General features: G+C 45.9%; 2 protein-coding genes across 4 annotated transcripts; one reads left to right on the top strand and one right to left on the bottom strand.

Moving 5' to 3' along the window:
• Window positions 1–58,530: 58,530 nt before the first annotated feature.
• LOC109876769 (mitochondrial inner membrane protease subunit 1) lies at window positions 58,531–80,231 on the bottom strand. The gene is made up of 6 exons (XM_020469156.2): window positions 79,688–80,231; window positions 66,375–66,487; window positions 66,204–66,292; window positions 65,922–66,048; window positions 60,370–60,480; window positions 58,531–58,668 (listed from the first exon to the last, which is right to left on the bottom strand). The coding sequence occupies exons 2-6, from the start codon at window positions 66,477–66,479 to the stop codon at window positions 58,597–58,599; spliced, it is 504 nt and encodes a 167-aa protein (XP_020324745.2). The 5' UTR covers window positions 66,480–66,487; window positions 79,688–80,231; the 3' UTR covers window positions 58,531–58,596.
• Window positions 79,821–125,333, top strand: LOC116373006 (elongator complex protein 4-like). Of its 3 annotated transcripts, none has more exons than XM_031821626.1 (9): window positions 79,821–80,009; window positions 80,734–80,769; window positions 90,936–91,057; window positions 97,316–97,450; window positions 98,683–98,837; window positions 101,003–101,087; window positions 104,981–105,169; window positions 121,436–121,544; window positions 125,072–125,333. In XM_031821626.1, the coding sequence occupies exons 1-9, from the start codon at window positions 79,832–79,834 to the stop codon at window positions 125,224–125,226; spliced, it is 1,164 nt and encodes a 387-aa protein (XP_031677486.1). In that variant the 5' UTR covers window positions 79,821–79,831; the 3' UTR covers window positions 125,227–125,333. The 3 variants fall into 3 exon arrangements, with proteins under 3 accessions (XP_031677486.1, XP_031677487.1, XP_031677488.1); XM_031821627.1 differs by having other exon boundaries at window positions 97,316–97,444; window positions 125,072–125,329; XM_031821628.1 differs by lacking the exon at window positions 79,821–80,009 and adding an exon at window positions 80,069–80,168.
• Window positions 125,334–144,179: the final 18,846 nt, after the last annotated feature.

The raw sequence follows: 144,179 nt of genomic DNA, 5'->3' as shown, positions 1-144,179 counted from the left end.
CATGATTCCCCCAGGTGCATGTTGGGTAAGTCTTGGATAACTAGGAGTGACAGGGAACAGAAGGAAGTGATCTCCTCTCATGTCATATCCTCTATCTCTTCTCACTTCCTGCCCACTGTCAACAGGACTTTAAACGGGTGTTTGCTGAATTGGGACGTCAGGAGCAACCAACAGAAGGATTTGTTACACCCAATGACGCTAGTGGAGAGACTCTAAACTGGTGTGTGTGCTGTTGCGTTTTACATGGTGTGGTGTGTGTGTGAGCACGCGTATCTGTGTGTCTTCCAGCATGCTGTGGACACACTAACATGTTATCGTCCAGGGTTAGGGGGGACTGAGCTGGTGAGTGAGAGACAGCCTCTAAAGTCCTTAGCTCCAGACATCAAGCAACCATACTAAAGGTATAAGATATACACAACCACCTAAAACACCCAGCAGCCATACTAAAGGTATAAGATATACACAACCACCTAAAACACCCAGCAGCCATACTGAAGAAATAAGATATACACAACCACCTAAAACACCCAGCAGCCATACTGAAGAAATAAGATATACACAACCACAGATACACAAAGTTACTATTTCTAACCACTGTCCTCTTAACCCCACTGGAGTCTCCTGAACCATGTTGAATATAGATCTGACCACACTGTGGTCTCCTGAACCATGTTGAATATAGATCTGACCACACTGGAGTCTCCTGAACCATGCTGAATATAGATCTGACCACACTGGAGTCTCCTGAACCATGTTGAATATAGATCTGACCACACTGGAGTCTCCTGAACCATGCTGAATATAGATCTGACCACACTGGAGTCTCCTGAACCATGCTGAATATAGATCTGACCACACTGGAGTCTCCTGAACCATGCTGAATATAGATCTGATGACACTGGAGTCTCCTGAACCATGCTGAATATAGATCTGACCACACTGTGGTCTCCTGAACCATGTTGAATATAGATCTGACCACACTGTAGTCTCCTGAACCATGTTGAATATAGATCTGACCACACTGGAGTCTCCTGAACCATGTTGAATATAGATCTGACCACACTGTGGTCTCCTGAACCATGTTGAATATAGATCTGACCACACTGGAGTCTCCTGAACCATGTTGAATATAGATCTGACCACACTGTGGTCTCCTGAACCATGTTGAATATAGATCTGACCACACTGGAGTCTCCTGAACCATGCTGAATATAGATCTGACCACACTGTGGTCTCCTGAACCATGTTGAATATAGATCTGACCACACTGTGGTCTCCTGAACCATGTTGAATATAGATCTGACCACACTGTGGTCTCCTGAACCATGTTGAATATAGATCCCCTGGAGCATCCAGTGTACACCCCTGTCTGTGGAGCAGGTCCACCCTGCCTGTCTCTCCAGGAACCTACCGATGAGTACTGCCCCTGGACATCCCTGTTAATCACTCAACCCTAAACAAGCACTTCTAAACGACCTCAGTGAGGAGACTAGAGACAGACAGAGCACACAGCCAAACAAGGCCCTCAGGCCCACTACCAATCTACTGGATGTCCCAATTAACCTTCCATTTTCTCATTTTTTGTTTTTGTTTTTCTTGTGTGTGTGTGTGTGTGTGTGTGTGTGTGTGTGTGTGTGTGTGTGTGTGTGTGTGTGTGTGTGTGTGTGTGTGTGTGTGTGTGTGTGTGTGTGTGTGTCAGACAACCAGTTCCATATACTAACAACAGAAGTCATGCCCTGTGTGAGTCTGTGTATGTTGTCCCTAATAGTGTGTGTGATATTGTTTTGACCTCTATTGTTAGTCCTCAGAGAAAATGACCTATAACTGTACAGAAGAATACAGGGCCAAATAACCCTCTGTGTCAACGTGTCTCTACATCACAAGGGGATTCCTTTAAAAAGAAGCATTAAAGCCACACTCCAGAGGTTGGGACAGTGGCAGTGTCACGTCCTGACCTTACTTCCTTTTTATTGTCTCTATTTTAGTTTGGTCAGGGCGTGAGTTGGGGTGGGAATTCTATGTTTTTGTTCTATGTGTTATAGTTCTATGTGTTTGGCCTGGTATGGTTCCCAATCACAGGCAGCTGTCAATCGTTGTCTCTGATTGAGAACCATACTTAGGCAGCCTGTTTTCCCACTATGGTTTGTGGGTAGTTATTTTCTGTCTTAGTATTAGTTACCAGACGGAACTGGTCCGGTTGTTCTTTTTTTGTTTACGTTGTATTTTAGTGTTCAGTGCATTTTAATAAAATGATGAACACTTACCACTCTGCATATTGGTTCGATCCTTCCTACTCCTCCTCAGAAGAGGAGGAAATCTGTTACAGGCAGCCTGAAAAGATCAGCGTGACTCAACCCTGCAAGTTCCCATCAGAAGCCCACTACCTACCAGATATTGCAGATGAAGTAGTTCTATATGATATGTTTGGCAGTTACCTGTCTGTACATCATGTTCTTTCTACGTGTTACATGACATGTGCCATGCTCTAACAATGCAGTCAATCTGTACAACCTGTCCATAGCTTTATGTAGCAATGTCTGTATGTACCCCCCATTAGGAGGGCAGATGGATCCTCCTCCCCCTCACCTCTAACTCCAGGGTTCCCATGGCGACAGGTCAAACAGACCCCACCTGAACTGACCATTTCTGGTTCACAGGTTTCTATCTCTGTTTCTATCTCCTGCCTTCCTTCTAGGCATCCCCCCATCCCTCTACCTCTCTGATGGTAGATGAGTGCAGGTCAGGATGAGTTCTTCTGTCGGCCAGGTGGGATCAAAGGGAAGGGCATTTGGTAGATGACCCACCTGATGCAACATATTGCAGCTAATCCCTAACGTACACAAACACACACGTGCATCCACTTCAAATGTTTTCACAGTACGCAACAATGCACATCCAGCAATATCTAGAATACAAATCCAGTGCTGTTATTGTGAAGGGCTGACATACTGCAGAATAGAGGTGTTCAGTAATCACTACCGCTCTGTTTACATTTGGAGCAATGCACGCGCAAGATCAAATCCCACAAAGACTCATTTTCCCAGAGTCCACTAGGGGGCAGTGTTGCCATGTCAACTGCCAACACGGAGAGACCAAGCTTCCAAGCCACATAAATCCCTATAACATAGAATCTGTGTATGATTTGAGCTGCAGAGTCACATAGCTACATTGGTTCTCCCGAGTGGTGTAGCGTTCTAAGGGGTTCGATCCCGGGCTGTAGAACAACTGGCCGTGATCGGGAGTCCCATAAAGCGGTGCACAATTGGGGGGGGGCTTTACAAGTAGGCCGTCATTGTAGATAATAATTTGTTCTTAACTGACTTGCGTAGTTAAATAAAGGTTAAATAATATAAACATAAATAGCCCCATAACATAGAATCTATCTATGATTTGAACTGCCAAGCCACACAGCCACATAACATAGAATCTATCTATGACTTGAACTGCCAAGCCACACAGCCACATAACATAGAATCTATCTATGATTTGAACTGCCAAGCCACACAGCCACATAACATAGAATCTATCTATGACTTGAACTGCCAAGCCACACAGCCACATAACATAGAATCTATCTATGACTTGAACTGCCAAGCCACACAGCCATATAACATAGAATCTATCTATGACTTGAACTGCCAAGCCACACAGCCATATAACATAGAATTGTTCTATGATTTTGACCCCAGTCATTCACACACCTTTTTATTATGACAGGAATACTGTGAACACAGCTAAAGACTGATTCTCTCTAACTCTACATCCCCTTCTCTGTTAACCAGTCTTTGACACACACACACCAACACACACACACAGTCTTGTACATCTAACCTTGTGGGGATACACAATTCAGTCCCATCCCCCTAAGCCTGGCTCCGAACCCTAACTCCTAACCCTAACACTAAAATTAACCCTAGCTCCTAAACCTAGCTTCTAACCCTAACACTAAAACGAACCCTAGCTCCTAACCCTAACACTAAAATTAACCCTAGCTCCTAAGCCTAGCTCCTAACCCTAACACTAAAACTAACCCTAGCTCCTAACCCTAACACTAAAACTAACCCTAGCTCCTAAGCCTAGCTTCTAACCCTAACACTAAAACTAACCCTAGCTCCTAACCCTAACACTAAAACTAACCCTAGTTCCTAAACCTTGCTCCTAACCCTAACACTAAAACGAACCCTAGCTCCTAAGCCTAGCTCTAAAACTAACCCTAGCTCCTAAACCTTGCTCCTAACCCTAACACTAAAACTAACCCTAGCTCCTAACCCTAAAACTAAAATTAACCCTAGCTCCTAAGCCTAGCACCTAACCCTAACACTAAAACTAATCCTAGCTCCTAACCCTAACACTAAAACTAACCCTAGCTCCTAACCCTAGCTCTTAACCCTAACACTAAAACTAACCCTAGCTCCTAACCCTAACACTAAAACTAACCCTAGCTCCTAACCCTGGCTCCTAACCCTAACACTAAAACTAACCCTAGCTCCTAACCCTAACACTAAAATTAACCCTGGCTCCTAACCCTAGCTCCTAACCCTAACACTAAAATTATCCCTGGCTCCTAACCCTAGCTCCTAACCCTAACACTAAAACTAACCCTAGCTCCTAAGCCTAGCTCTAAAACTAACCCTAGCTCCTAACCCTAGCTCCTAACCCTAACACTAAAATTAACCCTAGCTCCTAACCCTAGCTCCTGACCCTAACACTAAAACTAACCCTAGCTCCTAACCCTAACACTAAAACTAACCCTAGCTCCTAAGCCTAGCTTCTAACCCTAACACTAAAACTAACCCTAGCTCCTAACCCTAACACTAAAACTAACCCTAGTTCCTAAACCTTGCTCCTAACCCTAACACTAAAACGAACCCTAGCTCCTAAGCCTAGCTCTAAAACTAACCCTAGCTCCTAAACCTTGCTCCTAACCCTAACACTAAAACTAACCCTAGCTCCTAACCCTAAAACTAAAATTAACCCTAGCTCCTAAGCCTAGCACCTAACCCTAACACTAAAACTAATCCTAGCTCCTAACCCTAACACTAAAACTAACCCTAGCTCCTAACCCTAGCTCTTAACCCTAACACTAAAACTAACCCTAGCTCCTAACCCTAACACTAAAACTAACCCTAGCTCCTAACCCTAGCTCCTAACCCTAACACTAAAACTAACCCTAGCTCCTAACCCTAACACTAAAATTAACCCTGGCTCCTAACCCTAGCTCCTAACCCTAACACTAAAATTATCCCTGGCTCCTAACCCTAGCTCCTAACCCTAACACTAAAACTAACCCTAGCTCCTAAGCCTAGCTATAAAACTAACCCTAGCTCCTAACCCTAGCTCCTAACCCTAACACTAAAATTAACCCTAGCTCCTAACCCTAGCTCCTGACTCTAACACTAAAACGAACCCTAGCTCCTAACCCTAACACTAAAATTAACCCTGGCTCCTAACCCTAGCTCCTAACCCTAACACTAAAATTATCCCTGGCTCCTAACCCTAGCTCCTAACCCTAACACTAAAACTAACCCTAGCTCCTAAGCCTAGCTCTAAAACTAACCCTAGCTCCTAACCCTAGCTCCTAACCCTAACACTAAAATTAACCCTAGCCCCTAACCCTAACACTAAAACTAACCCTAGCTCCTAACCCTAACACTAAAACTAACCCTAGCTCCTAACCCTAACACTAAAACTAACCCTAGCTCCTAACCCTAGCTCTTAACCCTAACACTAAAACTAACCCTAGCTCCTAACCCTAGCTCCTAACCCTAACACTAAAACTAACCCTAGCTCCTAACCCTAGCTCCTAACCCTAACACTAAAACTAACCCTAGCTCCTAACCCTAAGACTAAAATTAACCCTAGCTCCTAATACTAGCTCCTAACCCTAGCTCCTAAGCCTAGCTCCTAACCCTAACACTAAAACTAACCCTAGCTCCTAACCCTAACACAAAAATTAACCCTAGCTCCTAACCCTAGCTCCTAACCCTAACACTAAAACTAACCCTAGTTCCTAACCCTAGTTCCTAACCCTAAAACTAACCCTAGATCCTAACCCTAGCCCTTAACCCTAACACTAAAACGAACCCTAGCTCCTAACCCTAACACTAATTCTAACCTTAACCCCTTAGAAATTGCATTTGACCTTGTGGGGACTAACAAAATGTCCCCAGTTGGTCAAATTTTTGTGAGTTTACTATTTACTCTTCCCATCACAAGACTAATTAAACATGCACACACACACACGCACGCACACACACACACACACACACACACACACACACACACACACACACACACACACACACACACACACACACACACACACACACACACACACACACACACACACACACACACACACACACACAGGGCCAGGGTGGCATCAGAGTTAGGAATGAGTCATTTAATAGGATCTCTATGGTTGTTATTCATCTCTCATTTAGATTGTTAAGATGCCGTTGGGGTTGTCCATTTAACTGTATGGATGTGTTGTTCAGTTCACACACACTCAATATTGTTTATGTATTTCAGCACAGAGTCGGACATATTGTGTGAAGTTTAGCATGTTCTATTTGCAGTATACAGTACCAGCCACAAGTTTATCTCAACCAGCTTCATGAGGTAGTCACCTGGAATGCATTTCAATTAACAGGTGTCCATTGTTTAAAGTTAATTTGTGGAATTTCTTTCCTTCTTAATGCGTTTGAGTCAATCAGTTGTGTTGTGACCAGGTAGAGGTGGTATACAGGAGATAGCCCTATTTGGTAAAAGAACAAGTCCATATTATGGCATATTAACAGTTCAAATAAGCAAAGAGAAATGACAGTCCATCTTTACTTTTCATTACTTTAAGACGTGAAGGTCAGTCAATGCGGAAAATGTGCAAAGCTGTTATCAAGGCAAAGGGTGGCTACTTTGAAGAATATAACATTTTATTTTTATTGGTTTAACACTTTTTTTGGTTACTACATGATTCCATATGTGTTATTTCATAGTTTTGATGTAAAAATAAAGAAAAACCCTTGAATGAGTAGGTATGTCCAAACTTTTGACTAGTATTGTACATTATCTACAGCAGGGTATGTTCATACTGTAGGCTGGGGTGTGAACTGAACAACACATCCATACAGTTAAATGGCCTCTTCAACGGCATCTTAACAATCTAAATGAGAGAATACCAACCATAGAGATCCTATTAAATGACTAATTCCTAACTCTGATGCCACCCTGGTCCTATGCATGAGAGTATCCTCCTCCTCTTTCCCAATCCTCAGGAAGTACTTTCTATAGAAGCCCCCACAAACATGTGTCATTATGTAACAACATGTAACTTCTCTTGTGTGACACTGAGGCAGGACTGTTTTCACATGCCAATTCATTCTGTTTGGACAGGAATGTGTTTCACTGGCCTAGGGCGACCCTTCATTGCCGTAACGATAGATGCCCACTGGATTTGAACTCCTCTACTGTACATTCTATGGTTGATGACACAAGCACAAAATACCACTCATGAAGCCATGGTTATTGCTGAAAATAACAGCTAATTTAAACAAGTGAGTGACTAGGTTGTGAGGCCTACAAAGTGAAGGAGTCAACAGGATTGAATAATGTTAATGTGTCTTATCATCCTGACATAGCCATCAGACTGTGGTGAGTTTTTTGGTTAGAGGTTTCTATCTTAAAGGCCCAGTGCAGTCAAAAACGTGAGTTTCCTGTGTTTCATATATATTTCCACAATATGAGGTTGGAATAACGCCCTTTTAGTTTAAGAGCTGTTTGAGTGGTATGGAGTTTTGGCCTGCCTGGTGACATCACCAATACGAAAGAGAGTTCCAAACCTCTCTGCTAGTTTTCAGTTTTCCCCACCCCACTCAGACCACTCCCAGACAGTTCTAGCAACATTTTTGCTTGACAAATTGCTCTTTGCTAAGAAGCTTGTTACCCAGAAATGATTTGATATTCAAATGAAATGTCTGCATTGGACTCAGAGGCCCAACCCCTATTTGTGGGCTGAGAGAGAGAGAGACCAACCCCTATTTGTGGGCTGAGAGAGAGAGAGAGAGAGAGAGAGAGAGAGAGACCAACCCCTATTTGTGGGCTGAGAGAGAGAGAGAGAGAGAGAGAGAGAGAGAGAGAGAGAGAGAGAGAGAGAGAGAGGTGTGGTGGAATAACGATTGCGTGCAAAGCAGTGCTCTGATGGGAAAAGCGAGAGGGAGACGAGTCGAAATCAGGCATGTGACAATGTGGACAACAGAGAGACACACAATTAAACTAATTATTGTTGCCGTGAGATCAGAAAGCTGCATTGTGGGTGCCCCCTGCTGTGTCCTGGCATCCCAACTGGCAGGAAGTCACGTACCCATGTAGCTTCATCTAGAGGTTACCTGGGAAACACACTCCTCATTCACACGCCATCACACTCACTCACTACTCATCTATAAAACACCATGAAATCACACTCACTCACTACTCATCTATAAAACACCATCAAATCACACTCACTCACTAATCATCTAGAAAACACCACCACACTCCTGCCTTCCGCACTCCAGCTGGTGCTCTCCATCAGCCAGACTCTCTCCAACACAAGACCCTGGTGCTCTCTGTCAGCCAGACTCTCTCCAACACAAGACCTTGGTGCTCTCTGTCAGCCAGACTCTCTCCAACACAAGACCCTGGTGCTCTCTGTCAGCCAGACTCTCTGCAACACAAGGCCCTGGTGCTCTCTGTCAGCCAGACTCTCTCCAACACAATACCTTGGTGCTCTCTGTCAGCCAGACTCTCTCCAGCACAAGACCATGGTGCTCTCTGTCAGCCAGACTCTCTCCAACACAATACCCTAGTGCTCTCTGTCAGCCAGACTCTCTCCAACACAAGACCTTGGTGCTCTCTGTCAGCCAGACTCTCTCCAACACAAGACCCTGGTGCTCTCTGTCAGCCAGACTCTCTGCAACACAAGGCCCTGGTGCTCTCTGTCAGCCAGACTCTCTCCAACACAATACCTTGGTGCTCTCTGTCAGCCAGACTCTCTCCAGCACAAGACCATGGTGCTCTCTGTCAGCCAGACTCTCTCCAACACAATACCCTGGTGCTCTCTGTCAGCCAGACTCTCTCCAACACAAGACCGTGGTGCTCTCTGTCAGCCAGACTCTCTGCAACACAAGGCCCTGGTGCTCTCTGTCAGCCAGACTCTCTCCAGGCATGTAACAATGTGGACAACAGAGAGACACACAATTAAACTAATTATTGTTGCCGTGAGATCAGAAAGCTGCATTGTGGGTGCCCCCTGCTGTGTCCTGGCATCCCAACTGGCAGGAAGTCACGTACCCATGTAGCTTCATCTAGAGGTTACCTGGGAAACACACTCCTCATTCACACGCCATCACACTCACTCACTACTCATCTATAAAACACCATGAAATCACACTCACTCACTACTCATCTATAAAACACCATCAAATCACACTCACTCACTAATCATCTAGAAAACACCACCACACTCCTGCCTTCCGCACTCCAGCTGGTGCTCTCCATCAGCCAGACTCTCTCCAACACAAGACCCTGGTGCTCTCTGTCAGCCAGACTCTCTCCAACACAAGACCTTGGTGCTCTCTGTCAGCCAGACTCTCTCCAACACAAGACCCTGGTGCTCTCTGTCAGCCAGACTCTCTGCAACACAAGGCCCTGGTGCTCTCTGTCAGCCAGACTCTCTCCAACACAATACCTTGGTGCTCTCTGTCAGCCAGACTCTCTCCAGCACAAGACCATGGTGCTCTCTGTCAGCCAGACTCTCTCCAACACAATACCCTGGTGCTCTCTGTCAGCCAGACTCTCTCCAACACAAGACCCTGGTGCTCTCTGTCAGCCAGACTCTCTGCAACACAAGGCCCTGGTGCTCTCTGTCAGCCAGACTCTCTCCAGCACAAGACCATGGTGCTCTCTGTCAGCCAGACTCTCTCCAACACAAGACCCTGGTGCTCTCTGTCAGCCAGACTCTCTCCAACACAAGACCCTGGTGCTCTCTGTCAGCCAGCCTCTCTGTCAGCCAGACTCTCTCCAACACAAGACCTTGGTGCTCTCTGTCAGCCAGACTCTCTCCAACACAAGACCCTGGTGCTCTCTGTCAGCCAGACTCTCTGTAACACAAGGCCCTGGTGCTCTCTGTTAGCCAGACTCTCTCCAACACAAGACCTTGGTGCTCTCTGTCAGCCAGACTCTCTCCAGCACAAGACCCTGGTGCTCTCTGTCAGCCAGACTCTCTCCAGCACAAGACCATGGTGCTCTCTGTCAGCCAGACTCTCTCCAACACAAGACCCTGGTGCTCTCTGTCAGCCAGACTCTCTCCAACACAAGACCCTGGTGCTCTCTGATCAGAAAGCTGCATTGTGGGTGCCCCCTGCTGTGTCCTGGCACCCCAACTGGCAGGAAGTCACGTACCCATGTAGCTTCATCTAGAGGTTACCTGGGAAACACACTCCTCATTCACACGCCATCACACTCACTCACTACTCATCTATAAAACACCATGAAATCACACTCACTCACTACTCATCTATAAAACACCATCAAATCACACTCACTCACTAATCATCTATAAAACACCATCAAAACACACTCACTCACTACTCATCTATAAAACACCATCAAATCACACTCACTCACTAATCATCTATAAAACACCATGAAATATCACTCACTCACTAAACATCTATAAAACACCATCAAATCACACTCACTCACTAATCATCTAGAAAACACCACCACACTCCTGCCTTCCGCACTCCAGCTGGTGCTCTCCATCAGCCAGACTCTCTCCAACACAAGACCCTGGTGCTCTCTGTCAGCCAGACTCTCTCCAACACAAGACCTTGGTGCTCTCTGTCAGCCAGACTCTCTCCAACACAAGACCCTGGTGCTCTCTGTCAGCCAGACTCTCTGCAACACAAGGCCCTGGTGCTCTCTGTCAGCCAGACTCTCTCCAACACAAGACCTTGGTGCTCTCTGTCAGCCAGACTCTCTCCAGCACAAGACCATGGTGCTCTCTGTCAGCCAGACTCTCTCCAACACAAGACCCTGGTGCTCTCTGTCAGCCAGACTCTCTCCAACACAAGACCCTGGTGCTCTCTGTCAGCCAGACTCTCTCCAGCACAAGACCATGGTGCTCTCTGTCAGCCAGACTCTCTCCAACACAAGACCCTTGTGCTCTCTGTCAGCCAGACTCTCTGCAACACAAGGCCCTGGTGCTCTCTGTCAGCCAGACTCTCTCCAACACAAGACCTTGGTGCTCTCTGTCAGCCAGACTCTCTCCAGCACAAGACCATGGTGCTCTCTGTCAGCCAGACTCTCTCCAACACAAGACCCTGGTGCTCTCTGTCAGCCAGACTCTCTGCAACACAAGACCCTGGTGCTCTCTGTCAGCCAGACTCTCTCCAACACAAGACCCTGGTGCTCTCTGTCAGCCAGACTCTCTGCAACACAAGACCTTGGTGCTCTCTGTCAGCCAGACTCTCTCCAGCACAAGACCATGGTGCTCTCTGTCAGCCAGACTCTCTGCAACACAAGGCCCTGGTGCTCTCTGTCAGCCAGACTCTCTCCAACACAAGACCTTGGTGCTCTCTGTCAGCCAGACTCTCTCCAGCACAAGACCATGGTGCTCTCTGTCAGCCAGACTCTCTCCAACACAAGACCCTGGTGCTCTCTGTCAGCCAGACTCTCTCCAGCACAAGACCATGGTGCTCTCTGTCAGCCAGACTCTCTCCAACACAAGACCCTGGTGCTCTCTGTCAGCCAGACTCTCTCCAACACAAGACCCTGGTGCTCTCTGTCAGCCAGACTCTCTGCAACACAAGACCCTGGTGCTCTCTGTCAGCCAGACTCTCTCCAACACAAGACCCTGGTGCTCTCTGTCAGCCAGACTCTCTGCAACACAAGACCTTGGTGCTCTCTGTCAGCCAGACTCTCTCCAACACAAGACCATGGTGCTCTCTGTCAGCCAGACTCTCTCCAACACAAGACCTTGGTGCTCTCTGTCAGCCAGACTCTCTCCAGCACAAGACCATGGTGCTCTCTGTCAGCCAGACTCTCTCCAACACAAGACCCTGGTGCTCTCTGTCAGCCAGACTCTCTCCAACACAAGACCCTGGTGCTCTCTGTCAGCCAGACTCTCTCCAGCACAAGACCATGGTGCTCTCTGTCAGCCAGACTCTCTCCAACACAAGACCCTGGTGCTCTCTGTCAGCCAGACTCTCTCCAACACAAGACCCTGGTGCCCTCTGTCAGCCAGACAATCCATGCTTCATCTAGATATGTTAGTGCCACTGAATGAATTAAAATATTGATGAGAGACTCTGTTACGGAGGAGTGGAAATGCTTTTTTAGGCTGGATCATGTTGTTGTATTGTATTGTTGTATGTTTTAATTCTGTAATGTATTGATTGTTGCTGTCTTCTTGGCCAGGTCTCCCTTGAAAAAGAGACTCTGGGTCTCAATGGGCTTTTCCTGGTTAAATAAAGGTTAAATAAAATAAAAACTTGTAGCATCCTGGAACCTGTAGTGATCCTGGTCTGTCTCATTACAGTGTCCTGGTCTGTCTCATTATAGTGTCCTGGTCTGTCTCATTACAGTGTCCTGGTCTGTCTCATTACAGTGTCCTGGTCTGTCTCATTACAGTGTCCTGGTCTGTCTCATTACAGTGTCATGGTCTGTCTCATTACAGTGTCCTGGTCTGTCTCATTACAGTGTCCTGGTCTGTCTCATTACAGTGTCCTGGTCTGTCTCATTACAGTGTCCTGGTCTGTCTCATTACAGTGTCCTGGTCTGTCTCATTACAGTGTCCTGGTCTGTCTCATTATAGTGTCCTGGTCTGTCTCATTACAGTGTCCTGGTCTGTCTCATTACAGTGTCCTGGTCTTTCTCATTATAGTGATCCTGGTCTGTCTCATTACAGTGTCCTGGTCTGTCTCATTACAGTGTCCTGGTCTGTCTCATTACAGGGTCCTGGTCTGCCTCATTATGGTGACCTGGTCTATGTCATTATAGTGTCCTGGTCTGTCTCATTATAGTGTCCTGTTTGTCCCATTGTAGTGACCTGGTCTGTCTCATTATAGTGTCCTGGTCTGTCTCAATATAGTGTCCTGGTCTGTCTCATTATAGTGTCCTGGTCTGTCTCATTACAGTGTCCTGGTCTGTCTCATTACAGTGTCCTGGTCTGTTTCATTACAGTGTCCTGGTCTGTCTCATTACAGTGTCCTGGTCTGTCTCATTACAGTGTCCTGGTCTGTCTCATTACAGTGTCCTGGTCTGTCTCATTACAGTGTCCTGGTCTATGTCATTATAGTGTCCTGGTCTGTCTCATTATAGTGTCCTGTTTGTCCCATTGTAGTGACCTGGTCTGTCTCATTATAGTGTCCTGGTCTGTCTCAATATAGTGTCCTGGTCTGTCTCATTATAGTGTCCTGGTCTGTCTCATTACAGTGTCCTGGTCTGTCTCATTACAGTGTCCTGGTCTGTTTCATTACAGTGTCCTGGTCTGTCTCATTACAGTGTCCTGGTCTGTCTCATTACAGTGTCCTGGTCTGTCTCATTACAGTGTCCTGGTCTGTCTCATTACAGTGTCCTGGTCTATGTCATTATAGTGTCCTGGTCTGTCTCATTATAGTGTCCTGTTTGTCCCATTGTAGTGACCTGGTACTGTACATTATATAATTATATAATGTATATAATATAACTCTCTCTCCTCCCAGCCTCCTCCTGTCTCCCTCTCCTCCCAGCCTCCTCCTGTCTCCCTCTCCTCCCAGCCTCCTCCTGTCTCCCTCTCCTCCCAGCCTCCTTCTGTCTCCCTCTCCTCCCAGCCTCCTTCTGTCTCCCTCTCCTCTCAGCCTCTGCCTGTATCTCTCTCCTCCCAGCCTCCTCCTGTCTCCCTCTCCTCCCAGCTTCCTTCTGTCTCCCTCTCCTCCCAGCCTCCTCCTGTCTCATTACAGTGTCCTGGTCTGTCTCATTACAGTGTCCTGGTCTGTCTCATTATAGTGATCCTGGTCTGTCTCATTACAGTGTCCTGGTCTTTCTCATTATAGTGATCCTGGTCTGTCTCATTACAGTGTCCTGGTCTGTCTCATTACAGTGTCCTGGTCTGTCTCATTACAGTGTCCTGGTCTGTCTCATTACAGTGTCCTGGTCTGTCTCATTACAGTGTCCTGGTCTGTCTCATTATAGTGTCCTGGTCTGTCTCATTACAGTGTCCTGGTCTGTCTCATTACAGTGTCCTGGTCTGTCTCATTACAGGGTCCTGGTCTGTCTCATTACAGTGTCCTGGTCTGTCTCATTACAGTGTCCTGGTCTGTCTCATTACAGTGTCCTGGTCTGTCTCATTACAGTGTCCTGGTCTGTCTCATTATAGTGTCCTGGTCTGTCTCATTACAGTGTCCTGGTCTGTCTCATTACAGTGTCCTGGTCTGTCTCATTACAGGGTCCTGGTCTGTCTCATTACAGTGTCCTGGTCTGTCTCATTACAGTGTCCTGGTCTGTCTCATTACAGTGTCCTGGTCTGTCTCATTACAGTGTCCTGGTCTGTCTCATTACAGGGTCCTGGTCTGTCTCATTACAGTGTCCTGGTCTGTCTCATTACAGTGTCCTGGTCTGTCTCATTATAGTGTCCTGGTCTGTCTCATTACAGTGTCCTGGTCTGTCTCATTACAGTGTCCTGGTCTGTCTCATTACAGTGTCCTGGTCTGTCTCATTACAGTGTCCTGGTCTGTCTCATTACAGGGTCCTGGTCTGTCTCATTACAGGGTCCTGGTCTGTCTCATTACAGTGTCCTGGTCTGTCTCATTATAGTGATCCTGGTCTGTCTCATTACAGTGTCCTGGTCTGTCTCATTACAGTGTCCTGGTCTGTCTCATTACAGTGTCCTGGTCTGTCTCATTACAGTGTCCTGGTCTGTCTCATTACAGTGTCCTGGTCTGTCTCATTACAGTGTCCTGGTCTGTCTCATTACAGTGTCCTGGTCTGTCTCATTACAGGGTCCTGGTCTGCCTCATTATGGTGACCTGGTCTATGTCATTATAGTGTCCTGGTCTGTCTCATTATAGTGTCCTGTTTGTCCCATTGTAGTGACCTGGTCTGTCTCATTATAGTGTCCTGGTCTGTCTCATTATAGTGTCCTGTTTGTCCCATTGTAGTGACCTGGTACTGTACATTATATAATTATATAATGTATATAATATAACTCTCTCTCCTCCCAGCCTCCTCCTGTCTCCCTCTCCTCCCAGCCTCCTCCTGTCTCCCTCTCCTCCCAGCCTCCTCCTGTCTCCCTCTCCTCCCAGCCTCCTTCTGTCTCCCTCTCCTCCCAGCCTCCTTCTGTCTCCCTCTCCTCTCAGCCTCTGCCTGTATCTCTCTCCTCCCAGCCTCCTCCTGTCTCCCTCTCCTCCCAGCTTCCTTCTGTCTCCCTCTCCTCCCAGCCTCCTCCTGTCTCCCTCTCCTCCCAGCCTCCTCCTGTCTCCCTCTCCTCCCAGCTTCCTTCTGTCTCCCTCTCCTCCCAGCCTCCTCCTGTCTCTCTCTCCTCCCAGCCTCCTCCTGTCTCCCTCTCCTCCCAGCTTCCTTCTGTCTCTCTCTCCTCCCAGCCTCCTCCTGTCTCCCTCTCCTCCCAGCCTCCGCCTGTCTCTCTCTCCTCCCAGCCTCCTCCTGTCTCCCTCTTCTCCCAGCCTCCTCTTGTCTCCCTCTCCTCCCAGCCTCCGCCTGTCTCCCTCTCCTCCCAGCCTCCTCCTGTCTCCCTCTCCTTCCAGCCTCCTCCTTTCTCCCTCCCCTCCCAGCCTCCTCCGGTCTCCCTCTCCTCCCAGCCTCCCTGTGTGAAGGACTAGTGGGAGTGCCTGTATTACACTCCCCATAGAGCTCTACACTGGTAGCTAACAGTTCACTGTATCATCATGGTGTGTACTGATCGGCTTATCCTCTCATTTATCCCAGTTGAATTGGAACCAGCCTTGCTGGATTCAGCCAAGCGCGTAGACAGACACATCATTCTGCTGTTATTGAGCCTTCAGGAACAAGTGTGTGAAAACAGACAAGTACAAAGATTGTTGAAATCAAAGCTCAGTGTGAAATTGCCCATATCAGTTCACTAAAGCCCCACTGTAAGTTCAGTAACAGGATTGCATTTTACCTATGGTCGTCTGGTGTAACAGTGCAAGAGTCAAGAAGCAATTACAGGATTCAGGTTTGTTTTGGCTGCACATAAAATTACACTATTTAGCTGACCTCAGACAATGCCAGCACATAAAACGACAGTATTTACACTGTAACTACATTCAGACAATGCCAACACAGGTGGTGGTTTGGTGACCATCACATTTCTACAATAGATGCCCAAAGCCTAATGCCCATATCCAGGCTGGTATCACCTGATTGGCTAAGAATTGTGCATGCCTTCACCAGATTGGCTAAGCATTGCACGTTCCCTCAGATCATCAAGACTATTAAGTATGGCTGTTTCCATGCCATTAGATTTGTTTCTGAATTGCCTCTAATGCCTTTGGTGCTGTAAATGCTTTAAATTGCACTGACCACCAGTATGAATGGAGTGATTTATAGTATAAAGCTGTCTGTCCAGGCTGGTTTGTAGTGTAAAGCCATCTGTCCAGGCTGGTTTGTAGTGTAAAGCCGTCTGTCCAGGCTGGTTTGCAGTGCAAAGCTGTCTGTCCAGGCTGGTTTGCAGTGTAAAGCTGTCTGTCCAGGCTGGTTTGTAGTGTAAAGCTGTCTGTCCAGGTTGGTCTGTAGTGTAAAGCTGTCTGTCCAGGTTGGTTTTGTAGTGTAAAGCTGTCTGTCCAGGCTGGTTTGTAGTGTAAAGCTGTCTGTCCAGGTTGGTTTTGTAGTGTAAAGCTGTCTGTGCAGGCTGGTTTGTAGTGTAAAGCTGTCTGTCCAGGTTGGTTTTGTAGTATAAACCTGTCTGTCCAGGCTGGTTTGTAGTGTAAAGCTGTCTGTCCAGGTTGGTTTTGTAGTGTAAAGCTGTCTGTCCAGGCTGGTTTGTAGTGTAAAGCTGTCTGTCCAGGCTGGTTTGTAGTGTAAAGCTGTCTGTCCAGGCTGGTTTGTAGTGTAAAGCTGTCTGTCCAGGCTGGTTTGTAGTGTAAAGCTGTCTGTCCAGGCTGGTTTGTAGTGTAAAGCTGTCTGTCCAGGTTGGTTTGTAGTGTAAAGCTGTCTGTCCAGGTTGGTTTGTAGTGTAAAGCTGTCTGTCCAGGTTGGTTTGTAGTGTAAAGCTGTCTGTCCAGGTTGGTTTGTAGTGTAAAGCTGTCTGTCCAGGTTGGTTTGTAGTGTAAAGCTGTCTGTCCAGGCTGGTTTGTAGTGTAAAGCTGTCTGTCCAGGCTGGTTTATAGTGTAAAGCTGTCTGTCCCGGTTGGTTTGTAGTGTAAAGCTGTCTGTCCAGGCTGGTTTATAGTGTAAATCTGTCTGTCCAGGTTGGTTTGTAGTGTAAAGCTGTCTGTCCAGGTTGGTCTGTAGTGTAAAGCTGTCTGTCCAGGTTGGTTTGTAGTGTAAAGCTGTCTGTCCAGGCTGATTTGTACACAACCCAGTACTGCTGTCCCCTGTCAAAGCTCATTTAGGTAAACAATGACGTCTGTCTGGCAGAGCAGAGTGACAGGCACCTGACTGAGGTACTTAGAAGCAGCCCTTCTCAGCCACTCTCCCTTTCCATCTCCCAATGATATTGTTGCTCCATACTGATATTCTCTCTATCTCTCTCTGTCTATCTCTCTCATAACGTACTCCAGCGGACAGAGCAACCCTTTGGTCATCAAAGAGTATGGGAGCCTCTTTTTAAAAGCTGTGTCTCTCTCTCTTCTCCTCTTGAAGACTGCAGGACAGTACCAAAGCCCTTTAAAGTGAGCGGTAAAAGACATGAAATATGCGTCCTCATCATCTGCTCGGGCGAGTGGACTGAATCCGTATGAATGGCTAATGTGTTGCAGTGACAGCAAGCGGAGCCAGATTGATCACTCATGATGATATCTGCTCCATTGGCCATTAACACCCGGGAGGAGCATATCCCCGGCCCCATCACACACCAGGATTAAATTGAGAGTGAAGAAGAAGTGTGGCTGAGAGAACGAGAGTGTGTGTTTCCAGGATCCACTTACAGTACAGCAACGATACATGGTCAGAAGAAGGGTATAGGGAGAGAAGAGAGAGAGAGAGATGCAGAGAGAGAGAGAGATTCAGAGAGAGAGAGAAAAATGTCCTCCTGTGTGCTACCTATATCCCCCCACTAGAATACCCATACTTTAATGAAGACAGCTTCTCCATCCTAGAGGGGGAAATCAATCATTTCCAGGCCCAGGGACATGTACTAGTCTGTGGCGACCTAAATGCCAGAACTGGACAAGAACCCGACACCCTCAGCACACAGGGGGACAAACACCTGCCTGCAGGTGACAGTATTCCCTCCCCCATATGGCCCCCTAGGCACAGCTATGACAACATAACCAACAAAAACGGGTCACAACTCCTGCAGCTCTGTCGCACGTTGGGTATGTACATAGTCAATGGTAGGCTTCGAGGGGACTGCTATGGTAAGTACACCTATAGCTCATCTCTTGGCAGTAGTACTGTAGACTACTTTATCACTGGCCTCAACCCAGTGTCTCTCAGAGCGTTCACAGTCAGCCCACTGACACCCCTATCAGATCACAGCAAAATCAGTCTACTTGAACAGAGCAATACTCAATCATGAGACATCAAAGCCAAAGGAACTGAGTAATATTAAGAAATGCTATAGATGGAAGGACTGTAGTGTGGAAACCTACCAAAAAACAATTAGCCAACAACAAATTCAATCCCTTTTAAACAACTTCCTGGACAAAACATTCCACTGTAATAGTGAAGGTAAAAACTTGGCAGTAGAAAATCTAAACAGCATATTTCACCTCAGCTTCCCAATCAAATCTAAGAATTTAAAACAGAAAACTAAAGAAAATGAACAACAATGACAAGTGGTTTGATGAAGAATGCAAAAACCTAAGAAAGAAATTGAGAAAACTGTCCAACCAAAAACATAGAGACACGGAAAATCTGAGTCTACGCCTTCACTATGGTGAATCACTAAAACAATACAGAAATACACTACGGAAAAAGAAGGAACAGCACGTCAGAAATCAGCTCAATGTAATTGAAGAATCCATAGACTCCAACCACTTCTGGGAAAATTGGAAAACACTAAACAAACAACAACACGAAGAATTATCTATCCAAAATGGAGATGTATGGTTAACCACTTCTCCAATCTTGTTGGCTCTATAACAAAGAACAAAAACATATACATAATCAAATACAAATCTTAGAATCAACGATTAAAGACTACCAGAACCACCTGGATTCTCTAATTACCTTGAATGTACTACAGGACAAAATCTAAACCATCCAACCCAAAAAGGCCTGTGGTGTTGATGGAATTCTCAATGAAATGATCAAATATACAGACAACCAATTCCAATTGGCTATACTAAAACTCTTTAACATCATCCTTAGCTCTGGCATCTTCCCCAATATTTGGAACCAAGGACTGATCACCGCAATCCACAAAAGTGGACACAAATTTGACCCCAATAAGTAACGTGTGATAACTAACGTGGGATATGAATCAACAGCAACCTTGGGAAAATCCTCTGCATTATCATTAACAGCAGACTTGTACATTTCCTCAGTGAAAACAATGTACTGAGCAAATGTCAAATTGGCTTTTTAACAAATTACCGTACAACAGACCATGTGTTCACCCTGCACACCCTAATTGACAAACAAACAAACCAAAACAAAGGCAAAGTCTTGCTGTAACGATCGTTGTTGGAAGGTTGGTCGGACCAAGATGCTGCGTGGGGTAGGTTAATCATTTTTATTTATGATAACCGACACAAAACAAGAAAGAGTAACAAACGAAACGTACAGCTTTGTAGGGCTAAAAGCAACAATACAAAATCAAGATCCAACAAACAACAGGTGGGAAAAAGCTGCCTAAATATGATCCCCAATCAGAGACAACGATAAACTGTAGATGCCTCTGATTGGGAACCATACCAGGCCAACATAGAAAATAAAAAACTAGACTACCCCCCCCAGTCACACCCTGACCTAACCAAAATAGAGAAATAAAAGGTTCTCTAAGGTCATGGCGTGACACTTGCTTTGTTGATTTAAAAAAAGCCTTCGACTCAATTTGGCAAATTGATGGAAAGTGGTCTTGGGGGTAAAACATACGACGTTATAAAATCCATGTACACAAACAACAAGTGTGAGGTTAAAATAGGCAAAAGACACAAATTTCTTCCCACAGGGCCGTGGGGTGAGACAGCGATGCAGCTTAAGCCCCACCCTCTTCAACATATACAGTGGGGAGTATTTGATACACTGCCGATTTTGCAGGTTTTCCTACTTACAAAGCATGTAGAGGTCTGTAATTTTTTATCATAGGTACACTTCAACTGTGAGAGAAGGAATCTAAAACAAAAATCCAGAAAATCACATTGTATGATTTTTAAGTAATTCATTTGCATTTTATTGCATGACATAAGTTTTTGATCAGAAAAGCAGAACTTAATATTTGGTACAGAAACCTTTGTTTGCAATTACAGAGATCATACGTTTCCTGTAGTTCTTGAAAAGGTTTGCACACACTAGGAAAACCTGCAAAATCGGCAGTGTTTCAAATACTTGTTCTCCCCACTGTATATCAACAAATTGGCGAGGGCACTAGAAGAGTCTGTAGCACCCGGCCTCACCCTACTAGAATCCAAAGTCAAAGAAGGGCATTCTATGCCATCAAAAGGAACATACATTTCAACATACCAATTAGGATCTGGCAAAAAATATTTGAATCAGTCATAGAGCCCATTGCTCTTTATGGTTGTGAGGTCTGGGTTCTGCTCACCAACTAAGAATTCACAAAATGGGACAAACACCAAATTGAGACTCTGCATGCAGAATTCTGCAAATATATCCTCTAAAAGGAAGCGATTCCCAAACCTTCCATAACAAAGCCATCACCTACAGAGAGATGAACCTGGAGAAGAGTCCCCTAAGCAAGCTGGTCCTGGGGCTCTGTTCGCAAACACAAAAACACCCCACAGAGCCCCAGGACAGCAGCAGCACAATTAGACCCAACCAAATCATGAGAAAACAAAAAGATAATTACTTGACACAAGTAGCAAGCTAGAATGCTATTTGGCCCTAAACAGAGAGTACACAGTGGCAGAATACCTGTCCACTGTGACTGACCCAAACTTAAGGAAAGCTTTGACTATATACAGACTTAGTGAGCATAGCGTTGCTATTGAGAAAGGCCACCGTAGACAGACCTGGCTCTCAAGAGAAGACAGGCTATGTGCACACTGCCCACAAAATGAGGTGGAAACTGAGCTGCACTTCCTAACCTCCTGTCCAATGTATGACCATATTAGAGATACATATTTCCCTCAGATTACACAGATCCACAAAGAATTCGAAAACAAATCCAATTTTGATAAACTCCCATATCTACTGGGTGAAATTCCACAGTGTGCATCACAGCAGCAAGATTTGTGACCTGTTGCCACAACAAAAGGGCAACCAGTGAAGAACAAACACCATTGTAAATACAACCCATATTTATGCTTATTTATTTTCCCTTGTGTACTTTAACTATTTGTACATTGTTACAACACTGTATATATATATATATATATATATATATATATATATATATATGTATAATATGACATTTGTAATGTCTTTATTGTTTTGAAACTTCTGTATGTGTAATGTTTACTGTTCATTTTTATTGTTTATTTCACTTTTGTATATTATCTACCTCACTTGCTTTGGCAATGTTAACACATGTTTCCCATGCCAATAAGGCTCCTTGAATTGAATTGAATTGAATTGAGAGAGAGAGTGAGAGAGATGCAGAGAGAGAGATGCAGAGAGAGAGAGAGAGAGAGAGAGAGAGATGCAGAGAGAGAGAGAGAGAGAGAGAGATGCAGAGAGAGAGAGAGAGAGAGATGCAGAGAGAGATGCAGAGATAGATGCATGGATAGAGAGAGAGAGAGATGTCGAGAGAGAGAGAGAGAGAGATGCAGAGAGAGAGATGGAGAGAGATGCAGAGAGAGAGAGATGGAGAGAGATGCAGAGAGAGAGAGAGAGAGAGAGAGAGAACGTTAAAGGTCCAGGTGTCTTGTATGTATGTAACCAGGTGAGAGCATCAGGGATACAGAGTCCTGCATTTATCACAGTGACTAAACACACAAAGACACAGTATGTCAGAACAGATCAAAGCCTCATTAACACAGATGGTTGTTGAATAGATGAAAGTGATATTATTAGATTTAGCCTGGCTTCTGGATGTTTTGACCAAACCAATGTTTAATGGATGGTCATAGTTCTGAGTTGGATCATCTCCCGCCCTGGATGCCCCGACTCACAGCTGATCCACGGAGTGAATGAGACAAATGTAAACCCAAGAGCAAGTTAGGAGGTGTTTCTCTTCAAACGACAAACGCCTCAGGGCTTTTGAGGAGAGAGCAGAATTTAATAACCTGGCTTTGACACCTGACACATGCACGCACACACACACACACACACACACACACACACATTCTCACCCTTATTTACGCACACAGACACACACAAGTGCACGCGAACACATACACACCTGCCTCATGTGAGGGATTGATTGCTATTACCTACAGTCCATTAGACCTGTCAATCATCCGACAGTGCAGCTGTCTGTTTTTGTGTGACCTGTCTGCATTCCTACAGAGATTAACTGTGGACCTCTCAGACAAAATGTTTTAAAACAAAGACAAAAGTCCGCAAATATGTTGTATTGTCACATACACCAGATAGGTGCAGTGAAATGTGTTGTTCTACAGGGTCAGCCATAGTAGTACAGCACCCCTGGAGCAAATTAGGGTTAAGTGCCTTGCTCAAGGGCACATCAACAGGTTTTTGACCTTGTCGACTCAGGTATTCGAACCAGCGACCTTTCTGTTACTGGCCCAACTCTCTAACTGCTAGGCTACCTGCCGCCCACTCATGCCTAGGGCCATGGGCCTAAAGTTTTCCTGATGCTATGACCTGACGAGGAAAACCTCTGGGCCCTAGTCATTCCACATACAGTAGTTGTAAGCGATCAAACTATTTTTAGGGATGTACTAAACCAAAAGGTCAAAGGTCATAGCTAGCACCATGTTATAACCTCTGAGAGAGAGGGGAGCTCTTGAATTAATGAATTAATGGGCTCCATGCTCATAACGAAGCTCAAACCACTGCTGTCATACATGATGGGACTGCAATGAATGATGAGAATGTCTGTGCTTCCATTGCCAGTGTCTGTCTGGCTAATAGAGAAACACAACAGGATACAGGAGTTTCTCAACTGTCAGGGATAGAAAGAGCGATTAGAGACATGAACAGACATGTACACACATTCACAAATACATACAGCACACACACGTATGGGACACATTCACATTCAAGAAATCCAGGAAACCACTAGAGTACTATTGTCCCACACCCACTAGTCAGTGCTTCGATCACACACTGTCAGAACATGTTAGCTCAGAGGGCATACACTGGAAAACTCAGAGTGACAGGTGACTCTCTCCTCCACACACACCTCTTTCCACACTCATACAGGACATACACAAATGCACGTGTGTGCGAACACACCACACCACACAACACACCACACACCACACCACACAACACACCACACACCACCACACCACACCACACACCACCCCACACACCACACCACCCCACACACCACACCACCCCACACACCACACCACACCACATCACACCACACCACCACACACACCACACACCACACCACACACACCACACCTGGAGGATTTTTCAGCACCAGATTTCTCCAGGTTAAGCATGCTGATCTGGCAAAGTGTACTAGAGGGGACCGATGGAGGTGCAGCCAACTTCCCCAGAGGACTGTAGCGTGGCATTGCCCAAAGACCGGCCATGCGTGTCATCATGGAAACCAGGCCTCGTCGGTAGTAGTTCAAGTGGTCTGAGGAGAGAGTTGGAGCTCGGTGTAAAAGCTCCTTAAATAACCATGAGCGCATGATGGTACTACTGTAGGCCAAGGACCAAGACAAAACACACACACACACACACATCACTCACATGCACTAACTAGATTAGACACTGAACTTTAAAAGACTTCTATGTTCGCGCTAGAATGAACTGTGTCTGAAAAAGAAGAAGAGGTGATCCTGCTTTTCCAGATTAGTAGGCTGTGAAGTGTTGTCTTTGTGGTGATGTCAGAGTTGACATGAGTCCTGTTTACTCTTCTCTGCTCTCTCCATGGTCTCTGTTTACACACACAGGCCTCATACAGGGTGAGGGGACCCCTATTCAACCCATCCCAAAGACCACTCTGATGGGATAGCCTCTTCCAGGGGAGAGAGGGGGCATAGTGTCTGCCAAGGTTGTGTGGAAGTCCTTGTGTAGATAATAGCAGTCAGCAGGGGAACAAAGTAACATTGGCACCATGCCAGACTGCTGTCACTCAGTCAGATCCTCTACTCTCCCCTGCATCCGTCTTCTCTCTTTTCTCTTACAACAGTTTCCTCTCCTCTTTGCTCTACTCCCTCTCTCTCTCTCTTCTTTCCAGTGCTGACCCTCTGCTCTCTCTCTCCCTCTATCCACAAATCTTATTTCCTCATTTCATGTCTTCTATCCACTCTTCCACTTTTAACCTCTGAACCCAGAATGGACCAGAATGGACCAGAATTAACTTGAATGGACCAGAATGGACCAGAATGGACTTGAATGGACCAGAATTAACTTGAATGGACCAGAATTAACTTGAAAGGACCAGAATGGACTTGAATGGACCAGAATGGACTTGAATGGACCAGAATGGACTTGAATGGACTTGAATGGACCAGAATGGACTTGAATGGACCAGAATGGACATGAATGGACCAGAATGGACCAGAATGGACTTGAGTGGACCATAATGGACTTGAATGGACCAGAATGGACTTGAATGGACCAGAATGGACCAGAATGGACTTGAATGGACTTGAATGGACCAGAATGGACTTGAATGGACCAGAATGGACTTGAATGGACCAGAATGGACCAGAATGGACCAGAATGGATTTGAGTGGACCAGAATGGATTTGAGTGGACCAGAATGGACTTGCGGTGACATTGTGTCTCCTCACAGTGGATTATGGCTCCAGTCATTATCTATGAGGGCGTCTCTGTCTCTCTATAAACTTCAGCTGCATTCTGGAGTGAAAGACGACTAATGTGCAGTAAACGTGCTGGGGCACGAAACTCCAACAGGCATCGATTAAACCACAGTTGAAGATAAACATTAATTACAGCTCATTAGCGAAAAAATCTGTTTAAACGGGTCAACAGTCTCCTACTTGTAGGGTCATCTGGGATGAAATAATCAAATAAAACTAGGGGCAGAATGTTCCACCACATTCTACTCTCTCGTCTGTCCTCTCCACCTCTCCCCTTCCCACAATCCCACAACAAACAACTATTAACGATTGTTCAGCTCTAATATCTAGTTAGTAATCACCAGAATGATAATTAAACCATTGTGCAGTGGCATGAAACAAATGCCAGGAGGATAAACAACCACTTCCTCATCAGTTAAATTTGTTCCCTTCAATCCGAATCATCCCTTTAAAAAAACAAAAACAGATCACTTGGAAACAAGAACAGGAAGGAGATTAAAGGGGTGACGTTTGATGGAAGGGTTGCATCTTGTGCCAGCGTTGTGTCATCAGCATGCTCAACGTTCCACAAACATTCAGAGGATTCCACGAGACTTTGAGGTTGAAACCTTTCGTTAGTATTGAAGGAACTTGAGTTCTGAGGTTAAGAAGGTGACAAGTATTGAGTAGGAAGATGACAGGTATGGCATATTAATGTGACAGGTATGGCATACGGATGACTGGAATGGATGGCACCAAGGAGAGTGTGTGCCAGTATGTTTCAGTCTATATCGGATTACAACAAGGTCAACTGTTTTAAGAGAGAAGACTATGTACTGAATGTATCTGGTTTGTAACACACATACAGTACCAGGTGTTACCATGAGGAAAGAGAGCCATTAGCAAGCAAAGAGCCTTACATTATAATAATAATATAATTTATTCAATTTGTATAGCACTTTTCATTACAGAAAATAATCTCAACGCGAACAAAAATCAAAACAAACCAACAACAAATAGATGGTTGAGATGGTTGAGATGGAGATTTAATGTCTATTTTTATATTTATTGATGTTTATATTTCATGGACCCTATAGTGACCATTATCGAACACCAACACATTTCACTATAATCTCATTCATTACTGTTCTACTTATCATAAAGTGAAAAGGGACTTAGCTGAACTTTAGACTGGATACCCAGAACTCACTTTGGGAGACAGATAAACAGAGCTCACTTTGGGAGACAGACAACAGAACTCACTTTGGGAGACAAACAGAATTCACTTTGGGAGACAGACAAACAGAACTCACTTTGGGAGACAGACAAACAGAACTCACTTTGGGAGACAAACAAACTGAGCTCACTTTGGGAGACAGACAAACTGAGCTCACTTTGGGAGACAAACAAACTGAGCTCACTTTGGGAGACAGACAAACAGAGCTCACTTTGGGAGACAACAGAACTCACTTTGGGAGACAGACAAACTGAGCTCACTTTGGGAGACAGACAAACTGAGCTCACTTGGGAGACAGACAAACAGAGCTCACTTTGGGAGACAGACAAACAGAACTCACTTTGGGAGACAAACAGAACTCACTTTGGGAGACAAACAGAACTCACTTTGGGAGACAGACAAACAGAGCTCACTTTAGGAGACAGACAAACAGAACTCACTTTGGGAGACAGACAAACAGAGCTCACTTTGGGAGACAGACAAACAGAAACTCACTTTGGGAGACTGATAACAGAGCTCACTTTGGGAGACAGACAAACAGAACTCACTCTGGGAGACAGACAAACAGAGCTCACTTTGGGAGACAGACAAACTGAGCTCACTTTGGGAGACAGACAAACAGAGCTCACTTTGGGAGACAGATAACAGAGCTCACTTTGGGAGACAGACAAACAGAACTCACTCTGGGAGACAGACAAACAGAGCTCACTTGGGAGACAGACAAACAGAACTCACTCTGGGAGACAGACAAACTGAGCTCACTTTGGGAGACAGACAAACAGAGCTCACTTTGGGAGACAGACAAACTGAGCTCACTTTGGGAGACAGACAAACAGAACTCCCTTTGGGAGACAAACAGAAACTCACTTTGGGAGACAGACAAACAGAGCTCACTTTGGGAGACAGATAACAGAGCTCACTTTGGGAGACAGACAAACAGAAACTCACTCTGGGAGACAGACAAACAGAACTCACTTTGGGAGACAGATAAACTCTCAGCCCTAAAACATCTGAGCGAAGCACCTCATTTCCTGTTCCACATTCCCTTCCAGCATCCTGGCTGTTGAAACCCAGAGCTCACATTGGGAGACAGACAAACAGTCATCTCTGTAAATGCCAGCCAAGTTTAGATGGCGAGGCGCATTTGCTTGGGAGATGTCACCGTATCCCTGAGAGACTGGAGAGTAACACCACACATGTCCTTTAGACTAGCACTCTCCCATCACCACCGCCTGGTATGACAGCTACCAGGAGGCACCATCTGTGTGTGTGTGATGTGTGTATGTGTGTGTGTATGTGTGTTGTGTGTATATATATATGTGTGCGTATAGAACCACTCATAGCGTTCAGCAAACTGTGAATAATGGACATTTCCAAGAACACTCTTTAAATCATTCTAAATGTGTGATGGCTACTAAGCATCCAATTCCAGGAAAGAGACATGAAACACATTGACAGTCTTTTGTGACATACAGTATGATGGCTGAGAACAGCTAATGGGGCGGCAGGGTAGCCTAGTGGTTAGAGAGTTGGACTAGTAACCGGAAGGTTGCAAGTTTAAACCCTCGAGCTGACAAGGTACAAATCTTTTGTTCTGCCCCTGAACAGGCAGTTAACCCACTGTTCCTAGGTCATCTTTGAAAATAGAATTAACTGATCTGCCTAGTTAAATACTGTAAAGGTAAAAAATAAATGGATTTCATAAGAGAATGTAGCCTAGGTTCAAATCAAATCAAATTTATTTATATAGCCCTTCGTACATCAGCTGATATCTCAAAGTGCTGTACAGAAACCCAGCCTAAAACCCCAAACAGCAAGCAATGCAGGTGTAGAAGCACGGTGGCTAGGAAAAACTCCCTAGAAAGGCCAAAACCTAGGAAGAAAACCTAGAGAGGAACCAGGCTATGTGGGGTGGCCAGTCCTCTTCTGGCTGTGCCGGGTGGATTAAAACAGAACATGGCCAAGATGTTCAAATGTTCATAAATGACCAGCATGGTCGTATAATAATAAGGCAGAACAGTTGAAACTGGAGCAGCAGCACGGTCAGATGGACTGGGGACAGCAAGGAGTCATCATGTCAGGTAGTCCTGGGGCATGGTCCTAGGGCTCAGGTCCTCCGAGAGAGAGAAACAAAGAGAGAATTAGAGAGAGCATATGTGGGGTGGCCAGTCCTCTTCTGGCTGTGCCGGGTGGAGATTATAACAGAACATGGCCAAGATGTTCAAATGTTCATAAATGATCAGCATGTTCGAATAATAAGAAGGCAGAGCAGTTGAAACTGGAGCAGCAGCACGCCAGGTGGACTGGGGACAGCAAGGAGTCATCATGTCAGGTAATCCTGGGGCATGGTCCTAGGGCTCAGGTCCTCCGAGAGAGAGAATTAGAGAACGCACACTTAGATTCACACAGGACACCGAATAGGACAGGAGAAGTACTCCAGATATAACAACTGACCCTAGCCCCCCGACACAAACTACTGGCTGAGGCTGAGACAGGAGGGGTCAGGAGACACTGTGTGGACCCATCCGAGGACACCCCCGGACATGGCCAAACAGGAAGGATATAACCCCACCCACTTTGCCAAAGCACAGCCCCCACACCACTAGAGGTTAAGTAACAAAAGATGGTGGATAAATGAAGATAATTCATTCAGGCAGTTACCATATTTAAAAAAATTAAAAAAATAATGTTCTGTTCTGCTTAACAGGGTGGCTCCCATAGACACCAGTGCAATAGCAGCTGGGTCTGGTCTACTTATTTCATTTACATGTATATGAACCAGAAAACACAGAGTGGGATGTCTAGCTTCCTCTTCCGTCTCTGAAGTAACTACACAAATACAAATATAAAGTTGCATGAGTCACCACGACAACCAATCAAAGGAGAACGTCACTGCTTTACATTACTTTGAAGTTTGTGTACACTGAGTGTACCTTGGGCCCAGAACAGCCTGAATTCATTGGGGCATGCTCTACAAGGTGTCAAAAGCGTTCCACAGGGATGTTGGCCCATTGTTACGAACCCCCTTTTCCCAGCAGTCTAGGGGGGAGGGAAACGAGACCCGTAACATATCTCATGCAAAACACAACAGTGAAAAGGAACAGTGAGAACTAAACAAAATCCACAGACAACCTAAACCTACCGCCAAACACACGGTAATGGGGTGTGGGGAAAAGGGCTGGACTCAAGGAAAGAAATAATAAATATCCAAAAAACCCTAAGCCAGTCTTAATGGGTAAAGAAGAACAGCTAGCTAACTAACCAATAAAATACAGTGGGTGGTCCGCCCAGTTCTAACCAGGGTATTGACAAAGTTTTCCTACGGGTAATGTATGCCCAAGGGTGACTTGGCTGGTTATCCCCTTCTCCCACCAACAAACAAAATACCACAGCAGTACATACTCACATGAAAAAGACAAAGTTTCCTACGGGTAATGTATGCCCAAGGGTGACTTGGCTGGTTATCCCCTTCTCCCACCAACCACATAATAACCACAGCAGTACTTACATACTCACATGATAACAGACAAGTGAGAGGTATCCGCACAAACCCTAACTGTGGGGTATGAAAGATTATGTGGTTTTCNTGCAGAATTCTGCAAATCTATCCTCTAAAAGGAAGCGTTCCCAACCCTTCCATAACCAAGCCATCACTACAGAAGATGAACCTGGAGAAGAGTCCCCTAAGCAAGCTGGTCCTGGGGCTCTGTTCGCAAACACAAAAACCCCCACAGGAGCCCAGGACAGCAGCAGCACAATTAGACCCACCAAATCATGAGAAAACAAAAAGATAATTACTTGACACAAGTAGCACTAGAATGCTATTTGGCCCTAAACAGAGAGTACACAGTGGCAGAATACCTGTCCACTGTGACTGACCCAAACTTAAGGAAAGCTTTGACTATATACAGACTTAGTGAGCATAGCGTTGCTATTGAGAAAGGCCACCGTAGACAGACCTGGCTCTCAAGAGAAGACAGGCTATGTGCACACTGCCCACAAATGAGGTGGAAACTGAGCTGCACTTCCTAACCTCCTGTCCAATGTATGACCATATTAGAGATACATATTTCCCTCAGATTACACAGATCCACAAAGAATTCGAAACAAATCCAATTTTGATAAACTCCCATATCTACTGGGTGAAATTCCACAGTGTGCACATCACAGCAGCAAGATTTGTGACCTGTTGCCACAACAAAAGGGCAACCAGTGAAGAACAAACACCATTGTAAATACAACCCATATTTATGCTTATTATTTTCCCTTGTGTACTTTAACTATTTGTACATTGTTACAACACTGTATATATATATATATATATATATTATATATATATATATATATATATATAATATGACATTTGTAATGTCTTTATTGTTTTGAAACTTCTGTATGTGTAATGTTTACTGTTCATTTTTATTGTTTATTTCACTTTGTATAATATCTACCTCACTTGCTTTGGCAATGTTAACACATGTTTCCCATGCCAATAAATCCTTGAATTGAATTGAATTGAATTGAGAGAGAGAGTGAGAGAGATGCAGAGAGAGAGATGCAGAGAGAGAGAGAGAGAGAGAGAGAGAGATGCAGAGAGAGAGAGAGAGAGAGAGAGATGCAGAGAGAGAGAGAGAGAGAGATGCAGAGAGAGATGCAGAGATAGATGCATGGATAGAGAGAGAGAGAGATGTCGAGAGAGAGAGAGAGAGAGATGCAGAGAGAGAGATGGAGAGAGATGCAGAGAGAGAGAGATGGAGAGAGATGCAGAGAGAGAGAGAGAGAGAGAGAGAACGTTAAAGGTCCAGGTGTCTTGTATGTATGTAACCAGGTGAGAGCATCAGGGATACAGAGTCCTGCATTTATCACAGTGACTAAACACACAAAGACACAGTATGTCATAACTAGATCAAAGCCTCATTAACACAGAGGTTGTTGAATAGATGAAAGTGATATTATTAGATTTAAGCCTGGCTTCTGGATGCTTTGTGACCAAACCAATGTTTAATGGATGGTCATAGTTCTGAGTTGGATCATCTCCCGCCCTGGATGCCCCGACTCACAGCTGATCCACGGAGTGAATGAGACAAATGTAACCCAAGAGCAAGTTAGGAGGTGTTTCTCTTCAAACGACAAACGCCTCAGGGCTTTTGAGGAGAGAGCAGAATTTAATAACCTGGCTTTGACACCTGACACATGCACGCACACACACACACACACACACACACACACATTCTCACCCTTATTTACGCACACAGACACACACAAGTGCACGCGAACACATACACACCTGCCTCATGTGAGGGATTGATTGCTATTACCTACAGTCCATTAGACCTGTCAATCATCCGACAGTGCAGCTGTCTGTTTTTGTGTGACCTGTCTGCATTCCTACAGAGATTAACTGTGGACCTCTCAGACAAAATGTTTTAAAACAAAGACAAAAGTCCGCAAATATGTTGTATTGTCACATACACCAGATAGGTGCAGTGAAATGTGTTGTTCTACAGGGTCAGCCATAGTAGTACAGCACCCCTGGAGCAAATTAGGGTTAAGTGCCTTGCTCAAGGGCACATCAACAGGTTTTTGACCTTGTCGACTCAGGTATTCGAACCAGCGACCTTTCTGTTACTGGCCCAACTCTCTAACTGCTAGGCTACCTGCCGCCCACTCATGCCTAGGGCCATGGGCCTAAAGTTTTCCTGATGCTATGACCTGACGAGGAAAACCTCTGGGCCCTAGTCATTCCACATACAGTAGTTGTAAGCGATCAAACTATTTTTAGGGATGTACTAAACCAAAAGGTCAAAGGTCATAGCTAGCACCATGTTATAACCTCTGAGAGAGAGGGGAGCTCTTGAATTAATGAATTAATGGGCTCCATGCTCATAACGAAGCTCAAACCACTGCTGTCATACATGATGGGACTGCAATGAATGATGAGAATGTCTGTGCTTCCATTGCCAGTGTCTGTCTGGCTAATAGAGAAACACAACAGGATACAGGAGTTTCTCAACTGTCAGGGATAGAAAGAGCGATTAGAGACATGAACAGACATGTACACACATTCACAAATACATACAGCACACACACGTATGGGACACATTCACATTCAAGAAATCCAGGAAACCACTAGAGTACTATTGTCCCACACCCACTAGTCAGTGCTTCGATCACACACTGTCAGAACATGTTAGCTCAGAGGGCATACACTGGAAAACTCAGAGTGACAGGTGACTCTCTCCTCCACACACACCTCTTTCCACACTCATACAGGACATACACAAATGCACGTGTGTGCGAACACACCACACCACACAACACACCACACACCACACCACACAACACACCACACACCACCACACCACACCACACACCACCCCACACACCACACCACCCCACACACCACACCACCCCACACACCACACCACACCACATCACACCACACCACCACACACACCACACACCACACCACACACACCACACCTGGAGGATTTTTCAGCACCAGATTTCTCCAGGTTAAGCATGCTGATCTGGCAAAGTGTACTAGAGGGGACCGATGGAGGTGCAGCCAACTTCCCCAGAGGACTGTAGCGTGGCATTGCCCAAAGACCGGCCATGCGTGTCATCATGGAAACCAGGCCTCGTCGGTAGTAGTTCAAGTGGTCTGAGGAGAGAGTTGGAGCTCGGTGTAAAAGCTCCTTAAATAACCATGAGCGCATGATGGTACTACTGTAGGCCAAGGACCAAGACAAAACACACACACACACACACATCACTCACATGCACTAACTAGATTAGACACTGAACTTTAAAAGACTTCTATGTTCGCGCTAGAATGAACTGTGTCTGAAAAAGAAGAAGAGGTGATCCTGCTTTTCCAGATTAGTAGGCTGTGAAGTGTTGTCTTTGTGGTGATGTCAGAGTTGACATGAGTCCTGTTTACTCTTCTCTGCTCTCTCCATGGTCTCTGTTTACACACACAGGCCTCATACAGGGTGAGGGGACCCCTATTCAACCCATCCCAAAGACCACTCTGATGGGATAGCCTCTTCCAGGGGAGAGAGGGGCATAGTGTCTGCCAAGGTTGTGTGGAAGTCCTTGTGTAGATAATAGCAGTCAGCAGGGGAACAAAGTAACATTGGCACCATGCCAGACTGCTGTCACTCAGTCAGATCCTCTACTCTCCCCTGCATCCGTCTTCTCTCTTTTCTCTTACAACAGTTTCCTCTCCTCTTTGCTCTACTCCCTCTCTCTCTCTCTCTTCTTTCCAGTGCTGACCCTCTGCTCTCTCTCTCCCTCTATCCACAAATCTTATTTCCTCATTTCATGTCTTCTATCCACTCTTCCACTTTTAACCTCTGAACCCAGAATGGACCAGAATGGACCAGAATTAACTTGAATGGACCAGAATGGACCAGAATGGACTTGAATGGACCAGAATTAACTTGAATGGACCAGAATTAACTTGAAAGGACCAGAATGGACTTGAATGGACCAGAATGGACTTGAATGGACCAGAATGGACTTGAATGGACTTGAATGGACCAGAATGGACTTGAATGGACCAGAATGGACATGAATGGACCAGAATGGACCAGAATGGACTTGAGTGGACCATAATGGACTTGAATGGACCAGAATGGACTTGAATGGACCAGAATGGACCAGAATGGACTTGAATGGACTTGAATGGACCAGAATGGACTTGAATGGACCAGAATGGACTTGAATGGACCAGAATGGACCAGAATGGACCAGAATGGATTTGAGTGGACCAGAATGGATTTGAGTGGACCAGAATGGACTTGCGGTGACATTGTGTCTCCTCACAGTGGATTATGGCTCCAGTCATTATCTATGAGGGCGTCTCTGTCTCTCTATAAACTTCAGCTGCATTCTGGAGTGAAAGACGACTAATGTGCAGTAAACGTGCTGGGGCACGAAACTCCAACAGGCATCGATTAAACCACAGTTGAAGATAAACATTAATTACAGCTCATTAGCGAAAAAATCTGTTTAAACGGGTCAACAGTCTCCTACTTGTAGGGTCATCTGGGATGAAATAATCAAATAAAACTAGGGGCAGAATGTTCCACCACATTCTACTCTCTCGTCTGTCCTCTCCACCTCTCCCCTTCCCACAATCCCACAACAAACAACTATTAACGATTGTTCAGCTCTAATATCTAGTTAGTAATCACCAGAATGATAATTAAACCATTGTGCAGTGGCATGAAACAAATGCCAGGAGGATAAACAACCACTTCCTCATCAGTTAAATTTGTTCCCTTCAATCCGAATCATCCCTTTAAAAAAACAAAAACAGATCACTTGGAAACAAGAACAGGAAGGAGATTAAAGGGGTGACGTTTGATGGAAGGGTTGCATCTTGTGCCAGCGTTGTGTCATCAGCATGCTCAACGTTCCACAAACATTCAGAGGATTCCACGAGACTTTGAGGTTGAAACCTTTCGTTAGTATTGAAGGAACTTGAGTTCTGAGGTTAAGAAGGTGACAAGTATTGAGTAGGAAGATGACAGGTATGGCATATTAATGTGACAGGTATGGCATACGGATGACTGGAATGGATGGCACCAAGGAGAGTGTGTGCCAGTATGTTTCAGTCTATAATCGGATTACAACAAGGTCAACTGTTTTAAGAGAGAAGACTATGTACTGAATGTATCTGGTTTGTAACACACATACAGTACCAGGTGTTACCATGAGGAAAGAGAGCCATTAGCAAGCAAAGAGCCTTACATTATAATAATAATAATAATTTATTCAATTTGTATAGCACTTTTCATTACAGAAAATAATCTCAACGCGAACAAAAATCAAAACAAACCAACAACAAATAGATGGTTGAGATGGTTGAGATGGAGATTTAATGTCTATTTTTATATTTATTGATGTTTATATTTCATGGACCCTATAGTGACCATTATCGAACACCAACACATTTCACTATAATCTCATTCATTACTGTTCTACTTATCATAAAGTGAAAAGGGACTTAGCTGAACTTTAGACTGGATACCCAGAACTCACTTTGGGAGACAGATAAACAGAGCTCACTTTGGGAGACAGACAAACAGAACTCACTTTGGGAGACAAACAGAATTCACTTTGGGAGACAGACAAACAGAACTCACTTTGGGAGACAGACAAACAGAACTCACTTTGGGAGACAAACAAACTGAGCTCACTTTGGGAGACAGACAAACTGAGCTCACTTTGGGAGACAAACAAACTGAGCTCACTTTGGGAGACAGACAAACAGAGCTCACTTTGGGAGACAAACAGAACTCACTTTGGGAGACAGACAAACTGAGCTCACTTTGGGAGACAGACAAACTGAGCTCACTTTGGGAGACAGACAAACAGAGCTCACTTTGGGAGACAGACAAACAGAACTCACTTTGGGAGACAAACAGAACTCACTTTGGGAGACAAACAGAACTCACTTTGGGAGACAGACAAACAGAGCTCACTTTAGGAGACAGACAAACAGAACTCACTTTGGGAGACAGACAAACAGAGCTCACTTTGGGAGACAGACAAACAGAACTCACTTTGGGAGACTGATAACAGAGCTCACTTTGGGAGACAGACAAACAGAACTCACTCTGGGAGACAGACAAACAGAGCTCACTTTGGGAGACAGACAAACTGAGCTCACTTTGGGAGACAGACAAACAGAGCTCACTTTGGGAGACAGATAACAGAGCTCACTTTGGGAGACAGACAAACAGAACTCACTCTGGGAGACAGACAAACAGAGCTCACTTTGGGAGACAGACAAACAGAACTCACTCTGGGAGACAGACAAACTGAGCTCACTTTGGGAGACAGACAAACAGAGCTCACTTTGGGAGACAGACAAACTGAGCTCACTTTGGGAGACAGACAAACAGAACTCCCTTTGGGAGACAAACAGAACTCACTTTGGGAGACAGACAAACAGAGCTCACTTTGGGAGACAGATAACAGAGCTCACTTTGGGAGACAGACAAACAGAACTCACTCTGGGAGACAGACAAACAGAACTCACTTTGGGAGACAGATAAACTCTCAGCCCTAAAACATCTGAGCGAAGCACCTCATTTCCTGTTCCACATTCCCTTCCAGCATCCTGGGCTGTTGAAACCCAGAGCTCACATTGGGAGACAGACAAACAGTCATCTCTGTAAATGCCAGCCAAGTTTAGATGGCGAGGCGCATTTGCTTGGGAGATGTCACCGTATCCCTGAGAGACTGGAGAGTAACACCACACATGTCCTTTAGACTAGCACTCTCCCATCACCACCGCCTGGTATGACAGCTACCAGGAGGCACCGTCTGTGTGTGTGTGCATGTGTGTGTGTGTATATGTGTGTGTGTATATATATATGTGTGCGTATAGAACCACTCATAGCGTTCAGCAAACTGTGAATAATGGACATTTCCAAGAAACACTCTTTAAATCATTCTAAATGTGTGATGGCTACTAAGCATCCAATTCCAGGAAAGAGACATGAAACACATTGACAGTCTTTTGTGACATACAGTATGATGGCTGAGAACAGCTAATGGGGCGGCAGGGTAGCCTAGTGGTTAGAGAGTTGGACTAGTAACCGGAAGGTTGCAAGTTTAAACCCTCGAGCTGACAAGGTACAAATCTTTTGTTCTGCCCCTGAACAGGCAGTTAACCCACTGTTCCTAGGTCATCTTTGAAAATAAGAATTAACTGATCTGCCTAGTTAAATACTGTAAAGGTAAAAAATAAATGGATTTCATAAGAGAATGTAGCCTAGGTTCAAATCAAATCAAATTTATTTATATAGCCCTTCGTACATCAGCTGATATCTCAAAGTGCTGTACAGAAACCCAGCCTAAAACCCCAAACAGCAAGCAATGCAGGTGTAGAAGCACGGTGGCTAGGAAAAACTCCCTAGAAAGGCCAAAACCTAGGAAGAAACCTAGAGAGGAACCAGGCTATGTGGGGTGGCCAGTCCTCTTCTGGCTGTGCCGGGTGGAGATTAAAACAGAACATGGCCAAGATGTTCAAATGTTCATAAATGACCAGCATGGTCGTATAATAATAAGGCAGAACAGTTGAAACTGGAGCAGCAGCACGGTCAGATGGACTGGGGACAGCAAGGAGTCATCATGTCAGGTAGTCCTGGGGCATGGTCCTAGGGCTCAGGTCCTCCGAGAGAGAGAAACAAAGAGAGAATTAGAGAGAGCATATGTGGGGTGGCCAGTCCTCTTCTGGCTGTGCCGGGTGGAGATTATAACAGAACATGGCCAAGATGTTCAAATGTTCATAAATGATCAGCATGTTCGAATAATAAGAAGGCAGAGCAGTTGAAACTGGAGCAGCAGCACGGCCAGGTGGACTGGGGACAGCAAGGAGTCATCATGTCAGGTAATCCTGGGGCATGGTCCTAGGGCTCAGGTCCTCCGAGAGAGAGAATTAGAGAACGCACACTTAGATTCACACAGGACACCGAATAGGACAGGAGAAGTACTCCAGATATAACAAACTGACCCTAGCCCCCCGACACAAACTACTGGCTGAGGCTGAGACAGGAGGGGTCAGGAGACACTGTGGACCCATCCGAGGACACCCCCGGACATGGCCAAACAGGAAGGATATAACCCCACCCACTTTGCCAAAGCACAGCCCCCACACCACTAGAGGTTAAGTAACAAAAGATGGTGGATAAATGAAGATAATTCATTCAGGCAGTTACCATATTTAAAAAAATTTAAAAATAATGTTCTGTTCTGCTTAACAGGGTGGCTCTCCCATAGACACCAGTGCAATAGCAGCTGGGTCTGGTCTACTTATTTCATTTACATGTATATGAACCAGAAAACACAGAGTGGGATGTCTAGCTTCCTCTTCCGTCTCTGAAGTAACTACACAAATACAAATATAAAGTTGCATGAGTCACCACGACAACCAATCAAAGGAGAACGTCACTGCTTTACATTACTTTGAAGTTTGTGTACACTGAGTGTACCTTTGGGCCCAGAACAGCCTGAATTCATTGGGGCATGCTCTACAAGGTGTCAAAAGCGTTCCACAGGGATGTTGGCCCATTGTTACGAACCCCCTTTTCCCAGCAGTCTAGGGGGGAGGGAAACGAGACCCGTAACATATCTCATGCAAAACACAACAGTGAAAAGGAACAGTGAGAACTAAACAAAATCCACAGACAACCTAAACCTACCGCCAAACACACGGTAATGGGGTGTGGGGAAAAGGGGCTGGACTCAAGGAAAGAAATAATAAATATCCAAAAAACCCTAAGCCAGTCTTAATGGGTAAAGAACAGCTAGCTAACTAACCAATAAAATACAGTGGGTGGTCCGCCCAGTTCTAACCAGGGTATTTAGACAAAGTTTTCCTACGGGTAATGTATGCCCAAGGGTGACTTGGCTGGTTATCCCCTTCTCCCACCAACAAACAATAATATACCACAGCAGTACATACTCACATGATAACAGACAAAGTTTTCCTACGGGTAATGTATGCCCAAGGGTGACTTGGCTGGTTATCCCCTTCTCCCACCAACAAACAATAATACACCACAGCAGTACATACTCACATGATAACAGACAATGTGAGAGGTATCCGCACAAACACACTAAACTGTGGGATATGAAAGATTATGTGGTTTTCAGCAAATCCAAAGAAAGAAAGAAAGAAAGAAAGAAAGAAAGAAAGAAAGAAAGAAAGAAAGAAAGAAAGAAAGAGAGAGAGAGAGTGTCTGGGAAATCAACTGACAGGGTTCTTAAACCAAAGGAAAGGGGATGTGATTGGGTAAAGGAAACAGGAGGAGGTGTGTCTTCATATTGATGCGACTGATGACTGCCACCTGTTACTAGGACAGAGGAGAAATACAAATACCCCCAGGATACCTGTATCCGTAACACTCCCACCCTTAAAAAAAGAGCTAACCAATAAGGATTGCGACCAAAGTATTTACAACGAATACTAACAAGTTCAACAAGCAAAGGCAACCTAACGAGACATACAAAAATCATACATTTTTAAACACGAGACAAAGCATCTGCCAATACATTTTCAGAACCCTTTTTGTGGCACATCTCCAAATTATAATTCTGCACAATAAGCGGCCAACGCATAAGGCGCTGGTTCTGGTTGTCCACTTCCGGCGCCGACAGAGATGGCCGCCTCGCTTCGCGTTCCTAGGAAACTATGCATTTTTTTTTTTTTTACGTGTTATTTCTTACACTAGTACCCCAGGTCATCTTAGGTTTCATCACATACAGCCGAGAAGAACTACTGAATAGAAGATCAGCGTCAACTCACCACCAGTACGACCAAGAATATGTTTTTCGCGATGCGGATCCTGTGTTCTGCCTTACAACCAGTGCCACGGGATGGTTCCCATGCAGCGACCCAAAAAAACGACTCAGAAAAAGAGGGAAACGAAGCGGTCTTCTGGTCAGACTCCGGAGACGGGCACATCGTGCACCACTCCCTAGCATTCTTCTTGCAAATGTCCAGTCTCTTGACAACAAGGTTGATGAAATCCGAGCAAGGGTAGCATTCCAGAGGGACATCAGAGACTGTAACGTTCTCTGCTTCACGGAAACGTGGCTCACTGGAGAGACGCAATCCGAAGCGGTGCAGCCAGCGGGTTTCTCCACGCATCGCACGGACAGAAACGAACATCTTTCTGGTAAGAAGAGGGGCGGGGGCATATGCCTTATGGCCAACGTGACATGGTGTGATGAAAGAAACATACAGGAACTCAAATCCTTCTGTTCACCTGATTTAGAATTCCTCACAATCAAATGTAGACCGCATTATCTACCAAAAGAATTCTCTTCGATTATAATCACAGCCGTATATATCCCCCCCCCAAGCAGACACATCGATGGCTCTGAACGAACTTTATTTAACTCTCTGCAAACTGGAAACGATTTATCCGGAGGCTGCATTCATTGTAGCTGGGGATTTTAACAAGGCTAATCTGAAAACAAGACTCCCTAAATTTTATCAGCATATCGATTGCGCAACCAGGGGTGGAAAGACCCTGGATCATTGTTACTCTAACTTCCGCGACGCATATAAGGCCCTGCCCCCTTCCCCTTTCGGAAAAGCTGACCACGACTCCATTTTGTTGATCCCTGCCTACAGACAGAAACTAAAACAAGAAGCTCCCACGCTGAGGTCTGTCCAACGCTGGTCCGACCAAGCTGACTCCACACTCCAAGACTGCTTCCATCACGTGGACTGGGAGATGTTTCGTATTGCGTCAGCCAACAACATTGACGAATACGCTGATTCGGTGTGCGAGTTCATTAGAACGTGCGTTGAAGATGTCGTTCCCATAGCAACGATTAAAACATTCCCCAACCAGAAACCGTGGATTGATGGCAGCATTCGTGTGGAACTGAAGGCGCGAACCACTGCTTTTAATCAGGGCAAGGTGTCTGGTAACATGACTGAATACAAACAGTGCAGCTATTCCCTCCGCAAGGCTATCAAACAAGCTAAGCGCCAGTACAGAGACAAAGTAGAATCTCAATTCAACGGCTCAGACACAAGAGGCATGTGGCAGGGTCTACAGTCAATCACGGACTACAGGAAGAAACCCAGCCCAGTCACGGACCAGGATGTCTTGCTCCCAGGCAGACTAAACAACTTTTTTGCCCGCTTTGAGGACAATACAGTGCCACTGACACGGCCTGCAACGAAAACATGCGGTCTCTCCTTCACTGCAGCCGAAGTGAGTAAGACATTTAAACGTGTTAACCCTCGCAAGGCTGCAGGCCCAGACGGCATCCCCAGCCGCGCCCTCAGAGCATGCGCAGACCAGCTGGCCGGTGTGTTTACGGACATATTCAACCAATCCCTATACCAGTCTGCTGTTCCCACATGCTTCAAGAGGGCCACCATTGTTCCTGTTCCCAAGAAAGCTAAGGTAACTGAGCTAAACGACTACCGCCCCGTAGCACTCACATCCGTCATCATGAAGTGCTTTGAGAGACTAGTCAAGGACCATATCACCTCCACCCTACCTGACACCCTTGACCCACTCCAATTTGCTTACCGCCCAAATAGGTCCACAGACGATGCAATCTCAACCACACTGCACACTGCCCTAACCCATCTGGACAAGAGGAATACCTATGTGAGAATGCTGTTCATCGACTACAGCTCGGCATTCAACACCATAGTACCCTCCAAGCTCGTCATCAAGCTCGAGACCCTGGGTCTCGACCCCGCCCTGTGCAACTGGGTACTGGACTTCCTGACGGGCCGCCCCCAGGTGGTGAGGGTAGGCAACAACATCTCCTCCCCGCTGATCCTCAACACTGGGGCCCCACAAGGGTGCGTTCTGAGCCCTCTCCTGTACTCCCTGTTCACCCACGACTGCGTGGCCACGCACGCCTCCAACTCAATCATCAAGTTTGCGGACGACACAACAGTGGTAGGCTTGATTACCAACAACGACGAGACGGCCTACAGGGAGGAGGTGAGGGCCCTCGGAGTGTGGTGTCAGGAAAATAACCTCACACTCAACGTCAACAAAACTAAGGAGATGATTGTGGACTTCAGGAAACAGCAGAGGGAACACCCCCCCATCCACATCGATGGAACAGTAGTGGAGAGGGTAGCAAGTTTTAAGTTCCTCGGCATACACATCACAGACAAACTGAATTGGTCCACTCACACAGACAGCATCGTGAGGAAGGCGCAGCAGCGCCTCTTCAACCTCAGGAGGCTGAAGAAATTCGGCTTGTCACCAAAAGCACTCACAAACTTCTACAGATGCACAATCGAGAGCATCCTGGCGGGCTGTATCACCGCCTGGTATGGCAACTGCACCGCCCTCAACCGTAAGGCTCTCCAGAGGGTAGTGAGGTCTGCACAACGCATCACCGGGGGCAAACTACCTGCCCTCCAGGACACCTACACCACCCGATGCTACAGGAAGGCCATAAAGATCATCAAGGACATCAACCACCCGAGCCACTGCCTGTTCACCCCGCTGTCATCCAGAAGGCGAGGTCAGTACAGGTGCATCAAAGCTGGGACCGAGAGACTGAAAAACAGCTTCTATCTCAAGGCCATCAGACTGTTAAACAGCCACCACTAACATTGAGTGGCTACTGCCAACACACTGTCAATGCCACTGACTCTACTCCAGCCACTTTAATCATGGGAATTGATGGGAAATGATGTAAATATATCACTAGCCACTTTAAACAATGCTACCTTATATAATGTTACTTACCCTACATTATTCATCTCATATGCATACGTAGATACTGTACTCTATATCATCGACTGCATCCTTATGTAATACATGTATCACTAGCCACTTTAACTATGCCACTTGGTTTACATACTCATCTCATATGTATATACTGTACTCGATATCATCTACTGTATCTTGCCTATGCTGCTCTGTACCATCACTCATTCATATATCCTTATGTACATATTCTTTATCCCCTTACATTGTGTATAAGACAGTAATTTTTGGGGGAATTGTTAGTTAGATTACTTGTTCGTTATTACTGCATTGTCGGAACTAGAAGCACAAGCATTTCGCTACACTCGCATTAACATCTGCTAACCATGTGTATGTGACAAATAAATTGGATTTGATTTGGTTGTACATCCGGTGGCGAAACACTAAGGGGTTATGGTCAGTATATACTGGAACCAATATATACTTCAAAGTATTGCAGAGCCAACAACAAAGCTAGAGCTTCTTGTTCGATGGTTGCATAGTTAGCCTGACATTTGTTAAACTTTCGAGAGAAATAACAAATAGGATGATCCACTCCACTCTTGTCCTGCTGCAGTAGAACAGCACCAGCACCTCTAGTCCGGAACAGCAAGTACAGGGGTATTACATAAGAGTGCTTTAGCAGTATCAAAAGCTACCTGACAATCAGGGGACCACTCAAACGATCTAGCCAGACCGAGCAAATCGATCAATGGAGCAACTACCGCAGAGAAGTTTACAGAAACTAGGGTAGTAGCCAACCATCCCTAAAAAGCGGCGTAGCTCTCGTCTGGCAGTAGGTCGGGGAATGCAGTTATAGCCAAGACCTTGGCATCAACAGGGCGCACCTGTCCATGGCCGACCTCTTTACCGAGATAGGAAACAGTGGCCTTCACAAACTCGCACAATGCCAAGTTCAGGGTTGACTCCAATGCTTCCCAAAGTTGTATCAAGTTGGCTGGATTTCCTTTTGGTGGTGGACCATTCTTGATACACACGGGAAACTGTTGCGCGTGAAAAACCCAGAAGAGTTGCAGTTCTTGACACACTCAAACCAGTGTGTCTGGCACCTACTACCATACGCTGTTCAAAGGCACTTAAAACTTTTGTCTTGCCCAGTTTCAGATTGGATGGGGTTTTTGTGCCTGAAATATGATGTGTGAAGAAACCTCTCAGGCCTTCCTTCGTTAATGAATTTCCCCATATTAGAGTGCACTGCAGGGAAGTTAGTATTTCTTTCTCTCTCTCTGTTTCATCCCTTCTCCTCTGTTGTCTTCCACTGTTTTTATTTCGTATCATGTGGTGTGTACTATACTGGACAAGACAATACTGGACCAGACTATACTGGACCAGACTATACTGGACAAGACAATACTGGACCAGACTATACTGGACAAGACAATACTGGACCAGACTATACTGGACAAGACAATACTGGACCAGACTATACTGGACCAGACTATACTGGACAAGACAATACTGGACCAGACTATACTGGACAAGACAATACTGGACCAGACTATACTGGACAAGACAATACTGGACCAGACTATACTGGACAAGACTATACTGGACCAGACTATACTGGACCAGACTATACTGGACCAGACTATACTGGACAAGACTATACTGGACCAGACTATACTGGACAAGACTATACTGGACCAGACTATACTGGACAAGACTATACTGGACCAGACTATACTGGACCAGACTATACTGGACCAGACTATACTGGACAAGACTATACTGGACCAGACTATACTGGACCAGACTATACTGGACCAGACTATACTGGACAAGACTATACTGGACCAGACTATACTGGACCAGACTATACTGGACCAGACTATACTGGACAAGACTATACTGGACCAGACTATACTGGACCAGACAATACTGGACCAGACTATACTGGACCAGACTATACTGGACAAGACTATACTGGACCAGACTATACTGGACAAGACAATACTGGACAAGACTATACTGGACCAGACTATACTGGACCAGACTATACTGGACAAGACAATACTGGACCAGACTATACTGGACAAGACAATACTGGACAAGACTATACTGGACCAGACTATACTGGACCAGACTATACTGGACAAGACAATACTGGACCAGACTATACTGGACAAGACAATACTGGACCAGACTATACTGGACAAGACAATACTGGACCAGACTATACTGGACCAGACTATACTGGACCAGACTATACTGGACCAGACTATACTGGACAAGACAATACTGGACCAGACTATACTGGACCAGACTATACTGGACCAGACTATACTGGACAAGACTATACTGGACAAGACAATACTGGACCAGACTATACTGGACAAGACAATACTGGACAAGACAATACTGGACCAGACTATACTGGACCAGACTATACTGGACAAGACAATACTGGACCAGACTATACTGGACAAGACAATACTGGACCAGACTATACTGGTGTGGGGTGTGGGGGCTGTGCTTTGGCAAAGTGGGTGGGGTTATATCCTTCCTGTTTGGCCCTGTCCGGGGGTGTCCTCGGATGGGGCCACAGTGTCTCCTGACCCCTCCTGTCTCAGCCTCCAGTATTTATGCTGCAGTAGTTTGTGTCGGGGGGCTGGGGTCAGTTTGTTATATCTGGAGTACTTCTCCTGTCCTATTCGGTGTCCTGTGTGAATCTAAGTGTGCGTTCTCTAATTCTCTCCTTCTCTCTTTCTTTCTCTCTCTCGGAGGACCTGAGCCCTAGGACCATGCCCCAGGACTACCTGACATGATGACTCCTTGCTGTCCCCAGTCCACCTGGCCATGCTGCTGTTCCAGTTTCAACTGACCTGAGCCCTAGGACCATGCCCCAGGACTACCTGACATGATGACTCCTTGCTGTCCCCAGTCCACCTGGCCATGCTGCTGCTCCAGTTTCAACTTCCACCTGACTGTGCTGCTGCTCCAGTTTCAACTGTTCTGCCTTATTATTATTCGACCATGCTGGTCATTTATGAACATTTGAACATCTTGGCCATGTTCTGTTATAATCTCCACCCGGCACAGCCAGAAGAGGACTGGCCACCCCACATAGCCTGGTTCCTCTCTAGGTTTCTTCCTAGGTATTGGCCTTTCTAGGGAGTTTTTCCTAGCCACCGTGCTTCTACACCTGCATTGCTTGCTGTTTGGGGTTTTAGGCTGGGTTTCTGTACAGCACTTTGAGATATCAGCTGATGTACGAAGGGCTATATAAATACATTTGATTTGATTTGATTTGATTTGACCAGACTATACTGGACAAGACAATACTGGACCAGACTATACTGGACAAGACAATACTGGACCAGACTATACTGGACAAGACTATACTGGACAAGACCATACTGGACCAGACTATACTGGACCAGACTATACTGGACCAGACTATACTGGACCAGACAATACTGGACCAGACTATACTGGACCAGACAATAGTGGACCAGACTATACTGGACAAGACAATACTGGACCAGACTATACTGGACCAGACTATACTGGACAAGACAATACTGGACCAGACTATACTGGACAAGACTATACTGGACCAGACTATACTGGACAAGACAATACTGGACAAGACTATACTGGACCAGACTATACTGGACCAGACTATACTGGACAAGACAATACTGGACCAGACTATACTGGACCAGACTATACTGGACAAGACTATACTGGACAAGACAATACTGGACAAGACAATACTGGACCAGACTATACTGGACAAGACAATACTGGACAAGACAATACTGGACCAGACTATACTGGACCAGACTATACTGGACAAGACAATACTGGACCAGACTATACTGGACAAGACAATACTGGACCAGACTATACTGGTGTGGGGTGTGGGGGCTGTGCTTTGGCAAAGTGGGTGGGGTTATATCCTTCCTGTTTGGCCCTGTCCGGGGGTGTCCTCGGATGGGGCCACAGTGTCTCCTGACCCCTCCTGTCTCAGCCTCCAGTATTTATGCTGCAGTAGTTTGTGTCGGGGGGCTGGGGTCAGTTTGTTATATCTGGAGTACTTCTCCTGTCCTATTCGGTGTCCTGTGTGAATCTAAGTGTGCGTTCTCTAATTCTCTCCTTCTCTCTTTCTTTCTCTCTCTCGGAGGACCTGAGCCCTAGGACCATGCCCCAGGACTACCTGACATGATGACTCCTTGCTGTCCCCAGTCCACCTGGCCATGCTGCTGTTCCAGTTTCAACTGACCTGAGCCCTAGGACCATGCCCCAGGACTACCTGACATGATGACTCCTTGCTGTCCCCAGTCCACCTGGCCATGCTGCTGCTCCAGTTTCAACTTCCACCTGACTGTGCTGCTGCTCCAGTTTCAACTGTTCTGCCTTATTATTATTCGACCATGCTGGTCATTTATGAACATTTGAACATCTTGGCCATGTTCTGTTATAATCTCCACCCGGCACAGCCAGAAGAGGACTGGCCACCCCACATAGCCTGGTTCCTCTCTAGGTTTCTTCCTAGGTATTGGCCTTTCTAGGGAGTTTTTCCTAGCCACCGTGCTTCTACACCTGCATTGCTTGCTGTTTGGGGTTTTAGGCTGGGTTTCTGTACAGCACTTTGAGATATCAGCTGATGTACGAAGGGCTATATAAATAAATTTGATTTGATTTGATTTGATTTGACCAGACTATACTGGACAAGACAATACTGGACCAGACTATACTGGACAAGACAATACTGGACCAGACTATACTGGACAAGACTATACTGGACAAGACCATACTGGACCAGACTATACTGGACCAGACTATACTGGACCAGACTATACTGGACCAGACAATACTGGACCAGACTATACTGGACCAGACAATAGTGGACCAGACTATACTGGACAAGACAATACTGGACCAGACTATACTGGACCAGACTATACTGGACAAGACAATACTGGACCAGACTATACTGGACCAGACAATACTGGACCAGACTATACTGGACAAGACAATACTGGACCAGACTATACTGGACAAGACAATACTGGACCAGACTATACTGGACAAGACAATACTGGACCAGACTATACTGGACCAGACAATACTGGACCAGACTATACTGGACCAGACTATACTGGACAAGACTATACTGGACCAGACAATACTGGACAAGACAATACTGGACCAGACTATACTGGACCAGACTATACTGGACAAGACAATACTGGACCAGACTATACTGGACCAGACTATACTGGACAAGACTATACTGGACCAGACAATACTGGACCAGACTATACTGGACCAGACTATACTGGACCAGACTATACTGGACCAGACTATACTGGACAAGACTATACTGGACAAGACAATACTGGACCAGACTATACTGGACCAGACTATACTGGACAAGACTATACTGGACAAGACTATACTGGACCAGACAATACTGGACCAGACTATACTGGACAAGACTATACTGGACAAGACTATACTGGACCAGACAATACTGGACCAGACTATACTGGACAAGACTATACTGGACAAGACAAAAGCTTTTAACATGGTCCAGGACTTCCAGCCAAAGGCATTAACTATATTCATCCCACAATGCACCTGTCTCAATCCATATAGTTGGGAGTGGATGTAAATGTCTTTGAGGATGGTGTCCACTCTGACCCTTTTAGGTAAATTAAATCAATGGCCACCGGTTCGTGTTGTGTTAAATGTGGCAGAAGATGCTTCTAGTAAGTTAGCTTGTTGTTAATTAAAGGGAGCCCTTGAGGGGGAAAGAGAGAGTCTGAGGATGGTATTTTCTGTCCTCCTTGAGGTGCCCCTGTAAGCACCTTTCTAAACTCCTCTTTAACTTCACCGTCCTCTTCCATGGTCATTCAGTTGTTTGGACTCTCTGCCTTCGGAAGCAATTTTAGCTGACACCCATTTCTAATAGAGCAGCAAAGCACTTTGGCATCTACAGGAGGATAGAGCACCTTTTTACAACAGCAGAAATGCCACCTGGGTCGGGTCCCAAGCCCAACAAGCCCCTGTATTGATTAAGTCTCTCAACCCAGGCATGGGGTTGATTTTTGGCTTGTACCGTGGCTGATATCTCCTCCACCCTCCCCCTCCATCCTTTCAAGTCTACCTGTTTGACAAACTGAAAACAGCAACAAAAACCTCCCCTCCAAAAGAGCAGGCACGCACAGCCAACCAAGACATTGTAATTCATTTTAAAAGTAATTGCTTGAAATGATTAGTTGAGTTGGGCCACTCTCCCCTGTTACCTCTGAATTGGAAATATAATTGCGGTGGACAGTAATTGGCCTGGCCGAGACGGTTGGTTATTGTAGTCTGCTGAGGCAGACTGCATCATTACCCTGCCTTGGACATGGTTCAGCTTTTGAACAGCAGTGACCAAAGAGGAACACAAACACACACACGCAATGCTCTGCTTCCCTGTGCCAGCACTCCATCACCACTCAGCCCCATGCCCCGCTCTAAGGATCTAACTTGTTTTCCATCTCCTCCTCACTCCTTCCCCTCTCCCTGCCCTCTTCTAACCCAGGGGCAAATACAAGGCCCGTTGTGGGCCACAGCAGAGCACCTTTCTCTAATAGACGGAGGCACAACTCAAAGATTATGGAGGACAAATTAGAGAGAAAGAGAGAAGGAGAGAGAGATAGAAAGAGGAGGAAAGAGAGAAGGATAGAAAGAGAATGAGGGAGAGAGAGGGTGAGAAGGAGAAAGAGATAGAGAGCGAGAGAGAGAAAAGAGAGAGAGAGAGAAAGAGAGAGGGTGAGAAGGTGAGAGAGAGAGAGAGACAGAGAGGGTGAGAAGGAGAAAGAGATAGAGAGCGAGAGAGAGAAAAGAGAGAGAGAGAGAGAAAGAGAGAGGGTGAGAAGGTGAGAGAGAGAGAGAGAGAGAGAGAGAGAGACAGAGAGAGAGAGACAGAGAGATGAGACTCAGTCCTCCTCGGGCCATTCCAGTATTGTCAATCAAACACTATCCATCCCCTCTTCTACACTGTTAACATCCTTACCATTGTCATGACGTTGGCCTGGGGGAAGGTTTATGACAGTCATAAATACCTCTTCCCCCCTTTTTCCTCTCTCTACCCTACTGATGTTACATTTGCAAAACCTTTGGATAACATAGAGATTCTGGTAACATCAGAAGGTAGGGGGAAATTAACTATATTCTGGTAATGCGACCAATTGAACATATGCAGTGGTACTTAATGAATATGATGTCAGTTCGGTTGTCATCTGATGACATAAACTCTACAGTGGAAAGTCTACACATCAGAGTTATCGGATTCACATGGAATTGTTGTTCAATTTAAATGTTTGAATATGAAATTATTCGTGATGGGATGAAATGTGATTTTAGCTTCTAAAATGTGGGATTTGGGTTTTTATAATATAGGGCTCTGCTCAATTAGTGGCCCGCCCCTGTGAAGAGACATGGGCTATAAAACTTTTCAAACACGCCCTCCTCTCCCTTCCAAAACAGAGCAGAGAATACATGGCCAATCCTCCAAAACAGAGCAGAGAAAGAGAGAGAGAGATATAAAAGGTCCAGTCGCCAGGACCACAAATACAAATTCCATCTAGACACTGTTGCCCTAGAGCACACAAAAAACGATACATACCTTGGCCTAAACATCAGCGCCACAGGTAACTTCCACAAAGCTGTGAACGATCTGAGAGACAAGGCAAGAAAGGCATTCTATTCCATCAAAAGGAACATAAATTTCAACATACCAATTAGGATCTGGCTAAAAATACTTGAATCAGTCATAGAGCCCATTGCCCTTTACGGTTGTGAGGTCTGGGGTCCGCTCAACAACCAAGACTTCACAAAATGGGACAAACACCAAATTGAGACTCTGCATACAGAATTAGGCCGATACCCACTAATTATCAAAATCCAGAAAATAGCTGTTAAATTCTACAACCACCTAAAAGGAAGTGATTCCCAAACCTTCCATAACAAAGCCATCACCTACAGAGAGATGAACCTGGAGAAGAGTCCCCTAAGCAAGCTGGTCCTGGGGCTCTGTTCACAAACACAAACACACCCCACAGAGCCCCAGGACAGCAGCACAATTAGACCCAACCAAATCATGAGAAAACAAAAAGATAATTACTTGACACATTGGAAAGAATTACCAAAAAAACAGAGCAAACTAGAATGCTATTTGGCCCTAAACAGAGAGTACACAGTGGCAGAATACCTGTCCACTGTGACTGACCCAAACTCAAGGAAAGCTTTGACTATGTACAGACTTAGTGAGCATAGCCTTGCTATTGAGAAAGGCCGCCGTAGACAGACCTGGCTCTCAAGATAAGACAGGCTATGTGTACACTGCCCACAAAATGAGGTGGAAACTGAGCTGCACTTCCTAACCTCCTGTCCAATGTATGACCATATTAGAGATACATATTTCCCTCAGATTACACAGATCCACAAAGAATTCGAAAACAAATCCAATTTTGATAAACTCCCATATCTACTGGGAGAAATTCCACAGTGTGCCATCACAGCAGCAAGATTTGTGGCCTGTTGCCACAAGAAAAGGGCAACCAGTGAAGAACAAACACCATTGTAAATACAACCCATATTTATGCTTATTTATTTTCCCTTGTGTTCTTTAACTATTTGTACATTGTTACAACACTGTATATATATATATATATATATATATATATATGTATAATATGACATTTGTAATGTCTTTATTGTTTTGAAACTTCTGTATGTGTAATGTTTACTGTTAATTTTGATTGTTTATTTCACTTTTGTATATTATCTACCTCACTTGCTTTGGCAATGTTAACACATGTTTCCCATGCCAATAAAGCCCCTTGAATTGAATTGAATTGAATTGATATATACAAGGCCAATCCTCCGAAACAGAGCAGAGAGAAGAAGAAACCCTTAAAACAGGAGTGGTGTCCCAGATGAGAGGGTTGTATTCTTTCCCTCTACTACAGAAAACACTTTCTTAGCAAAGTGTGTGTATGTATGCGCATGAGATAGTGCATGTGTGTGTTCTAGTCAGTGTATGTGTGTGTGTGTGTGTGTGTTTTGTGTGAGTGGGGGTATATAGGTCAGGCATGTCAGACCATGGCTGCCATCGCCCACCCCCCTTCACCCCACCCCCCCACCCCCCCCTCCCCCTTCATCCCTCCCCCCTTCATCCCTCCCCCCTTTGCCCCTCCCCCCCATGCCCTGCAGATACAGGTCCCATAGCTTTCCATTAGGACTCTCTGTGAGAGTACAAGCCCCCCCCCCCCCCCCCCCCACACACACACACACACACAGTACATCCCAACATTAGGAGAAGTACAAATAGTGTTGACTGCCTTTAGGGGGGAAACACCAGCTGTGACAGGAACATGTACCATGCTGGATGGAAGACTATTACAGAGGAAAAGCTTCTGCATTAGATATTGCGTTAGGGAAATGATTAGCACCTATTGTCTCTCCATGTTATATGTCCAACTACTATAGACCAGGGATGGGCAACTCCAGTCCTCGAGTGCCAGAGTGATGTCACACAGCTGATTAAACTAATTACATTCTAAACTGAAGATCTTGATTAGTTGATTATTGGAGTCAGGTGTGTTAGAAGGGGCTGGGGCAAAAGTGTGACACCAGTCAGGCCCCTGAGGACCAGAGTTTCCCATAGCTGCTATATAGACGCTGTCATCAGGCTCACTTTGTGGCTCACTTTGCCGACGTCCTATTGAAACAACAACAGACAGAAGAAATTTGCATCATGTAGTTATTAAAATGCATATAAATAGAATGAAACTATTCTATGTTAAAACTATACTACATGACCCAACAGTAAGAGGACACCTGCTCCTCGAACATCTCATTCCAAAATCATAGACATTAATATTGGAGTTAGTTCCGGCCCTTTGCTGCTATAACAGCCTCCATTCTTCTGGGAAGGCTTTCCACTAGATGTTGGAACATTGCTGCGGGGACTTGCTTCCATTCAGCCACAAGAGCATTAGTGAGGTCTGGCACTGATGTTGGGCGGTTAGGCCTGGCTCGCAGTCGCCGTTCCAATTCATCACAAAAGTGTTTGATGGGGTTGAGGTCGGGGATCTGTGCAGGCCAGTCAAGTTATTCCACACCTATATCTGTATGGACCTCGCTTTGTGCACAAGGGCATTGTCATGCTGAAACAGGAAAGGGCCTTCCCCAAGCTGTTGCCACAAAGTTGGTAGTACAGAATCGTCTAGAATGTCACTGTATACTGTAGTGTTAAGATTTCCCTTCACTGTAACTAAGTGGCCTAGCCCTAACCATAAAAACAGCCCCAGTGTTTTTGCACGCTATGCTGTTAAGCACTCAGCGGTTCTGTGAGCTTATGTGAACTACCACTTCACGGCTGAGCCGTTGTTGCTCCTAGATGTTTCCACTTCACAATAACAGCACTTACAGTTGACCAGGGCAGACATTTTACAAACTGACTTGTTGGAAAGGTGGTATCCTGTGACGGTGCCACAATGAAAGTCACTGAGCTCTTCGTACACCTGTCAGCGACATGAAATAGCCGAATCCACTAATTTGAAGGGGTGTCCACATACTTTTGTAAATATGGTGTATTTGGAATGGTTTTCCTTGTGTTTCAGCATTTCAGCTTTTCATTACATTTCCCAACTTTATCTGTGCTTGATTAAGATAGTGTTTGTGTTGTGCTGCTGCTTTGATCAGTGGGCTGTGAGAAGACAACCTTGTGTGTGTCTGATCACAACAAACAGACATCCCACCCATCCCTGAGCACACCAATACCATCTGTCTGGTATGGATCTCTGGGGCTGCCTGAGTGTGTGTGTGTTTGGGAAGTCTGTGTATGTGTGTGTGAGTGTGTGTGTGAGCAACTTCAAACTGACAACAGAAGTGTAACTCCTCTGTTCTGATGTTCGCCCCTCGACACAGGCGGGAACACGTACGCACACACACAGGCATGCGCACACACACACAGAGCTGAAATCTGCTGTGTTCAAACAGGACTGTGAAGTCTTAATTAAGAAGCTCTAACAGAAGAGTGATTAAAAGAAGAACCTGAAAGGATTCTCTAATGAAAGGAGTGATTCCCTCATCAGCTAGAGGAGAGGAGGGGAAGGAGAAGATAGGGATGAGAAAGAGGAGGGGTAACAGAGATGAGGGGTGGGATAGAGAGAAGGAAAGAGATAAAGAGGGAGAAAGGATGTGTAGACTGACTGGAGCAGTTGTCCCCTGTGTTGCTATAGGATCTGATATGGCCAATAAGACTATTTACACAAAGAGCAATGTCTGATAACTATTTGAAACAGATTGTACTATTGACCTCCCTCCTGGTTCTATTTGTTTGAGAGAGAGCGATATATTACGTCTCAGGGCTCTCCAACCCTGTTCCTGGAGAGATTTCTCTGGACCTCTCTCTCTGGACCTCTCTCTCTGGACCTCTCTCTCTGGACCTCTCTCTCTCTGGACCTCTCTCTCTCTGGACCTCTCTCTCTGGACCTCTCTCTCTGGACCTCTCTCTCTCTGGACCTCTCTCTCCCTGAATCTCTCTCTCCCTGGACCTCTCTCTCTGGACCTCTCTCTCTCTGGACCTCTCTCTCTCTCTGGACCTCTCTCTCTCTGGACCTCTCTCTCTGGACCCCTCTCTCTCTGGAACTCTCTCTCTCTGGACCTCTCTCTCTGGACCGCTCTCTCTCTGGACCTCTCTCTCTCTGGACCTCTCTCTATCTGGACCTCTCTCTCTCTGGACCTCTCTCTCTCTGGACCTCTCTCTCTCTGGACCGCTCTCTGTCTGGACCTCTCTCTCTCTGGAACTCTCTCTCTCTGGACCTCTCTCTCTGGACCGCTCTCTCTCTGGACCTCTCTCTCTCTGGACCTCTCTCTATCTGGACCTCTCTCTCTCTGGACCGCTCTCTGTCTGGACCTCTCTCTCTCTGGAACTCTCTCTCTCTGGACCTCTCTTTCTCTGGACCTCTCTCTCTCTCTCTCTCTCTGGACCTCTCTCCGGACCTCTCTCTCTCTCTGGACCTCTCTCTCTCTGGACCTCTCTCTCTCTGGATATCTCTCTCTCTCTCTGGACTCTCTCTCTGGACCTCTCTCTCTCTGGGCCTCTCTCTCTCTGGACCTCTCTCTCTCTGGACCTCTCTCTCTCTGGACCTCTCTCTCTCTGGACCTCTCTCTCTGGACCTCTCTCTTTCATCTCTTCAGTGATTATGTGAGGTACATCTCTGCCCCGTCATCTCTTCAGTGATTATGTGAGGTTGTACAGCTGTGTGGGTGGGTGTCATTGCTGGAATTCAACTTCATTAAATAAAGTGTGCATCTCCAAGGGTGACTTTGGGGTCAGTAGAACTGCCATTAAATATAGATCAATTGTGGTTATCACTTTACAGTTCATATGGAATTGCATGTCTGTATTTCAAACGTGGTGGAATTCAATTTAAACTGTTGAAGGTAGACAGGAATGATCTCCTAGTAGTAAATTAAGTGTTATATGCCTAGTTATATGCTCATCATGTATCTGTGGGAGCTAATCCCCAAATTAACAGTATCCACCATCTGTGGGAGCTAATCCCCAAGTTAACAGTTTCCACCCTCTGTGGGAGCTAATCCCCAAGTTAACAGTACCCACCCTCTGTGGGAGCTAATCCCCAAATTAACAGTACCCACCATCTGTGGGAGTTAATCCCCAAATTAACAGTATCCACCATCTGTGGGAGCTAATCCCCAAATTAACAGTATCCACCATCTGTGGGAGCTAATCCCCAAGGTAACAGTATTAACCATCTGTGGGAGCTAATCCCCAAATTAACAGTATTTACCATCTGTGGGAGCTAATCCCCAAGTTAACAGTATCCACCATCTGTGGGAGCTAATCCCCAAGGTTACAGTATCCACCATCTGTGGGAGCTAATCCCCAAATTAACAGTATCCACCATCTGTGGGAGCTAATCCCCAAGGTTACAGTATCCACCATCTGTGGAAGCTAATCCCCAAGGTTACAGTATCCACCATCTGTGGAAGCTAATCCCCAAGGTTACAGTATCCACCATCTGTGGAAGCTAATCCCCAAGGTTACAGTATCCACCATTGCTTGTGCAGCAGAACACAGTGCTATTCTCCCTCTAGTCCTCAAGCAGCAGAAGGACAGTGAGCTCCCTCTATGGGGCACTGGGTTATAAAATATAAACAGATTCCCTGTGTCAGCATTTCACTTGGACACTGGCACTGTGTTGACACACAGCAGATGAAGTTAAAATAGGAAAAATAGATGTGCTTCAAGCCAAACCCTCTCCGCTTCTGTAAATAAAACATGTATACACACACATATGCAAATGATGTCACGCACACAAACACACGAGCGGCCCTCCCAGGAGGCACGATCACACTCAAGCAGAGAATTCAGTGTCACAGAAAGCCAGTTTCTGACCCTACATCCCCGCCAGACAGATGAGGCAGCTGGACAGGGACGGGCAGCCGTCTGGCCCTCACAGCCCCTGGGGAACTGTGAGGAGGAGAGGCCCTCTCTCTTCTGGAGAGTGACCAGCTGAGCTGCTTTACTAGGTGTATGAGAACGCCGTCATGTCCTTAGGTCAGGGCTGTCTAAGCAGGATACACAGTGGGCTCTGAACTACTGCTGAAGAAGGCCTTGTGGAGGAGCCCAGTAAGACAGTCTTTACACTGGTGTCATAAAGATCCTGCTTGACTGACAGTTGAGTTACATACAGTCCTAGTTCACCTCTTGACAAACCAAATCATTGTTGTTGAGGAAAATGTGTTTAATAAAATATTTGGCTGCATTATGTTAAAAAGGTGCATTTGTACTGCAGAACATATAGTGCATTGGGAAAGTATTCAGACCCCTTGACGTTTTCCACATTTTGTTACGTTACAGCTTTATTCTTAAAACGGATTAAAAAAATAAAAAAATAACTCATCAATCTACACACAATACCCCATTATGACAAAGCAAACACAGGTTTAAAACATTTTTTTGCTAAATAATTTCAAATAAAAAAACAAATATCTCCATATACATATACCTTATTTCCATAGGTATTCAGACCTTTTGCTATGACACTCAAAATTGAGCTCAGGGGCATCCTGTTTCCATTGATCATCCTTGAGATGTCTCTACAACTTGATTGGAGTCCACCTGTGGTAAATTCAATTGATTAGATGGGATTTGGAAAGGCACACATCTGTCTATATAAGGTCCCACACTTGACAGTGCTGTAGCATGTAGCATCATGCTGTGGGGATGTTTTTCAGTGGCAGGGACTGGGAGACTAGTCAGGATCGAGGGAAAGATGAATGGAGCAAAGTACAGAGAGATCCTTGATGAAAACCTGCTCCAGAGCGCTCAGGACTTCAGACTGGGTTGAAGGTTCACCTTCCAACAGGACAAAAGCCCTAAATATACAGCAGGAGTGGCTTTGGGACAAATCTCTGAATGTCCTTGAGTGGCCCAGCCAGAGCCCGGACTTGAACCCCATCAGACATCTCTGGAGAGACCTGAAAATAGCTGTGCAGGGAAGTTCCCATCCAACCTGACAGCTTGAGGGGATCTACAGAGAAGAATGGGAGAAACTCCCCAAATACAGATGTGCCAAGCTTGTAGCGTCATACCCAAAGAAGACCTGAGTCTGTAATCGCTGGCAAAGGTGCTTCAACAAAGTACTGAGTAAATGGTCTGAAAACGTACGTAAATGTGATGTTTTTTTAAAATGTTTAATACATTTGCAAACATTTCTAAAAACCTGTTTTTGAGGAAATACAACAATTTAATATTTTTTTTAAAATAAGGCTGTAACGTAACAGAATGTGGTAAAAGTTAAGGGATCCGAGTACTTTCTGAACGCCCTGTATGCAGTCATATTGTCAGCGGCGGATGGAGAGCACGTTGTGCTGGCGGACTGCACATGTTACAGGTTTGATATTGAAAGATATTTTGTGTATTTGCAGTTGACCCTGAAAACTTGTCACACAGATTGCAAAGCATTCCCCAAAATGCCAAACATCTCTCTTCCTCCCCACATCAATAGAATAGTAGTGTAGAGTGTATACACTAACTATTCAGTTGTGAGCTTTGCCTTACTAAGTGCTTATAAATATTGAATGGCTAAATGGGAAATGTTAACATTTGTCCAATTGCCTTGTTGGCCCAATGAAATATTAATCGCCAAGAAAAGCTTTTGTTTTACCACAACAGTGAGAAAAGGTAAAGATGGAATGAATAACACTTTTTGTATTCCTTTGTAGATGTTGAGCTTCTTTGATCCTTCTTGACCCCCATTTTCCATGTCTGTCAGGGATGATAGATACAGCACGCCCTGCATTGTGGGCCAGACAATTATACACGTAGAGATTCTAAAAGTAGGCATCTCAGATCTACAGTGGCAGAAGACGTCAATTCCAGGACAATTCAACTGATTTAAATGAATGGCCTCTACTTCTTGGATGCTGGAATTCAGCTATTCACTGTAATCTGTTGAGTTAGCTGGGTCAGAGATGAGTTCTTCTGTTAGTCCAAAATCACACTAAAGTGGAACGTGAGAGCAACAAGTCTCTCCTTCTCCTCTACCACTAGCAGCTCCAGAGAGGCACAGTTTAACTCCCTCCTCACAGAGCAGGGTGCTGCTCCTGCCAACACACTGGAACCCCCAGATTACTATGCCTGGTACGTTATCGACCTGCAGATCCAACTATCTATGGATTTTCACCTTTGACTCAAACACACCCTACAATTCAACCCAAATGAACTCAAATTGTCAGTCAAATTGAGAGGGAAAAATTCTTCAAGATAAATATGCCTTTAATTAGAAAATATTACAAAATGATGCATGTACACAGATCAGTAGACTCAGTCACTCCTTTTTACGACTCGTCCTGTGGGACTTTGGTTGAGGGCACCAACATGATGTAGAGGCCAGAGCTGGAAAGAGAGAAAAACACCAAAACAAACAAAGGAGAAGACAGAAGACGTTGGGTTAAAAGGGTACTAGGGCTCTCATAAAAGAAGAACAAACAACATTTATCAATTACATAATGTGTTTATCAAGACTATTCCAACATCCTCACTTCCTGGATACGCTTGGTAACGTGGATTTAAATGATGTATGCGACTTCATAAAACTGTCGTCAGGTCTCGTCATTGGGCCCCCAGTGGACGGCTGCTGTCCAGTCAAACAGACAGAAGGTTGTCTGACCTGTTTCCAGGGTCATGGTTGCTATGACATCCAGTGACATGACAACACAGCAGAATGGACAGCTAGACAATAGGTTGCCCAGGCCTTGGTCTACGAGACAGATCTGTCTTGAACTTCCAACTTGTTTGAGTGTTTGCATTAACTCAACTTGCCACAGAATGGGGAATAAGGAATATTTTGAATACAGGCAAAGCAACAGTAAACCTACAATCAATTTCAGTGCAAGGCATTTCATATTTCACCATGGCCCTGGGCAAAGTCAAAAGGACGCTGTGATATCGTAAACGTGGCACAGATTTCTCTCTATACAGACCAGAGCATTCTACTAACTCTTTACACAGACCAGAGCATTCTACTAACTATTTACACAGACCAGAGCATTCTACTAACTATTTACACAGACCAGAGCATTCTACTAACTATTTACACAGACCAGAGCATTCTACTAACTCTTTATACAGACCAGAACATTATACAAACTCCTTATACAGACCAGAACATTATACAAACTCTTTATACAGACCAGAACTTTATACAAACTCTTTACACAGACCAGAGCATTCTACTAACTCTTTATACAGACCAGAGCATTCTACTAACTGTTTATGCAGACCAGAACATTATACAAACTCTTTACACAGACCAGAACATTATACAAACTCCTTATACAGACCAGAACATTATACAAACTCTTTATACAGACCAGAACATTATACAAACTCTTTATACAGACCAGAACATTATACAAACTCTTTATACAGACCAGAACATTATACAAACTCTTTACACAGACCAGAGCATTCTACTAACTCTTTATACAGACCAGACCATTAAACTAACTGTTTATGCAGACCAGAGCATTCTACAAACTCTTTATACAGACCAGACCATTAAACTAACTGTTTATGCAGACCAGAGCATTCTACTAACTCTTTACGCAGACCAGAGCATTCTACTAACTCTTTACACAGACCAGAGCATTCTACTAACTCTTTACACAGACCAGAGCATTCTACTAACTCTTTACACAGACCAGAGCATTCTACAAACTCTTTACGCAGACCAGAGCATTCTACTAACTCTTTACACAGACCAGAGCATTCTACTAACTCTTTACACAGACCAGAGCATTCTACTAACTCTTTATGCAGACCAGACCATTATACAAACTCTTTACGCAGACCAGACCATTAAACTAACTCTTTATACAGACCAAACCATTCTACTAACTCTTTACAGAGACCAGACCATTATAATAGCTCTTTATACAGACCAGACCATTCTACTAACTCTTTTCAGAGACCAGAGCATTATACTAACTCTTTATACAGACCAGACCATTCTACTAACTCTTTATACAGACCCTTATACTAACTCTAAAGGTTCAAATGAATGTGAGATGGGTCCGGCGATGTTCCCCTCGTTACCTTTAAGCAGACACGGCCTCGAATCAGGGCATAGGGAACTGGGCCGTAGCTCCTGGAGTCTGTGGAATTCCTAAGATTATCCCCTTCCAGCCACACGTGCCCTTTTGGAACCTAGACACACCCCCACGGCAAGACACACACCCACAGCAAAACACACACCCACAGCAAGACACACACCCACAGCAAGACACACAGCCACAGCAAGTCACACACCCACGGGATGACACAGGAAAAAACACATCGATAGAAAATATTGAATTTGTTCCACGACAACTGCAACAGCCAGTTATACTGTAAACACCACCATTCCCTGACCTGGCTTTTAAACTTTGTTTACATGAAGGAGTGAGACAATACAGCGCCAGCACCCTCCACTATGTAAAGAGAGCCCACCTCAGCCGCGTCGCCCAACTGAACATCCCCCCCCTACCTTCCCTCACCCCAACTTAACGTCAACCCCTGGTCTGTCCTCCTTTAGCCCCGGACGGTCATAGGAGCAAGGGGTCATGTGTAACGGGGGCAGGGTCAGGGGGATTTAGTGGGACTTCAAAAGGGGCCATTAGGCTGTTGGCTGAGATCTAACCCCCTCTTACCAAGGGAGATCTAGAGGGGGGGGGGGAGAGAGGGGCCAGGGCTGAACATTTTCAGTCAGAATCGTCCACTGGTCTCCACTAGTGAGGCCTGAGCTGACAGTGGGGTGGCCAATCGGAGCGAGCGCTAATCCACAGTGACACCAATTATGATTCATCTCATCACTTTACTAGAGTAATCTTGTCAAGGCCCTAATTAAGTTCCTCGTCCCTCCTATATGTGAAGACAGGATGAACAACACATTATATTGTCATAATGGGCATCACAATCTGCAACTGTGTTTGTGTTGCCTAACTTTTTAATGAACAAAGTCTTGGGGAGAAAAGGAGAGGGAGATGAAATCCGATGAGAACATTATCAGAGGGTGAGGGGGGAGACGCAAACACTGATGTCTTGATTCCAATTGTGCGCGTCCATCGTATCGCAATCGTCCCAACATCCAGAATCATTATGCAGTATTAACCTATGCATTGTGTTGTGTTTCATATTCCATAGATGAGCCAGATGACCTGACACTAATTGTGATGCAGTGACATATTGACCTAACACGAGGTAAACAACTCGGCCCCCGAGAACAACGACGACACAAACCAATGTCATTAAAGGAGTCATCTGAGAAGCATATGTCAGCCTGCTGCATTCCCACCATTACCCCTCAGTAGCATGGCAACATATGGCTGCTCCCAAGCACACGGGGACCAGAGAGGAACTCCGGCACCGTTTGTCATCTGCTGGACCATAAGCCCCTGCTATGCTCCAGCCTCAGCCTCCATCTTAGACTGACTCACTGCCTTTGTCCTGCTCAGAAAGGTCAGGGGTGTGATATCATCAACACGACCCTGTCGGTAGGCACGCTCATCTATGTTTTAGGAGACACAAAAGGGGCGGCTGCTTGAACACAGGTTCAGACTACTTCTGGTTTCAAAGCGGGTTCAAGTCTCCATAGAAACACATGACAATGTCGTTACTGAAAGTGCTTTTTAGGCTAGCAGAAGGTCTAATCTGAGTCCATTACACTGCCTCAGAGTTTAGCAAACACTAGGTAGGATACATTAGTGGTGGTTAAAGCTTAGGGCCCACGGAGTGAAGGTTTGGAGGAACTACCTAACTAATCCAACATCAAGGTATAGGTCAACTCTATTCAGGATCTAGACTCCATTCTGTCCACTACTAACAAGGTCAATCAATTTAGATCGATCTGCTGCGAGTCAATCAAGAGTGATCAACAAATACACAGACAAACACCAAAGCTCTGATTGATTCGGAGCATCAAACTAATGACCCTGTAGAGAACATTCCACACGGAGTCTCTAGCCACAGACATCGCAAAGTTACTCCTCTGAAATCTATAGTCAGATTTATTTACCACTAATGAACTGGTAATTCATTGGTTATTGTTAAAAGGTTGGTAGAGCATGGTGCTGGCACAGCCAGGGTTGTGGGTTCGATTCCCTGGGACATCCATACGTTAAAATGTATGAATGCATGACTGTAAACCGCTTTGGATAAAAGCGTCTGCTAAATGACATATATTATTATTGCAGTATATTATGGTGGTGAAAGACCGAGGGTTCACACATCACCTTGCAGGTTAACACATGTCAGAATCGTACACTTTATTATGACTAAGATGGTGTAAAGAGAGGCCAGACTCTATCATTTGTAGAAACGGATGTCCCTGACGTTCTCCTCTTGAACCCTAACTTAACCAGAGGGTAGAACTAACCTCTCCTTTCATTTTACCTGCACTGGATGTTCAAATGGATCTGGTTATTACCTAGGGGTATGATACTGGAGGTATTGGAACGAGGTAGACATGTTCAAATGGATCTGGTTAATACCTAGGGGTATGATACTGGAGGTATTGGAACGAGGTAGACATGTTCAAATGGATCTGGTTAATACCTAGGGGTATGATACTGGAGGTATTGGAACGAGGTAGACATGTTCAAATGGATCTGGTTATTACCTAGGGGTATGATACTGGAGGTATTGGAACGAGGTAGACATGTTCAAATGGATCTGGTTATTACCTAGGGGTATGATACTGGAGGTATTGGAACGAGGTAGACGTGTTCAAATTCTGTCCCCAGTCATAGTTGGTGGAACTCTTCTTCTCTGATTAAACACCTGCAAGCTCACCGCAGGCCATCATAACCACAGCAGTCTCTGAAAACTAATTTATGGATCACACACCAGTGTTGAGTGAAGGTAGAGAGGATGTCAAGGATAAGCACCTGCATGATTGACAGGCAGAGAAGCAAACACTCCTCATGAACTGTTTACCTACTTCTCCATGACACTAAGCCCCGAGTCTGACATGCCCTCTCCCAACTCCCTACACTGAGTCACCAGAACAGAATGAGAGCGCTCAGCCAAACCATAATCAACAGACATTGTTACTTTCCACAACACACTTCCAGCCAGCCAAGTCATCCAGTCAGACTGTGTGCCCAGCTAGGGTTTAGGGTTGAGTGGCGTATCTCAGCTCAACCTGGCGGCTGTGTTGTGATGGGACTCAGAGGGAGTGATGGAACCTGTTCTGTGGTTGGGTGGTTGAAGGGGTGGGGGCGAGGCTATGTGTACCTGTCAGAGACGTGTCAAGGTGGGAAAGCTGACCTCACCTGGATAGTGAAGTCTGCCGTTCAACAGCCTGGTCTGGCCTCACCCTGAGTGGCTCATTAAGATAACATGATTGAGGTAGAGTGCTGTTTAAGGCCTCACCCTGCTTCGCTCATTAAGATAACATGATTGAGGTAGAGTGCTGTTTAAGGCCTCACCCTGAGTCGCTCATTAAGATAACATGATTGAGGTACAGTGCTGTTTAAGGCCTCACCCTGAGTCGCTCATTAAGATAACATGATTGAGGTAGAGTGTTGTTTAAGGCCTCACCCTGCTTCGCTCATTAAGCTAACATGATTGAGGTAGAGTGTTGTTTAAGGCCTCACCCCGAGTCGCTCATTAAGATAACATGATTGAGGTAGTGCTGTTTAAGGCCTCACCCTGCTTCGCTCATTAAGCTAACATGATTGAGGTAGTGCTGTTTAAGGCCTCACCCTGAGTCGCTCATTAAGCTAACATGATTGAGGTAGTGCTGTTTAAGGCCTCACCCTGCTTCGCTCATTAAGATAACATGATTGAGGTAGTGCTGTTTAAGGCCTCACCCTGCTTCGCTCATTAAGATAACATGATTGAGGTAGTGCTGTTTAAGGCCTCACCCTGCTCTGATCATTAGATTAATATCATTGAGGTACAGTGTTTTGTCTAACATGGAGGGGATAGCTTTAGACTCTGAAGGCTCGCTCTCCCCCTCTGTCTCTCTCAAAGACACCCACCATCATATCATGGATCAAATGTCTTTGTTGTGACAATGCAGCAGACATACTGTAGGAAAGACTCCTAAGAGGTGACAATCTCCTCATCATCAATGTGGGAGGAAAGAACCTGCCAGCCCGTCAGAAGAAAGAGGAGGTGAGGACAGGCTCTCGTATAGCACACAAACAAAAACATGCATGGTGGGATGCCTTATGTCACACAAGGCTTCTATTTCATTAACACCACAACCAACTGTGTTGACAGACATTTTGGTGTGTGTTTTGACAGGGGAAACCCTACAGAGATTGGTCTGGTCTTATTCATTGTTGACCTATGTCTTGCACTGAGACACATTTCAGAGGTACCGATCTGCCAACTTAATTTGACCAGTTTCTCACGGCAGGGAAATAATCCTGCAGTAAACAGGAAATGTGGATTAAAATGAACGGACATTTTTGTATGGGTTGATACATTTTAAATAAGGGTAAATCAAGTCTGACATTTTAAAGTGTGAATAACAAACATTAGAATACGTTTTAAAACTTGAATAGACATGTATGCATTTTCTACGCCAACAGAGTGATCCAATTAAGAGAGTACATCTGTAGGCTGAGACCTTTGACCAAGACATGTGTAGAGATTAAACCTGTTCTGCAGTAACCTGTTCAATATAGCTTTACTGCCTGTGTGTAGAGATGAAACCTGTTCCCAGAGGAAAATGAGTTTCTTTCATTTCCTGGATGACACCAGCACATCCTGTGTGTGGTTACATTCACCTATACGTCCACAGAGTGTGGTGTGTACACACACAACACAAACACCTCAGCCCACCCATCAACCTGTCCACTCGGTTGGCACTAACTCTAACAGGCTTCAGAGAGATTGGCAGGCTGAGCGGTGGCTGAGGGCGGCGTGGCCGGGGGGAGCAGTAATAAGAATGCAATGACAGTGGTTCCACCACAACCACGGCTCTGAGGAAATGCAGTCGCTGTCAAAGGATGATATTTGGACTGACGACACAAGATGGATGTACCTGGTCTGGAATCTAAACACCCAGAACACACTGGGATTGAGTTGAAGACACAGGGGTTTGGCTACTTATGAAGATGATTGACTGAAATGAGAGACTATCTGAAACACAACATGAAGTGTCTTGACAAGGCTTAATCGTTCATCCAGAATGTATTGCTTTACTGGCTCATTTCAAGCCCTCGTCAAAGTCTTCTCCAGGTTGTTGTTGTAAATGTGCTCTCAATACTCTTACCTGGTAAACTAAAGGTAGAATACTTTACATGTGGCTGAGAGTCCTGGGGCATGACTGTTGATGAATACTTTACATGTGGCTGAGAGTCCTGGGACTGTTGATGAATACTTTACATGTGGCTGAGAGTCCAGTGACATGTCTGTTGATGAATACTTTACATGTGGCTGAGAGTCCTGGGACATGACTGTTGATGAATACTTTACATGTGGCTGAGAGTCCTGGGACATGACTGTTGATGAATACTTTACATGTGGCTGAGAGTCCTGGGGCATGACTGTTGATGAATACTTTACATGTGGCTGAGAGTCCTGGGGCATGACTGTTGATGAATACTTTACATGTGGCTGAGAGTCCTGGGACATGACTGTTGATGAATACTTACGTATTGGTGGGTCTTGAAGACATCTGAGGGGCCACTGGTGCAGACTTTGTCTCCCTCCAAACCGATGACTCTTTTACAGATGTTCATATGTGGATCAAATGGACTCTTAGCAATGACTATATCACCACTGCAGACAGAGAAGACAGGATCCATGGGGTGTGATGTCATTCACAGATATCAGGGAGAACATCAAGGGGTTACGGTGCAAAAAGACACCACTCAGGGTAAACTACGTTTTATTTTAACAACTTTGAGAATTTCAAGTTGAAAACTAAAACTCACTTCTCGATTCTGCAGAGATGGCGACTCAACCGTTCTGAGAAGACAACGTCGTGGCTTGTGATGGTGGGCTCCATAGAAGGACCAGAGCACTGTGGGTAAATTCACAGACATTGAAGTTGTTACTCAGGAATTCACAGACCATGTCCGCAGAGAGAAAAGTATCCTACACACCGCAACAAACTCTCCGATGTACTCAAAGGCACAGTGGGCGACGCAGCCGTACTGGATGGTGTATCCCACGAAGCCCAGGGTCTTCCCCAGCGCACTGCGGAACATCTCACCACCTACACAAACACAACACACATCATTACAGCGCTTCATTCAGGGGACAGACAGGTGAGGGGTGAGCTGTCACAGCAGCTAGTCTATTAGCAGCTCTAGGAGTAGTGTGCAGTGCAGACTAGTATCACACTCCCTGGTGTTTCATTCTCAGGGGCTCTACAGCCCGTTGACATCACAGAACCAGCTTAACCTTTGACCCTGTGTGAGATTGACCAATCGACACCTTGCAGGGGACGGACAAACATACCAGCCTAGCAGCTTCATACCTAGCATCAGTCCCTATCACTGCATCAGCCATGCTGACCAGAGTCTTCAGTACAGCTTCATACTAGCATCAGTCCCTAACACTGCATCAGCCATGCTGACCAGGGTCTTCAGTACAGCTTCATACCAGCATCAGTCCCTAACACTGCATCAGCCATGTTGACCAGGGTCTTCAGTACATCTTCATACTAGCATCAGTCCCTAACACTGCCCTCCCTGCATCAGCCATGCTGACCAGGGTCTACAGTACAGCTTCATACTAGCATCAGTCCCTATCACTGCATCAGCCATGCTGACCAGGGTCTACAGTACAGCTTCATACTAGCATCAGTCCCTATCACTGCTCTCCCTGCATCAGCCATGCTGACCAGGATCTACAGTACAGCTTCATACTAGCATCAGTCTCTATCACTGCATCAGCCATGTTGACCAGGGTCTACAGTACAGCTTCATACTAGCATCAGTCCCTAACACTGCCCTCCCTGCATCAGCCATGTTGACCAGGATCTACAGTACAGCATCAGTCCCTAACACTGCCCTCCCTGCATCAGCCATGTTGACCAGGGTCTACAGTACAGCTTCATACTAACATCAGTCCCTAACACTGCCCTCCCTGCATCAGCCATGTTGGCCAGGGTCTACAGTACAGCATCATACTAGCATCAGTCCCTAACACTGCCCTCCCTGCATCAGCCATGCTGACCAGGGTCTACAGTACAGCTTCATACTAACATCAGTCCCTAACACTGCCCTCCCTGCATCAGCCATGTTGACCAGGATCTACAGTACAGCTTCATACCAGCATCAGTCCCTAACACTGCCCTCCCTGCATCAGCAATGTTGACCAGGGTCTACAGTACAGCTTCATACTAGCATCAGTCCCTAACACTGCCCTCCCTGCATCAGCCATGCTGACCAGGGTCTACAGTACAGCTTCATACTAGCATCAGTCCCTATCACTGCATCAGCCATGTTGACCAGGGTCTACAGTACAGCTTCATACTAGCATCAGTCCCTAACACTGCCCTCCCTGCATCAGCCATGTTGACCAGGATCTACAGTACAGCTTCATACTAGCATCAGTCCTTATCACTGCCCTCCCTGCATCAGCCATGTTGACCAGGATCTTCAGTACAGCTTCATACTAGCATCAGTCCTTATCACTGCCCTCCCTGCATCAGCCATGTTGACCAGGATCTACAGTACAGCTTCATACTAGCATCAGTCCTTATCACTGCCCTCCCTGCATCAGCCATGTTGACCAGGGTCTTCAGTACAGCTTCATACTAGCATCAGTCCTTATCACTGCCCTCCCTGCATCAGCCATGCTGACCAGGGTCTACAGTACAGCTTCATACTAGCATCAGTCCCTATCACTGCATCAGCCATGTTGACCAGGGTCTACAGTACAGCTTCATACTAGCATCAGTCCCTAACACTGCCCTCCCTGCATCAGCCATGCTGACCAGGGTCTACAGTACAGCTTCATACTAGCATCAGTCCCTATCACTGCCCTCCCTGCATCAGCCATGCTGACCAGGATCTACAGTACAGCTTCATACTAGCATCAGTCCCTATCACTGCATCAGCCATGCTGACCAGGGTCTACAGTACAGCTTCATACTAGCATCAGTCCCCTATCACTGCCCTCCCTGCATCAGCCATGCTGACCAGGGTCTACAGTACAGCTTCATACTAGCATCAGTCCCTAACACTGCATCAGCCATGCTGACCAGGGTCTTCAGGACAGTTATCCAGTTCTGGAGCCATGGAAATGGAACGCGTAGTCTTTGTTGAGTGCCACACACACACACACACACACACACACACACACACACACACACACACAGATAACAGTGTGTCATCTGAACAAACACTGCAGCACCACTCAGGGTATTGACTTTTACTCAGAACGCAACCTGCCGGATGGGGAGAGAGTGACTCAATCTTTACACACACTCAAAAAAAACTGAAATACCCTTTTTTTCCAACGTAAGGGACATTTAAACAGAAACAACAACTGCATGATAAAAGGTATGGTAGAGATAATACATCTAATGTTTCCCTGATCTAGTCCTGGTGAGAAGGACTTCCACATACTGTTTAACAGTCTGGGGTCACTAAGAAATGTCCTTGTTTTTGAAAGAAAAACACATTTCTTTCTATGCTGAAAAGCACAGATACTCAACTAGTCTAAAGAAGGCCAGTTTTATTGCTTCTTTAATCAGAACAACAGTTTTCAGCTGTGCTAACAATTGCAAAAGGCTTTTCTAATGATCAATTAGCCTTTTAAAATGATAAACTTGTATTAGCTAACACAACGTGGCATTGGAACACAGGAGTGATGGTTTTTATTTTTATTTCACCTTTATTTAACCAGGTAGGCTAGTTGAGAACACCTTTATTTAACCAGGTAGGCTAGTTGAGAACACCTTTATTTAACCAGGTAGGCTAGTTGAGAACAAGTTCTCATTTGCAACTGCGACCTGGCCAAGATAAAGCATAGCAGTGTGAGCAGACAACAAAGAGTTACACATGGAGTAAACAATTAACAAGTCAATAACACAGTAGAAACCAAAGGGGGAGTCTATATACAATGTGTGCAAAAGGCATGAGGAGGTAGGCAAATAATTACAATTTTGCAGATTAACACTGGAGTGATGAATGATCAGATGGTCATGTACAGGTAGAGATATTGGTGTGCAAAAGAGCAGAAAAGTAAATAAATAAAAACAGTATGGGGATGAGGTAGGTGAAAAAGGGTGGGCTATTTACCAATAGACTATGTACAGCTGCAGCGATCGGTTAGCTGCTCAGATAGCTGATGTTTGAAGTTGGTGAGGGAGATAAAAGTCTCCAACTTCAGCGATTTTTGCAATTCGTTCCAGTCACAGGCAGCAGAGTACTGGAACGAAAGGCGGCCAAATGAGGTGTTGGCTTTAGGGATGATCAGTGAGATACACCTGCTGGAGCGCGTGCTACGGATGGGTGTTGCCATCGTGACCAGTGAGCTGAGATAAGGCGGAGCTTTACCTAGCATGGACTTGTAGATGACCTGGAGCCAGTGGGTCTGGCGACGAATATGTAGCGAGGGCCAGCCGACTAGAGCATACAAGTCGCAGTGGTGGGTGGTATAAGGTGCTTTAGTGACGAAACGGATGGCACTGTGATAGACTGCATCCAGTTTGCTGAGTAGAGTGTTGGAAGCCATTTTGTAGATGACAATGCCGAAGTCGAGGATCGGTAGGATAGTAAGTTTTACTAGGGTAAGCTTGGCGGTGTGAGTGAAGGAGGCTTTGTTGCGGAATAGAAAGCAGACTCTTGATTTGATTTTCGATTGGAGATGTTTGATATGAGTCTGGAAGGAGAGTTTGCAGTCTAGCCAGACACCTAGGTACTTATAGACGTCCACATATTCTAGGTCGGAACCATCCAGGGTGGTGATGCTAGTCGGGCATGCGGGTGCAGGCAGCGACTGGTTGAAAAGCATGCATTTGGTTTTACTAGCGTTTAAGAGCAGTTGGAGGCCACGGAAGGAGTGTTGTATGGCATTGAGGCTTGTTTGGAGGTTAGATAGCACAGTGTCCAAAGACGGGCCGAAGGTATATAGAATGGTGTCGTCTGCGTAGAGGTGGATCAGGGAATCGCCCGCAGCAAGAGCAACATCATTGATATACACAGAGAAAAGAGTCGGCCCGAGAATTGAACCCTGTGGCACCCCCATAGAGACTGCCAGAGGACCAGACAGCATGCCCTCCGATTTGACGCACTGAACTCTGTCTGCAAAGTAATTGGTGAACCAGGCAAGGCAGTCATCCGAAAAACCGAGGCTCCTGAGTCTGCCGATAAGAATATGGTGATTGACAGAGTCGAAAGCCTTGGCAAGGTCGATGAAGACGGCTGCACAGTACTGTCTTTTATCGATGGCGGTTATTATATCGTTGAGTACCTTGAGTGTGGCTGAGGTGCACCCATGACCGGCTCGGAAACCAGATTGCACAGCGGAGAAGGTGCGGTGGGATTCGAGATGGTCACTGATAATGGGCCTCTGTACGCCTACGTAGATATTCCATTTTTAAAAATCTGCCGTTTCCAGCTATAATAGTCATTTACAACATTAACAATGTCTACACTGCATTTCTGATCAATTTGATGTTATTTTAATGGACAAAACAAATGTGCTTTTCTTTCAAAAACAAGGACATTTCTAGGTGACCCCAAACTTTTGAACGGTAGTGTACATCCTGATGGAGGGATTACAAAGTAGGTTACACAGCCAGTAGACTATGTGTTCTGGGTAGGGTTTAGAGGTGTATGTGTTCTGGGGAGGGTTTAGAGATGTATGTGTTCTGGGGAGGGTTTAGAGATGTATGTGTTCTGGGGAGGGTTTAGAGGTGTATGTGTTCTGGGGAGGGTTTAGAGGTGTATGTGTTCTGGGGAGGGTTTAGAGGTGTATGTGTTCTGGGGAGGGTTTAGAGATGTATGTGTTCTGGGGAGTGTTTAGAGATGTATGTGTTCTGGGGAGTGTTTAGAGATGTATGTGTTCTGGGGAGTGTTTAGAGATGTATGTGTTCTGGGGAGTGTTTAGAGATGTATGTGTTCTGGGGAGGGTTTAGAGGTGTATGTGTTCTGGGGAGGGTTTAGAGGTATATGTGTTCTGGGGAGTGTTTAGAGGTGTATGTGTTCTGGGGAGTGTTTAGAGATGTATGTGTTCTGGGGAGGGTTTAGAGATGTATGTGTTCTGGGGAGGGTTTAGAGATGTATGTGTTCTGGGGAGGGTTTAGAGATGTATGTGTTCTGGGGAGTGTTTAGAGATGTATGTGTTCTGGGGAGTGTTTAGAGATGTATGTGTTCTGGGGAGGGTTTAGAGGTGTAGGCTACATTATAGATCATATCACACCTGGCTATATTCAGACACCATGCTTTTGGCTAGGACTCTGTCCTGCAAGACCACCACAGGGTAATGAATTCCTCTCTTTCTCTCTATTCATCCCTCTTTCTCTCCATGTCTCACATCCCACCAATAACATTATTAACCAAAGCTAGCAGAGCGGAAACCAAAGCCCTAAATCCTCAGAGCTCTGGGAATGACTTCCCAAAGACGGACATGGATTAGACCCCCGCGTCCTGTACCCCATCCCCCACAATCCCCAGGTCCCCAACAGACCGAGTGTCAGGTGGCTCTCCCTGCGCCCGCGAAAGGCGTTAACCCTAATCCCATTACCCCTCTGTCCCTTTCAACACACACGATACTCTTCTCCCACCTCTCACCCAAAATACAAACTGAATCCATATCCTGTTGCTGATATTGCTCCACCTTTCATGCCTACTGCATATACCCCTGCCTCTATCACTACATCCTACTGCATATACCCCTGCCTCTATCACTACATCCTACTGCATATACCCCTGCTGCATATACCCCTGCCTCTATCCCTACATCCTGCTCATATACCCCTGCCTCTATCCCTACATCCTGCTCATATACCCCTGCCTATATCCCTACATCCTACTGCATATACCCCTGCCTCTATCCATACATCCTGCTCATATAACCCTGCCTCTATCCCTACATCCTGCTCATATACCCCTGCCTATATCCCTACATCCTGCTCATATACCCCTGCCTCTATCCCTACATCCTGCTGCATATACCCCTGCTTCTATCGCTACATCCTGCTGCATATACCCCTGCTTCTATCGCTACATCCTGCTCATATACCCCTGCCTCTATCCCTACATCCTACTGCATATACCACTGCCTCTATCGCTACATCCTGGTCATGTTTCATCCCTCCACCCTGCCATGTCTTTGCCTCTACACTAGGAGTCCTGCAATAATCTGTGGTGAATGTGTGTGATTGTCTCTGAATGTGTGTCACTGTGAAGATATGATCTTATTGGAGGAAAGAGAAAAAGGGTCTGACAAACAGCAGTGAACCCAGTTTGTGTGCACTTCTCTGATCATAGCAGCTCCCTGGTCCTACAGGTCAGTCCAGTCCTACTAGGAACCTAGAGTAGAACTGAATCCACAGGTCAGTCCAGTCCTACTAGGAACCTAGAGTAGAACTGAATCCCACAGGTCAGTCCAGTCCTACCAGGAACCTAGAGTAGAACTGAATCCACAGGTCAGTCCAGTCCTACTAGGAACCTAGAGTAGAACTGAATCCCACAGGTCAGTCCAGTCCTACTAGGAACCTAGAGTAGAACTGAATCCACAGGTCAGTCCAGTCCTACTAGGAACCTAGAGTAGAACTGAATCCACAGGTCAGTCCAGTCCTACTAGGGACCTAGAGTAGAAGTGAATCCTACAGGTCAGTCCATTCCTACTAGGAACCTAGAGTAGAACTGAATCCCACAGGTCAGTCCAGTCCTACCAGGAACCTAGAGTAGAACTGAATCCACAGGTCAGTCCAGTCCTACTAGGAACCTAGAGTAGAACTGAATCCACAGGTCAGTCCAGTCCTACTAGGAACCTAGAGTAGAACTGAATCCACAGGTCAGTCCAGTCCTACTAGGAACCTAGAGTAGAACTGAATCCCACAGGTCAGTCCAGTCCTACCAGGAACCTAGAGTAGAACTGAATCCACAGGTCAGTCCAGTCCTACTAGGAACCTAGAGTAGAACTGAATCCACAGGTCAGTCCAGTCCTACTAGGAACCTAGAGTAGAACTGAATCCACAGGTCAGTCCAGTCCTACTAGGAACCTAGAGTAGAACTGAATCCACAGGTCAGTCCAGTCCTACTAGGGACCTAGAGTAGAAGTGAATCCTACAGGTCAGTCCAGTCCTACCTGGAACCTAGAGTAGAACTGAATCCCACAGGTCAGTCCAGTCCTACCAGGAACCTAGAGTAGAACTGAATCCACAGGTCAGTCCAGTCCTACTAGGAACCTAGAGTAGAACTGAATCCACAGGTCAGTCCAGTCCTACTAGGAACCTAGAGTAGAACTGAATCCCACAGGTCAGTCCAGTCCTACCAGGAACCTAGAGTAGAACTGAATCCACAGGTCAGTCCAGTCCTACTAGGGACCTAGAGTAGAACTGAATCCACAGGTCAGTCCAGTCCTACCAGGAACCTAGAATAGAACTGGATCCCACCACAACAGACTAAATCAAGGGCCTGTACAGAGGGCCCTCTGAACACCTATCATGGAGTATCAAGGATCAGAGAACATTTAGGAATATCACAACATCACACAGCCATATCCCCCAAACCAGTGTACAATCCCCTATTTCCTTCATTATCTCTCCATTTCATCCCTCCATTCCGGTGTGCATTCATCATAGGTAGGGATTAGAGTCTTAACATAATAAGATCACACGGCCAGTGACTGATATCAAGAGAGAGGCCACATGCAGCCACCTGGTTTTATCTGGCAGTCTCTGTCACCCATGGGGTGTGTGTGTTACATTACACAAGGAACTCAAATTGGGATTGAGAATGAGTTGGGACACACCACCAGAGACATCTGATAGGATCTCTACCCCCCGATCCCCTGGCTGTGGGTCTAGGACAAACCCCACTAGGCTATCTCCTCCATAATACCTTGCCTGTGTCTTTGGGGTAGCTGTTGACATTCAGCTGGACATTAAACTCTAAGTCTCTGTCTGTTAATCCAGGATTACACACCAAATATGTTCCTGGAAAAACAAAGAGTGGTAGCAGCATCTGAGTGGAACCATCTGTGTCAGCTGGACTCCTACAGTCACATGGCTCCCAGAGCCGCCGGCCTCCTACAGGCTCACAGAGCCGCCGGCCTCCTACAGGCTCACAGAGCCGCCGGCCTCCTACAGTCCCCCGCCGGCCTCCTACAGTCACCCGCCGGCCTCCTACAGTCACCCGCCGGCCTCCTACAGTCACCCGCTGGCCTCCTACAGTCACCCGCCGGCCTCCTACAGTCACCCGCCGGCCTCCTACAGTCACCCGCCGGCCTCCTACAGTCACCCGCCGGCCTCCTACAGTCACCCGCCGGCCTCCTACAGTCACCCGCCGGCCTCCTACAGTCACATGGCTCCCAGCGACAGCGCAATTACAGGGGATCCCAAATCCACCAGTGAATAGAAAAGACCCATTGGGTGTCTTTTACCTCTATGATCACTGACTGGGGGACAACATTCAGACAATAGTTCAGGAATCACAAGCAGCAGAATTTACATAGAACTTAATTAAATGTGTCAACTGTATGACTGGATACAAGAGTCAACATGGAGCACAGTGTGACACTAAAAACAATCATACAACCAAAACTAGGCCTAAATAGACCAAGGCCTAGACCAAGGCCTATATCGTCATTACCAGTCAGTAAGAAGGGGGCTTCTAACAGAGGGAATAGGGATATTAGAACCAGAACCATTTAGCAGACGGTCTTCTGCAGAGCGACTTACAGTAGTGAGTACACAATACATTTTCCTACTGGTCCCCCGTGGGAATCGAACCCACAACCCTATTGTTGCAAGCGCTATGCTCTACCACCTGATCCACAAGGGACTGCAGTAGGTTCCTCCTTGGAATCACCGCCCCTGGTCTCCAACAGTTGTTTTATATAAAAGTCTGTAATGTCTATGTTTTACATGTATGTCCATTGTAAAGTATTTTTGTGTGTAATGTATTTTCATTAGTCCTATGTGTCAGACCCCAGGAAGACTAGCTGTCTCTAATGGGGATCTAATCAAATTAGAGAAAAAGGTTTCACTCTACGAAGGCAGTCATTATCAAACATGACCAGTCTATTAGGAGCACAAAGGGAGTCCCAATTCAAACAGTCTACAAGGCCCTTGCTCTCTTTACAAGCCTACATTAGGAAAACATGGGCTGAAAGAGGGCTGGGCCACTGGAGGGCTAAGAGGCTTACAGACCCCATGTCAGAGATGGTGCTTCTCCCTGTGGACCCCAGATGGGGAGGGAATGAATGCCACCTCTGATGTCCCCTCTCTGGGCAGCAGAAGGCAGTGAAAGGGTGGGTGCTAAAGCTCGATTTGATCTTAATGTGAGTTTTAAAGGGGGACTGACCAGGGATCTGTGGGCAACTATCAGCACAATCAGAGCTAATCCTACTGTTTTAGAAACAGACACCTGTCTGGGACCGAGAGTGACAGATGCAAAACAAATCACAAGTCACAGCCTTTTACAATGTAGCCATCTAGCCCCCCTCTCCCCTGTTCCTGAACACAGAGATGATTGAACAGACTGATCTCCACATTGCTCTTTTCATTGTTGCTAGCAGCAACCCAGCCGCCAAACAGCTGAGCAGGGTGCCTATTTGAGGAGTCAGAGGCTTAGAGCCAGCAATCAATGGGTCAGCCCAGAGCAAATAACAGTCTAGTGATATGAATACGACTGCTTTGAATTGAAACGGACGTGTCTGGGGCTGCTGGGCCCATGTCCCCATACAATGACACGGAATAGAATACTGGTGACTAATCTTTATTGTATTGGCCGCTGGCTGCTGTGTGTGGTGCTGGGCCGGTGTTGAAAGAGTGGACTGATCTTATCAGGGTCTTGTATTGCTTTCACAATTAGGTCAGTGTTCATGCCAATGACTCAGACACCTCAACAGAGCACCCCCCCCCCCCCCCCCCGCTAACGTCCCCGTCCCCCCACCCATCATGTCAGAAGAATAGGTCTATGCGTATCAGGCCATAGTGAGCTGGACATGTACTGTATTTATAGACGTATGATTTGCAATATAGCCTAAACATTCACTAATATAGAACTAGTCATTATAAATGATTCACTCGGCAGCTGTTGAAAATTCAAAGAAAGCCAAAAATATAGACATTTTGAAAAAATTGCTATTGGAAAAAAGTACAAAAATACAACGGCCTGAAGAAAAACCCTGGCCCCACTAATTGTCCATGTACCCTAAGAACATTTCTTTCCTTTCAACGCTACTCAAACAAACATGGAGTTCATTGATGGAGATCTGACTTCCCCTCTAGTCACAGCCATTCTATTCCCTCTCCCAGTGACACACAGCTAGCGCGATAGCGGAATAAGACTGGAGAAACCAGAACAATATACATCGGAAGAGGCTGACATGTTATGACTGCCTGCATTATATGGCCCAATCAGATACACTGATGGATAAAACTGATATTATATAAATAATACACAGGGACGGATGACATTCAAAAAGGAGGGAAAGAGATGTTATTTTAGAAATACTGGCAGTCATATTGATACTACTGCCACACATTGACTTGTAAGGCCACATACAGTAGGCCCCGGGGTTAAATTGGGAATTTAGACGTGGTGGAATTATTCACTTCAAAATGGGTTGATTTATGCCTCCCGAGTGGAGCAGCGGTCTAAGGCAATGCATCGCAGTGCTAGAGGCGTCACTACAGACACGGGTTCGATTCCGGGCTGTATCACAACCGGCCGTGATTAGGAGTCCCATAGGGCGGCGCACAATTGGCCCAGTGTCGTCCGGGTTAGGGGAGGATTTGGCCGGTGTGGGGCTTTACTTGGCTCATCGCGCTCTAGTGACTCCTTATGGCGGGCCGGGTTCCTGCAGGCTGACCTCGGTCGTCAGTTGAACTGTGTTTCCTCCGACACATTGGTGCGGCTGGCGGGTGTTAGGAAGCGCAGGTTGGCAGGTCATGTTTCGGAGGACACATGGCTCGACCTTCGCCTCCCGAGCCCGGTGGGGAGTTGCAGCGATGAGACAAGATAAAAAGGGGATAAAAAAATAAATAATAATAATAAGGATTGATTTTCCCAGTGACATTGGCCTCTCCTACAATTCAATAGTGATGAAACGTGACACTATATCCTAACCCCTGGTAATACCCTTATTATTATACATTAAACAGTCAATTATTTTATCGTTTTCATTTTTAGATGTCTCTTAGATCCAGCCTACCTCTTGTGGGTCTTGCACAATGCCCTGTGTTGTCAGTAGAAGGCCTGGCTATATTCCCCGGGTCTCCTGTCAGCCCATATTTACCTCAAAGCGCTGTCACAACAACAGGACTGCCTCTGCTAAGAGCATTTTGTAAAGTGAGCAGTTGGGCCATCACTTCTAGTCTAGAGCATAACAGCATCCTTACTGAGCTGTAAGTCTCTCTCATCTTAACCCACCACACATACAGCTCCCTATGAGAGGCATGCCTCTTCTCTTGCAGTGCTCATAGAGCGCTCTGGAGTAGGATGAAGTTTCCCATAGACACTGGTCTAAAGTTTTACGTTTTCCCTCATAATGGGTATGGTTACGATTTGGGAAGGTTAACTGATCCCAGATCGGTGTCTAAGGACAAATTCTACCAGGAGCTACTGTACCTCTGTTTTATAGTATTGGGTCTGTGTGACAGGGAAAGTTAGCTGAGACTCGGTCTGTATTCCCTCTGCGAGGGGTCAGACCCTGACCTGAGATGACTGGAGTCACAATATGAGAGAGACAGAGGTTAACAAAGACTAGTCTCCTTCATCAGACTGTCCAACAGCTCCTTGTTTTGACAACACTGAGTCTAATTAGGAAAGCAGCCTGAGAGACAAAGACAAAGGCTAATTTGAAGACTAATGTTACAATCCCCAAAACTTCAGTTCAAACTGGGGCCGACTGGAAACATATAGCCATTCCTCCCAACCCCACCCCCGTCATGCTAGATTTAACCCTTCCACCCACCCCACACCTGCTCAGCAAATTAGTGTCTTGTCACAGGCATGATTTTTTAATGTCATGTAGAATAGGAAATTGTGTCAGTTCTACACATTAGGCTGCATTTATATGTGTAGACGTTGCACCTCACTAATTAAGTCCTGGCATCGCCATGGCTCTGCCCCAAGGTCACATGACCAGAAACTTGTCTCATTTGCTGGCTGATGTGGCCCTCTGCTTGCTGCCTACTACAGTATCTTTAAGTAGTAAAGTGCTTGTGAACATGATAAACATAATGTCCAATAGTTCAAATAATCACTTTAAGATGAATAAATTGGGGTATAAGGAAGGTTGTGATGTTACACATGCACACATTTAACTTCATGTAAGTTTAGGTTCTTGACCAAATGGCTGTCCAGGCATCAGGGAGGGTGACCTTGCAAAGGTTGAGAAAAGAAAAAAGACAAAAAGAGAACTTTACTAGCTTATGTATCACAAAATACTAGTTGGCATGAGGTCTGAAAGGGGGGACTTTTGGTTTGAGGCTTTGAGCAGCCTCTTTAAAATATAGCCAAGATGAAAGATTGACGAAAGATGACAAAAGGGATTCTTTCTGATGATTAGAACAACATGATTGCAACATGCATTTGGCTGATTTCATAACAGATATGATAAAACATAGATCTAAATCTTTGTTAGGCTGGATCAGGACTCTCTAACACTGTTCCCGAAGAGCTACCCTCCTGTAGGTTTTTGTTTCAACCCCAGTTGCAACTAACCTGGTTTATTAAGCAGCCAACTATTGGATTCAGTTGGCTAAATTAGGGTTGGAGCGAAAACCTACAGGACGGAGTTCTCCCGAAACAGGTTTGGAGAGCCCTGGGCTATATGCAATATTTATGCAAATCAAATATTATAGATCTATAAAAGCCTACGTTTGAAGGTCATAGTCTGCTACTTTCTAGTCTCGAATAGTCTACATGTGTGTCATTTGAAAGCTAAGTGTCTATCCACATTGCAGACCGATGACCGTATTCACTAGAATGCAAAATGGGCTGGCAGGCTGGGATATTGTATTTCAAATACATTAGTGTAACCCTAATCTAAAGATAAACAAAGCTGTAATCGTTTTGTAAGGTTGAAGACTGGGCAAAACAAAGGCAACTCACAAACAGAACCCCATCTGCATGTTCGACTTTCCTAACCATCAGTTTGTTGTAAATCAGAGTTATGTCTTTATTTCACAGAATCGCAGCTTCCTATTCAGCAAAATACGTTCACTAAATGGTAATAGACATTTAAAACATGTATTTGTCTTCTTGGATAATCAACTCACCGCTATCCAGCGCCGAAGCTGCCCTCACACAGACACGCTACCTAACAACTGCTTCTGTGATTGGTAGCGACTGAGCAATCCCAGCTCTGATTGGGTTGATGTATTTCAAAACATCAACATTCGTCACCACGGGGGGAAAAAAGCATGGCGGCCCCCAAGATGAGCGTGGGTAAACCCACCGCGGACCGTTTACCGTGCAATACCACCAGTTTTCAGAAGAAATCACGAAGCAAACTAGTTTCAATACCTGGCACAAGACCTTCGATTCAAAACGGGCAACTTATTGTTTCGACTGGTGTCACATCTCTCGACTACGTGATTGGTCAGTCTGCCACGGATGTGTCGACAGCTAGCTAACGCGAGTTTTGCTTTTTCTGATTGATTAAACTATATAACAATAATAATTGTTTTAATTTAGTTAGTTTTAAAGGAATGTTGTCACTATTCAACTGCATGTCTTCAACCACTGAGTCGCATGAAGGTAGCCGGCTAGCTTCACGTTATTTACTATAACATTCATGTAACGTCAACAATAATTCGTGTGCCCCATTTGAAACAACCGGCACACCTTCACGCCATAGTAATGGTTGTCAGCTGGCTCTGGAGTATTCGTCAGTCATGGTACTGGGCACTCGTAACTTGTTTGCAGGTTTTTGTTCCAGTCCAACACTTATTCAACAATGAGCTTGATTAGTTAGAGCTGGATCAAAAGCCTGCTCTCCCTGTGGGACCACAGAGCAAGCAGTATTTATGTATATTTTTAACGCCTACATATGAAACAGTTAACAGGCCTATGTAAGGACAAAATGTAATATATGCAAATATTAGTTCTCTATATTTGACAAAACATATTTTAACAATCAGGCCTCCAAAGAACCATTCTATGGATGAAATGTTGTGAAAATCCCCCCAAATCATGGTCTCCCCCCACACTTTCTTGAGGAATCACCTTGCATGTCAGGTCTATGCTACACTTGGTTATCTGTAAATTATATGGTGTTGTCAAAAATCGACCTATTTGTAATATTTTTTTATTCTTGAAATAGGTGGTGGTTTAGCAGTTGGAACCCTTCTACTCATAGGTAAGTCTAATTCTACATTTTCTATTGTACATTTAGACCATTTATGAGTAGAGGTACTACTGTACCTTGTCCAAGATGTACTAGCTTAGGTAACCTACTCCTTTTAATATCCAATAACCTTATGTTCAGACATAAACTGACAGACAAATACTCTATCTAAACGGGAATCGATTCTCAATTGCGATACGGTTCTATAAGGCATTCTAGGGCGTCCCTCTTCCGTAACACACTGGTGATTGGAGATGCTAGATAGCTAATTTGAACAGGTGTTCGCCTCTCTCTTCCGTAAACAAGCCGTAACATGAACATTTTAATCGTGTTAAAAAGGTGTATAGTAATTTAATATTTCTCAATGATATGAAAGTAAAGTTCCAAAAGTTTCCAAAACATTGTAAAGTTCCAAGAGTCCAAGCTAAGAGTATTAATGTGTAGACAGAGCGTCGGGACTGTTATACACATTGGCCGCGTCGTCGTCAATGTTTCGAATGAGAACCCAGGGATTATTGCAGTCACTATCTCCACCTGAAAGTACCCGAGACTGGTTTAAGGCAATGCTATGGCATTAGATTGTCCTTATCACTTAGATGACCTTTCACCTGTGCTTCTCACTTGCTTTAGTGGGTTTAGCAGAGGGCACTGCTTGTTTTTGACCAACAAGCAGAAAGCTGTTTTGCCTGACACCTGCCATCCAAGTCCCTCAAAACAATACACCCTTGTAGATAAGTTGTTGATAACCGGTAGATAAGTTGTGTTCCTTCCGATCACCCAGAAAGCGAATGATCTGGCCCTCATTGGTTGAGGTGTGTGTAACCTAGCCTGGCAGTCAGATGTGTTTGTTCTTAGCCACACACCCCCATCATGTTTGGCATGACAAACAGTAGTGTAATGGAGGGTAAATTCATTTTACCCACCTTTTTTATTTTGTGTGATCATTTACCTCCCTTTTGCAGAGAAAAAAAACAAACATTTTAGAGCAATTTAGGGTGGTGTATATAATATTACTGGTCTCGGGCTCCCTAGGTGAATATAATATTACTGGTCTCGGGCTCCCTAGGTGTATATAATATTACTGGTCTCGGGCTCCCTAGGTGAATATAATATTACTGGTCTCGGGCTCCCTAGGTGAATATAATATTACTGGTCTCGGGCTCCCTAGGTGAATATAATATTACTGGTCTCGGGCTCCCTAGGTGAATATAATATTACTGGTCTCGGGCTCCCTAGGTGTATATAATATTACTGGTCTCGGGCTCCCTAGGTGTATATAATATTACTGGTCTCGGGCTCCCTAGGTGAATATAATATTACTGGTCTCGGGCTCCCTAGGTGTATATAATATTACTGGTCTCGGGCTCCCTAGGTGTATATAATATTACTGGTCTCGGGCTCCCTAGGTGAATATAATATTACTGGTCTCGGGCTCCCTAGGTGTATATAATATTACTGGTCTCGGGCTCCCTAGGTGTATATAATATTACTGGTCTCGGGCTCCCTAGGTGTATATAATATTACTGGTCTCGGGCTCCCTAGGTGTATATAATATTACTGGTCTCGGGCTCCCTAGGTGTATATAATATTACTGGTCTCGGGCTCCCTAGGTGTATATAATATTACTGGTCTCGGGCTCCCTAGGTGTATATAATATTACTGGTCTCGGGCTCCCTAGGTGTATATAATATTACTGGTCTCGGGCTCCCTAGGTGTATATAATATTACTGGTCTCGGTCTCCCTAGGTGAATATAATATTACTGGTCTCGGGCTCCCTAGGTGTATATAATATTACTGGTCTCGGGCTCGCAAGGTGTATATAATATTACTGGTCTCGGGCTCCCTAGGTGTATATAATATTACTGGTCTCGGGCTCCCTAGGTGTATATAATATTACTGGTCTCGGGCTCCCTAGGTGAATATAATATTACTGGTCTCGGGCTCCCTAGGTGTATATAATATTACTGGTCTCGGGCTCCCTAGGTGAATATAATATTACTGGTCTCGGGCTCCCTAGGTGTATATAATATTACTGGTCTCGGGCTCCCTAGGTGAATATAATATTACTGGTCTCGGGCTCCCTAGGTGAATATAATATTACTGGTCTCGGGCTCCCTAGGTGAATATAATATTACTGGTCTCGGGCTCCCTAGGTGAATATAATATTACTGGTCTCGGGCTCCCTAGGTGAATATAATATTACTGGTCTCGGACTCCCTAGGTGAATATAATATTACTGGTCTCGGGCTCTCTAGGTGTATATAATATTACTGGTCTCGGGCTCCCTAGGTGTATATAATATTACTGGTCTCGGGCTCCCTAGGTGTATATAATATTACTGGTCTCGGGCTCCCTAGGTGTATATAATATTACTGGTCTCGGGCTCCCTAGGTGTATATAATATTACTGGTCTCGGGCTCCCTAGGTGAATATAATATTACTGGTCTCGGGCTCCCTAGGTGAATATAATATTACTGGTCTCGGACTCCCTAGGTGAATATAATATTACTGGTCTCGGGCTCTCTAGGTGAATATAAGATTACTGGTCTCGGGCTCCCTAGGTGAATATAATATTACTGGTCTCGGGCTCCCTAGGTGAATATAATATTACTGGTCTCGGGCTCCCTAGGTGTATATAATATTACTGGTCTCGGGCTCCCTAGGTGTATATAATATTACTGGTCTCGGGCTCCCTAGGTGTATATAATATTACTGGTCTCGGGCTCCCTAGGTGTATATAATATTACTGGTCTCGGGCTCCCTAGGTGTATATAATATTACTGGTCTCGGGCTCCCTAGGTGTATATAATATTACTGGTCTCGGGCTCCCTAGGTGTATATAATATTACTGGTCTCGGGCTCCCTAAGTGAATATAATATTACTGGTCTCGGGCTCCCTAGGTGAATATAATATTACTGGTCTCGGACTCCCTAGGTGAATATAATATTACTGGTCTCGGGCTCTCTAGGTGAATATAATATTACTGGTCTCGGGCTCCCTAGGTGTATATAATATTACTGGTCTCGGGCTCGCAAGGTGTATATAATATTACTGGTCTCGGGCTCCCTAGGTGTATATAATATTACTGGTCTCGGGCTCCCTAGGTGTATATAATATTACTGGTCTCGGGCTCCCTAGGTGAATATAATATTACTGGTCTCGGGCTCCCTAGGTGTATATAATATTACTGGTCTCGGGCTCCCTAGGTGAATATAATATTACTGGTCTCGGGCTCCCTAGGTGTATATAATATTACTGGTCTCGGGCTCCCTAGGTGAATATAATATTACTGGTCTCGGGCTCCCTAGGTGAATATAATATTACTGGTCTCGGGCTCCCTAGGTGAATATAATATTACTGGTCTCGGGCTCCCTAGGTGAATATAATATTACTGGTCTCGGGCTCCCTAGGTGAATATAATATTACTGGTCTCGGACTCCCTAGGTGAATATAATATTACTGGTCTCGGGCTCTCTAGGTGTATATAATATTACTGGTCTCGGGCTCCCTAGGTGTATATAATATTACTGGTCTCGGGCTCCCTAGGTGTATATAATATTACTGGTCTCGGGCTCCCTAGGTGTATATAATATTACTGGTCTCGGGCTCCCTAGGTGTATATAATATTACTGGTCTCGGGCTCCCTAGGTGAATATAATATTACTGGTCTCGGGCTCCCTAGGTGAATATAATATTACTGGTCTCGGACTCCCTAGGTGAATATAATATTACTGGTCTCGGGCTCTCTAGGTGAATATAATATTACTGGTCTCGGGCTCCCTAGGTGAATATAATATTACTGGTCTCGGGCTCCCTAGGTGAATATAATATTACTGGTCTCGGGCTCCCTAGGTGTATATAATATTACTGGTCTCGGGCTCCCTAGGTGTATATAATATTACTGGTCTCGGGCTCCCTAGGTGTATATAATATTACTGGTCTCGGGCTCCCTAGGTGTATATAATATTACTGGTCTCGGGCTCCCTAGGTGTATATAATATTACTGGTCTCGGGCTCCCTAGGTGTATATAATATTACTGGTCTCGGGCTCCCTAGGTGTATATAATATTACTGGTCTCGGGCTCCCTAAGTGAATATAATATTACTGGTCTCGGGCTCCCTAGGTGAATATAATATTACTGGTCTCGGACTCCCTAGGTGAATATAATATTACTGGTCTCGGGCTCTCTAGGTGAATATAATATTACTGGTCTCGGGCTCCCTAGGTGTATATAATATTACTGGTCTCGGGCTCCCTAGGTGTATATAATATTACTGGTCTCGGGCTCCCTAGGTGTATATAATATTACTGGTCTCGGGCTCCCTAGGTGTATATAATATTACTGGTCTCGGGCTCCCTAGGTGTATATAATATTACTGGTCTCGGGCTCCCTAGGTGTATATAATATTACTGGTCTCGGGCTCCCTAGGTGTATATAATATTACTGGTCTCGGGCTCCCTAGGTGTATATGATATTACTGGTCTCGGGCTCCCTAGGTGAATATAATATTACTGGTCTCGGCTCCCTAGGTGAATATAATATTACTGGTCTCGGGCTCTCTAGGTGAATATAATATTACTGGTCTCGGGCTCCCTAGGTGTATATAATATTACTGGTCTCGGGCTCCCTAGGTGTATATAATATTACTGGTCTCGGGCTCCCTAGGTGTATATAATATTACTGGTCTCGGTCTCCCTAGGTGTATATACAGTGGGGCAAAAAAGTATTTAGTCAGCCACCAATTGTGCAAGTTCTCCCACTTAAAAAGACGAGAGAGGCCTGTAATTTTTATCATAGGTAATATTGTCTTTAAATTGTTTAACTTGGGTCAAACATTTCAGGTAGCCTTCCACAAGCTTCCCACAATAAGTTGGGGGAATTTTGGCCCATTCCTCCTGGCAGAGCTGGTGTAACTGAGTCAGGTTTGTAGGCTTCTTTGCTCGCACACGCTTTTTCAGTTCTGCCCACAAATGTTCTATAGGATTGAGGTCAGGGCTTTGTGATGGCCACTCCAATACCTTGACTTTGTTGTCCGGAAGCCATTTTGCCACAACTTTGGAAGTATGCTTGGGGTCATTGTCCATTTTGCCACAACTTTGGATGTATGCTTGGGGTCATTGTCCATTTGGAAGACCCATTTGCGACCAAGCTTTAACTTCCTGACTGATGTCTTGAGATGCTGCTTCAATATATCCACATTCCTTTCCTACTTCATGATGCCATCTATTTTGTGAAGTGCACCAGTCCCTCCTGCAGCAAAGCACCCCCACAACATGATGCTGCCACCCCGTGCTTCACGGTTGGGATGGTATTCTTCGGCTTGCCTCCCCCTTTTTCCTTCAAACATAACAATGGTCATTATGGCCAAACGGTTCTATTTTTGTTTCATCAGACCAGAGGACATTTCTCCAAAAAGTCAGATCTTTGTCCCCATGTGCAGTAGCAAACCGTAGTCTGGCTTTTTAATGGCGGTTTTGGAGCAGTGGCTTCTTCCTTGCTGAGCAGCCTTTCAGGTTATGTCGATATAGGACAAATTTTACTGTGGATATAGATACTTTTGCACCTGTTTCCTCCAGCATCTTCACAAGGTCCTTTCCTGTTCGGGGATTGATTTGCAAAGTACATTCATCTCTAGGAGACAGAACGAGTCTCCTTCTTGTGACGGCTGCGTGGTCCCATGGTGTTTATACTTGCGTACTATTGTTTGTACAGATGAACGTGGTACCTTCAGGCGTTTGTAAATTGCTCCCAAGGATGAACCAGACTTGTGGAGGTCTACAATATTTTTTCTGAGGTCTTGGCTGATTTCTTTTGATTTTCCCATGATGTCAAGCAAAGAGGCACTGAAGTTAGGCCTCGAAATTCATCCACAGGTACACCTCCAATTGACTCAAATTATGTAAATTACCCTATCAGAAGCTTCTAAAGCCATGACATAATTTTCTGGAATTTTCCAAGCTGTTTAAAGGCACAGTCAACTTAGTGTATGTAAACTTCTGACCCACTGGAATTGTGATACAGTGAATTCTAAGTGAAATAATCTGTCTGTAAACAATTGTTGGAAAAATTGCTTGTGTCATGCACAAAGTAGATGTCCTAACCGACTTGCCAAAATATTTGTTTGTTAACAAGAAATTTGTGGAGTGGTTGAAAAAGGAGTTTTAATGACTTTTAATGATGTAAACTTCTGACTTCAACTGTATAATATTACTTATCTCAGGCTTCCATAAGCTTTGATATGAAATAATAACAATCATGGAGATGGACTAATGAGCAGCTGGTTCCAGTCCCAGGTAGACAAACTGCCACTTTGCCGTAGAGCAAGCCACTGACCCTGACTTCATCTGGCTGTACCCCAGCTGCATTCATGGAGGCTGTGTTCAATTCAAAGCCATGTTGGTTGATTGGGATAAGAGTTTTCTGCTGTATGTGTTGTTATTATTATCAAGCATTACAGGCTGTACAGTATTTTTGCTCACTGGTGAGGTGAAGTAGCCTGGCTGGTATCTCCTGTTGTATGTGTCGAACTGCTTTGCTTTATCTTGGCCAGGTCGCAATTGTAAACGAGAACTTGTTCTCAACTTGCCTACCTGCATAAATAAAGATGAAATGTAATTTTTTTAAAAAGCTGTCATTTGTATGTATCAACTGATATTAGGCATATATTGCCTTGCCCTTCAATTTATCCCCCCCAATCGGGGGCACCACCCTCTGGAGAGCCTTGAAGTTGCGGGCGGTGCAGTTTCCGAACCAGGCGGTGATACAGCCCAACAGAATGCTTTCAATTGTGCATCTGTAAAAATGTGTGAGGGTTTTAGGTGACAAGCCAAATTTCTTTAGCCTCCTGAGGTTGAAGAGGCTCTGTTGCGCCTTCTTCACCACACTGTCTGTGTGGGTGGTCCATTTCAGTTTGTCAGTGATGTGTACGCCAAGGAACTTGAAGCTTTCCACCTTCTCCACTGCGGTCCCGTCAATGTAGATATGGGGGTGCACCCTCTGCTGTTTCCTGAAGTCCACGATCATCTCCTTTGTTTTGTTGGTGTTGAGTGAGAGGTTGTTTTCCAGGCACCACACTCCCAGAGCCCTCATCTCTTCTTGTAGGCTGTCTCGTCATCGTTGGTAATCAAGCCTACTACTGGTGTGTCATCTGCAAACTTGATGATTGATTTGGAGGCGTGCTTGGCCATGCAGTCGTGGGTGAACAGGGAGTACAGGAAGGGGCTGAGCACACACCCTTGTGGGATCCCAGTGTTGAGGATCACCACCTGGGGGCAGCCTGTCAGGAAGTCCAGGACCCAATTGCACGGTGCGGGGTTCAGACCCAGTGCCTCAAACTTAATGATGAGCTTGGTGGGTACTATGGTGTTGAATACTGAGCTATAGTCAATAAACAATGTTCTTACATAGGTATTCCTCTTGTCCAGATGGGATAGAGCAGTGTGCAGAGTGATGGTGATTGCATCGTCTGTGGATCTATTGGGGCGGTAAGCCAATTGAAGTGGGTATTGGGTGGCAGGTAAGGTAGAGGTTACATGATACTTGACTAGTCTCTCAAAGCACTTCATGATGACAGAGGTGAGTGCTACGGGGCAATATTTATTAAGTTCAGTTACCTTTGCCTTCTTGGGTACAGGAACAATGGTGGCCATCTTGAAGCATGTGGGGACAGCAGACTGGGATAGGGAGAAATTGAATATGCCTTTTAAACACACCAGCCAGCTGGTATGCGCATGCTCTGAGGATGCATTTAGGGATGCTGTCTGGTCCGGCAGCCTTGCGAGGGTTAACACATTTAAATGTTTTACTCACGTCGGCCACGGAGGAGGAGAGCCCACAGTCCTTGGTAGTGGGCCGCGTCGGTGGCACTGCGTTATCCTCAAAGCGTGTCCCTGCCAGTCCCTGCCACATACATCTCATGTCTGAGCCGTTGAATTGCGAACTCCACTTCATCTCTATACTCCCCTGACTTTAGCTTGTTTGATTTCCCTGTGGAGTGAATAACTACACTGTTTATATTCTGCCATATAACCAGGCGCCTTGCTCTGGTTAAATGCGGTGGTTCACGCGTTCAGTTTCGCGCGAATGCTAACATCTGTCCACGGTTTCTGGTTAGGGTAGGTTTTAATAGTCACAGTGGGTACTCCATCTCCTATAAACTTCCTTATGAACTCAGTCACCATATCCGTGTATGCGTCTAGATTATTTACGCAGGCTACCTGGAACATATCAGAGTGCACGTGATCAAAACAATCCTAAAGCGTGGCTAACCATCTCCACCCCCCCTCCCCCACCATCTCCACCCCCTTCAGCTACGTGAGAAAGGGCCATTCCATCTTCCCTTTACAATCCCACGTCAAAATGAGCAAAACAAAGAGCACCAAAAAAGGAAAACCTGTTAAGACAAAAAGTAATTCCCCCTCTGACTGTTCAGAGAGTGACTGATCTGTCGTGGGGTCCTGTGGTCACAACCCACCAAGAGGTGACTCTACTGCTTCAACCTTCCACCCCGCCCCCCGTCACTCCCCACTCTCTCTCCTCTTTTCTCAACCCCCTCCTCCTCAGCAGCCTAATGACTCCCTCAGGTTCTATTTGGAAGGGCTCCTATAGAAAGGCAGGGCACAATGGGCCTCATCTGGAGAGGGCCCATCTGGGAGGCTTTGTGGGCCCTGCTGAAAGCCACAAAGGTCCTGCTGACCTAGAAAGCCATCAATAAGAGGACAGGGAGCCCCACCGACGACAAATTGAAGAGGCAGGGAATTTCCTGGGCCATCCCGGGAGCTGTCCCATCATGGGTGAGGAATGAGGAGACAGGCCAGGAATGTCTGGGAGGGAAGTACATTCCCCAGGTGTTCCTGGATGGCTCTGCGTTATTCCCGAGCTGTCGGATGTGATGTCAGCTGTATGGCTGTCACCTTTAACTGTCACTGTCCTTTGTGTGTGTGCCCACTGTCTGCCATTGTGTGTAGAGGCCAGAGACTGCTTTACAAAATGGTGGTTTGTGGCTGTGACAAGAAGCAGCAGTGGCATGCTGGGTAGTGGTATGTGGGGTTGTAGAGTAAGGAAGTAGGAAGTGGGCCTACGTTGTGGTTGGGTGGTGGGTGCTTTGTGGTCTGAGGTAGCCATCTGTGGTAGAATGTGTCCCTCACTCACTAGTCACTAGTCCTCACTGTCACTCAGGACTTCAATACAGACGTAAATTAGACCAGAATGCAAGCTCTTCCAAGTGTTAGCCTCTTTTGTCTTGAAGCTGCAAACACAGCTCTCGGAGTTCCACTAGAATTAGGCCTGGTGTCTCACTGTTGTGTTGTGTTTGACATTTAGACTGCACGTCTTTTTGGATGTAAATGTCACCTGATGCCTTTTTCTACACACCTAAACCAGTGTTCACTTCTGAATTGAATAGTGTTCATATGAATTACACCAACAAACACAAGGCCATTTGAAAAGCCATCATCACCATCCTCATCCTGAGAGAACAACAGTGAATTAAAGTGAGCTGGGTGTCAAGAAATTGTCTACCATTGAAATGAGTTGACTTGACTCACACATCAACAAAATTAACACACAACGGTCATTTCATTGGCGTGAAGAAACACTCCCGACTCTGAATGCAGGGTTGAGTTACACATCCCTATGTCATTTAGCTGACAGGGGCTCATACCTCCATGAGATCTCTGGTGAATCCTCCACACAGGATGTCCTATCCCCTCTTCAAGAGGGTGGAGGAGATGATGTGTGGCTCACCCCTTTCTGTGAGAGGTGTGGCTGTCGTCTCATATGATTGGGAGCTCTGGTTCAGGAGATGACACCTGTGTCCCTGTGTCGTGTCCATTCTCCCCACCTCCCTCACTAAGAGTGACTGGTCATTACATCCATTCCAGACAGGTAGTGTGACAGATCCCCATCTGTTGTGTTGTGATTAGGCTCATCCAGGTGTAAGGTGTTGCGTTGGGAAACACTGTGGCTTTATGTGAACAGTGTCTTTTACTGTCAATGTAGATAGACATTTAAACTTCATCACCTCTATGCTGTGTACGTGTGTTTATAATGTCATTTGTTTCTTCCCTTTTTGAGACTAAAGTGGCAGGGATCTGTGTCAATGATGCTGTTCTCTGTGTAGGTAGGAGGACACTATGACAGTGGGACCTAACGTTACGTTATGTGTGTTTCTCAGAGGAGGACCGATATGACAGCTACTCTCGTATGCTGCTCAAGTACTTCCTGGCAGAGGGGGTGGTGTGTGGACATGAACTCTACGTGGCGTCTGCTCTGGACCACCCCAATGACATCCTACAGGTGTGTGTGTGTACTGTCAGTCTGTCCCACTGGGTGGACAGACTTCGAGGGTGGTGTGTGTTGGGGGGGGGGCATTGTTGAGATGTTTCCGGATACATCACTCTGAAGGGGAACAGAGCTCCTAAAGCTGTTTCCCACTCGGCACCACAGGAGGAGGGGAACTCCCATACTGATTGATAGTGGGAGGGGTCACAACTTAACCCCCTCTTTACATATCAAGGGGTTAGAGGAGGAGAGTAAGAGAGGAGGGAGGCCTCTGGTCTGGCATAATCAAATCATATTGGTCTCCAATTCAATCAGTTGCAGAAAAGGAAAATTGCTGAGCCAGGAACTGTACGGCAGTTTCTTTTCTCTGCGATTGATTGAACTGCGTCTCTAGAAAGATGGTGCCAATGGAGAAGTTCCAGCCCAACTTTGCTATATAGTAACTTTTATTGTGTTTATCTTGACTTTTTTGTACAGACAGTTCATACTATTATCACATATGACCACCAAGTACTTCTGGACATCAGATCGACAGTTACTAACCTTGATTTGACTTCAAATACGACTTCAACTCCGACTCAGCTGTTCCACTGATCATACTGGACCCTATTCCTTTGTTCCATGGACTAACAAAACACCACAGGTGTAAACGCGGGAGATGCTGCAATGTTATGTCTTACTGAAACGTGGCCGGATGATGACGCTATGCGGGGGGGGGGCCAACACCACTCTGGTACTCAACAAACTGTATGGGCCATAAACAAACAAGAAACCGCTCATCCAGAGGCAGTGTTCCTGGTGGGTGAGACTTTAAGGCAGTGAGACTTAACCTCACTTCTACCAACAAGTCTCCTGCACCGCTAGGGGTGATAAAACTCTAGACCACTTTTATTCTACCCACAGAAACGCATACAGGGCCCTCCCTCATCCTCCGTTCAGCAGATCTAACCATGACTCCATTCTCCTGCTTCCTGTTTACAAACAAAAGCTCAAACAGGAAGTATCAGTGACGCGCTCAATGTGGAAATGGTGCAGATGCGAGGCTACAAGACTGTTTTGCTAGTACAGACTGGGATGTGTTGCTGTACAGACTCGGATGTGTTGCTGTACAGACTGGGATGTGTTGCTAGTACAGACTGGGATGTGTTGCTAGTACAGACTGGGATGTGTTGCTAGTACAGACTGGGATGTGTTGCTAGTACAGACTGGGATGTGTTGCTAGTACAGACTGGGATGTGTTGCTAGTACAGACTGGGATGTGTTGCTAGTACAGACTGGGATGTGTTGCTAGTACAGACTGGGATGTGTTGCTGTACAGACTAGGATGTGTTGTGGGATTCATCGGATAACATTGTGGAGTTTACCACAACAGTCATGGAATTCATTAATAAGTGAATAGACAATATTGTCCCCACAGTGACTATAAGAACATATCCCAAACAAAAACCATGGATTACAGGCAACATCCATGCTGGTCTAAAGGCTAGAGCTACCGCTTACAATGAACAGGACACGGACATGGACGCATACAAGAAATCCTGCTACGACCTCTGAGACATCAAACATGCAAAAGGCCAAGGATGAAGGTGGAATCCTATTTAACCGACACTAAACCTCAACACCCTCAGGGGTGTGTGCTTAGTCCCCTCCTGTACTCCCTGTACACACATGGCTGCGTGGTGCACACGACTCCAACACCATCATGTTTTCTGACAACACGACGGTGGTAAGCCTGATCACCAACGGCGATGAGTCAGCCTACAGGGAGGAGGTCAGAGACTTAGCAGTGTGGTGCCAGGACAACATCCTCTCCCTCAATGTTAGTAAGACCAAGGAGCTGATCGTGGACTACAGGATAAAGAGGGGAGAGCACACACCCATCCAAATCAATTGGGCTGTTGTGGAGGGGGTCGAGAGCTTTAAGTTCCTTCACGTCCACATCACTAAGGACATGACATGGTCCACACACACCTGCTCAATCGTGAAGAGGGCACGGCAGCACCTCTTCCCCCTCAGTAGGCTGAAAAGATTTGGCATGGTCCCTCAGATCCTCAAAACGTTCTACAGCTGCACCATCGAAAGCATCTTGACCGGCTGCGTCCCTCTTGGCATGGCTATTGCCCCACCCTTGACCACAAAGACCTACAAAGGGGGGTGCGGACAGCCCAGTACATCACTGGGGTCGTATTGTTTTATTTATCAAAAATAAAAAACAGAAATACCTTTTATTTACGTAAGTATTCAGACCCTTTGCTATGAGATTCTAAATTGAGCCCAGGTGCATCCTGTTTCCATTGATCATCCTTCAGATGTTTCTACATCTTGGGGTCCACCTGTAGTAAATTCAATTGACTGGACAGTATTTGTAAAGGCACACACCTGTCTATATAAGGTCCCACAGTTGACAGTGCATATCAGAGCAAAAAGCAAGCCATGAGGTCGAAGGAATTGTCTGTAGAGCTGAGACAGGATTTTGTTGAGGCACAGATCTGGGAAAAGGTACCAAACATTTCTGTAGCATTGAAGGTCCTCAAGAACACAATGGCCTCTATCATTCTTAAATGGAAGACGTTTGGAAGCACCAAGACTCTTCCTAGAGCCATCCTCCCGTCCAAACTGAGCAATCAGGCGAGAATGACCTTGGTCAGGGAGGTGACCAAGAACCTGATGATCACTGACAAAGCTCCAGAGTTCCTCTGTGTAGATGGTTGTCCTTCTGGAAGATTCTCCCATCTCTGCAGCACTCCACCAATCAGGCCTTTATGGTAGAGTGGCCAAACGGAATCCACTCCTCAGTAAAAGACACATGACAGACCGCTTGGAGTTTGGCAAATAGCACCTAAAGGCAGCTGACTATGAGAAACAAGATTCTCTGTTCTGATGAAACCGAGATTGAACTATTTGGCCCGAATGCCAAATGTCACATCTGGAGGTAACCAGGTACCACTCATCACCTGGCCTGTAACATCCTTACAGTGAAGCATGGTGGTGGCAGCCTCATTCTGTGGGTATGTTTTTCAGCGGCAGGGACTGAGAGACTAGTCAGGATCGAGGGAAAGATGAACGGAGCAAAGTACAGAGATCCTTAATGAAAACCTGCTCCAGAGCGCTCAGGACCTCAGACTGGGGCAAAGTCTCCCCTTCCAACAGGATAACCCCCCCTAACAGACCGCCAAGACAACTCAGGAGTGGCTTCGGGACAAGTCTCTGAATGTCCTTGAGTTCCCCAGCCGATCGAACATCTCTGGAGAGACCTGAAAATGGCTGTGCAGCGACCCTCCCCATCCAATCTGACAGAGCTTGAGAGGATCTGCAGAGGAGAATGTGAGAAACTCCCCAAATACGTTGTTATTTGTTGTAAGCTTGTAGCGTCATACCCAAGAAGACTCGAGGCTTTAATCGCTGCCAAAGGTGCTTCAACAAAGTACTGAGTAAAAGGTCTGAATACTTACTTACAGTAGCACTCAAGTGTGGACACACCTACTCATTCAAGGTTTATTTTTACTTTGTAGGATCATTTTGAAGACTTTAAAACTATGAAATAACACACATGGAACCAAAAAAAGTGTTAAACAAATCAAAATATATTTTATAATTGATATTCTTCAAGTAGCCCCCGTTTGCCTTGATGACAGATTTGCACACTCTTGGCATTCTCTCAACCAGCTTCATGAGGTAGTCACCTGGAATACATTTCAATTAACAGGTGTGACTTAAGTTAATTTGTGGAATTTCTTTCCTTCTTAATGCGTTTGTGAAAAGGTGGGGGTGCTATACAGAAGATGGACATATTTAGTAAAATACCAAGTCTATATTATGGCAAGAACAGCTCAAATAAGCAAAGAGAAAAGACAGTCCATTGCTTTGACACGAAGGTCAGTCAATCCGGAGAATTTCAAGAACTTTGAAAGTTTCTTCAAGTGCAGTTGCAAAAAACATCAAGTGCTATGATGAAACTGGCTCTCATGAGGACCGCCATAGGAAAGGAAGACCCAGAGTTACCTCTGCTGCAGAGGATAAGTTCATTAGAGTTACCATGTTTCCGAGTTCATGTCACCTCTCAACTGTTCAGAGGAGATTGCATGGATCAGGCCTTCATTTTTTTATTTTTTTTATTTCACCTTTATTTATCCAGGTAGGCAAGTTGAGAACAAGTTCTCATTTACAATTGCGACCTGGCCAAGATAAAGCAAGTTCGACACATACAACGACACAGAGTTACACATGGAGTAAAACAAACATACAGTCAATAATACAGTAGAAACAAGTCTATATACGATGTGAGCAAATGAGGTGAGATAAGGGAGGTAAAGGCAAAAAAAAAATCATTTTCGAGTTGCTGCAACAAAAACACTACTAAAGGACACCAATAATAAGAAGAGACTTGCTCGGGCCAAGAAACATGAGCAATGGACATTAGACCGGTGGAAATCGGTCCTTTGGTCTGATGAGTTCAAATTTGACATTTTTGGCTCCAACTGCTGTGTCTTTGTGAGACGCAAAGTAGGTGAATGGATGATCTCTGCCTGTGTGGTTCCCACCGTGAAGCATGGAGGAGGAGGTGTGATGGTGTGGAAGTGCTTTGCTGGTGACACTGTCTGTGATTTTATTTAGAATTCATGGCACACTTAACCAGCATGGCTACCACAGCATTCTGCAGCGATACACCATCCCATCTGGTTTGGGCTTAGTGGGACTATCATTTGTTTTTCAACAGGACAATGACCCAACACACCTCCAGGCTGTGTACGGGCTATTTTACCAAGAAGGAGATTGATGGAGTGCTGCATCAGATGACCTGGCCTCCACAATCACCCGACCTCAACCCAATTGAGATGGTTTTCGGATGAGTTGGACCACAGAGTGAAGGAAAAGCAGCCAACAGGTTCTCAGCATATGTTGGAACTCCTTCAAGACTGTTGGAACACTTTTCTGGTGAAGCTTGTTGAGAGAATGCCAAGAGTGTGCAAAGCTGTCATCAAGGCAACGGGTGGCTACTTTTGAAGAATCTCAAATATAAAATATATTTTGATTTGTTTAACGCCTTTTTGGTTCCGCATGATTCCATGTGTTATTTCATAGTTTTGATGTCTTCACTATTAAAATAGAATTTTAGAATAAGGCTGTAACATAACAAAATGTGGAAAAGGTGAAGGGTTTGAATACTTTCTGAATGCACTGTAGATCCATTCATGTGTATTTCATTTTATCCCTGTTACTGTTAAATGTTTTTTATTGTTTAATAACTCTGCATTGTTGGGAAAGGCTCGTAAGCATGCATTTCAATGTTAAGTCTACACCAGCTGTATTCGGCGCATGTGATGAATACAATTCTATTTGATTTAGATTGGTTTGAACTGGTCATATTGGTGGTGTTTGCAACCCTACACCATGCTTCTGGGCTCGACGTTGTTTTGACCAGACTGTTGCTGCAGCCTACGTCATAGCTATGTGTCTGACGTGCGTGAGATGTGTATGAATGAAGGTCAAGCTGGTGTGTGTGTTACAGTGAAGTTCGTGTTAGAGGAGGTGTCTGTCTGAACTCTGAAGGGCAGGTTGCTCAGTCCTGTGTTTTCCATGTCAGTCTCTCTATCTAGCTCTGTCTCTGTCTCAATTCAATTTAAGGGCTTTATTGGCATGGGAAACATATTGTTTACATTGCCAAAGCAAGTGAAATGGATAAACAAAAGTTAAATAAACAATGAAAAAATTAACAGTAAACATCACACTCACACAAGTTCCAAAATAATAAAGAATTTCAAATGTCATTATGTACAAAAAGAGAAAGAAATAAACATAAATATGGGTTGTATTCTCTCTCCCTCTTTCTCTCTCTCGTTCTCTTTCGCAATCTCTTTCCATCTCTCTCTCTCTCCATTCCCCCCTCTCCGAGACTTATTAAACCTGTCTACTCAGGTGTGTGTGTGTTAGACAGTCCCCCTCCTCTCAGGTTCCATCCCATTTGTAACAGACTCAGTCAGCTCTCTGAGAGATGTGCTCCGAGACCTGTCTAGTCAGTGTCTACTAATTGATTTAACCTCTGTGTCTCTGTCTGGAGGGACATGCCACTGTTAATGAGAAAACAACATGACACCTCATATACACCAGCTTCCTAGTCTACTACATGACAAGGACTCTTGTTTCACACAGTAACACAAAATGTATGTGTTGATTCATATTATTTGCCATCATGCTGAATTCCACACAATACAACCTGAAGACTGAATAAAATAGAATAGTGTATAAACAATGCAATTGTGTTATTATCTGTAGGAACTCCCCGCCCCCATCCTGGATGACATCGCCAGCCCCAAAACAGAGGACCAGGCAAAGTCATGTGACCCTGAGAGTCAGGACGCCATGAAGATCGCCTGGCGCTACCAGCACCTGCCAAAAGTACAGGTAAAAGTATGTGTGTAGGCAGTCGGCATGGGGTCACAGGTCTAGCTCTTGGTTCTATGGGGTTGATGATGGTCTTCTGCTCTAAATCCATCAGCTCCTAAACTCCTAGCCTCTCCATTCAGAGCTGGAGGAGATTACTCACACTTAGCTGCTGCTAGGTGGGGCCTGTCGACACACACACATACACACCCTGCCTAGTCTGGGAAACCAGGGTACCTGCAGCCCATCTAATGGCACGCCACTCGCCTTAACCCTCATAACCCAGATCTGTCCCTCTGTCCCCTCTTAAATCCCTGTCTATCCCCTTACCAGGGGCGCTGGCAATACACTCTTTCTTCCACTCTAAGGAATGGTGACCCCTTCCATCCTCCTCTCCTCCCCTCTCTCCCCTGCCCAGGCTATAATCCACATCGCTATGTGGATTAACAGCACACAGCAAGTCCCTGGAGATCTCTCTTTCTCTGTCTCTCTCTGGAGACGTCTTTATCTCTGTGTCTTTCCCTCACCTCTCCCCCTTCCCCAGCCTCCCAAAAACAGACTTTACAAACCAAACTATCAATAAGCCCCAGCCAGAGGATTTACATCCCAAATTCACTCCCTGAGTCCCCCTCTACCCCCATTCCCCCTACACACCTCTCCTGCCAACCCTCTCCGCGTTGCCCTGTCCAATGAAGACATCAGATCAAAGGTGAGGTGGCCGGGGCGGGCCTGGAACACTAAGCGGTTCTCCCCCCTGCTTACAAAGAGAAGATGAGCCACTGACCCCCCCCCTCCCTGACTCGCCCATCCTGTCAGGAGAGGGGCACACCGGGGGCCCCTAATCCAGATTAGTGGTAGATTTAAGAGCCCGTCTTACAATGGGGCCCCTGGTTGCTTTCACTGGGGAGAGCAGGGCTACAGAACTCTCCCTTTCACCCAGGAGAAAACATCCTTCTACTCCCCCTCAGACCGACACGGCTGTTTTCACAGCCACAAGTGGACGGTTATGTGGAGACATGATTAACATGCTGGTTGTAGTAGTTTAACTTCTCTGCAAGGTTTTATTTGATCAAACAGGATTTTGAAACACTTGTATGAACTATGAGCAGGTCATTTATTTAAAGTGATCATACTCTACTTGTTGAAAGTGAGGACGTTTCACACTTACGAAGTAGGATTATCTACCCTAGTTGCAATGTGATCAACAGCAGTGTCAAATGGACACGGCTTTTCTCTCAACACTAACTGTTGACCCTTAGACGGCCCTGGCGTCCTCGTCGAGGTTCGGACACTACTACGACGTCTCCAAGACAATGGACCCTGAGTTCTGCCAGGCGGCCAGGTGCCACGGCTTCTACCTTCCAGAACACTCCACCGCTGTGACATCACCCACCGCCACCACCCCCGGCCAGAGGTAACCCGGCAACCCCTGAACACTACCCCACCCTTATCTCTTCATGGTGCTCAGTATTATTTACACAATATATTGAGCAAATGTACTGTATATCTAAGAGAACTTAGTCAAAACCTGAGAAGCTCACCCTACAACCTGAGGAGCCAACCATATGACACATATCTAGTAGTATACGTATCACGTTTTGGAAGCATCTAAGAGACACTATTGTCATATCTTAGAGAAGCTTTTGGATTAGGTTGGGATTAACCTACAGTGTGTAGAGTAATTGTAGATGGGCAATGCTTAGACAGTTACTCTAACTAACCCCCCCCCCCCACATTCAGCAGAGTAGAAGGCTTTGGTGGTGATTGTAGAGAGACTGTTTGCTGTGAGTTTGTTTTGTTCAACATTGAGTGTGCTTAGGGTTCAGAGGTCAGGCACACTATTTACATGAGAGAGAGCGGTGAGACACACACAAGCGCATATACACACACAGTCAGATACCGAGTCAGACACGATTGGCAAACAGGCCAATCTGGAGCGGAGATGAGGCTTTATAGAACCCCTCTGCTTTCATGTCTGCAAACAGACACCCTTTAACTCTGGACCATGCAAACGCGAGTGAGTGTGTCTGGACAATTTCAGTTGACTCATATTTACTATCACTGAGCAGTGTTGAGTAAATCATTGTCATAGGAAATCCTTTTTATTTGGTCCTTTACGTTGTTAGACAGAATCCATCCTTCTCCTGTTGTTCTGTGGGTTAGTAATTAAGTCTGACAGTGGCATTGCCATCATAGTGGCACTGCCCATCAGGTTCTCTGAATAGAACACTGATCTGCCAGACAACATGACAGCTGGTCAGCAGGAAACTATACCTGCACTGCTCACATAAACACACAGACAGACATACACACACAGACAGACAAACAGACATACACACATTCTCACTCCCTAGCCTCCCCTCTTGCACGTGGCCACCACCCCATGTTGCTACCCTGGCTGTTAAATTGCTCCGTTTCACTCGCTGGCATAATTGGCACAAATTGCTCTCTAGGTGATACAGCCCCTGTTGTTGAAGACCAAGCCTCCCCTCTCTCTCCTTTCTCCTTAGAGTGGAGGAGGAGGGAGGTAGCATTGAGCTAATGTGGCCTCCCTGAGTATGATACTAATTAGCACATGCGCTAGCCCCCGTGGCTAAGCACCTAGCCCTCAGCACCACCTGAATGGAGGGTGCCCAGTGGGGGCGCACGAAGCACAATGCCATCAAACACAATGGCCACCAAGTGGAGGAAGCCAGCCTGGGGCTGCCTCTGGCTCCAGGAGGAGGGAAGGAAAGCTGGTGGAATGGTTCTGCTATGAACCCCTGCAGGGTCAGAAGGCGCCATTGTTTTTGTTAATGATGAACAATCGGAGGCAATATGTTTGTTCTATGTGTAGCTATATGAGGAAGTGTGTACTGTGTCTGCCTGGTGTTTGTTTAGGCATATGTATATGTGCCTGATGTCTGACTGGTGTGTGTCTGTCTGTTCCCCTGTGGGTAAGAATGTTCTGTTAGCCTGTAATTGCTGGCTATGGTAACGACCTACTGTAAGACTCAATGGACAGTGGTTGTTACTATAGCCAGCTGATCTTAAGGAAGGATTTCTGTGTAAAACTTTACCCTGGCCATGATGTTGGCACATGGTTGACTTGGCAGGAGGTTATGTTAGGGTGGTTTGTGGTTATTAGGGAAAGGCAGAGATCTATTGTGAGTGACTTGTGTCCCTTGTCAATGGTGCACATCTTACCCTTCATTAACCATTCAAACACTGTGCCCATCCAATCGTAACCAGCAACCCATTAAATAACCTTTCTCAGCTAGTGTGTGTCTGTGTCTGTGTGTGTCATTACACCTCCAATCGGACCCTCAGGGAGCTGACAGGCCACCAGGTTTTAATTAGATTACCTGAATAAATGAATTGAATCTCTTGATAAGGCTCCTCCATTATATTCATCTGCTCTAGTGGTCATTGTAAAGCCCTGTCATGGGGGATAAGGAGCATTTGACTTCGTCTTTTGAGACTTGATACCTGTCCTGCAATAACCTCATGTTCTACTCCCTCCTTCCCTCTTTCTCCTCTCCTCCTCCTTCCCTCTTTCCTCTTCCCACTCTTTACCCCTCCTCTTCACCCTCTCTCCAGCCCTATGCCAGAGACCTACTCCTCTCTGCTGAACAATCTCCAGGAGGTCATCCACAGGGAAGGCTTTGATGGAACTGTCCCCCAGGTAGGTACGCTCACTCTCACACGTCCATAGTCCTGTCACTACCCCTATACTCCCAACCCATATTACAGCTATCCTCTACCCAAAGAGTTCCCCATATAGGGGTCCCAAAGACCTCCTGCCCCTTACAATGACCATATATCCCAGTCCGCCCGGGCACACATTACTGTTAGCTATACTCTAACCTGCTCCTCTCTGCTGTTAGCTATACTCTAACCTGCTCCTCTCTACTGTTAGCTATACTCTAACCTGCTCCTCTTTGCTGTTAGCTATACTCTAACCTGCTCCTCTCTACTGTTAGCTATACTCTAACCTGCTCCTCTCTACTGTTAGCTATACTCTAACCTGCTCCTCTCTACTATTAGCTATACTCTAACCTGCTCCTCTCTGCTGTTAGCTATACTCTAACCTGCTCCTATCTGCTGTTAGCTATACTCTAAACTGCTCCTATCTGCTGTTAGCTAGACTCTAACCTGCTCCTCTCTACTGTTAGCTATACTCTAACCTGCTCCTCTCTGCTGTTAGCTATACTCTAACCTGCTCCTATCTGCTGTTAGCTATACTCTAAACTGCTCCTATCTGCTGTTAGCTAGACTCTAACCTGCTCCTCTCTACTGTTAGCTATACTCTAACCTGCTCCTCTCTACTGTTAGCTATACTCTAACCTGCTCCTCTCTACTATTAGCTATACTCTAACCTGCTCCTCTCTACTGTTAGCTATACTCTAACCTGCTCCTCTCTACTGTAAGCTATACTCTAACCTGCTCCTCTCTGCTGTTAGCTATACTCTAACCTGCTCCTATCTGCTGTTAGCTATACTCTAACCTGCTCCTCTCTACTGTTAGCTATACTCTAACCTGCTCCTATCTGCTGTTAGCTATACTCTAACCTGCTCCTATCTGCTGTTAGCTATACTCTAACCTGCTCCTATCTGCTGTTAGCTATACTCTAACCTGCTCCTCTCTACTGTTAGCTATACTCTAACCTGCTCCTCTCTACTGTTAGCTATACTCTAACCTGCTCCTCTCTTCTGTTAGCTATACTCTAACCTGCTCCTCTCTACTGTTAGCTATACTCTAACCTGCTCCTATCTGCTGTTAGCTATACTCTAACCTGCTCCTCTCTACTGTTAGCTATACTCTAACCTACTCCTATCTGCTGTTAGCTATACTCTAACCTGCTCCTCTCTACTGTTAGCTATACTCTAACCTGCTCCTCTCTACTGTTAGCTATACTCTAACCTGCTCCTCTCTACTGTTAGCTATACTCTAACCTGCTCCTCTCTACTGTTAGCTATACTCTAACCTGCTCCTATCTGCTGTTAGCTATACTCTAACCTGCTCCTATCTGCTGTTAGCTATACTCTCATCCATATCAAATAATTGCCCTTCCCAACACCCCTCTTCAAGTTACCATGTTAATTCCTCTCACCTGACTAGAATGACTTCATCAGTGTTAAGGTGATGCTGGCAGCAGAGCAGACAGCTGTGTGTGTGTGTCTGTGTGTGTGTGTGTGTGTGTGTGTGTGTGTGTGTGTGTGTGTGTGTGTGTGTGTGTGTGTGCCATCTTTGAAACATATCTTTGTTTTAATGATTATCAATCCTCTTCAGAATGTCAGAAATACCATCTGTCTCTCGGTGTTTCTATTTTAGTATTTCCACTGAGGTGTGTGGACCTGTGGAGGGGGGGGGGGGGGGTGGATCACCTAGATTCTGTGACCCCTCTGCTCCTCACCTGGAGCCTCCTCCCCCCTCTCCCCCTGTCACTCACACACAGGATTACCCCCCCCTGACCCAGCGCTGTCAATCATTCATTAATTAAGCTCTGACATCATCAAAGAGCTTTTGGCAGAGCAGAGGAATGCAGACAGGCCACAGATGGACATGGGCACCATCACAAGAATTTCCAGTATAGGGAAGACTGTGTGTGTGTGTGTTTCCACCCCTGCTCATACTGTTTGTCTTGGATGTTGGCTACAGAAACCAGGCATAATATTATCACTTCATAATGCAGTCTCTTTGGGCCCTATATGTTACTCCTTCTTTGCTATAATTTGGTGTTTTCTGGCTTGACTGTCAGGTGTCTTTTGTTCTGGGGCAGTACGGCTTGGCTGTATGGTGGGGCTCTGGTTGGTGGGTTTGGGCTGTGTTTTGGCACTGTTCCCCGACTCTCTATAGGAGTACTAAACAGTTTCTCTCTATAGGAGTACTAAACACCTTCTCTCTATAGGAGTACTAAACACCTTCTCTCTATAGGAGTACTAAACACCTTCTCTCTATAGGAGTACTAAACACCTTCTCTCTATAGGAGTACTAAACACCTTCTCCCTATAGGAGTACTAAACACATTCTCTCTATAGGAGTACTAAACACCTTCTCTCTATAGGAGTACTAAACACCTTCTCTCTATAGGAGTACTAAACACCTTCTCTCTATAGGAGTACTAAACACCTTCTCTCTATAGGAGTACTAAACACCTTCTCTCTATAGGAGTACTAAACACCTTCTCTCTATAGGAGTACTAAACACCTTCTCCCTATAGGAGTACTAAACACATTCTCTCTATAGGAGTACTAAACACCTTCTCTCTATAGGAGTACTAAACACCTTCTCTCTATAGGAGTACTAAACACCTTCTCTCTATAGGAGTACTAAACACCTTCTCTCTATAGGAGTACTAAACACCTTCTCCCTATAGGAGTACTAAACACATTCTCTCTATAGGAGTACTAAACACCTTCTCTATATAGGAGGAAATGTTGGCCTTTCTTCATGATGTTGCCACAGCAACAGGCATGTTACTACGGTTCCCTTCCCACTGGAGCCCAGGGGTCTGATAAACTGTGGTGGGATGTTTCTGACAGACATACAAGCAGACAGGAAGTGAGTCAGGGATAAACGTGTGAGAGAATAGAAAGGGAGAAAGACAACAGGAATGACTGAGTGATTGAATAAGTTGGTCAGGAAGTGTAGGAGAAAGAGAGAGAGGGAGCGGGAAGAGGACAGAAGAGTGATACCCCTCCCTTGGGATTGTGCAAGGCCAACAGTGGAAACTCCTAGTAACAATGAGGTTTATTTGTCTTAGATAGCACCAATGCTGAAAAAGGCCCTAGATCAATGGACGAGAGGAGAGAAAGAGAGATTGGAGAGGGCATAGAAAGAAGCAGGGTAAGAGGGATGAGAGAATAGAGAAAAGCATGCTGGGACATAAGGAAAAGTGAGAGACTGAGAAAAAGGGAAACCCCAAAGCAGGGAGAAACTTTATTCTATAGTCTTAGGGTGTTTTGTGAGGGTGGGCAAGACTTTGAGGGTAACACTCTACCCCTCCGTCCACCACCCCTCCCCACGGCCCCCCTTGGCCGGCAAGGCTCATTCTGGTGCCAAGAATGTGCCGGCGTTTCTGGGTGGCAGCCATATTGGAATCCTGTCTGACAGGTCCATTGTACCCCTGTCAGATGGCCCCTGTGATTGGGCAGTTGTGTCCAATCACGTTTGGCGGCTGTGTTCTGATGGTCTGTGCTGGTGAGCAGACTCTCCTGTCCTGTTGGGCTGCTAGTGTCTGTAAACTCGCCACTGTTTTGTTTACTACCACAACGTGAGGGGTTTTAATTACCAACAGAAATATAATAAGTATTTTCTACGGTCATAGACACATGCCCAATATTTTAGTTAAAAATGCAATGATAATGTGTCATTTCAACAACATATGAGGCATGGAACTCCATGACAATTCCTTACATGCACTGTTTTTATCAAGAGTCTCAGTATCTCTCTCTCTCTCTCTCTCTCTGTTTCTCTCTCTCTGTTTCTCTCTCTGTGTTCTTCTCTCTCTGTGTTCTTCTCTCTCTCCCTCTCTCTCTCTCTCTCTCTCTCTCTCTCTCTCTCTCTCTCTCACAGACCAAGTCACGGAACATCCTACGGATCGGGCTGCACTCCCTCGGCTCCGCCCTGTGGGATGACGACCTGTGTTGCCGTGAAACCCCAAGCCACGGCCACGCCCTCACCACTTTCCTTTACGGCCTCCGGGCCATGCTGAGGTCATCGCTCTCTGTTGCTGTGGTTACCGTGCCCTCACACCTCATCCAGGTATGAGTATGTGCCGGGCACTAAGACTGTCACAAAGGGCACATAGGCGTGTCACATGCACCCCAGCATTTTCAATTCATGTTCATCACCTTTCACATGTAACATTGTTCTATGGATTATCAGTAGTGTTGTTAACAGGAATCAACACCCTGGAGAACAGTGTCACCAGGGTTAGACTACAGTATGTGTATGGTCAACACCCTGGAGCACAGTGTCACCAGGGTTAGACTACAGTATGTGTATGGTCAACACCCTGGAGCACAGTGTCACCAGGGTTAGACTACAGTATGTGTATTGTCAACACCCTGGAGCACAGTGTCACCAGGGTTAGACTACAGTATGTGTATGGTCAACACCCTGGAGCACAGTGTCACCAGGGTTAGACTACAGTATGTGTATGGTCAACACCCTGGAGCGCAGTGTCACCAGGGTTAGACTACAGTGTGTATATGGTCAACACCCTGGAGCACAGTGTCACCAGGGTTAGACTACAGTATGTGTATGGTCAACACCCTGCAGCACAGTGTCACCAGGGTTAGACTACTGTATGTGATTGGTCAACACCCTGGAGCGCAGTGTCACCAGGGTTAAACTACAGTATGTGTATGGTCAACACCCTGGAGCGCAGTGTCACCAGGGTTAGACTACAGTATGTGGTCATATGAAGCCAGTGGGTCTCACTGTTTCAGAATTGAAAGAGGGGTCCACTTTGCTGTCTGTGTGTGTGTGTATGCACACGTCCATCCGTTTGTGTGTACACGTCCGCCTGTGTGTGTGTGTTGGGCCTACTGAAGGCTGCTCTGCCCTGTCCTCAGTGGGCTGCTACATTGCCCCCTTTTGTTTTGACTGGGCCTCTTGACATTGTGGGCAATTCAACCCAGTCTCTCAATGGGACATGGCTCGATATTGGCTTAGTCACCCAGTCTCTCAATGGGACAAGGCACTATGTTGGCTTAGCCACCCAGTCTCTCAATGGGACAAGGCTCTATGTTGGCTTAGTCACCCAGTCTCTCAATGGGACAAGGCTCTATGTTGGCTTAACCACCCAGTCTCTCAATGGGACAAGGCTCTATGTTGGCTTAGCCACCCAGCCTCTCAATGGGACAAGGCTCTATGTTGGCTTAGCCACCCAGTCTCTCAATGGGACAAGGCTCTATGTTGGCTTAGTCACCCAGTCTCTCAATGGGACAAGGCTCTATGTTGGCTTAGCCACCCAGTCTCTCAATGGGACAAGGCTCTATGTTGGCTTAGCCACCCAGTCTCTCAATGGGACAAGGCTCTATGTTGGCTTAGCCACCCAGCCTCTCAATGGGACAAGGCTCTATGTTGGCTTAGCCACCCAGTCTCTCAATGGGACAAGGCTCTATGTTGGCTTAGTCACCCAGTCTCTCAATGGGACAAGGCTCAATGTTGGCTTAGTCACCCAGTCTCTCAATGGGACAAGGCTCGATGTTGGACTCTTATTCTGTGAGTCCTCAGCCATTCATCCATTGGACAAGCAGGGATGGCATGTGGCTTAGGCTCTAATGGACTGCATTCAGAGGACTGTTTCACTGTTAGTCTACACCTGTTGTTTACGAAGCATGTGACATATACACATTTGATTTGAACCTCTTTGTTGGTTGTTGTTGCTGTAATTACATGCATCTATACATTCTGTGTGTTCTATTTGATTAGATTAATTAGGATCCCCATTAGCCCGATGCCAATGGCGACAGCTATTCTTATATGGCGTCCGACACAAGAATTTACAATTGACATATATTTAAAACATGAACATGTAGTGTGTGTGTTCATCTATCAGTTACACATGTCAGTACATACACACAACAAGTAGGTCACATGGGGCAGAGGCGTCGCCCCGTGAGGTGTTGCTTTATTTGTTTTTTGAAACCAGGTTTGCGGTTCACTATATGAGATAGGAGATCCATGCACTCATGGCTCTGTATAATACTGTACGTTTCTTTGAATTTGTTCTGGACTTGGGGACTGTGAAAAGACCCCTGCTTGCATGTCTAGTGGTGTAAATGTGTGTCAGTGCTGTGTGTAAATTGACTATTCAAATCATTTGGAACGTACAACACATTGTTTCTTATAGAAACAAGAAGTGATGCATTCAGTCTTTCCTCAACTCTTAGCCAAGACAGACTGTCAAGCACAGTATTAATATTAGTCCACTGATTACAATGAAGAGAAAGGCGTGACTCTCTGTTCTGGACCAGCTGCAGCTTAACTAGGTCCTTCTTTGCAGTACTTGACCATATGACTGGACAATAACCAAGATAAGATAAAACTAGAGCCTGCAGGAGTTGCTTTGTGAAGTGTGGTGTCAAAAAAGCAGAGTGTCTCTTTATTGCGGAGAGACCTCTCCCCATCTTTACAACCATTGAATTTAGTTTTAGAGATGTTCAGGACCAGTTTATTACTGACTACCCATTCCAAAACTGACTTCAACTCTTTAAGTGTTTCAATGACTTCATTAGCTGTGGTTGCTGACGCGCATATGGTTGAATCATCAGCATACATGGACACACATGCTTTGTTTAATGCTAGTGGCACGTCTTTTGTAAAAATCGATAAGAGTAAAGGGCCTAGAGAGTTGCCCTGCGGTACACCACACTTTACATGTTTGACATTAGAGAAGCTTCCATTAAAGAAAACCCTTTGAGTTCGATTAAAACTTTTTTTTTGAGCTTTCTCAACAACAGGTAATGGTCAATAATATCAAAGGCTGCACTGAAATCTAACAGTACAGCTCCCACAATCTTCTTATTATCAATGTATTTTAACCAATCGTCAGTCATTTTTGTCAATGCAGTACATTTTGAGCGCCCTTCTCTATAAGCATGCTGAAAGTCTGTTGTTAATTTGTTTACAGAGAAATGGCATTGTATTTGGTCAAACATAATTTATTCCAACAGTTTGTTAAGATCTGGCAGCAAGCTGATAGGTCTGCTGTTAGAACCAGTAAAGGCCACTTTACCACTCTTGGGTAGTGGAATGACTGGCTTCCCTCCAGGCCTGAGGACAAAGACATTCTTCTAGGCTCAGATAAAAAATATGACAGATAGGAGTGGCTATAGAGTCAGCTACCATTCTCAGTGTCAGGAGGTTTGTCACTATTGATCGATAACAATAATTGTTTCACCTCTCCCACACTTCAAACTTATAATGCTCATCTTTCATTATTCGTTTTTTATACAATTGCTCACTGTTCGTTGTTGGCATTTCCTGCCTAAGTTTGACTACTTTGTGTGTGTGTGTGTGTGTGTGTGTGTGGTGTGTGTTTGTCCTTACTCTGGACCCTCAGTGTGGAGTAGGTAGGGGCATATGGCAGACGGTGGCTCTCTCCCAGAAACTCGGCCACAGAACCACACTCGCTAGAACAAACATCCAGACCGATCTGATGTAGGGCTGGGCGATATGGCCTAAAAATCATATCTTGAATCATGGGTGATTTCACGATATACAGTATATTTGTTTACGTTTTCTCGTAATAAGCGTTGTTGCACAATTTCAGGTCAAATACACTGCATTTCAAACAGTCAGCAATAATCTAATGAATTCAGGGCTTATAAAATGATATCTAGGCTAAATAGAAGCCTTCCGCATCCATAAGACCCAATAATAATTTAAATGTTTGTCAATATAGTTGAACCTTTATTGTATGCTATAGCTTGGAACATAAATACATGGGACTCTAGATGACATCATAATGAGGTTTTGTTTCCAACATTTCGGCTGTTTTCCTAAAGAAGTTAAATCCGCTATGTGTTTTGTTTCCTTGCCACAATACTAACAAGAATTGCGATACTGGTATGTTCCCGGGCCCTACCCTGTACCCCCTAACCCTGTCCTGAGAGGTAGTATGGACAACGATGCCATAGTGACCACTGACTGTCCCTCTCTGGCCTGAATACTAAACCCTTCATATCTGATTCTCTACCCCCCCCCCCCACCCTGTAACAACCACGTGCTGTTGGAGGTATAGCAACACGTGATGTTGGAGGTATAGCAACACGTGATGTTGGAGATATAGCAACACGTGATGCTGGAGGTATAGCAACACGTGATGCTGGAGGTATAACAACACGTGATGTTGGAGATATAGCAACACGTGATGCTGGAGATATAGCAACACGTGATGCTGGATTTATAGCAACACGTGATGTTGGAGGTATAGCAACACGTGATGTTGGAGGTATAGCAACACGTGATGTTGGAGGTATAACAACCACGTGATGTTGGAGGTATAACAACCACGTGATGTTGGAGGTATAGCAACACGTGATGTTGGAGGTATAGCAACACGTGATGTTGGAGGTATAGCAACACGTGATGTTGGAGGTATAACAACACGTGATGTTGGAGGTATAGCAATACGTGATGTTGGAGGTATAGCAATACGTGATGTTGGAGGTATAGCAACACGTGATGTTGGAGGTATAACAACACGTGATGTTGGAGGTATAGCAACCACGTGATGTTGGAGGTATAGCAATACGTGATGTTGGAGGTATAGCAACACGTGATGCTGGAGGTATAGCAACACGTGATGTTGGAGGTATAGCAACACGTGATGTTGGAGGTATAGCAATACGTGATGTTGGAGGTATAGCAACACGTGATGTTGGAGATATAGCAACACGTGATGTTGGAGGTATAGCAACACGTGATGCTGGAGGTATAGCAACACGTGATGTTGGAGGTATAGCAATACGTGATGTTGGAGGTATAGCAACACGTGATGTTGGAGGTATAGCAATACGTGATGTTGGAGGTATAGCAACACGTGATGTTGGAGGTATAACAACACGTGATGTTGGAGGTATAGCAACCACGTGATGTTGGAGGTATAGCAATACGTGATGTTGGAGTTATAGCAACGTGATGCTGGAGGTATAGCAACACGTGATGTTGGAAGTATAGCAACACGTGATGTTGGAGGTATAGCAATACGTGATGTTGGAGGTATAGCAACACGTGATGTTGGAGATATAGCAACACGTGATGTTGGAGGTATAGCAACACGTGATGTTGGAGGTATAGCAATACGTGATGTTGGAGGTATAGCAACACGTGATGTTGGAGATATAGCAACACGTGATGTTGGAGGTATAGCAACACGTGATGCTGGAGGTATATGTATAGCAACACGTGATGTTGGAGGTATAGCAATACGTGATGTTGGAGGTATAGCAACACGTGATGTTGGAGGTATAGCAACACGTGATGTTGGAGGTATAGCAACACGTGATGTTGGAGGTATAGCAACACGTGATGTTGGAGGTATAGCAACACGTGATGTTGGAGGTATAGCAACACGTGATGTTGGAGGTATAGCAACACGTGATGTTGGAGGTATAGCAACACGTGATGTTGGAGGTATAGCAACACGTGATGTTGGAGGTATAGCAACACGTGATGTTGGAGGTATAGCAACACGTGATGTTGGAGGTATAGCAACACGTGATGTTGGAGGTATAGCAACACGTGATGTTGGAGGTATAGCAACACGTGATGTTGGAGGTATAGCAACACGTGATGTTGGAGGTATAACAACACGTGATGTTGGAGGTATAACAACACGTGATGTTGGAGATATAGCAACACGTGATGCTGGATTTATAGCAACACGTGATGTTGGAGGTATAGCAACACGTGATGTTGGAGGTATAACAACACGTGATGTTGGAGATATAGCAACACGTGATGCTGGATTTATAGCAACACGTGATGTTGGAGATATAGCAACACGTGATGTTGGAGATATAGCAACACGTGATGTTGGAGGTATAACAACACGTGATGTTGGAGGTATAGCAACACGTGATGTTGGAGATATAGCAACACGTGATGTTGGAGATATAGCAACAAGTGATGTTGGAGATATAGCAACACGTGATGTTGGAGATATAGCAACACGTGATGTTGGAGATATAGCAACACGTGATGTTGGAGGTATAGCAACATGTGATGTTGGAGATATAGCAACACGTGATGTTGGAGATATAGCAACACGTGATGTTGGAGGTATAACAACACGTGATGTTGGAGATATAGCAACACGTGATGTTGGAGGTATAGCAACACGTGATGTTGGAGGTATAGCAACACGTGATGTTGGAGGTATAGCAACACGTGATGTTGGAGGTATAGCAACACGTGATGTTGGAGGTATAGCAACACGTGATGTTGGAGGTATAACAACACGTGATGTTGGAGGTATAACAACACGTGATGTTGGAGGTATAACAACACGTGATGTTGGAGGTATAGCAACACGTGATGTTGGAGGTATAGCAACACGTGATGTTGGAGGTATAACAACACGTGATGTTGGAGGTATAACAACACGTGATGTTGGAGGTATAACAACACGTGATGTTGGAGGTATAACAACACGTGATGTTGGAGGTATAGCAACACGTGATGTTGGAGGTATAGCAACACGTGATGTTGGAGGTATAGCAACACGTGATGTTGGAGGTATAACAACACGTGATGTTGGAGGTATAACAACACGTGATGTTGGAGGTATAACAACACGTGATGTTGGAGGTATAGCAACACGTGATGTTGGAGGTATAGCAACACGTGATGTTGGAGGTATAGCAACACGTGATGTTGGAGGTATAGCAACACGTGATGTTGGAGGTATAGCAACACGTGATGTTGGAGGTATAGCAACACGTGATGTTGGAGGTATAGCAATACGTGATGTTGGAGGTATAGCAACACGTGATGTTGGAGATATAGCAACACGTGATGTTGGAGGTATAGCAACACGTGATGTTGGAGGTATAGCAACACGTGATGTTGGAGGTATAGCAACACGTGATGTTGGAGGTATAACAACACGTGATGTTGGAGGTATAGCAACACGTGATGTTGGAGGTATAGCAACACGTGATGTTGGAGGTATAGCAACACGTGATGTTGGAGGTATAGCAACACGTGATGTTGGAGGTATAGCAACACGTGATGTTGGAGGTATAGCAACACGTGATGTTGGAGGTATAGCAACACGTGATGTTGGAGGTATAGCAACACGTGATGTTGGAGGTATAGCAACACGTGATGTTGGAGGTATAGCAACACGTGATGTTGGAGGTATAGCAACACGTGATGTTGGAGGTATAGCAACACGTGATGTTGGAGGTATAGCAACACGTGATGTTGGAGGTATAGCAACACGTGATGTTGGAGGTATAGCAACACGTGATGTTGGAGGTATAGCAACACGTGATGTTGGAGGTATAACAACACGTGATGTTGGAGGTATAACAACACGTGATGTTGGAGGTATAACAACACGTGATGTTGGAGGTATAGCAACACGTGATGTTGGAGGTATAGCAACACGTGATGTTGGAGGTATAGCAACACGTGATGTTGGAGGTATAACAACACGTGATGTTGGAGGTATAACAACACGTGATGTTGGAGGTATAACAACACGTGATGTTGGAGGTATAACAACACGTGATGTTGGAGGTATAGCAACACGTGATGTTGGAGGTATAGCAACACGTGATGTTGGAGGTATAGCAACACGTGATGTTGGAGGTATAGCAACACGTGATGTTGGAGGTATAACAACACGTGATGTTGGAGGTATAGCAACACGTGATGTTGGAGGTATAGCAACACGTGATGTTGGAGGTATAGCAACACGTGATGTTGGAGGTATAGCAACACGTGATGTTGGAGGTATAGCAACACGTGATGTTGGAGGTATAGCAACACGTGATGTTGGAGGTATAGCAACACGTGATGTTGGAGGTATAGCAATACGTGATGTTGGAGGTATAGCAACACGTGATGTTGGAGATATAGCAACATGTGATGTTGGAGGTATAGCAACACGTGATGTTGGAGGTATAGCAACACGTGATGTTGGAGGTATAGCAACACGTGATGTTGGAGGTATAGCAACACGTGATGTTGGAGGTATAGCAACACGTGATGTTGGAGGTATAGCAACACGTGATGTTGGAGGTATAGCAACACGTGATGTTGGAGGTATAACAACACGTGATGTTGGAGGTATAACAACACGTGATGTTGGAGGTATAACAACACGTGATGTTGGAGGTATAGCAACACGTGATGTTGGAGGTATAGCAACACGTGATGTTGGAGGTATAGCAACACGTGATGTTGGAGGTATAACAACACGTGATGTTGGAGGTATAACAACACGTGATGTTGGAGGTATAACAACACGTGATGTTGGAGGTATAACAACACGTGATGTGGAGGTATAACAACACGTGATGTTGGAGGTATAGCAACACGTGATGTTGGAGGTATAGCAACACGTGATGTTGGAGGTATAGCAACACGTGATGTTGGAGGTATAACAACACGTGATGTTGGAGGTATAACAACACGTGATGTTGGAGGTATAACAACACGTGATGTTGGAGGTATAACAACACGTGATGTTGGAGGTATAGCAACACGTGATGTTGGAGGTATAGCAACACGTGATGTTGGAGGTATAGCAACACGTGATGTTGGAGGTATAACAACACGTGATGTTGGAGGTATAACAACACGTGATGTTGGAGGTATAGCAACACGTGATGTTGGAGGTATAGCAACACGTGATGTTGGAGGTATAGCAACACGTGATGTTGGAGGTATAGCAACACGTGATGTTGGAGGTATAGCAACACGTGATGTTGGAGGTATAGCAACACGTGATGTTGGAGGTATAGCAACACGTGATGTTGGAGGTATAGCAATACGTGATGTTGGAGGTATAGCAACACGTGATGTTGGAGATATAGCAACATGTGATGTTGGAGGTATAGCAACACGTGATGTTGGAGGTATAGCAACACGTGATGTTGGAGGTATAGCAACACGTGATGTTGGAGGTATAACAACACGTGATGTTGGAGGTATAACAACACGTGATGTTGGAGGTATAGCAACACGTGATGTTGGAGGTATAGCAACACGTGATGTTGGAGGTATAACAACACGTGATGTTGGAGGTATAGCAACACGTGATGTTGGAGGTATAACAACACGTGATGTTGGAGGTATAACAACACGTGATGCTGGAGGTATAACAACACGTGATGTTGGAGGTATAGCAACACGTGATGTTGGAGGTATAACAACACGTGATGTTGGAGGTATAGCAACACGTGATGTTGGAGGTATAGCAACACGTGATGTTGGAGATATAGCAACACGTGATGTTGGAGATATAGCAACACGTGATGTTGGAGGATAGCAAACTGATGTTGGAGGTATAGCAACACGTGATGTTGGAGGTATAGCAACACGTGATGTTGGAGGTATAGCAACACGTGATGTTGGAGGTATAACAACACGTGATGTTGGAGGTATAACAACACGTGATGTTGGAGGTATAGCAACACGTGATGTTGGAGGTATAGCAACACGTGATGTTGGAGGTATAGCAACACGTGATGTTGGAGGTATAGCAACACGTGATGTTGGAGGTATAGCAACACGTGATGTTGGAGGTATAGCAACACGTGATGTTGGAGTTATAACAACACGTGATGTTGGAGGTATAACAACACGTGACTGTGATAGAGGAAGCTTTATTTAGCTAGTTGGTTAGTCTGGTCTCTCTCAGCCACAGACAGTCTAGACTGGCAGCAGTGGGGCTAGCTGGGCTATCCATTATTAAACACCCACACCCAGGGAGGAAGAGTGATGCACAGAAAGCCTCCTCACACCGCCCAGTGCCACAGTCCACTTGAAACTTTAATCAGGACCTCGGTCCCCTTGCTCATCACACACACCCGTCATTCAGAGCCCCACTAGTTTTGATCCCTACCTTTTTTAGCTAAAAATAATAATATATATTATTTTTTTGAGGGATGCATGTTTTGCATGTAATGTTGACATTAATACGTGTCACACATCAGTTTGGAAAAATTAAAAAATATTGAGTTAATAAAGCCACATACAAACTTGGTCTCTTTTTTGCTTTCTTGAGTAAGGTAGCTCCAAAATGCAGGTGTTTCAGCCTAGCTCAGTGCTGTCTGTGGTGGAGGGGCAGCCAGTGGAAAATACAGAACTTAGGGGTTGGTAATGTTCTCTATTTGCGCCGTGATTGGCTCAGTGTTCTGTCACTCATGGGGACACTACGTCACCGACAAATCTAAGGGTAGAGATGGAAATTCAAGCCCCTTGGGTGCTGCCTTAGTTACATTAGAAGTGCCCATCCAAGAAGATTCAAGGTCATTGGCCACAGATAAAATTATGTCAAATCACATAGAGTCGGAAATTTACATACACTTAGGTTGGAGTCATTAAAACTCGTTTTTCAACCACCACAAATGTCTTGTTAACAAACTATGGTTTTGGCAAGTCGGTTAGGACATCTACTTTGTACATGACACAAGTACTTTTTCCAACAATTGTTTACAGACAGTTTAGTTCACTTATAATTCACTGTATCACAATTCCAGTGGGTCAGAAGTTTACATACACTAAGTTGACTGTGCCTTTAAACAGCTTGGAAAATTCCAGAAAATGATGTCATGGCTTTAGAAGCTTCTTATTGACATTGCTATTGTATTTCAAGGCCTAACTTCAAACTCAGTGCCTCTTCGCTTGACATCATGGGAAAATCAAAAAATATCAGCCAAGACCTCAGAAAAAAAATTGTAGACCTCCACAAGTCGGCTTCATCCTTGGGAGCAATTTCCAAACGCCTGAAGGTACCACATTTATCTGAACAAACAATAGTACGCAAGTATAAACACCATGGGACCACGCAGCCGTCATACCGCTCAGGAATGCTAATTGAGCGTACGTTAACTTCTGACCCACTGGGAATGTGATGAAAGAAATAAAAGCTGAAATAAATCATTCTCTCTACTATTTTTCTGACATTTCACATTCTTATAAGGTGGCCATGGACCCAAAAATATTTGGGTCCATGGCCAGGAATCTCCCCAGACCTTAATCCCATTGAGAATTTGTGGTCAGTCCTCAAGAGGTGGGTGGACAAACAAAAACCCAAAAAATTCTGACAAACTCCAAGCTTTGATAATGCAAGGATGGGCTGCCATCAGTCAGGATGTGGCCCAGAAGTTAATTGACAGCATGCCAGGGTGGATTGCAGAGGTCTTGAAAAAGGAGAGTCAACACTGCAAATATTGACTCTTTGGCATCAACTTCATGTAATTGTCAATAAAAGCCTTTGACACTTTGAAATGCTTGTAATTATACTTCAGTATTCCATAGTAACATCTGACAAAAATATCTAAAGACACCGAAGCAGCAAACTTTGTGGAAATTAATATTTGTGTCATTCTCAAAACCTTTGTCCACGACTGCATATAGGGGAAAGAATAACTGCATTGAAACGGCAAGACATCGGCATTTGGTTTATTGATTGTGATATGTTGTCTGATGACCTACAGGTAACTGCCAAAATCACGGAAACACTTGAGTAAATGAGGCATACATAGTATATTGAAAGCAGATGCTTCCACACACATGTGGTTCTTGAGGTAATTAAGCAATTAACATCCCATCATGCTTAGGGTCATGTATAAAAATTCCCAGTTGCCCATTTTTTTGGCTAACATGGCTAGAAGAAGAGATCTCAGTGACTTTGAAAGAGAGGTCTCTAAGGAGCATAGGGGGTTTAAAGGGTGTGTGCATCAGTCACCAGATCTCAACCCAATTGAACGCTTATGGGAGATTCTGGAGCGGCGCCTGAGACTATTTTCCATCACCAAAACACCAAATTATGAAATTGATCGTGAAAGAATGTTGTCACATCCCTCCAATAGAGTTCCAGACACTGGTAGAATCTATGCCATGGCTCCTTGAAGCTGTTCTGTTGGCTCTTGGTGGCCCAACGCCCTATTAAGACACTGTTGGTGTTTCCTTTATTTTGGCAGTTGTGAAGGAGAAGCCGACGCGGTGGATCAGACAGTGAGGGGACAGACAAATCATATTAAAGTTTATTTGTCATGTGCGCCGAATACAACAGGTGTAAACCTTACAGTGAAATGCTTACTTACAGGCTCTAACCAATGGTGCGAAAAAAAATGTGTGTGTGTGTGTGTGTGTGTGTGTGTGTGTGTGTGTGTGTGTGTGTGTGTAGGTAAGTAAAGAAATAAAACAACAGTAAAAATACATTTGAAAAAAGAGTAGCAAGGCTATATACAGACACCTGTTAGTCAGGCTTATTGAGGTAGTATGTACATGTAGGTATCGTTAAAGTGACTGTGCATGTATGATGAACAGAGAGTAGCAGAAGTGTAAAAAGAGGGGTTGGCGGGTGGTAGGACACAATGCAGATAGTCCGGGTAACCATTTGGTTACCTGTTCAGGAGACTTATGGCTTGGGGGTAAAAACTGTTGAGAAGCCTTGTTGTCCTAGACTTGGCACTCCGGTACCGCTTGCCATGCGGTAGTAGAGAGAACAGTCTATGACGGGTGGCTGGGGTCTTTGACAATTCTTAGGGCCTTCCTCTGACACCGACTGGTGTAGAGGTCCTGGATGGCAGGCAGCTTAGCCGTACGCACTACCCTCTGAAGTGCCTTGCTGTCAGAGGCCGAGCAATTGCCGCACCAGGCAGTGATGCAACTGGTCAGGATGCTCTCGATGTTGTAGCTGTAGAACCTTTTGAGGATCTTAGGACCCATGACAAATCTTTTTAGTTTCCTGAGGGGGAATAGGCTTTGTCGTGCCCTCTTCACGACAATCTTGGTGTGTTTGGACCAATCTAGTTTGTTGTTGATGTGGACATCAAGGAATTTGAAGCTCTCGACCTACTCCACTACAGCCCCATCGATGAGAATGGGGACGTGCTCGGTGCTCCTTTTCCTGTAGTCCACAATCATCTCCTTAGTATTGGTTACGTTGAGGTATAGGTTGTTATTCTGGTACCACCCGGCCAGGTCTCTGACCTCCTCCCTATAGACTGTCTCATCATTGTCGGTGATCAGGCCTACCAGTGTTGTCAGCAAACTTAATGATGGTGTTGGAGTCGTGCCTGGCCATGCAGTCGTGGGTGAACGGGGAGTGCAGGAGGGGACTGAGCACGCGCCCCTGGGGAGCTCCAGTGTTGAGGATCAGCGTGGCAGATGTGTTGCTCCCTACCCTCACCACCTGGGGACGGCCTGTCAGGAAGTCCAGGATCCAGTTGCAGAGGGAGGTGTTTAGTCCCAGGATCCTTAGCTTGGTGATGAGCTTTGAGGGTACTATGGTGTTGAACACTGAGCTGTTGTCAATGAACAGCATTCTCACATAGGTGTTCCTTTTGTCCAGTTGGGAAAGGGCAGTGTGGAGTGCAATAGAGCTTGCATCATCTGTGGATCTGTTTGGGCTGTATGCAAATTGGAGTGGGTCTAGGGTTTCTGGGATAATGGTGTTGATGTGAGCCATTACCAGCCTTTCAAAGCACTCCATGACTATGGACGCTACGGAACAGCTGATGCTCTCGTGTATGCCTCAGTGTTGCTTGCCTCGAAGCGAGCATAGAAGTGATTTAGCTCATCTGGTAGGTTTGTGTCACTGGGCAGCTCGCGGCTGTGCTTCCCTTTGTAGTCTGTAATAGTTTGCAAGCCCTGCCACATCTGACGAGCGTCTGAGCCGGTGTAGTAGGATTCAATCTTAGTCCTGTATTGACGCTTTGCCTGTTTGATGGTTCGTCTCAGGGCATAGCGGGATTTCTTGTAAGCTTCCGGGTTAGAGTCCAGCACCTTTTTTAAATTTTATTTGAAAGCGTCAGCTGTACCCTTTAGCTCAGTGCGAATGTTGCCTGTAATCCATGGCTTCTGGTTGGGGTATGTACGTACAGTCACTGTGGGGACGACGTCCTCAATGCACTTATTGATAAAGCCAGTGACTGATGTGGTGTATTCCTCAATGTCATCGGAAGAATCCTGGAACATGTTCCAGTCTGTGATAGCAAAACAGTCCTGTAGTTTAGCATCTGCTTCATCTGACCATTTTTTGTAGACCGAGTCACTGGGGCTTCCTGCTTTAATTTTTGCTTGTAAGCCGGAATTAGGAGGATAGTTGTGGTCGGATTTATCAAATGGAGGGCGAGGGAGAGCTTTGTACGCGTCTCTGTGTGTAGAGTACAGGTGATCTAGAATTTTTTTCCCTCTGGTTGCACATTTAACATGTTGATACAGTTTTGTAGAAGTGATTTAAGTTTCCCTGCATTAAAGTCTCCGGCCACTAGGAGCGCCGCCTCTGGGTGAGTGGTTTCCTGTTTGCTTATTTCCTTATACAGCTGACTGAGTTCAGTCTTAGTGCCAGCATCTGACTGTGGTGGTAAATAAACAGCCACGAAAAGTATAGCTGAAAATTATAGACAGGATGTTCATTTCGTTGGCCATCCTAAAATCACAGACCACACACACACTATTGGTGGCCCACCCCTCTTAACAGTACAATTAAAATGTGTGCTAAGTAATTTCGCTCACCCCGGGTTTAATTTCTGTGTGTGACTGACCTCAGCCTCTAAGTGCTCTGAGGCCTGACTAGGGGGACATGCATACTTTAACAGTAGAACACAAGTGTAAAGGATGGAGAACAAGAAAGGAAGATAAGACAGGAAGGCATGAAAACTGCATCAGGCAGGTGGCAGGCAGCCAACACAGAGAGGAGGACCTTAATGATTTAAGAGGCTGAGGAGATGAATAATAGAAGACTCCCACCATCCCTGCGTCCCACTCTTCCTCTCTCCCTGTGTCCCTCTCTTCCTCTCTCCCTCTTCCTCTCTCCCTGCGTCCCTCTCTTCCTCACTCACTGCGTCCCGCTCTTCCTCTCTCCCTGTGTCCCTCTCTTCCTCTCTCCCTCTTCCTCACTCACTGCGTCCCGCTCTTCCTCTCTCCCTCTCTTCCTGTGTTCCTCTCTCCCTCTCTCCCTGCGTCCCTCTCTCCCTGCGTCCCTCTCTCCCTGCGTCCCTCTCTCCCTGCGTCCCTCTCTCCCTGCATCCCTCTCTCCCTGCGTCCCTCTCTCCCTGCGTCCCTCTCTCCCTGCGTCTGTCCCTCTCTCCCTGTGTCCGTCCCTCTCTCCCTGCGTCCGTCCCTTTCTCCCTGCGTCTGTCCCTCTCTCCATTTTCCTCTCTCCCTGTCCCTCCCTCCCAACCTCCCTCCTCTATCACCCTGCATTCCTCTCTCTCCCTCTTCCTTGTTCTCTGCTGTCACAACAGAGGGAGATCTGACCAGCAGGGGGAGCCCTCCTCGAGCGATCCTCTCCCCTTCACTCCTTCTTCAACTGTGTGTTTGTGTTCTTGTGTGCATGTTGCATGTGTGTTTGTCTTTGTGCGTGAGTGTACATATGCACATCTCTCTACTTGTGTGTTATGTGGTACAAAGATATTATGCAGCATCTCCTCCTTGCTGCTCCTAATGTTTACCTTTACCCCCCACACCATTCTCCATATAACCTCAACAACTGCCCACCCCACACCATTCTACATCTGACCTCAACAACTGCCTCCCCCCACACCATTCTACATGTGACCTCAACAACTGCCCCCCCCCACACCATTCTACATGTGACCTCAACAACTGCCCCCCCCACACCATTCTACATCTGACCTCAACAACTGCCCCCCCCACACCATTCTACATCTGACCTCAAAAACTGCCCCCCCACACCATTCTACATCTGACCTCAACAACTGCCCCCCCCACACCATTCTACATCTGACCTCAACAACTGCCCACTCACATCATTCTCCATGTGACCTCAACAACTGCCCCCCACACACCTTTCTCCATGTGACCTCAACAACTGCCCCCCCCACACCTTTCTCCATGTAACCTCAACAACTGCCCCCCCACACCTTTCTCCATGTATACACAACTGCCCCCCCACACCTTTCTCCATGTGACCTCAACAACTGCCCCCCCCACACCTTTCTCCATGTGACCTCAACAACTGCCCCCCCCCACACCTTTCTCCATGTGACCTCAACAACTGCCCCCCCACATCTTTCACCATGTGACCTCAACAACTGCCCCCCCCACACCTTTCTCCATGTAACCTCAACAACTGCCCCTCCAAACCTTTCTCCATGTAACCTCAACAACTGCCCCGCCCTCCACATCGCAGGTAGTGAAGTCCTGACGTCGGGTAATGATGACCTAATCTAATTTCAGCGCTGACGTCAGGAGGTTTTCAATTACCTGTGATCACTCATCTTTCTCTCTCCTCTTTCTTTGTCTCTTTCCCTCACCCTCACTCTCCATCTCTCTTTCTTCTCTCCATCTCTCTCTCTCCTACAGAACAGAGCTCTGATGGGCAATATAACCAGGTTGTGTGACACGGCCATCGCTCTAGAGTCCTTCAGAGGCTCAGAGAGAGAGACCAACCCCCTGTACAAAGATTACCACGGTAACCCCCCCCCCCCCCCCCCCCCCACACACACACAGGGCCAGTGCATAAGGAGAAGGTGTGTGTGTGTGTGTGTGCGCGAGAGAGAGAGAGATTGTGGAGGCTGGTCGGCTAGGCAGGCAGGCCCCTCACAGGGCAGCCCAGACTGTCAGGGCCTGTTAGTGGGCTGCTGCTCAATCAGACGTGCTCCTCACTAGACAGGCCGGGGGGGATTCAGCTGCCACGCCGCACTCCCCCCCTCGCCCTCTCACCCCCCAGCAGAGCTCCTCTCTCCCGCCCTCCCTCCACACACATACAACCCCAGTCCCATATACCCCTGAGGCCTGGTGTAGAGCGGAGTGGACCAATGCTGGGGAATCCATATTCTTCACCATCACTCTCTCCATCTTTTCCTCTGTCCACTCCTCTCTCCATAGATGGTTTAGTCTGCTCTGACATGGAGGATGACAGTCTGAGAGGGGGAATATATATATATAAAAGCATCTCCCTCTCTCATACACACATTCCCTCCATCACTCCCTCACACTCTCTCTCTCTCTCTCCCCCCTCCCTCATACACACGTTCCCTCTCTCCATCACTCCCTCACTCTCTCTCTCCCACACATAAAGGTCAGTTTAAGAGATGGAGGTATTTTTAGTCATGCCTCTCTCTTTCTCTCTTGCTCTTTTCCTCTGGTTTATTCCTCTTCTCATTTCCTCTGGTTTATTCCCCTTCTCCTCTCCTCCTTTCCTCTGGTCATTCCCCTTCTCCTCTGGTTCATTCCCCCTTTCCTCTGGTTTATTCCCCCTCTCCTCTCCCCCTCTCCTCTGGTTTAATTCCCCCTCTCATCTGGTTTATTCCCCTTCTCCTTTCCTCTGGTTTATTCCCTCTTTCCTCTGGTTCATTCCCCCTCTCGTCTCCCCCTTTCCTCTGTTTCATTCCCCCTCTCCTCTCCCCCTTTCCTCTGGTTTATTCCCCCTTTCCTCTGGTTTATTCCCCCTTTCCTCTGGTTTATCCCCCCTTTCCTCTGGTTTATTCCCCCTCTCCTCTCCCTCTTACCTCTGGTTCATTCCCCCTCTCCTCTCCCCCTTTCCTCTGGTTTATTCCCCCTTTCCTCTGGTTTATTGCCCCTCTCCTCTGGTTTATTGCCCCTCTCCTCTGGTTTATTCCCCCTTTCCTCTGGTTTATTCCCCCTCTCTTCTCCCCTTCTCCTCTGGTTTATTACCCCTCTCCTCTGGTTTATTCCCACTCTCCTCTGGTTTATTCCTCCTTTCCTCTGGTTCATTCCCCCTTTCCTCTGGTTTATTCCCCCTCTCCTCTGGTTTATTCCCCCTCTCATCTGGTTTATTCCCCTTCTCCTTTCCTCTGGTTTATTCCCTCTTTCCTCTGGTTCATTCCCCCTCTCCTCTCCCCCTTTCCTCTGGTTTATTCCCCTCTCCTCTCCCCCTTTCCTCTGGTTTATTCCCCCTTTCCTCTGGTTTAATTCCCCCTTTCCTCTGGTTTATTCCCCTTCTCCTCTCCTCTGGCTTATTCCCCTCTCCTCTGGTTTATTCCCCTTCTCCCTTTCCTCTGGTTTTCCCCCTCTCCTCTGGTTTTTCCCCCTCTCCTCTGGTTTATTCTCCCTCTCCTCTGGTTTATTCTCCCTCTTCTCTGGTTTATTCCCCCTCTCCTCTGGTTTTTTCCCCCCTCTCCTCTGGTTTATTCCCCATTCTCCTTTCCTCTGGTTTATTCCCCCCTCCTCTGGTTTATTCCCCCTTTCCTCTGGTTTTTCCCCCTTCCTCTGGTTTATTCCCCTCTCCTCTGGTTTATTCCCCCTCTCCTCTGGTTTATTCCCCTCTCCTCTGGTTTATTCCCCCTCTCCTCTGGTTTATTCCCCCTCTCCTCTGGTTTATTCCCCTCTCCTCTGGTTTATTCCCCCTCATCCTCTGGTTTATTTCCCCCTCTCCTCTGGTTTATTCCCCCTCTCCTCTGGTTTATTCCCCCTCTCCTCTGGTTATTCCCCCTCTCCTCTGGTTTATTCCCCTCTCCTCTGGTTTATTCTCCCTCTCCTCTGGTTTATTCCCCTTTCCTCTCAGTCTGGTTAGTCAGCCCTAGTTGAGACAGATGAATAGTGATTAAATGGCATCTTTTAGTTTCTCCTCTAACACAATGTTTTCTTTACATGCTGACATGTCCCACGTCCCTAACCTGTCCCACTGACCGCTATTGTTTTGCTTTGTGTTCACCCACCGCACAATGATACGGTTTAATATAATACACAGCTGAGGGTTGAATCTCTCTGTTAGAAAGATGTTGATCTGATATTTAACTATACTGGCAGTATTTGACCTATATCAAAATATACATCCTCTGTTTCAGAATTTGCAAATGTGTGTTCATTGTGTGTTTTGTGTGTGTGCGTTTTGTAGCAGCAGTTCAGGGCTGCTCAAAGCATGCTGGGATGCCTGTCACAGCGAATCAGGCGATAGGAAATCACCCAAGTGCACGGAGGAGAGAACTCACCATCCCCCTCTCTTTCTCCATCTATTCCCCTCTCTCTCTCTCTCTCTCTCTCTCTCTCTCTCTCTCTCTTCTCCTTCTTTTGTACCATCCCCCTCTCTTTCTCCATCTATTCCCCTCTCTCTCTCTCTCTCTCTCTCTCTCTCTCTCTCTCTCTCTCTCTCTCTCTCTCTCTCTCTCTCTCTCTCTCTCTCTCTTCTCCTTCTTTTGTACCATCCCTGCCTCTGCTTTCCAGTTTTATGAAATGTCAATTTACGGAGGGGGGGAGAATTTCTTAAGGTCTCTTCCTATGAAAAGTGAACCTATTTATTCCTCTCACCCACCACCCCTCCCATCTACAACATATTATGTATAGCAAGCCCTACAGCACACACACACACACACACACACACACACACACACACACACACACACACACACACACACACACACACACACACACACACAAAACACACATACACATACACATACACATACACACACACACACAGTCATTCCAGCCTGCCGGTCTTCCTTCCTGAAATAAGAACTCAATTAGTTTGTCCCCTGGAATAGAAGTCCCTGTTTATCTTGTTCTGCCTCATTACTTGAGTATAATCACAACATTTTGCCTGAGTGCTTCAAGTGCTGAATCTTGCAGCTCCTGATTGGAAGGGAGGATAGAGTGAGGGAAGGAGAGAGGGAAACATGGAGGGCGAAGGAACCTGTCTCCTGAGCTCCCTCCTAATAGGAGGTCTATGAGGGCCTGGCACATAACTGGCGATTACAACTCCTTTGGTGCGTGAGGGGTGCATCTCAATAGTCTATAGTGACTTCCTCTTCCCATGTCCATGCCTTCATCTGATCTGAAAATACAAGATAGGTTTAAGGAAGGTGGTGAATGCCTTCCAGGTATAACCTGTTCACAATCCACTTTGTTTCCACATCAGTGCAGAGAAAGGAAAGGAGACAATTCAGGAAGCCACTTTGACTATTGAGATGCACCCATGGATGATGTGTACTTTGTCCTTTATCCAAATTGGTTTCCCTCTGTCCTCTTCTCTCCCAGGTCTGCTAGATGTACGTCAGCTGCCCTATCTGAACTGCCTGGTGTGTGATCTGCCCGACAACAAGGACCTGGCCTTCAAACTCAAGAGGAAGCAGTTCTCCATTGAGGTAGGCCTCTGCCACCACAACAACCCGCTCGAGCGTGTGGTTACGTAATCTAGCAAACAAACAAGTGTCATATCCTGTTATCTTTCACACACGCTGTCTTTCACACACTCTGTCTTTCACACACTCTGTCTTTCACACACTCTGTCTTTCACACACTCTGTCTTTCACACACTCTGTCTTTCACACACTCTGTCTTTCACACACTCTGTCTTTCACACACTCTGTCTTTCACACACACTGTCTTTCACACACTCTGTCTTTCATACACTCTGTCTTTCAAATATACACATTCAGGAACATACTCATACACGCAGAGAAAAAGCACATTATCTCAACAGCCAAATCATATTATCATTTTAATGAAAGCGTTAACTTATTACAGATCTCCATTGAGAACAGAAGTAATGATTTATTTAAAACCTTCTGCATTTAATTTCTTCTGCATTCTTCCTGTCCACAGCATGGCTTACAGTAAGTGCTGATGGTTATTTTGAATTGTCTCTGGCGTTAGCCTCGCTTCACTAGTCTCTGTTAAAACCTCTTGAGTGTAGGGGGCAGTATTTTGATGTTTGGATGAAAAACGTACCCAAATTCAACTGCCTATTTCTCAGGCTCAGAATCTAGAATATGCATATAATTGTTTGGATTAGGATAGAAAACACTCTAAAGTTTCCCAAACTGTCAAAATATGGTCTGTGAGTATAACAGAACTGATATTGCAGGCGAAAACCTGAAGGAAATCAAACCAGGAAGTGGACTCTATTTTGAAAGCTCCATGTTCCATAGCCTGCCTTCGCTCCATTTAAAGGGATATCAACCAGATTCCTTTCCCTATGGCTTCCCCATGATGTGGACAGTCTTTAGACATAGTTTCAGGCTTTTATTTTGAAAAATGATTGAGAAAGATCACATCGCGTCATTGTATGGCTGGGTGCCAGCAGCGTTTTGTATGCGCAACAGCTTGGAGTATCCATTTTCTCTCTCTCTCTCTCTCTCTGAAGAAGCTACATTCCCGGTTGATATATTATCGATTCTATATTGTAAAAACAACCTGAGGATTGATTATAAAAAAACGTTTGACATGTTTCTGCGAACATTACGGATACTATTTGGAATTTTCGTCTGCGATGTCGTGACCGCTCGAGCCTGTTGATTTCTGAACATAACGCACCAAACAAATGGAGGTATTTTGGATATAAAATAATCTTTATGGAACAAAAGGAACATTTATTGTGTAACTGGGAGTCTTGTGAGTGCAAACATCCAAAGATCATCAAAGGTAAGCGATTTAATTTATTGCTTTTCTGACTTTCGTGACCAATCTACTTGGCTGCTAGCTGTTTGTAATAGTTTGTCTTCTGAGAGAGATGTGCTAACATAAACGCTTCGTATGCTTTCGCCGAAAAGCTTTATTGAAATCTGACACGCCAGGTGGATTAACAACAAGCTAAGCTCTGTTTTGCTATATTGCACTTGTGATTTCATGAAAATGAAATATTTTTAGTGCTTTAATTTGAATTTGGCGCTCTGCAATCCAGCGGTGGTTGACGAAAATGATCCTGCTAACGGGATGGGTGCATCAGGGAGTTTGAACTTTCTCCAGCTGTCGGTTGGCAATGAGAAAGGTGAAACTATAGATACACCAGTGTTGTCACACCTACTGCCGAGCAACTTCAAAGGTACCAGAGAAGAAACAGCTCATGATCAGGAGATGAGGAAAGACTATTGTGTTCTGGAGTACTTTAGTTACTATGGACTTTTATCACGCCCCTATGACACCTACTTCCTGTTATTGTTGAGTACTTTAGTTACTATGGACTTTTATCACGCCCTTATGACACCTACTTCCTGTTATTGTTGAGTACTTTAGTTACTGTGGACTTTTATCACGCCCCTATTACACCTACTTCCTGTTATTGTTGAGAACTTTTGTTACTATAGTATGGAATGTGTGGATAGTGCAGTGTATATGCCTGTACATCTGATGAGATAATTATACCAGGGTCTGGCAGGTGTTAAGTTAAATCTTGGGACTGTCAAGCACTGTGATGGCTCTGTTTCCGCTTTGGTACACACCTCCGTCACTAGACTGACCTAGTACAGAATCTGTCATTTTCACTCTCTATTGTAGATATTCAGTGTCCTGACTGAGCTCTCCTGACATTAAAGGTTTGACTATGCTAATTCAACCCTTCCCTGACCCTCTGGCTTCTCTAGCCAGCCCCTCCATTAAGGCCCTCTGTGTCTGTCTCCTCCCTCGCTTTTCTCCCTCCTCAGACCCCCTCAATCCAAGTACTCAAGTGCAGCTGCCCTCCCCTCTTGCCCTTGCCTTTATCTGTCGCACACACAAATACACACACACATACACATACACACACACACACACACACACACACACACACACACACACACACACACACACACACACACACACACAGATTCACTCTCCTTCACTGTAATCCATCTCTGTGGCTCTTCTCTCCAGATGAAGGGCCTCTCCTTTGTCAAACTCATCATTGTCCCTCATTACTGTATCATTATCTTATTATTAACTTATCATACTCTGGCCTTGTAGTGGTTAATCAGGGAGTTATCGTCTCTGGTAGGAGAGAGGGAGAGGAGGGACTTCCACTCTTTATACTTACCCTTTATCACCCTCTCTCCTCCCCTCTCTCCTCCCTCTCTCCTCCCTCTCTCTCACCCCCTCTTCCTCCTTTCTCTCCTCCCTTTCCTCCTCTCCTCTTCTCCCTCTGAAAAGCTGTCTCCAGTGTAGATTTATAAGGTCCATAAAAGTCACGGTGGTTATTCTGAACGGCCTTTTAATTCCCCTCCTTAGTGGAGCTGTATGTCTGCTGGGCTCCTCCCTGAGCCTCGGTGGGACTGGGTGATGTTGTACTGCTGCATACTGTCTGTGAGGGACAGGCTTTGTGTGGGGTTGTCTTGGGAATGACAGGCAGCACTCTCAATAAAAGTAAGACATGGAGTAGAAAAGAGAGGGAGAGGAAAGAGGTCAAGTCAAACTGGCTACAACACATGGTGACATAAGTGAGCACACGATATGAACTGCCAATCAAATCCCCTGGTGGTGATCTGTATTGTGTGTGTGTGTGGAGTGGAGTGGATTTCCAGAGTATCTCTCATGACGTCACCAGTCGCCCATCAAACCAATCAAACATTTATTTAACCTTTATTTAACTAGGCAAGTCAGTTTAAGAACAAATTCTTATTTACAATGACGGCCTACACCGGCCAAACTCGTACGACACTGGGCCAATTGTGCGCCGCCCTATGGGACTCCCAATCACAGCCGGTTGTGATACAGCCTGGATCTCACATGCCAATCAGCCGTTGTATCCCATTGTTACATAATGCTCTGCACTCTCTCAATGCTGTGATTGGCACTTGGCATTCTGGGTAATGCATGGTGGGGGTGCGGCGGCCATTTCTGCTGAGTCACTGCCTCACCCCAGGTGTGTGCATGTCTGTGTTTACCTTTGCGTTCCGTCTGCGTGTCTCGGCGTGGCTGTGACCCGTTGGACAACTGTCCCAGAGGGATGTTGATTGGCATGTGAGATAGCGATGAGATTCCCTCCCAGCCCTGTGTGACGTCCCACACCAAGCCAACTAATCACTCCAGGACACGTCCGCCCCGGGCGGCAGCTCAGCCTCTTTCTCTACCTCTACATGCATCTCTGTCTCTCTCTCCCTCTGTCACTCTCCTTCAACTATTCATCTGTCTATCTCTCTAGTGGTGTCTCTTTCTCTACCTCTACCTGCATCTCTGTCTCTCTCTCCCTCTGTCACTCTCCTTCAACTATTCATCTGTCTATCTCTCTCTAGTGGTCTCTCCTTTTCTACCTTCAACTATTCATCTGTCTCTCTCTAGTGGTGTCTCTCCTTCTCCACCTTCAACTATTCATCTGTCTATCTCTCTAGTGGTGTCTCTCCTCCCCCACCTTCAACTATGCATCTGTCGATCTCTCTAGTGGTGTCTCTCCTTCTCCACCTTCAACTATTCATCTGTCTATCTCTCTAGTGGTGTCTCTCCTTCTCCACCTTCAACTATTCATCTGTCGATCTCTCTAGTGGTGTCTCTCCTTCTCCACCTTCAACTATGCATCTGTCGATCTCTCTAGTGGTGTCTCTCCTTCTCTACCTTCAACTATTCATCTGTCTCTCCAGTGGTGTCTCTCCTTCTCCACCTTCAACTATTCATCTGTCTCTCTCTAGTGATGTCTCTCCTTCTCTACCTTCAACTATTCATCTGTCGATCTCTAGTGGTGTCTCTCCTTCTCCACCTTCAACTATTCATCTGTCTCTCTCTAGTGATGTCTCTCCTTCTCTACCTTCAACTATTCATCTGTCGATCTCTAGTGGTGTCTCTCCTTCTCCACCTTCAACTATTCATCTGTCTCTCTCTAGTGATGTCTCTCCTTCTCCACCTTCAACTATTCATCTGTCTCTCTCTAGTGGTGTCTCTCCTTCTCCTTCTCCACCTTCAACTATTCATCTGTCTCTCTCTAGTGATGTCTCTCCTTCACTACCTTCAACTATCCATCTGTCGATCTCTAGTGGTGTCTCTCCTTCTCCACCTTCAACTATTCATCTGTCTCTCTCTAGTGATGTCTCTCCTTCTCTACCTTCAACTATTCATCTGTCGATCTCTAGTGATGTCTCTCCTTCTCCAACTTCAACTATTCATCTGTCTCTCTCTAGTGGTGTCTCTCTTTCTCCTTCGCCACCTTCAACTATTCATCTGTCTCTCTCTAGTGGTGTCTCTCTTTCTCCTTCTCCACCTTCAACTATTCATCTGTCGATCTCTAGTGGTGTCTCTCCTTCTCCACCTTCAACTATTCATCTGTCTCTCTCTAGTGATGTCTCTCCTTCTCTATCTTCAACTATTCATCTGTCTCTCTCTAGTGGTGTCTCTCTCTCATGCTGTCCTCTCTCATTACCCACAATGCCTTAGGGCAGAATTAACCCATGTCTGAGCAGGTAGATGCCTAGGTGTTAAAACCAGATTAACACACACTCACAGGGACACACACACTCACACACACTTGTGGTGTGACACGCAGATACATATTTACCCACTGACACAGACTAAAATAAACACACCTACAAATAGTGTGCATTCTCAGTCATACTTTACTCATACTAGACACACGCTCACACACTTGTCAGTCATTCAGTTTCACAATGAAGGCTGCTCACCTCACCTGACGAAGCTCTGTAGAATGTGAGACTTACCCAATGAAGTCTCCTTACCCTGCTGTGACCCCTCAGACTGATGGATAACCCCCCGGTGGGGTACTGTGGTGCCATGGCAGGGTAAGAGGTCAGGGCTCAGCTGTAGTATGAGACTAGGGGATGTGTGTCAAATTAGTCCCCTCTTAGAGAGGTGAGACAGGCCGATCCTCTGTGATGTCTGTCTGTCAGCTAGGTGTGGAGGAGTAACAGTGGAAGAGGGTTTTTTAGTTTTAGTTTGGTTATTTTCCAGATCATCTTTTGAGGACTAAAGAAGGAAGTGAGCGAGCGGAGAGGATAGGGGGAGATTAAGGGGAAACCAGAGGAGAAATTGAAGTTGAGAAAGAAGAGGATGAAAGAGGAGGAAGATGTGGGTTAATGTCCAGGAATGGAAGACGAGAGGACAGAAAGGGATGAGGGCGGAAGACGAGAGCAGAGAGGACAGAAAGGGATGAGCGTGGAAGATGAGAGCAGAGAGGACAGAAAGGGATGAGGGTGGAAGACAAGAGCAGAGAGGGCAGAAAGGGATGAGGGGGGAAGACTAGAGCAGAGAGGGCAGAAAGGGATGAGGGCGGAAGACGAGAGCAGAGAGGAAAGAAAGAGATGAGGGTGGAAGACGAGAGCAGAAAGGGATGAGGGTGGAAGACTAGAGCAGAGAGGACAGAAAGGGATGAGGGTGGAAGACGAGAGCAGAAAGGGATGAGGGTGGAAGACTAGAGCAGAGAGGACAGAAAGGGATGAGGGTGGAATACGAGAGCAGAAGACGAGAGCAGAAAGGACAGAAAGGGATGAGGGTGGAAGACGAGAGCAGAGGACAGAAATTGATGAGGGTGGAAGACGAGAGCAGAGAGGGATGAGGGTGGAAGACGAGAGCAGAGAGGACAGAAAGGGATGAGGGTGGAAGACGAGAGCAGAGAGGGATGAGGGTGGAAGACGAGAGCAGAGAGGACAGAAAGGGATGAGGGTGGAAGACGAGAGCAGAAAGGGATGAGGGTGGAAGACTAGAGCAGAGAGGACAGAAAGGGATGAGGGTGGAATACGAAAGCAGAAAGGGATGAGGGTGGAAGACAAGAGCAGAGAGGACAGAAGGGATGAGGGTGGAAGACTAGAGCAAAGAGGACAGAAAGGGATGAGGGTGGAATACGAGAGCAGAAAGGGATGAGGGTGGAAGACTAGACCAGAGAGGACAGAAAGGGATGAGGGTGGAATACGAGAGCAGAAAGGGATAAGGGTGGAAGACGAGAGCAGAAAGGACAGAAAGGGATGAGGGTGGAAGACGAGAGCAGAGAGGACAGAAAGGGATGAGGGTGGAAGACGAGAGCAGAGAGGGATGAGGGTGGAAGACGAGAGCAGAGAGGACAGAAAGGGATGAGGGTGGAAGACGAGAGCAGAGAGGACAGAAAGGGATGAGGGTGGAAGATGAGAGCAGAGAGGGATGAGGGTGGAAGACGAGAGCAGAGAGGACAGAAGGGATGAGGGTGGAAGACGAGAGCAGAGAGGACAGAAAGGGATGAGGAGTAATAAGTGGTGATGAGAGGAATCTGAAGATGAGATGGTGGACCCCAGAGGGGTGGGAGAGCAGGCTAATGTCTCATAGCATGTCCTCAAAACGTCTTCAAGACAACGCCTATTGGTCTACCCCCCAATCTCTGTTGTGACGACTTGGACCTACCATTTAACCAACACCCATCTGTTGTGACGACTTGGACCTACCATTTAACCAACACCCATCTGTTGTAACGACCTGGACCTTCCATTTGGTTTTGAGGTATTGAAACCAAACCATATGATTTGAATGAAAAGTATTTAAATAAACAACAGGAAAAGGTGACCGTAAGAAGCTCTCATCATTTCAAATTGGTCACATGTCAAAATAAACAGCATATGAACACTCTAAATAGGTCACGTCATATTAAAACGATGATCAATGATGGCCTATTGAATATATAATAAAACGAAAATGAACAAAACTTTTAAGAGATCTGATTTTGTGTTTATAAATACTTTGCTACAATGACACTTAGCTAGCTACCCACCTCCTTCCTTTCTGTTAGCATGTCCACGTAGAGTACACCATCATGCTTTTTGGATGAGCCTTTTCAGATTCCACAATGATTCTTTAGTTGTGGACACTACATCCTCATCTTTGTAAGTCACCTTGTTTTAGCACCTGTGTGTTTTATCAGTTTCTTAATGAAAATATTTAGTGAACTCCATGACAGTAGCTAAAGCAAGGGGCTGTAGCAGCACACAAGTAGACATCAAATGCATGCTGGGCCTGGGCATGCCTTGAGGAAGTGAGCACTAATGGCCGACGCTCCAGCCTTTGGGGAAACTCCCTCCACGCTCCAGTCAAATTGGGCACGCTCTGCTCCTTGTTCTGCTCCACTCACATGTTCTGCCCCCTACCCCTCTACCCCCGCCCCCCTGTATAAGGCTGTGGGTGCCGAGGGAGGAGTGTTAATGGACATATGTGAAGAGCGGAGCTGAGCGATGGGGAAGGAGAAGAGGGGGGTGAGGTGGAAGCAGAGAGGAGCTGTTAAGTGATTTTGAGGTCAGGTCTAATTAAAATGAGGGCTCCTCAGAGGCTCTAAACAGAGAGAGGGAGGGAGACTTAGTGAATGTTTGAGTTTGTTTGTATTCCATGTCTGAGTACCCATCTGTGTGTTTCTATGCATGTGTGTTAGGTTATGCCTGGTGGTAGTAGTAAAGCTCCCATTGAGGAGAGCTGAGCCTGATAGACTGTAGAACTGGGTCATTCAATATTGACGCCAATATTTATTTTACCTAGGCAAGTCAGTTAAAGAACAAATTCTTATTTTCAATGACGGCCTAGGAACAGTGGGTTAACTGCCTGTTCAGGGGCAGAACGACAGATTTGTACCATGTCAGCTCGGGGATTTGAACTTGCAACCTTCCGGTTACTAGTCCAACGCTCTAACCACTAGGCTACCCTGCCGCCCCAATAGAGTACACTCAGTATGAAATTCACAGTAGAATGTAGTCCTGCCAAGACACAGGAAGTAAATAAAACACCAACTAGGTTTCCATCCAATTGATGACACATTTTCATGCAGATATTCAAAAAATCTGCATAAAAACAATATGGGCCTTTTCCCACGAGGTGTTTCCATCAAATGGACGTGTTGCAGATAAAAGGCTGTGCAGGATGACGTAGTGCACATAAAATGTACTTTATCGCCTAAGTTTTCATCTACTAAAGTTCAATGCATTTCCATCCATGTTGAACTCTACGGATAGTTTTGTCACGAACTGTTGTGTTAAATAGTAAATTTACTTGGCACAAGCCTCTAGCCAGCAGATACAGTTTGGGTAGGCTAGTCTACGTCATGAGATTATTCTGGATAATAGTGAGAATATTTGTATTTGTCAATCGGCAGTCAAGCATCGATCATCACGTCACCAGAATAAGACTCTTGATATGTATTGAAAAGGAGGATCAAGATCATCGTGCTCTTTCACCAGCCTGTGAATTTCATCTGTAGCCTAATAAACTGCATGGTTTCCCCAGTCGTAATGGGAGGACCACACACACCATATAATCGTGTGACTCCATGTTTACTTCGATATGATGGTCATGGCGGTACCACCGCCATTCCTCACATAATTAATTTCACAGACACAAAAAGATCCCACCATGTCGAACGAACAAATTCTCTGTCTGCATTTATACTTCCTGTTTCGATCACAGCTGTCGTGGTTTGATTTTATATACGTGATGATTTTACATCAAATCTATCTAAAACTGCAATACCCTAACATGAAAACACAATGACTCGTCACATTTCCAATACATCTGCCAAAGGAACTATAGCCTGTCTTGGGAGTCACAATCAGATCGGAACGGACTCCTTGAAAAAGAATCCACATAAATAATTCATACTCTTCCTCTACCTGGAAGCACACAGGCCCTGTTGTGTTTTGGACGAGGTGTATATGTGAGTCCGTGGCACGCGACCGGACCCCTCAGCTGAATACTTACCAATTGGATGTATGTTGTGAATATTCCCCCATCTGCTATTATGATGCAGTAGGTTTTTATATACAGTATTCTGATTTAGAGTGCATTCAGAAAGTATTCAGACCCCTTCCCTTTTTCCACATTTTGTTACGTTACAGCTTTATTATAAAATGGATTAAATAACAAAATATTTCAATATTAATCTCCACACAATACCCCATAATGACAAAGCAAAAACAGTTTTTTAGACATTTTTGCAAATGTATTAACAATAAATACCCTTTACTATGATACTGGAAACTGAGCTCAGGTGCATCCTGTTTCCATTGATCATCCTTGAGATGTTTCTACAACTTGATTGGAGTCCACCTGTGGTAAATGCAATTGACTGGACATGATTTGGAAAGAGACACACCTGTCTATATAAGGTCCCACAGTTGACAGTGCATGTCGGAGCAAAAACCAAGCCATGAGGTCGAAGGGATTGTCTGTAGAGCTTCGAGACAGGATTGTGTCGAGGCACAGATCTGGGAAAGGGTAACAAAATATTTATGCAGCATTAAAGGTCCCCAAGAACACAGTGGCCTCCATCATTCTTAAACGGAAGAAGTTTGGAACCACCAAGACTCTTCCTAGAGCTGGCCGCCCGGCCAAACGGAGCAATCGGGGGAGAAGGGCCTTGGTCAGGGAGGTGATCAAGAACCCAATGGTCACTCTGACGAAGCTCCTAGGTTTCATCTGTGGAGATGGGAGAACCTTCCAGAAGGACAACCATCTCTGCAGTACTCCACCAATCAGGCCTTTATGGTAGAGTGGCCAGACGGAAGCCACTCCTCAGTAAAAGGCAGGACAGCCCGCTTGGAGTTTGCCAAAAGGCACCTAAAGGACTCTGACCATGAGAAACAAGATTCTCTGGTCTAATGAAACCAAGATGCAACTCTTTGGTCTGAATGCCAAGCGTCACTTCTGGAGGAAACCTGGCACCATCCCTACGGTGAAGCATGGTGGTGGCAGCATCGTGCTGTGGGGATGTTTTTCAGTGGCGGGGACTGGGAGATTAGTCAGGACCTGTTTTTGCTTTGTCATTATGGGGTATTGTGTTTCGATGATAAAATTGTTTTCATAAAATGTTAAAATAAAGTTGTAACATAACAAAATGTGGAAAAAGTGGTCTGAATACTTTCTGAATGCATTGTGTGTATGTATGTGTGTAATATCTATGTATGTACATGTATATGAGGTTATGTACAGTATTCTGCCATTGTGTTTGCATGGGAGAGACTGTGCCTTACAGGGTTTAGGTAAGACTGTGTAAGAGTGTCTATATGTAACACTTCCTGAGTAGCATGTAATGTGTCTGCTGACTAGGACAATAAGGTGAAATGGCCATCAGCTTTAAGTCCTCTGCTATGTGGGTGAGTCTTTGGAATCCCAACATTCCAGGAAGTCAGTATGGCTGGAGGCCTCTAATTGGCCAAAAACACATTAGATGTACATGATGGATATTTGGATTATGGATAGACTGATGGGGAGGGGGGAGGGTTGTTGCTGCTGTCAGGGAACATTTTAAAGTTTAGAGGTCAGAGATGACATTGGGTAGAACACAACTCTTTTTTCTACAGTACCAGTCAAAAGTTTGGACACACCTACTCATTAAAGGGTTTTTCTTTATTGTTACCATTTTCTACATTGTAGAATAATAGTGAAGACATCAAAACTATGAAATAACACATGGAATCAAGTAGTAACCAAAAAAGTGTCAAACAAATCAAAATATGTTACATTTTATATTTTTCAAAGTATCCATCCCTGGTTGGATGACAGCTTGATGACAGCTGGTTGAGAGTGTGCAAAGCTGTCATCAAGGCGAAGGGTGGCTACTTTGAAGAATCTCAAATATAAAATATATTTTGATTTGTTTAACACTTTTTGTGGTTACTACATGATTCCATATGTGTTATTTCATAGTTTTGATGTCTTCACTATTATTCTACAATGTAGAAAATAGTTTTTTTTAAAGACTTGTCTTTAACATCCAAACTTTTGGATGGTACTGTACATCACTTACCGTCTTCCCCCGACAAGGGAGCAACAGTATTAGTGTTTGTAGTAGTTGTAATCTAGGCCAGTCAAACTCCAGAAAGAGGATGAGACAGGAATGTTGCCAGACATGCTACCCTACATCCAGCCTCCAACACAAAACAACCTTCTCACGAGCAGCAGATATGAAAACAAGATGGTGGGATAATAACCTAGTAAGACGTATGTGCTGCCCTCCTGCCAGACTGTGTAAGGCTGTGCTCTGCCTGAGCTGCCCTGGAAGTGAAGCTGTTGCAGCGGTGAGCAGTGAACCCTTAACAGGGCGCGTATAGCGCTCACCATTCATTACATTACACTGGGCTGGCCCGGCCAGACTCGATTCAGACCAGATTAAACAATCATAGCGATCTTCAACTCGGATTAGGATGAGAGTACAAGTGCAACAACCAGGGAGGGGTGGTTGGTTGATTGGGGTGGGGTTGTGTGTGTGTGTGGTGTAGTGATGCTGGGAGACAGGGGATGAGGCTATCTCATAAACACCCCTAAATTAGCATAATGGTAGTGACTAGTAGCTACTGTAGAACCCTGCTGGTGCTTTTAGATTGTGTCTAAGTGTATTTGGGATATGGAAAGGTTTATTACTATTTTCTAAGCCTTAAAAAAATTGGCCCTTCTCTCTGCAACTCTTTCCTGGGTCATTAGTGTTCAAGAGAAAGTAGTGCACTATGTTGTCAACTCTTCCCTGGGTCATTAGTGTACAAGAGAAAGTAGTGCACTATGTTGTCAACTCTTCCCTGGGTCATTAGTGTTCAAGAGAAAGTAGTGCACTATGTTGTCAACTCTTCCCTGGGTCATTAGTGTACAAGAGAAAGTAGTGCACTACGTTGTCAACTCTTCCCTGGGCCATTACTGTTCAAGAGAAAGTAGTGCACTATGTTGTCAACTCTTTCCTGGGTCATTAGTGTACAAGAGAAAGTAGTGCACTATGTTGTCAACTCTTCCCTGGGTCATTAGTGTACAAGAGAAAGTAGTGCACTATGTTGTCAACTCTTCCCTGGGTCATTAGTGTACAAGAGAAAGTAGTGCACTATGTTGTCAACTCTTCCCTGGGTCATTAGTGTACAAGAGAAAGTAGTGCACTATGTTGTCAACTCTTCCCTGGGTCATTAGTGTACAAGAGAAAGTAGTGCACTATGTTGTCAACTCTTCCCTGGGTCATTAGTGTTCAAGAGAAAGTAGTGCACTATGTTGTCAACTCTTCCCTGGGTCATTAGTGTTCAAGAGAAAGTAGTGCACTATGTTGTCAACTCTTCCCTGGGTCATTAGTGTACAAGAGAAAGTAGTGCACTATGTTGTCAACTCTTCCCTGGGTCATTAGTGTACAAGAGAAAGTAGTGCACTATGTTGTCAACTCTTCCCTGGGTCATTAGTGTTCAAGAGAAAGTAGTGCACTATGTTGTCAACTCTTCCCTGGGTCATTAGTGTTCAAGAGAAAGTAGTGCACTATGTTGTCAACTCTTCCCTGGGTCATTAGTGTACAAGAGAAAGTAGTGCACTATGTTGTCAACTCTTCCCTGGGTCATTAGTGTACAAGAGAAAGTAGTGCACTATGTTGTCAACTCTTCCCTGGGTCATTAGTGTACAAGAGAAAGTAGTGCACTATGTTGTCAACTCTTCCCTGGGTCATTAGTGTACAAGAGAAAGTAGTGCACTATGTTGTCAACTCTTCCCTGGGTCATTAGTGTTGAAGAGAAAGTAGTGCACTACGTTGTCAACTCTTCCCTGGGTCATTAGTGTTCAAGAGAAAGTAGTGCACTACGTTGTCAACTCTTCCCTGGGTCATTAGTGTACAAGAGAAAGTAGTGCACTATGTTGTCAACTCTTCCCTGGGTCATTAGTGTACAAGAGAAAGTAGTGCACTATGTTGTCAACTCTTCCCTGGGTCATTAGTGTACAAGAGAAAGTAGTGCACTATGTTGTCAACTCTTCCCTGGGTCATTAGTGTACAAGAGAAAGTAGTGCACTATGTTGTCAACTCTTCCCTGTGTCATTAGTGTTCAAGAGAAAGTAGTGCACTACGTTGTCAACTCTTCCCTGGGTCATTAGTGTACAAGAGAAAGTAGTGCACTATGTTGTCAACTCTTCCCTGGGTCATTAGTGTACAAGAGAAAGTAGTGCACTATGTTGTCAACTCTTCCCTGGGTCATTAGTGTTCAAGAGAAAGTAGTGCACTACGTTGTCAACTCTTCCCTGGGTCATTAGTGTTCAAGAGAAAGTAGTGCACTACGTTGTCAACTCTTCCCTGGGTCATTAGTGTTCAAGAGAAAGTAGTGCACTACGTTGTCAACTCTTCCCTGGGTCATTAGTGTTCAAGAGAAAGTAGTGAACTATGTTTTCTGTCAATATACCTGTTAAAATAACGGTTCATATGTTTTTTTCCCCCCAAGTTCTGTTTATTTTCCATAATTATGTTTTATCAGTTTTATTTTTCCTGGTTTTAGATTTGTTTGGTTTTTCACTTTCAAAATTACAATTGTTCATAGAGAAACAACTAAATGTGATGTTCTGAGTCCATGTGAATGATTACATCACATCTGAAGACCTTTATTATATTTTAGGCCTGGAAGAAAACTAACATTTTTATGGTGTAATACCCCTTTAATCGCACCTCTGGCCCTTTTAAATGCACATCAATCTATAGAGTGAGGAATGTCTAATGTGATGGTTCTGTACTGCTGCTGCTCATTCCATGGCAAAGTCTACTTCCTCATGATCTACTTCTGCCAGGCAAGCCTGCTTTGCAGTTAACATTGAATTGAGACGGTTTTGGGGGAAGTATTTCTGTGAAACAATAAGATGGTTGTCACATCAACAGGCTACACACGGAGTGATGGACAAGCACGCGCACCACCCAGACAGACGGGCAATTTTTCTGGAAATTGATAGGCAAATATTGTTAGGTTTAGTGGCTAACCAGGGGTGGATAATGTCATTGTTGCGTTGATTAGATAGTAGCTGGGAGCTTTTATTTATAACAATTTGCAGTGGAACATGTGAAAATTGCATGTACTTTTAGAATTGTTTGGTGGGCTACTCATATGTGGGTCACCTGTTGCGGTCCCCTGGTCTATGGTCTGCTGGGTAACGTGGGTCTGCTGGGTAACGTGGGCTGTTACGTCTCTTAGGGTCCCCTGGTCTATGGTCTGCTGGGTAACGTGGGTCCCCTGGTCTATGGTCTGCTGGGTAACGTGGGTCTGCTGGGTAACGTGGGCTGTTACATCTCTTAGGGTCCCCCGGTCTATGGTCTGCTGGGTAACGTGGGTCTGCTGGGTAACGTGGGCTGTTACGTCTCTTAGGGTCCCCTGGTCTATGGTCTGCTGGGTAACGTGGGTCCCCTGGTCTATGGTCTGCTGGGTAACGTGGGTCTGCTGGGTAACGTGGGCTGTTACGTCTCTTAGGGTCCCCTGGTCTATGGTCTGCTGGGTAACGTGGGTCTGCTGGGTAATGTGGGTCTGCTGGGTAATGTGGGTCTGCTGGGTAACGTGGGCTGTTACGTCTCTTAGGGTCCCCTGGTCTATGGTCTGCTGGGTAACGTGGGTCTGCTGGGTAACGTGGGCTGTTACGTCTCTTAGGGTCCCCTGGTCTATGGTCTGCTGGGTAACGTGGGTCCCCTGGTCTATGGTCTGCTGGGTAACGTGGGTCTGCTGGGTAACGTGGGCTGTTACGTCTCTTAGGGTCCCCCTGGTCTATGGTCTGCTGGGTAACGTGGGCTGTTACATCTCTTAGGGTCCCCTGGTCTATGGTCTGCTGGGTAACGTGGGCTGTTACGTCTCTTAGGGTCCCCTGGTCTATGGTCTGCTGGGTAACGTGGGTCTGCTGGGTAATGTGGGTCTGCTGGGTAATGTGGGTCTGCTGGGTAACGTGGGCTGTTACGTCTCTTAGGGTCCCCTGGTCTATGGTCTGCTGGGTAACGTGGGTCTGCTGGGTAACGTGGGTCTGCTGGGTAACGTGGGTCTGCTGGGTAACGTGGGCTGTTACGTCTCTTAGGGTCCCCTGGTCTATGGTCTGCTGGGTAACGTGGGTCTGCTGGGTAACGTGGGTCTGCTGGGTAACGTGGGCTGTTACGTCTCTTAGGGTCCCCTGGTCTATGGTCTGCTGGGTAACGTGGGTCCCCTGGTCTATGGTCTGCTGGGTAACGTGTGTCCCCTGGTCTATGGTCTGCTGGGTAACGTGGGTCCCCTGGTCTATGGTCTGCTGGGTAACGTGGGTCCCCTGGTCTATGGTCTGCTGGGTAACGTGGGTCTCCTGGTCTATGGTCTGCTGGGTAACGTGGGTCCCCTGGTCTATGGTCTGCTGGGTAACGTGGGCTGTTACGTCTCTTAGGGTCCCCTGGTCTATGGTCTGCTGGGTAACGTGGGTCCCCTGGTCAACGTGGGTCCCCTGGTCAACGTGGGTCCCCTGGTCTATGGTCTGCTGGGTAACGTGGGTCCCCTGGTCTATGGTCTGCTGGGTAACGTGGGTCCCCTGGTCTATGGTCTGCTGGGTAACGTGGGTCCCCTGGTCTATGGTCTGCTGGGTAACGTGGGTCCCCTGGTCTATGGTTTGCTGGGTAACGTGGGTCCCCTGGTCTATGGTCTGCTGGGTAACGTGGGTCCCCTGGTCTATGGTCTGCTGGGTAACGTGGGTCCCCTGGTCTATAGTCTGCTGGGTAACGTGGGTCCCCTGGTCTATGGTTTGCTGGGTAACGTGGGTCCCCTGGTCTATGGTCTGCTGGGTAACGTGGGTCCCCTGGTCTATGGTCTGCTGGGTAACGTGGGTCCCCTGGTCTATGGTCTGCTGGGTAACGTGGGTCCCCTGGTCTATGGTCTGCTGGGTAACGTGGGTCCCCTGGTCTATGGTCTGCTGGGTAACGTGAGTCCCTTGGTCTATGGCCTGCTGGGTAACGTGGGTCCCCTGGTCTATGGTCTGCTGGGTAACGTGGGTCCCCTGGTCTATGGTCTGCTGGGTAACGTGGGTCCCCTGGTCTATGGTCTGCTGGGTAACGTGGGTCCCCTGGTCTATGGTCTGCTGGGTAACGTGGGTCCCCTGGTCTATGGTCTGCTGGGTAACGTGGGTCCCCTGGTCTATGGTCTGCTGGGTAACGTGGGTCCCTTGGTCTATGGTCTGCTGGGTAACGTGGGTCCCCTGGTCTATGGTCTGCTGGGTAACGTGGGTCCCCTGGTCTATGGTCTGCTGGGTAACGTGGGTCCCCTGGTCTATGGTCTGCTGGGTTTCGTGGGTCCCCTGGTCTATGGTCTGCTGGGTAACGTGGGTCCCCTGGTCTATGGTCTGCTGGGTAACGTGGGTCCCTTGGTCTATGGTCTGCTGGGTAACGTGGGTCCCCTGGTCTATGGTCTGCTGGGTAACGTGGGTCCCCTGGTCTATGGTCTGCTGGGTAATGTGGGTCCCCTGGTCTATGGTCTGCTGGGTAACGTGGGTCCCCTGGTCTATGGTCTGCTGGGTAACGTGGGTCCCCTGGTCTATGGTCTGCTGGGTAACGTGGGTCCCCTGGTCTATGGTCTGCTGGGTAACGTGGGCTGTTACGTCTCTTAGGGTCCCCTGGTCTATGGTCTGCTGGGTAACGTGGGTCTGCTGGGTAACGTGGGCTGTTACGTCTCTTAGGGTCCCCCTGGTCTATGGTCTGCTGGGTAACGTGGGCTGTTACATCTCTTAGGGTCCCCTGGTCTATGGTCTGCTGGGTAACGTGGGCTGTTACGTCTCTTAGGGTCCCCTGGTCTATGGTCTGCTGGGTAACGTGGGTCTCCTGGGTAATGTGGGTCTGCTGGGTAATGTGGGTCTGCTGGGTAACGTGGGCTGTTACGTCTCTTAGGGTCCCCTGGTCTATGGTCTGCTGGGTAACGTGGGTCTGCTGGGTAACGTGGGTCTGCTGGGTAACGTGGGTCTGCTGGGTAACGTGGGCTGTTACGTCTCTTAGGGTCCCCTGGTCTATGGTCTGCTGGGTAACGTGGGTCTGCTGGGTAACGTGGGTCTGCTGGGTAACGTGGGCTGTTACGTCTCTTAGGGTCCCCTGGTCTATGGTCTGCTGGGTAACGTGGGTCCCCTGGTCTATGGTCTGCTGGGTAACGTGGGCTGTTACGTCTCTTAGGGTCCCCTGGTCTATGGTCTGCTGGGTAACGTGGGTCCCCTGGTCTATGGTCTGCTGGGTAACGTGTGTCCCCTGGTCTATGGTCTGCTGGGTAACGTGGGTCCCCTGGTCTATGGTCTGCTGGGTAACGTGGGTCCCCTGGTCTATGGTCTGCTGGGTAACGTGGGTCTCCTGGTCTATGGTCTGCTGGGTAACGTGGGTCCCCTGGTCTATGGTCTGCTGGGTAACGTGGGCTGTTACGTCTCTTAGGGTCCCCTGGTCTATGGTCTGCTGGGTAACGTGGGTCCCCTGGTCAACGTGGGTCCCCTGGTCAACGTGGGTCCCCTGGTCTATGGTCTGCTGGGTAACGTGGGTCCCCTGGTCTATGGTCTGCTGGGTAACGTGGGTCCCCTGGTCTATGGTCTGCTGGGTAACGTGGGTCCCCTGGTCTATGGTCTGCTGGGTAACGTGGGTCCCCTGGTCTATGGTTTGCTGGGTAACGTGGGTCCCCTGGTCTATGGTCTGCTGGGTAACGTGGGTCCCCTGGTCTATGGTCTGCTGGGTAACGTGGGTCCCCTGGTCTATGGTCTGCTGGGTAACGTGGGTCCCCTGGTCTATGGTTTGCTGGGTAACGTGGGTCCCCTGGTCTATGGTCTGCTGGGTAACGTGGGTCCCCTGGTCTATGGTCTGCTGGGTAACGTGGGTCCCCTGGTCTATGGTCTGCTGGGTAACGTGGGTCCCCTGGTCTATGGTCTGCTGGGTAACGTGGGTCCCCTGGTCTATGGTCTGCTGGGTAACGTGAGTCCCTTGGTCTATGGCCTGCTGGGTAACGTGGGTCCCCTGGTCTATGGTCTGCTGGGTAACGTGGGTCCCCTGGTCTATGGTCTGCTGGGTAACGTGGGTCCCCTGGTCTATGGTCTGCTGGGTAACGTGGGTCCCCTGGTCTATGGTCTGCTGGGTAACGTGGGTCCCCTGGTCTATGGTCTGCTGGGTAACGTGGGTCCCCTGGTCTATGGTCTGCTGGGTAACGTGGGTCCCTTGGTCTATGGTCTGCTGGGTAACGTGGGTCCCCTGGTCTATGGTCTGCTGGGTAACGTGGGTCCCCTGGTCTATGGTCTGCTGGGTAACGTGGGTCCCCTGGTCTATGGTCTGCTGGGTTTCGTGGGTCCCCTGGTCTATGGTCTGCTGGGTAACGTGGGTCCCCTGGTCTATGGTCTGCTGGGTAACGTGGGTCCCTTGGTCTATGGTCTGCTGGGTAACGTGGGTCCCCTGGTCTATGGTCTGCTGGGTAACGTGGGTCCCCTGGTCTATGGTCTGCTGGGTAATGTGGGTCCCCTGGTCTATGGTCTGCTGGGTAACGTGGGTCCCCTGGTCTATGGTCTGCTGGGTAACGTGGGTCCCCTGGTCTATGGTCTGCTGGGTAACGTGGGTCCCCTGGTCTATGGTCTGCTGGGTAACGTGGGCTGTTACGTCTCTTAGGGTCCCCTGGTCTATGGTCTGCTGGGTAACGTGGGTCCCCTGGTCAACGTGGGTCCCCTGGTCAACGTGGGTCCCCTGGTCTATGGTCTGCTGGGTAACGTGGGTCCCCTGGTCTATGGTCTGCTGGGT

Source organism: Oncorhynchus kisutch, unplaced genomic scaffold (genome assembly GCF_002021735.2).
Source record: "Oncorhynchus kisutch isolate 150728-3 unplaced genomic scaffold, Okis_V2 scaffold4001, whole genome shotgun sequence".
NCBI classification, from domain to species: domain Eukaryota; kingdom Metazoa; phylum Chordata; class Actinopteri; order Salmoniformes; family Salmonidae; genus Oncorhynchus; species Oncorhynchus kisutch.
Note: the sequence above shows the minus strand (reverse complement) of the source record. Positions and strands in the feature narration are given on the sequence as shown.

What these genes read in the sequence shown, in the direction of transcription:
- LOC109876769 (XM_020469156.2), bottom strand. Translation starts at nt 66,479, where the DNA reads ATGTTCCGCAGTGCGCTGGGGAAGACCCTGGGCTTCGTGGGATACACC. An exon ending in CATCTCTGCAGAATCGAGAA is followed by an intron (nt 66,049 to 66,203) that starts GTGAGTTTTAGT and finishes CTCTGTCTGCAG; the next exon opens with TGGTGATATAGTCATTGCTA. An exon ending in GAGGCCGTGTCTGCTTAAAG is followed by an intron (nt 58,669 to 60,369) that starts GTAACGAGGGGA and finishes CTCTCTTTCCAG; the next exon opens with CTCTGGCCTCTACATCATGT.
- LOC116373006 (XM_031821626.1), top strand. Translation starts at nt 79,832, where the DNA reads ATGGCGGCCCCCAAGATGAGCGTGGGTAAACCCACCGCGGACCGTTTA. An exon ending in ACCCCAATGACATCCTACAG is followed by an intron (nt 91,058 to 97,315) that starts GTGTGTGTGTGT and finishes TATTATCTGTAG; the next exon opens with GAACTCCCCGCCCCCATCCT. An exon ending in TTGATGGAACTGTCCCCCAG is followed by an intron (nt 101,088 to 104,980) that starts GTAGGTACGCTC and finishes TCTCTCTCACAG; the next exon opens with ACCAAGTCACGGAACATCCT.